Source organism: Biomphalaria glabrata, chromosome 12, assembly GCF_947242115.1.
Source record: "Biomphalaria glabrata chromosome 12, xgBioGlab47.1, whole genome shotgun sequence".
Classification (NCBI taxonomy): domain Eukaryota; kingdom Metazoa; phylum Mollusca; class Gastropoda; family Planorbidae; genus Biomphalaria; species Biomphalaria glabrata.
This window is the reverse complement of record NC_074722.1, coordinates 9,470,733-9,614,911: the sequence shown is the minus strand read 5'-3', so window position 1 is coordinate 9,614,911 and position 144,179 is coordinate 9,470,733. Positions and strand designations below refer to the sequence as shown.

The 144,179-nt window shown below is 38.6% G+C and overlaps 1 protein-coding gene and 1 long non-coding RNA gene across 3 annotated transcripts; one reads left to right on the top strand and one right to left on the bottom strand.

Moving 5' to 3' along the window:
• The first annotated feature begins 33,711 nt into the window (after positions 1-33,711).
• On the top strand, positions 33,712-136,308 carry LOC106070299 (autism susceptibility gene 2 protein homolog). 2 transcript variants are annotated; one of them, XM_056005415.1, is made up of 17 exons: positions 33,712-34,190; positions 61,302-61,421; positions 83,511-83,735; positions 97,134-97,169; positions 100,525-100,551; positions 124,549-124,606; positions 125,280-126,348; positions 126,466-126,728; positions 127,622-127,827; positions 128,395-128,442; positions 128,755-128,853; positions 131,009-131,086; positions 133,501-133,702; positions 133,810-133,875; positions 133,984-134,064; positions 134,171-134,333; positions 134,435-136,308. In XM_056005415.1, the coding sequence occupies exons 1-17, from the start codon at positions 33,939-33,941 to the stop codon at positions 135,543-135,545; spliced, it is 4,104 nt and encodes a 1,367-aa protein (XP_055861390.1). In that variant the 5' UTR covers positions 33,712-33,938; the 3' UTR covers positions 135,546-136,308. The 2 variants fall into 2 exon arrangements, with proteins under 2 accessions (XP_055861390.1, XP_055861391.1); XM_056005416.1 differs by lacking the exon at positions 131,009-131,086.
• LOC129921969 (uncharacterized) lies at positions 86,942-93,066 on the bottom strand. The gene is made up of 2 exons (XR_008773892.1): positions 92,713-93,066; positions 86,942-87,423 (listed from the first exon to the last, which is right to left on the bottom strand). It is a non-coding gene; the product is annotated as an uncharacterized LOC129921969 (long non-coding RNA).
• Positions 136,309-144,179: the final 7,871 nt, after the last annotated feature.

The following is a 144,179-nucleotide window of genomic DNA, read 5'->3' as shown; positions in this document are numbered from 1 at the left end:
GCCCCTTTCACTGACCTATAATTATTTCTACAAGTCTCTCTTGTTACATAGAAGTATTCACACCGCGTGTAACCTTATATAATGTATATTTGTATAATGTCCTAACTATGGGTTAGTAACATACTGCTCAAAGACATACGTAAATATGCGAGAGTTTAGTATGTCACAAGAGTATAAAGAATAAAGTAAACTTGTGGTCTATAGGGCAGATGATGTAAAGGTCATTTGATTCTGTAATGTACAATTATTGAGGGTGTCATGTGCCCAGAACAACGACCAACCGCCTTTGCTTTTCCCAAACTAATGGGGAGCTGGTTGGACTCGAGGATCCGAAATTAAAAATCCCAGTCTTCACCAGGATTCGAGCCCCGGACCCCGGTTCGGAAGCCAAGCGCTTTGCCGCGCCTTCCTCATACTTGTATAGTGTATTTTTATTGTTCAAATACTTAAGTATAGTGCATCTATCATGCAGACTCAAGTGTGCTATGGTCCAATCTCTTTTGTGGACGCGTGTGAAAGGGAGGATATATCAATTTGGAGAAGGTTTCTGTGCTGCCTTTAGATACAGCTCAGCTCAAGGGAGAATTAAAACTCGAATTCTTCATAAGTAACCAAACGGCTATATGTGTTATTATATATATATATATATATATATATATATATATATATATATATATATCCTGCCTTCTTATTTACTTCTCAATATATAGAGGAATTTGTGACTAGGCTACATTGTTTAGACTTGACGTCTGCACCTTAATAAACGTGAATGATCTCCTCTAACTCTTGCATATTTCTGTATGTCTTTGTGGCATATGGTAATTATGTACATATGTAATAGTTAGGACTTTATACAAATATATATATTAGGGTTAGGGTTATATATCATATATATATATTATGGTTATATTATGCTTATATATATAAGGTTATGCTCGGTGTGAATAATTTATTTACACAGCACATACAACTCTCTTAATAATATGGGCTGTTATAATTAGAGTATCAACTGCTGCTAATGCTAATCAACCTTCGTCTTAAACAAATTCCTTTCCCATAAACATGGAAACAGCTGAAAGAGTCAACATGGCGAAACATTCAACAGAATAATAAAAAAAAAAAGTGGTGTGGATGAAAATATTGTATCTTTTCATTACCTAGCAGTGGAGAGAGGAAAGAGGAGATAGAGAGATAGAAAGGGGGTGGGGGTGGAGAGAGAGAGAGAGAGAGAGAGGGGAGAGAATCAATCGCTCGGTGAGTGCTAAATATAGATTTGATGTCATCAGCTTCTAGCGAAGGAAAAGGGGAAATACAACAAGGAAAAGATAACCCCAGTTGGAATGTCATAGTTTAACAGAGACACATTGTTATCTCCACTTGGATTTAGTAATTTTTTTCCCCCTAGAAATTACGTTCCCCGTAGAAATAATGTTTAAAACAACAACACTAGATCTATTTTAAAAAAAAACTTGACAGTTTAAAAAAAAGAATCAATTTAGATATGTAATATTTACGAAGGCTGAAGATCAAAATATTGTTTTCTAAGAAGTGTAGTGGTTATTCAAAATACCGGAATACCCATACGCTCCCCCTCTTTCCCCCGCCTTAATTTTTTTAACCACACCAACACTTGGAAGCACAAAGTTGTTGTTTTAAATAACCCTCTAACTAAAATGTTGACAAGTACTCCCTACCGGTCCGTTGAGTATTCCCTGGAACACAATTGACCAGGTCGAGATAGTTTAGTCATAACGACAAGACAGACACATGCAATGTATTATGTAAATAAATTAAGACCTAATAATAGATTGTGACTGCATCTATTTGGCTTGGCAAAGTAATCATTTTCATTTACAACCATAGTTACTCTAATTACCTAAAATATTTGTTATTTAAAAAAAAAGACAGTGACTCAAAAGACTAGACACCATACCATTGCACAGGGACAAAACTATGCTTTCTACCAAATTGACAAGTGTACTCATTTAACAGAAACATAAATACTTTATTCTTGAAGAAGCATCTGTAAATTGTAATAAAGAAAGGAAATAATATATGAAAGATAATAAGATAAGATAAAAGATAATAATAAGTTGATTGTGTGCTTTACACGTCTCAGGTGTTCAGAAATGAAGACAGCGTTGGATGGCTCGGATTAGAAGCGAGGCCATTGACCCCCCCCCCCCACTCCAAATATTCCTTCTCTGTATCACATCCGCCGTGCAGGTGTCCGCCATAAAAACAGTCCTTTGCGGAACGGTGTATGGATAGGGGCATGTTTTGTTGGGGATTACTTCCATCCCCGCTAGTGCAATGGACTCGGTCCTTGGACACTACAACGACGGTACTTTTGTGTCCTCTAACGACCGTTCCCATCCGAGCGCTGGGAAGCATCACCCGGGAATTTAATTTATAATACTTGCTTTAAATTTATACTTGCTTTATGTACGCTTAAATACGTGAGCAGTAGGGGGCTCTTCATAGATCTACTTACGGCAGGTGTACGACTAAGCCAGACAGTGCAGTTTCATAGGGCTTCATCTTTAAAGTTGACCTCCACATTTCAAAATATAGTATTAAAGAGAAGGGGAAAAAAGGAAAACAAGAGTACATTTCTTTACAAAAAGAATTCGTTAAAATTGTATAATAATATCAACTCAAGGACATTGACGCTTAGAGAAGTCCAGAATATCAATTTACTGAAACCCGAAACTGGGTTATCTAACCCTTCCAATTGAAGTTCTTCATTTCATTTCTTATATTCAGTTCAATAATATATCCCTCCGCCCCCGGCCGCCTTTTCAAATATCTTCACACCAGCAGACGATATAAAATCGCACTCATCTATTTGCCACAATGCGAGATCTATGTCGTCCTCGAAGCATGAGAACAGAGGCGCGCCACTCAGGACACGTGAGTAGTCTCAGAAGAGCATCTAGCAGAAGCCGACGATTGCGCACGAGGAATGATGACGTCACGAGCATGTCTCGTGCCATGTCACTTAGCAAATTCATCTGGACACCTAATAAGAATACCAGTCAATCAAAACAGCCCTCGAGAGAGAACACAATACCTGGCACTCAAGTTTTATGGCCGGGGGGAGGGGAAGGGGGGGGGAGGTTGATGGAGAGCCTGAACTATAAGTTATTAAGATCTTTTATTTAGCAGACGTGCATCATCAGTCTGCAACACGATAGAACTAAAGAATCATACAAAGTATAGAGCAATAAAATAGTTATTTCTTCTAATGGTATAGTTTTTTGCGGTGTTACTCTTTCCTCAGTTCTGTAAGGTTGTTATGGTAATGAATATTAGCACTCCACTACCTATAAAATGTTTCAAACACCACATCTCATATAGCCTCTGACAACCAGTCCAACTCCTGGCCTCCATATGGGGCTCAGATACGGTGGGACTGTTATCACTGACAGAAGGTGAAAAGTCTACCAAATGGCTTCTAAGCTATGTTAGGCGCTTCCGCGGTGTCGAATGCAAACAAACCAAAATGGAGGTAACACTTAACGAAAGGTAGAATCCACTAACACCGGCGAAAGGCCGAACAATCAATAGTAGTTAGTGGACGCTAATTTCGAATATCGAACAAGTTTAATAACCATTGAATGTCAGCTACGTTCATAAAAGCCTACTTATTTCTACACTGACATGAAGGCCTTCTGTTGATGTCCACTTCTATTTCGTTCTGTCTCTAAAACCTTATCCTTCTTTTAAAGTCACGTGATCAGGGGCGGGCTGGGTGTCAAAATTGTCTCGGGCATCTCTATACCACCCAGCCCTTAATGTGTATATCATATAATGGGCATCCAATTCTATCTGTCCTCAAAATCATTATGTTAAGTTTGATGGGCGACCCATTAGAGCTGGGTGGATTCCGAAATTAAAAATCTCAGTCTTCACCAGGAGCACCTCAGTTCCTAAGCCAAGCTTTTTCACTCAGCCATCGAGCCTTTTGTCTACAGATGTAAGCTGTTACATTATTTCGGAAAACGTGATAGATTAAATTAGAATTATAATGTAGAGTCTGTAAAATATTGTTTTTAACATGACGCTCAAATGGTTACTTTTATAAGAGAATAAAACATTTAACAATTCAATAATGTCATAGTGGCATCCATGCAGAACTTTCAGTGGCCCTTCCGGCACATTTTGGGTATCGACCAACCGGGCATTTGCCCCAAAACCCATATAGCCAGACTAGCCAGTCCGCCCCTGCACGTCATTGTCACTAAGTAAAATCGTAATCGTATTTCCGAAACAAATAATTATTTCCTAATCGTGCCATAACAGCCAGCAAGCTTCGAGCAGGAGTGGCTCATTAGCTTCGGCTGGCTACCCACCAATAATAAAGAAAATTCTGACTCCAAAGCTCTGCTGCTTTGCGGCTATCCTCAAACATGGGAAAAGCTTCTGTGATCAACCCTGTGATCAAACGGTACTTGCTGTGTAGGCGACATCGTACCGACGATAGCTACTGCTTAGTCTTTTTACCTCATTTTGATGAGATGATCCGTAGTCGCTTTGTGACTGAAGGAGGCCATTATCAATCCTATTGTAACTAGTACCTTCTGCAATCAATTTGAAAGCACAAACTACTATCCACATTTCTCACACACTGGTATGGAAGCGGGCAAGAACCGAGCCATAAGTTATCAAGACAACTCCAAAATTAACTCCCTTTAAGTTGCGATGTCTTAGTGATAAGTCGTCAATATACAGACGTCTACTAAACTTATACCCAAATCCAAAAAAATCAGAAGGATTTTTTTTCTCTGGCCACCTTGCCTCTATTATGCATTATAGGAGACAAGGGAAATAATTGTTTTTAATTGAACTTCTGAGGCAAGGGAGGAATAATGTTTCAAACGAATTGAAGAGAAAACGAAGTGAAATAAACAAGCTCATGTTGAAAGACTAGAAACATCAACAGACCGTCAGACCAAATCACAATAGGCAATGAGGAACACAAATAATTGATCTTTAGAAAGAAAGCAGCCACGGCGTATGAATACACAAACACCGGCCTTACCTTCCCCTGCTCGTGTTGTCGGGTGACCTCCCTCGGTCTGAACAGGTGTACCGTTGGGTCACCGCTGTGTCTACGTACGTTCAGCTCAGGTAGACAAGATTACGTCATCGGGGGTTGTTTACATCACCTCTCCCTACCCTCCCGCCAAGATTTTCCTCCCCGCGGCGCATTGTAATCATTCTTGGGGATTGAAACAACTTGTAAATGGAAGAATTAATCTTTCGAGAGAGTCTTTTTCGACACTCCATTGTTGGGTCTCTAGACAATAGGCCTGAATCGAGACCATTGGTTATCTATAACGATTGGTCTCGCCTGAATAGGCGAAAGTTTCATTTAGAATAGGTGTGTATATGGAACATTGTTTTATCAAAACAGTCTTACCTGGTATTGAAGTTAATGCGGTTCAACATACTGTACCCAGTATATTAGCCAAAATATTTACCAAGTAAATCAGCTAAGTAAACCAAGTATATACATTTAAAAAAAAAAAAGAAGAAAAAAGTAAAGGTCATCTGTTTTTGAGGTCTACGGTTAACATGGGTGTCATATAATTAAGTTTTATTAATATGACTTGAATTTCTATTCTATTACGTGTCGACGATAACCATGTCGCATACTTATGTGACAATTTGAAAAAGCATAGAGGAGGATGGATAGTACATAACTTTATACCATATACTATTATATAATACCATGAGCACCAAGTGTGCAGATACCACAAATATCGCTTTTGAAAAGATTTTAAACTTCCCGGAAATGAACCTAATTTGCCAAATACACCATGTTCTGAAGTGGGTTGCTTCAAGAGGCTAACAAAGGAGAAACATTATTTATGATACGACAATTAAAATGTGTCAAATAATGTGGATTCAGTTGCGTAGTAGTATTTAAACTTGAAAAGGCCCTAAGCTATTTGAGATATGGGGCTCTTTATATTCAAGATATAATATGTCAGTGCTTAAATATTTCTTGTGTGCCCTAAGCTATAGCTTATGTTGCCTATATGTCAGTGCTTAAATATTTCTTGTGTGCCCTAAGCTATAGCTTGCGTTGCATATAGGTAAATCCGGCCCCATTCGGTTGTCTGCGACATCTATCCGGCCCCTTTCAGTGGTCTGCAACATCTATCCGGCCCCATTCAGTGGTCTGCGATATTTATCCGGCCCCATTCAGTGGTCTGCAACATCTATCCGTCCCCATTCAGTTGTCTGCGACATCTATCCGGCCCCATTCAGTGGTCTGCAACATCTATCCGGCCCCATTCAGTTGTCTGTGACATCTATCCGGCCCCTTTCAGTGGTCTGCAACATCTATCCGTCCCCATTCAGTGGTCTGCGACATCTATCCGGCCCCATTCAGTTGTCTGCGACATCTATCCGGCCCCTTTCAGTGGTCTGCAACATCTATCCGTCCCCATTCAGTTGTCTGCGACATCTATCCGGCCCCATTCAGTGGTCTGCAACATCTATCCGGCCCCATTCAGTTGTCTGTGACATCTATCCGGCCCCTTTCAGTGGTCTGCAACATCTATCCGTCCCCATTCAGTGGTCTGCGACATCTATCCGGCCCCATTCAGTTGTCTGTGACATCTATCCGGCCCCTTTCAGTGGTCTGCAACATCTATCCGTCCCCATTCAGTGGTCTGCGACATCTATCCGGCCCCATTCAGTTGTCTGTGACATCTATCCGGCCCCATTCAGTGGTCTGCGACATCTATCCGGCCCCATTCAGTTGTATGTGACATCTATCCGGCCACATTCAGTGGTGGTCTGCGACATTTATCCGGCCCCATTCAGTTGTCTGCGACATCTATCTTCGAAAGACGCGTAGGACATAATCATCTTCTTTTTTGAAGTAACGTCTTTATTATATAAGATAAGATAAGAAAGATAAATTTAGTAACAAAACATAATGTGCATGGACATTTTTATTTATAATATCTAGTTTTATTCGTTAGAAAATTTAGAGCCAATATTTCCGATGATCTGGGAAATCGTCATCCGACTCGCAAAGGTTGAGAACCGCTGAGCTAAATAAACAACAAAAAGCACCCATTACGACGTTTCTTTCACCAGTTCCATTGGCTTGAAATGAGTATCTCTTGAGCTCGAGTTCTCTTTGTTGTGTGTAAATTACAACAACATTCAAGACACACAAGTTCATGGTTCCCCGAAAATTACAACAACATTCAAGACACACAAGTTCATGGTTCCCCGGAAATTACAACAACATTCAAGACACACAAGTTCATGGTTCCCCGGAAATTACAACAACATTCAAGACACACAAGTTCATGGTTCCCCGGAAATTACAACAACATTCAAGACACACAAGTTCATGGTTCCCCGGAAATTACAACAACATTCAAGACACACAAGTTCATGGTTCCCCGGAAATTACAACAACATTCAAGACACACAAGTTCATGGTTCCCCGGAAATTACAACAACATACAAGACACACAAGTTCATGGTTCCCTGAAAATTACAACAACATACAAGACACACAAGTTCATGGTTCCCTGAAAATTACAACAACATACAAGACACACAAGTTAATGGTTCCCTGAAAATTACAACAACATACAAGACACACAAGTTAATGGTTCCCCGAAAATTGAAAGGCTTCCAGACGATGCCACACGGTCAAACGGTCATGGACATACCAGATATTTGTATTTTGATTATGAGCAGAGATTTACTTTCCACAAAATATTGTATAAAGCTTTCGCTATGTTCAGTCTCTAGCAATGATATGCGTATTAGAAATGTACAATAGAATTGGTATCAAAGAAGTCCCGGAGTTCTAAAGGCCCACGTTTCCCATTGTTTGTGGTTTGACTATGACCTGCTTGTCCCCCTCCCTATACAGGTGGCTTATTTTTAATGTCAAGGTCTGAACGACTGTGTAACTATACACACAATTTCGATTTCCCCCCCCCCCCCCCCAGTTAAAAAAATCCTTTTCGTAGAGCGCATATCCTCAGTGCATCATGGTCGAATCTCTTTTGTTGATCTGATGTGAAAGGGATATCTGGGAGGTTTCCGTGATGCTTTTAGACTTAGAGCAACTCAACTCAGCGTGAGTTGGGAGTTGAACTCTAGCCTCTTAGCTATCCAAGCAGTTCGTGCCACACACTCCACACATTTCAGCTTTAACCCAAAAAAAAAATGTGTATACACAAAAGTATAAACTTACTTTAGAGCTACATCTGTAAGTAAAGCATAAACAAAATCACGAACTGTTGTGTGAACATTTTGAATTGACTAATCCTGCTGCTAGACAGTGCATTCCATGAACAGTCTGGGGTATTGTAATATACTGTTACGTATTTCTGAATCTTCTGGCTAGATGTATTAGTTGGCACACAAATAAAAACACAGCAAAGAACTTGACGACTAAACTTTCAGTTTCATATAACTTTAATGACTATTAACTCTAACAATTCGTTACTGTAACATGTAGCGTAGAAGACTGTACAATATCTGTCAGTTTACATTTAGCTATACTTCGTTGCAATTCATCTCTTCACTTCGTTGCAATTCATCTCTTCTCAACTTTCCTCGAGCCGTATTCCACAGAACAGACCAACGACACACTTCCCAGTGTCGCTCCAGGTCTGCCAAAGCTGAACCAAGTCGCACTCAAGTCTACCGAATCAGAGCCGCACACGTCTTACATCGACTGTATCGACTGTAACGGCTCAAGTCCACTGTAGTTCGCTGTATAGACTTTAACGACAGTAGTCCACTCCAGTTAACTCTACCCTAGTTAACTTGCACTGAGTCGTACACATTTCTCTTCCACAGAGCCGCACACGTCTTACATAGACTGTATCGACTGTAACGGCTCACTCACGACTCCATACGACTGACTTTCACATTAACTCTCTGGCTTATATAGAGTCCCTAATCGCTTGTCCAAAGTTGCACAAACACGGCTAGTATTCTCTGAAATAACACGTGAGGAAACGTCACATCCTGTCTCTATTTATACACGTAGATTCCAGAAAACACTCGATGCAGTGTCATCAAGTCGGGGTCACACGTAGTGACCTTTATCTGTCACTGTTCATTAGTAATTGTCCCCCTACTTAGATCTGTTCGTCCCCTGGAACAACACGTGTGGACACGTCACATCCTGTCTTTGTTTGCACATGTAGATTCCAGGGAACACTAGTTGCTGTGTCATCTCGCCGGGGTCATACGTTGACCTCTACCTATCACTGTTCATTTGTAACACTGCCCCCTTCTTAGATCTGTTCGTCCCGAACAGATTCTACTTCATCACGATACTGATGAAATCGATCGACGATCAAGTAGGAAGCTTTCGTGGTTGCCCCCTTCTCAGAGATGTTCTTTCAATCTGGCCGTTGTCCATCTTCTATCCATAGAAGAATGGGAGCGAAATCCTCATTTTTCAGCAAGTCCTCACAAATGTTTTCATCAATCATGGTATGGAAACATCGACCTTCAGATGACGACATTGGGCAGCATTCTAACGAGTTCGTGCTTCACTTGCTAAGTTTTACATTTTCAAGCATCTTTTTACAGAGCTTCTTCAGAGATACACAGGTTCATCACAGTACAGCAATATTCACATGTTCTTCTTACAACAGCAACTGACTTTGGGTTTGTACGATGCCTGTTGATCTTCTTGTACAGTTTTATTTGTACAGTTCTATCTCAGATGGTTACTCACTTCACAGTTCTGGCATCTTACACTAGTTCTGTCCTTCTTGCTTCTGACTTGATTATCGTTCTTCTAAAACCTTTGTTATACTTCATCAACCTATTTTCATGAGGAATGTTCTTAAATTATTCTTTAGTGGCTTCACACTTTCAACTGATAGTAAGGCTTTCGTCTTTGATCTGATGGTTCCGGACAGAATCTTTCTAACAACATGGGCTATGGAGTTTCATTAGTGCAGGTGGGGGTCTATCAACGGGAGAAGTGGTGGGCTTGTTTTCTAACAACATGGGCTCTGGAGTTTCATAAATGCAGGTGGGGGTCTATCAGTGGGAGAAGGGGTAGGTTTGTATCTTGATCTTGTTGGAGCCATCCACGTTGCACTCTGCATGTGTCGCTTTCTCCGCCTCCTCAATTTGATATTTCTTTGGTTGCGTTGATGTCGTTGTCGTTGTCTTGCTTTCTTGTCGATCAATGCTGATGGCAGCCTCTTAACACATAGGAAGGTATTGCACTTCATAGCTGTAGTCATCAAGACTGTTGATCTAACAAGTTGCTTCAGCATTATTCTTCGATGGGTGCTTTGCGAATGAGCTGCAAGTCCACTTGAAGGCAAGTTGTCAAACACGTCATCACCTTCATCCGAGTCTGGAGGACTCGACTGTGGGGCAGGTTGATAACATTCAACGTGCAAAGGTCCATCAACTTCAAAATCAATTTCTATTGTAATTCCTTGACTATCACCAGGGCTTCTCACGCCTACCTTGATAGCTGTACAAGCTTCTGTTAAGTCTAGAGCTTGTTGGTGTATTTCTTGGCATTCACAGTCTTCTTGCATAGCTACGTACGTACAGTTCTTGTCAAACGCATGGGTGCAATAATCCAGCTTCGAGTTCCTCTCGTAGACACTTGCAGATAGACAGAAGTCTTTAAGGCCCACAGCAACAGGCTTGGACGCAGACCCAACGTTGTCTTGATCTGTTTGGCTGGTTGAGGTACTCATATCAGGTATATCTATAGCTAAAGCTTCGGTCAAACTATAGGTCTCTTCTATTGTTTCTTCAGCGGTCTCATTCTGCTTTTCGTTGAAATAGTAACAGCTACCGTCTCTTTCCATTCCTTGTGGGCCACATTCGTTTGGTTTGCTATCACAGTCACAGACAGCACAACCATAACCAGCATCTTTATCGTAATTGTCTGTATCGCCACATTCTTGGTTGGACAATTGTTCGCCGTTCATCAGTGGTGTAGCTCTTTCATCTGTCGACTCAATCTGATAATGTTGGGTGTTCAGCAGCTTGTTAATCATGATTCTAGTTTGATGTTTTATCGTATCTGTTTGTTCTTCTGTCTTGTTGGGCGTGGTAGCTATTTGTTCATTCTCATTCATGGCTTTGATCAACTGGTTAAATGAAGAAAATCGGGTGTTGATTTCTGATTCTATCTCCTTAATGCGCTCATTCACCGAGTTCATTTTGTATTGCAAAGTTCTCAGGAGCTCCATCGTATTAGGTTTGATTTCAAATTGGCAAGTGTCTGGATTCTCATCTTCCTCCAACAGGGCTTGTCTGAGACGTGCTGTTAGCGTTTCCTTATTTCCGTTAAGCTGTAGACCTCTTTCTCGAAGCTCTTGTCTAAGTTCTTTCATGTCAAGTTCAATAAGAAGTTTGATGGAACACATTCTAGCCAGAAAGATCCCACTTCTGACACCAGTTGTTACGTATTTCTGAATCTTCTGGCTAGATGTATTAGTTGGCACACAAATAAAAACACAGCAAAGAACTTGACGACTAAACTTTCAGTTTCATATAACTTTAATGACTATTAACTCTAACAATTCGTTACTGTAACATGTAGCGTAGAAGACTGTACAATATCTGTCAGTTTACATTTAGCTATACTTCGTTGCAATTCATCTCTTCACTTCGTTGCAATTCATCTCTTCTCAACTTTCCTCGAGCCGTATTCCACAGAACAGACCAACGACACACTTCCCAGTGTCGCTCCAGGTCTGCCAAAGCTGAACCAAGTCGCACTCAAGTCTACCGAATCAGAGCCGCACACGTCTTACATCGACTGTATCGACTGTAACGGCTCAAGTCCACTGTAGTTCGCTGTATAGACTTTAACGACAGTAGTCCACTCCAGTTAACTCTACCCTAGTTAACTTGCACTGAGTCGTACACATTTCTCTTCCACAGAGCCGCACACGTCTTACATAGACTGTATCGACTGTAACGGCTCACTCACGACTCCATACGACTGACTTTCACATTAACTCTCTGGCTTATATAGAGTCCCTAATCGCTTGTCCAAAGTTGCACAAACACGGCTAGTATTCTCTGAAATAACACGTGAGGAAACGTCACATCCTGTCTCTATTTATACACGTAGATTCCAGAAAACACTCGATGCAGTGTCATCAAGTCGGGGTCACACGTAGTGACCTTTATCTGTCACTGTTCATTAGTAATTGTCCCCCTACTTAGATCTGTTCGTCCCCTGGAACAACACGTGTGGACACGTCACATCCTGTCTTTGTTTGCACATGTAGATTCCAGGGAACACTAGTTGCTGTGTCATCTCGCCGGGGTCATACGTTGACCTCTACCTATCACTGTTCATTTGTAACAATACAATGAAATATATAGGCAGTGCTAATTAATTCTTGTATCTGTTTGTCTGACAGCAAAGGGGACAGGTGTAGTACAATGTGTAGTACATGTGTAGTACACAAGTGTCGCCACAAAGCACTTGAATGTTGGTGTTAACCCAACACAAATGGAGGGTGATACATTTACTTTGAAGACAGCTGCTGTTTATTCAGGGGGAAACAACAACAATATAGTGTAGGGGATACAAACAAACGACTTAGTCTCAAATGGAAGGAGGATCTGATGTTTCCAAGAGCAGGGGACACAATGTAAGGTCCCCTTGCATAACGTCTGCACGTATGGGGATGCCAGGGCTTACTTCACGGATCCCCTCTCGTTTTTTTTTTCAGTTCCTACTATGATCTCACTTTTGCTGTATTGCTGGAACTAAAAAAAAATTGAAACATTTATTTCAGACTAAAATTGTGTACGTTTTAGTAAGGCGTCTTAGCGTTATTAACACGAATGTCGTGGGTTCGATGCCCATAATAGACATTCTTGTTCTCTTATCATACCCAATGCCCAATAGAATGTGAATGTTTCGTTGACCATGGCATTGGACAACAAAGTAGGACTTTAATCTTGAATGTGTTTATATTAATTTTTGTTGGGACAATACTATTTTAGCGTGAAATTTCTGTCAAGATGAGTCTACTTCTTTCGAGCCTCAAAGATTGCACCACCTCAATACCAAACACAGGGCGATAATAAAGTTCGGAGCATCTCTAGTAAGTAGGCAGCACTGATAATGAAATGTAGATAATGTAATGAAAACCTCTTATCAAGCTCTCTCAGGGGCGGCAACTTAATGTCATCCCTAAAACCTGGCAACATATAATAGAGGCGTTGTGTTGGCTTTTTAAAAAATATATTTTTTAACGGGGGAATGAAGGTAAATTAAGTAAACTTATTTTCCTCGTAACATTCTTATCAAATAACGAGGGTGCTCCATTTAAAAAAGAACAGCATCCCATCCCTATTATTTTGTTCTCTGCCATCCTGGCCACAAATAGTTCAGTCTACTATGCTGTTTGTGTTCTTATATAAAACAGACGTTACTTCAAAAAAGAAGATGGCTGCCTGGTCGTGCGGTTTGCGCGCTGGACTGTCGTTCGGATTTATCGACGGTCGAGGGTCCAAACCCTGCCCGCTCCAATCCCCCTTCGTCCTGCGGGAGGTTTGGACTAGGAAGTAAACTATCTTCAACTCTGAAGGAACATCCGAAACATGTAAAACATTTTACAAACATTTTACAAGATGATTACGTCAGTCCCTTAAACCGGATGTTGCAGTCAGGACGTACAATACTGATGTAGGTCAGTGATGTCCAAGCTCCTGCCCCAGAGACCTGACACGGTACTCTTCGGCCCATCAGAACTACTGCCCAATGTACAAAACAAAGCTATAGACTGTAAAGGATCGGATCCAGCCCACGTCAACCATTTTATTTTGCAACATTTATATTTATTTTTACAAAGCTTATATCAACTCACTCTGTCTGGTCAAAAGTTTGTACACATTATTTCTCCCACACCCAATCTCGGATCAAGCTGAAGTTTTGTGCAATTATTTATTTTACCTGACAACACAAGAATTAATTTTTAAAAAATCGATTAGTTAATGAACTATTGGTAATTAATATTTTGTTTGGTATCTCGGACAAGGGAAAGAAATCGTACTTGACTGAAGTAGTGGTATAAGCTGAATTAGTCCCACTTATAGGTCGCCGCTTTAAAGTAAGTTTGAAAAAAACACACACAAATAGCTATACGATCTTCTCTTTTTATATTCACCTCACTAGCAGAGTGGTTAGTATGTCGGATTGAGGAGGTGTAAGCAATGAGCTCCTAATTCAGGTCTTCCCACCCCCTTTTATTTTATAAATGCTTTTCAAAAGTGATCACGGTATAATTAAGAAAGATACCATTTCTTCCCCCCCCCCCTTTTCAATTTTTCCAACAGGTCCAGACAAGTGATATGATCCTAGCGTATTGAGAAACCTAAAAGCACGAAGTAGAGCTAAAAAAAGACAATTGGTCAAAATATTTCTTATCGCACAGATTTATTGTTGCTGGTCTAGATTCTAGATCTATTACAAATTTATTTACATAACTGATCCAAACTAATTGATACAACTACACTTCAGATTAGCTTTTTTTTTTTTTTTTTTTTTTTTTTTTTTTTTTTTAAAGTATTTTTTAATGTTTTCTTTTTTCTTTATTGTTATTTTTGAAGAGCTAATGTGGCCGGTGACATGTGTCAGGAATTTACCTTTCTCCCCTGGGCGATATAAAGGTTTGGTCTCGTTGTTGCAGGCTTGTACCTCTTCTACAGAACTACGTTTTGAATCCAATGTGTTTGATCGGAGACGGGTAGTTGTTTGTTAAAGTGCCCCCCCCCCCCCAACCCCTTATAGTTGCAGTCCAGCAACACGCTACTGTGCCCCAGGTAGACAGACGTGAAGAGGAGTGCCTCACGGTTGAACAAAAGGAACGCGGTGCAGGTAGTCATTGTGTAAACATTGCTAGATCGGCAGCCCCTCGTGTGTCTAGCATTGTGAGAACCACTTCAAATCTTCCACTGATTCTACATGGGTAAGTCAATCCTTAAAAACAAGACACCGCTTGCTAATTCCCCGCTCAGCTCGTTCTTAGTAAGGATGTATAACCATTGGTTGACTAGGGCATCAGTTGCCTCTAATACCGACCAAATCCCCATTATTATTTTTTTTTTAACTTATGAAGAAATACGTTCTGGGTGAACTTAGAAATGTCACCAGATTTTGCAATGGCTCTCAAACACTCAGCCTTTCATGTACCCAATAGTAACATAAAAACAATAAAATCATAACATTTTTATTGACCTTTTTGCCATCTTTCCGATCTTTATTCAACTCTTGTTCTAATTCAGCATTTATAAAGTATACATTGCCAGAAAACACAGGATAAACCAGAAAATGTTCAAGTTCCCCGACAAGAGCAATGTGAATAGTATAGCCTACAGTACTTACTCATTATTCCTGGTAAGTTAGATTTTTTTTATTGGTTCTAACTACAGAAATTTTTAAAATCGAGTTTAATGTCATTATAAATGCCCGAGAAATCAACAAATGAAACAGCAGTTTCCCCATCGGTACTCCCAAAACCGATGTCCCAGGACCTAATTTTTTTTTTAGGAAATCTCAGCACTTGTGCTATTCATTTTTAGCTTTTTTATCATAGAAATCCTTAGGCTCTTTTCTTTACTCTTTTTTGGGTATTTCTTTCACCTCTTTTTTTTTGGCCCCATTATATATATATATATATATATATATATATATATATATATATATATATATATATATATATATATATATATATATATATATATATAATAGAAAAAAATATATAAATTCTTATATATTCCAACACTTACAGTATGACAGTTGAGTAGACTGCAGCTAAAGTTTAAAAAAATTGATAGATAATGAAATTTTTTAGCAATCTTTTACCGTGTAACATGTATGCACATTCAAAATGTTTTGTCATATAAATATGGAGATTATGTTGTTTTACCGATAAATTTATTGTTGAATATACTTTTCAATTTTATTCATCATATTGTTAGTTGAAGCCGAAGCTCCCTTGAATTAAACAATTGCAATTAGTTTTCAAGTATTCATTTAAAAAAGACACGTTATGGTTTTTTAATCTATGGCGGAAAAACTGCAAATAGATTTTTGGTGTATCCGGCGTATGTAATAATTGACTTGTTGACAAATTATGTTTCTTTAAATGATACAGAAGTTTTTTGGCACTTTTTAGCTCTGCAGAATCAAATTTTGTCAGCTCTTCTTTCTGCAGCTCTCTTTTTTTTTCCACTAGTTGGCAACATTGTAGCTCAATGTAATTTTCTTGCCATTGTTTAGTTTATCGTAGAAAACTTAAATATCACAGATCTATCGTCTATGATCCGTACACAATCATCCGCGTCAATTCGCCCTCTACTTTTGTTTAATTTACGCGTGCAGATTTTACACAAAAGCACCGTATCTTTTGTTCCGTTGGGCCAATATTTTATTTTTAACAATTTGATATAGTTTATTGCTAATTTTGTTCGGCCTACTTCTTAATCTAGCACTGACTGCTCACATTTGTAGCAGGTATAATAAAATGTAGATAAAATAAAGTCAAACATAGGCTTGTTTTATTCTTTCTCAATAGGGACTTTTTTTTGTCTCACTTCCCTGGTGTGACGTCACCTTCACCTAGTCCTTAATTTGTTTGAACCGTCTTTCTCCATTCCTCTCTGTCTTGTCTGGAATCTCATTCAGTGATGCAGTGATACTGTATAATTTATCTAATGCAACTGCAATACTGCCTTGGTATTTTGTAGTCAAGATAGTGATACTGTGCTATTCTGAACAGCTGCAATACTGCCTTGGTACGTTGTAGTCAAGATAGTGATACTGTGCTATTCTGAACAGCTGCAATACTGCCTTGGTACGTTGTAGTCAAGATAGTGATACTGTGCTATTCTGAACAGCTGCAATACTGCCTTGGTATGTAGCAGTGATACTGTGTTATATATAGTAATTCAAATATTCCATTGGTATGTAGCACTCTGTAGCAGTATAGCAGTAATATTGTGCTATCTAGAACAACTGTTATAGTGTCTTGGTATGTAGCAGTGATCTAAAACAACTTGAATACTCTCTTGGTATGTAGCAGTGATACTGTGCTATCTAGAACAACTGCTATACTGCCTTGTAATTAGCAGTGTCCACTGATACTGTGCTATCTAGAACTACTGCTATACTGCCTTGTAATTAGCAGTGTCCACTGATACTGTGCTATCTAGAACTACTGCTATACTGCCTTGTATTTAGCAGTGTCCACTGATACTCTGCTTTCTAGAACAACTGCTAAACTGCCTTGTATTTAGCAGTGTCCACTGATACTGTGCTATCTAGAACAACTGCTATACTGCCTTGTATTTAGCAGTGTCCACTGATACTCTGCTTTCTAGAACAACTGCTATACTGCCTTGTATTTAGCAGTGTCCACTGATACTGTGCTATCTAGAACAACTGCTATACTGCCTTGTATTTAGCAGTGTCCACTGATACTGTGCTATCTAGAACAACTGCTATACTGCCTTGTATTTAGCAGTGTCCACTGATACTGTGCTATCTAGAACAACTGCTATACTGCCTTGTAATTAGCAGTGTCCACTGATACTGTGCTACCTAGAACAACTGCTATACTGCCTTGTAATTAGCAGTGTCCATTGATACTGTGCTATCTAGAACAACTGCTATACTGCCTTGTAATTAGCAGTGTCCACTGATACTGTGCTACCTAGAGCAACTGCTATACTGCCTTGTATTTAGCAGTGTCCACTGATACTGTGCTACCTAGAACTACTTGAAAAACTCCCTTGGTATGTAGCAGTGATATTGTGCTACCTAGAATAACTTGAAGACTGCCTCGGTGTGCAGAATGATAACAGTATTGATATTTCCACCACAGGTTCCTAGCCACTGGTCACTAAAGCAAATATAACATCCACACAAAGACTGGACATTGATCAAACTCCACTGACGTCCCCACCACATTCTCGACCGGACTCCCTAGCCCCTGGTCAGCACACACACGTCTAGCCCTTGCGCCCCCCCCCTCCTCCCACCCACCGCCTTCTTATTCTTCCACTTCCTTTAAGACCATCTCCCACAACTAATCCATTGTCGCGAGAGTTACCTTCCCTTAGTGCTCAGATGTTGACGACTAGCCTATTAAATAGTTGACCGCTCACTGACCGGCGGCATATTTGATGAGATATGGCTTGTTGATGGTGATGGATCCGAATTGAAATTTCATGAGAGAACATCGTTGTAACCGCCCTTTTTGTCCATCTTTTGTCCCGGTATACACTCACCCCCCACCTTCCCCATAAATTATCACACATGCATTGTGGGACTGAATGTGAAAGGTCAACACTCGGAAGGAAACAGGACAAAATAAGTTGTGCCATAACGAGGCGGGCAGACGATACGTTAGTTGTACAAAACCGGGAAGCTATCAGATGGATAACAAAAGATCGGGGATATGGTTTCAATTTGTATCAAAAAATATAAAAGAGCGAGATTGCGTCTAGAGATATTTGAACGGGCAGGCTTCATAAGAGGAAGACAATTAATCGGGGGTTCAATTCCATTCAATACTTGAAATCAGTTAACAAGAAATAGAGTCCTCATTGGATACCTAACCTTTTATAGAATACACGTTTCTACGACAGACAGACAGACAGATAGATAGATAGATAGATAGATAGATAGATAGATAGATAGATAGATAGATAGATAGATAGATAGATAGATAGATAGATAGATAGATAAATAGATATATGGGATCATCAGATAGATAGATAGATAGATAGATAGATAGATAGATAGATAGATAGATAGATAGATAGATAGATAGATAGATAGATAGATAGATAAATAGATATATGGGATCATCAGATAGATAGATAGATAGATAGACAGACAGACAGACAGACAGACAGATAGATAGATAGATAGATAGATAGATAGATAGATAGATAGATAGATAGATAGACAGACAGACAGACAGACAGACAGATAGATAGATAGATAGATAGATAGATAGATAGATAGATAGATAGATAGATAGATAGATAGATAGATAGATAGATAGGATCATCAGATAGATAGGATCATCAGATAGATAGATAGATAGATAGATAGATAGATAGATAGATAGATAGATAGATAGATAGATAGATAGATAGATAGATAGATAGATAGATAGATAGATAAATAGATATATGGGATCATCAGATAGATAGATAGATAGATAGATAGATAGATAGATAGATAGATAGATAGATAGATAGATAGATAGATAGATAGATAGATAGATAGATAGATAAATAGATATATGGGATCATCAGATAGATAGATAGATAGATAGATAGATAGACAGACAGACAGACAGACAGACAGATAGATAGATAGATAGATAGATAGATAGATAGATAGATAGATAGATAGATAGATAGACAGACAGACAGACAGACAGACAGACAGACAGACAGACAGACAGACAGACAGACAGACAGATAGATAGATAGATAGATAGATAGATAGATAGACAGACAGACAGACAGACAGACAGACAGACAGACAGACAGACAGACAGATAGATAGATAGATAGATAGATAGATAGATAGATAGATAGATAGATAGATAGATAGATAGATACGATCATCGGGCTTAAAAACCAAACTGTAGATAAAAAACATGCAGTGGAGTCGCTAGGGTGGGGGATAAGAAAGGGTGTGTGCCAAATTTGAAAATTCCCTTGGGCCCCCAATGGAAAAGGGGGGGAGGGGCAAATAAGTGTCCGAACTTTGTTTTTGCATTAAATATTACGCCATTACCTCATGTCATGATGTTGAATGTCAAAATGCAGGGGCCCCTATAGAGATCAAGCGCCCCCCCCCCCGGGTTCCCAAATCCCTAACTACGCCCTTGACATCATGCAAGTCTCTCTAGCAAGAGGATAAGATTTGAACTGGCTATGTTGTACTAAAACATTGAACGACTTGCTTGCCATGTGACAAACTGGATGGTAGAAATTAATTATTGGGAATTAATTATTTATTTGGTATTGAACAAGGGAAAGAAATTGTACTTTACTGATTTGGCGGTATAAGTTGAATTAGGCCGCGAGATACAATTTGAGACCAAAAGAAAATCCGCTGCCGAGGACAGACGCAGGCGGCGAAAAGAAAATCTAAATCGACCACCTGCGGACAATGGTTATGCTTGTTCTGTATGTGGCAAAGTATGTAGGTCGCATCTGGGGCTGCGCAGCCACGGAAAATACTGAATTCCTCACTAATCTTCGGACTCGAAGACAAGCCTTATTATTATTAGTTCCCTTTATACTTGGTCGCTTAAAAGTTTGAAACTAACAATAGATATGAAGCCTTTTATTTTTATAAGCATTTCGCTGGCACAGTGGCTAGTGTATTGGCTTAAAGAGCCTTGAGCCCACAAATTCGAATTTAAGTCGTACTTTTTTTTGTATAAAATACATTTCAAAAGCTATCACGGTTACCTTCACAGTACTTCACACAGATACCCAAATCTTTACCCAAACTAATAGATGCAATTACACTTAATATAAGTTTTTTAAATTTACTATTTTGGTTTTATAAAATTGAAATTTAAAACACTACACATTAAAAACAATGTCTAATGTGTTTATTTGAAAGTGTGTAAAAAAAGTATTAGCTCTCCTTCTCTCTCACCTCATTTCCTTTCTGTCTCCCTTTCTCTCTCTCTTTCTTTTTTTTCTCTCTCTCTTTCTCTCTTTCTCTCTCTTTCTATCTCCCTCTCTCTCTTTCTCTCTCTCTCTCTCTTCCTCTCTCTCTCTTTCTATCTCTCTTTCTCTTTTTCTCTCTCTCTTCCTCTCTCTCTCTCTCTACCTCTTTCTCTCTCTCTCTCTCTCTCTCTGCAACAAACCCATACCAAATTAACCTAAGTTATTTACGTCTAACTTGACCTGTTTATTAATTGCAGATGCAGACCACGTGACACGGCGCGCGCACTTTACGCTCACCATAGATCAGCACGTGCACACATCTTAGCGTGTCAGCATGACTTATTAACGAGAATGGTTATCTGGGGCTCATCACAAACGTCACGAGCTCAAAACCCATCCTCTGTCTCCTCTGACGTCCAACAAAAAGTGAGAAAGATTTGGAAGTAAAAATCTACATTTCTGACTTATTGAAATTAACGGCAGCCAAACCCTACTCTCCTCTTTGGCCTTCAAGGGTGCCTTTTTTTTAAACCAGTAAGGGCACCATGTAATAAGTTCCACAATTAACCCGCTAGATCTATATAATCTACTTCACTGGTGCTTTACCTTTTTCGGAAGGGAAAGGGAGCATATGAATTTTCGACAGGCTTGTGATTGCTGCTGTAAATCTCGTCTGCCCGAATGGAAGACGCCTCAGCCATTTCATTAGGCAATGTGAGCAGAAATTTTGAGAGACAGGAAGGCAAGGGACTAGTTGGGCTTTGGCCTGCTCGCCTTAGTTTGGGAATCCCTCCTTTATTTCGTCAAGAGAGTCAGGTGTAGCCACGTTGTCAAATCTTCAAGAGAGTCAGATCTAGCCACGTTGTCAAATCTTCAATAGAGCCAAATCTAGCCAAGTTGTCAAATCTTAAGAGAGTCAGATCTAGCCACGTTGTCAAATCTTCAAGAGGGTCAGATCTAGCCACGTTGTCAAATCTTCAATAGAGCCAAATCTAGCCAAGTTGTCAAATCTTAAGAGAGTCAGATCTAGCCACGTTGTCAAATCTTAAGAGAGTCAGATCTAGCCACGTTGTCAAATCTTCAAGAGGGTCAGATCTAGCCACGTTGTCAAATCTTCAATAGAGCCAAATCTAGCCAAGTTGTCAAATCTTAAGAGAGCCAGATCTAGCCACGTTGTCAAATCTTCAATAGAGCCAAATCTAACCACGTTGTCAATTCTTCAATAGAGCCAGATCTAGCCACGTTGTCAAATCTTCAATAGAGCCAAATCTAGCCAAGTTGTCAAATCTTAAGAGAGTCAGATCTCGCCACGTTGTCAATTCTTCAATAGAGCCAGATCTAGCCACGTTGTCAATTCTTCAATAGAGCCAAATCTAGCCACGTCAAATCTTCAATAGAGCCAGATCTAGCCACGTTGTCAAATTCCGAGCTTTAAAAAAAATCTTGTTCTCTACTAGGACTTGAACCTCGACCTTTCCATTTGGCAGCCTCCTTGTTATAGCCAATATTTAATTACCTCGATACACTATAATGAATCTCCACCCTGGGACGAAAGCCCTCTTCCTACTATAAGGGACCATATTGAAAACATAAAAAGAAAATCTGATTACAGACCAACAGAGCTCAAGGAAATAGTGAACTGTTTTCTACATACCAATTACCCTAGCAATCAGTGGATCAGAGTTTACACGGATGGCTCATCCCATAAAGCCACCACAAATGGAGGAGCTGCAATACTTATCGAATGGCCAGATGGAGGAAAACTAGAAAAATCCTTTGCAACTGGAGAGCTCTCTGACAGTCACAGAGCAGAAAGGGAAGCACTAGCACTAGCTGCTACCATGCTAGCAAATCATCCAAGTTCCCCTCACAGTCAGATTGTCTTTCTAACAGACGCAAAAACAACCCTCCAAAGCCTGCAAAGCTCTGATTCCCCTTATATTAAAAACCTCAGAACAGCACTCACAAAGCTCAACCACAACAGCAAAAAAACTGTTATTCAATGGATACCAGCTCACATACAACTAGCAGGAAATGAGAAGGCTGACACACTCGCCAAGAGTGGGAGAACAAACTCACAAGTAAACTCTGCACTCTATCCAGAAGAAATGAAGAAATTAATTGTAGATAAAATAAATGAGAAATGGACGAGCTCCCATCCAAATCACAAGAAAGATGATGCTTACTATAAGCTATCCCGACAAGACCAACGTCCAATCTTTCGACTCAGGACCGGACACAACAGAATGCGACAACACATGTTCCGGAAGCTCAAAATTGGAACCAGTGAAATCTGCCCATGTGGAGTATCACCAGAAAATGCCGACCACGTCCTCCAAAACTGCTCTCTCTACCAAGAGGCCCGTTTAAGACATTGGCCCCAAATCACCCCAATAGAAAGAAAACTATATGGAGAGCTCCCTGATTTGGAAACCACTGCGCAGTTCATCTCATGTATTGGTCTAGTCATATGAACACGCCAACATAACAATGAGAACGATGAAGAAGAAGAAGAAATTACCTTGGCAATATGATATTGTTAATGACATGACAATAACATGTTAATTCACTTTCTCGTTTAGTTTGGCAGGCTCTGTATGGATAGCCCGGGTAGAGGTTCTCAAAATAGTGAGCGAAGGGGCTGTGGATGAGTGGCAAAAAACCCACTTGGTTTCCTATCAATGGGGGCTCGAGTTGTAACCCCGACTAGAGCTCAGTTGTGTTTGTTAAGCGCTAAAATGCAGCACGGAACCCCCCCCCCCCCCAGATACCCACCATCTTCTGCCACAGGTCCGAGACATTGGAACAAGCTATCAACATAAAAGTTGCACATATTCATAGGCCATTAAATTTTTTTTTTCTGTTTTTAGTTAAACCTTATCAAAGGAACAAAAAATGTTTGTATCATTGTAACATTCTTAAAAGCCTGTTCGCTTTCTCTTCATGTAGTGTCGACTGTAATATGATCAAACAGAAACTTTAGAACTGGAAAGCTCTTTGTGATCTTCAGCATTATCAATGCTTCACACACATACACACACAGGGTCGGACTGGGTGTCAAAATCGGCCCGGGCATCTCTATTTCGTCCGGCCCATAAATTGTATATTACATGATGGACATCCAATTCTAGGTCAAAATGTCCTCAAAATCATTCTGTCAACTTTGATAATATATCGATAGCTGTATGCACGCATACAGTGACTATAAATACTTCACCCAGAGGGCCCCTTTTGTAAGAGAATACTAGAAAACCTTCCACAGTGTAATACGTGCCTTAGTGATATCTATGCGGCCCTTATCTTATAAAACAGACGTGATTTAAAAAAAAAAGATGATTACTGTGGTTCTACCGGCCCATTTAGGTACCGGCCCACCGGGCATTTGCCCGAATGCCAATATAGCCAGTCCGCCCCTGCACACACACATATGCTGCTAACCAATGGCGTAGCTAGGAATTCGGCATCATTTGGGGGCTCGGGATCTTGACCTCTTTGGGAGCCCCTGCATTTTGCGTAATATTTAATGTAAAAAAAATTCGAACACTTATTTAGGGTACCCCTCAGGTAGGGGCTCGGCAGGGATTTTCAAATTTTCACATCCTTCCCCCTCCTAGCTGCGCCACTGCTGCAGATGTTCCTTCTATATTACGAAAGAATATATCCCAATGAAACAAGGAGAAGTAACTCCTGCAGTGAGGCAGCCGCGGACGGCGAATCCCGGGCGAGAGAAGTCCGCCTCTGCAATAATTAACTAGTAGGCCACCATCTGAATCAATCTCTCCCCAAAAAATAAGCAAAGTGTTTGTTAAATACTCGGAATGTGCAAAGTGTTCCGTTAGGACACAATTTGGGAAACACTTCTCTAGATTCATTAAGATCTAGATCTAAACCAGGGGTTCTCAACCTGTGGGTCGCGACCCCTTTGGGGGTCGATTGACGATTTGCCAGGGGTCGCCTAAGACCATCGAAAATATGGATTGTTATTGTCTACTCTTCTATTGCTGTTTTTATTGTGTATGGGGGGGGGGGGGTCGCGGCAGAGTGGGATTGTAAAAAGGGGTCGCCGAGCATAAAAGGTTGAGAACCGCTGAAAACGATTCATTTAATCCCAGACCCCTTCACTTCAATCAATCTATCAATCAATCCATCAATCAACCTATCAATCAATTAATCAATGTATCTATCTATCGAATTTAAATAAATAAATAACAATAGCAAAATCTTCTATTCCGAATATTAAGGGTGAGTGCAGTGTTTCATGTGACCACGCAAACTCAGTTGCGACCTGCATGTTATTTTCCGCATCTCGAGGCAGACAAATAAATAAATATATGAATAAATAAATACGCACACTCATTTAGTTTCCCGCCAAAATCTACACTTCACATTTTCCCGGCTACATTTCAATCCACCTAACTCTATTTCCGCCTTGTGCTTCTTGTGACAGTTATGGAGACCAGTCATGCGTGCTTTTAATTTGTCTCGAATGACGTGCTTTTTGGACCGTACTAAACTCGCCAAATTTCAATATTTTTACACCCATTTTCTTCGCATGTTCTAAATGACCCAATTTTTTGAAAGAAAAAAAAAATGTCAGCCTGTCCCATCTTCATATGTCAGAAAGTTGCTAGAGGAAAACTGGGTCATTCTTGTGAACATGTGTTTGTGTGTGTGTAAGCCATTGCTTCTGTGTGTGTGTGATTGTGTGTGTGTGTGCAATCCAGAAATCGATGTGCCTGCACGTGCGGCAGGGTGGTCGAATGATTGTAAGGGAAATCATCTTCATAAAGCATTTTGATTTAGCATATCGAGTTGAAACTATTTACTCTGGGGGATCTAGTTTCGGACAGGTCGATCTATAACTGCTGAACGTGATCGATTAGTGTATCAATAAGATTGTCTTATCTCCCATTCATCATCGTCCCCATCCAAAGTTTATCTTCTCCCCCCCCCCCACCCACCTCGTTTTCTTGATCAGTTTCCTATCTCTCCCATCTACATGACGTGTATGGTCTCCGTCTAGCCAGAAGTGCGCGAACAGCAATTTTTCTTCGCAGCCATGTCTGTCAGTGTGTAGGTCAGGATTGCTGGCTAGTTTTTTTTTTTGTCTTTTTATTTATTCATTACTGTAAGTCTAGTCCAGTGATAGGTAACTTTAAGGAGCGGGACATTTTAACAGGCCGTAATATATATAATTTTTATAGTACTTAAGTAAGGCCTTTATTTAATGTCGTTATTAGAATCTTGCGCATCATAAAGCCTATGGATGGAACTATACTAGCCTATGAGACAAAATTCCAAATATATTCGATTTTTCAAAATGATTTTTTTTTTTAATTGTAAGATTTATTTGTTATTTTAATTACTATTATTATAACACACATGACGGGTCAGAATGAACCTTTCAAAGCGTTCACTGTGCCTTTTGGCTCCTGAGCCGAAGTTTGTCTATCACTGGTGTTGTTGACTGCCTTTTGGCTCCTGAGCCGAAGTTTGTCTATCACTGGTGTTGTTGACTGCCTTTTGGCTCCTGAGCCGAAGTTTGTCTATCACTGGTGCTGTTGACGGTGGTTGACTTGTAGCACCAAACTGCTGGTAGACAACTAAAACGCTTTATTCGTAATATATCTTAACTAGTAAAACTCGAAATAACTTTAGTAACTTCTTCGTTAACAATACCAAATATAACTTTTATTATAATATAGACAAAATCAAGATGAAATGAGATATAATAAATGTACTAGTCTTTAGTAATACTATAAAAAAAAAATCTAACTCACTACAATAACAAAACCTTTCAGTCTCACGTTCTGGGGTTTTCTGTCCTAAGACCAAATGACGACAATGTCACCCATATTGCATCATTAAGAACCAATCGCCAACTTCGTCTCACCGTCACCATAGAAACACACTCTCCATATATTAAACATCCGGTTTAGTTTGTCTTCTATCGAATACATTATCTGTAGACGTTTAATTTGTTCAGAAATTTAATTTTGCATTGAAAGGTATTGGTTCCCCCCCCCTCTTATTTTTTCTAATTATCCTACTATACATTTTTTTTTAAGAGGTTTATTTAAATTCGTTGATGTAGCCCATGAAAGTTTCTCGTGACTTGGCCTGTCACCTCCATGCCATAGTTGGTATTATCATGATTAAAGTTGTGCACATTAAAGTAAGGCACCAATCAGACCGTCGTCCAAAATAGAAATTTTGATTTTTTCACTCTGTTTTTTTCTGTCTGCCACTCATCTGTCTATTTATCCAGTTATTTTCATTTAATAATATTTCTAGTTTCCAACTCCAAACTAAACTGCCATTAAATCTTGGAACTGGGACAGAACATTGTGGGGGTGGGGTGGGGGAGCTACCTGATCCCACTAGATAACAACAAAGAAAGATCTCGTAGACCCCTTAGGGTCATTACATCCCATCAGGTTCGCGCAGATTGTCCGGGAAGACCAGGGGAGGTTGGGGGGGGGGGTAAAGTGACACGCTACACCTATCTTTCCCTGTGAGCTATCGGAGCGTGAAAGCCCTAGGCGTCAAAATTGGTAAGCGCGCGATGGACTCGAGTCAACCAATAGCGGAGTGATACATGCGTAACTATTTACAATCACATTCACACCGTGTAATTTTTTCTCAAGCCGTTCAGGTAAAAAAAAAAAACATTACCGTGTTCGCAATTATATGGTCCTAGATCTAGATGATTTATATGACAATAATGTCGCTATCGCACTTGTAGTACTTTAGTTCGACCAAGAACTTGACGATAAATATAACATTTATTTCTTTACCCCCCCCCTCCTCCTCCTATTCCATCTCGTAATCTCTTTCTTCCGTCTTAAGCAAGGCAGGTAGTCTTGTGCTAACGACACACGGGTTTAATATTTGATGTGAGGTTTTCTACTCCACAAACGCAGTGTTTCATATTAGATATAAGTAATAAACTTATGTTCCAGGCATCAAGACCAGAAAAAAAAAGTACAATTATAATTAGTTGTTGAGTACAATCGGAGTCAAAACTGAAGATATTTAGGTGTAACAAGAAATGAAAAGTTATCATGGAAGCCCCATATTGATGAAATTATAAAAAAGAAAAAATCATGCAAAACATTAGGGTTCATTAAAAGAATTTTTTTTTACAAATTAAACAAAAATATAAAATTAAACTATTATTTCACTTTAGTTAGGCCACTATTAGACTATGCCTCCTCTGTTTGGGAACCTCTCAACTCAAGCAAACGTAAAGAAACTAGAACAAATACAAAATAGATCAGTGAGATTGATAAAAAACGAATATTCCAATTTGATTAGAGTAACACCATTAGTAAAATCACAAAAACTTAGAAACACTTCAGGAGAGAAGAATACAAAGTAAAGTAGCCGTACTACATACAGCACTCAACCAGAACTTACAAATAGAAAAAAGAAACCTAATGAAATACTCAGAAACACATGAAGCTAGAGGCACATTTCTTATTCCAAACGTTAGAACTAATTCGTACAAGTGCTCCTTCTTCCTACTGCCATTAGAGAATGGAATGGGCTGCCTGAATCAGCCAGGAAAACCAACAGAGTCATTGATTATGACTAGATTGACACATGAAATGCGTAGGATGTAATGATCTTCTCTGTAAGATAAGATAGGATAAGATAAGAGCTGATTATTTTGTAACGTTTTACTGGGGCTTACTAGTTTAAAGTGTTGAATTCCTAACCTCACGTTAAATTATTGGGTATTGGATATTAATATTCTCTACGATACCTTCCAAAACGTTTCATCGATTACGCGATACCTAGGTAAGACTGTCAGACTGGTTTCAATTCATACGCTGGTCCATTTCTATTCATTCCTAGCCAGTTAATGAATGACCTTTGACCTATTTCCATCTTGGCGACACTGCCTCGCCTCCCCTGCCACTATTATTTCTCCTCAAAAGTCACTAGAAGTCATTCCTCGTATCTCCAGTAGATTACCATACCCACAGGGGCTTATCAAGAACTAGTTAGTCCCCTGGGACTAACTAACCATGTTGCAAGCTGACCCACCTCCCATTACCTCCCACACCTCCCCCCTTCCCGACTTAATCCCCTCCCACGCTCTCTACAGTAACTCCAACTTAGCCCCCCCCCCCCCCCACCCGAGATCGTATAATAATGAGTGACTGAGCGAAGGATGGATATGTGCGTGTTTGGAGTGTGGCTGGTTTAGAGGGTCTATAGACGTGCATTTATAGGCCTACCGTGTGTGTGTGTGTGTAGGTCAATTTTACATTAGAATGTATGTCTCTGCATGTGGTTAAGAAAGTATCAAGCTACTAATACCCAAGTCAGCGTGACACAAGGTAGGCGACAACGTCCGCCCTCAAGAATTACACAACACCTGATCGTGTGATGCTGTCAGATAAACAAAACGATTTCTGAATGACACCAAAAGAGTGCGAGAAAAGAGCGACTGTATTCTAAATGACTGACCTAGAAATGGTACACATTAGAATCGAGTTGACTGGTCTTAGGATCTCTGTGGATATATCGTGCGCAAAGGTGCACCCGTTCAAGATAATAAAGTGTAGTTTTCCGCCATGACGCTATTGGTATCTGTTTGCTTATTGCTGACTGTGAGCCTAGATCTTAACACGAAAGATGGTCACAAAAATGATTGAACTTCACATTTTTAAACATCGTTGACGACGTTGAGTACAGGGCCGAACTGTGCCGCACCCTTGAAGGGGGACTCCACAGAGCCAAACAAAAAAAAAATGCAGTTCCTATTAAATATTGTAAAAATGACCTCAAATTTACAAGATCTCTATTTCTTTTTTTAAAATATGTAATTCTTTGAAATTTACTTAAATTTACTTATTCAATTAATATCAATATTTTTAGGTGCAATTTTGTTTATTAAAACATTTGAAAGAGGTTCAGGGTCTCAGCAAAAAGTCTTACCTTACATGCCCTGGTTAGGGGAAGGATAGAAGACAGATGAGTATGAGTCCATTTGTAAGAAAACCTTTTCTTAAATTAATCTTTACCCCCTACCAAAGCTTACTAAATTATTTTTTTAATAAGAAAGAGGGATTTTCGGAACTATACTAAAAATACCTTTCTTATTTTTGTTTCATCAAAAACTGTTAGTACAGAAACGATATATCTTTAACTTTATATATAGATATAGGCTCAGGCCTGTAATAGTCCTTTGAATCGTTCTATAGTCTACTTAACTGGGTTTTTTTTTCAACCACAACATTATAATCTTATTTACTGTTCGTTCAACAAATTCACTATAGTTATATACCGTTCTTTCAATATGTATATTATAATCACGTCCTTGTACAGTGGGCTCAACCACTTGACAACCACCACACTAGAGACTTTTGTACTTCAACCACTCCTCTACATTTCTAGAATGCACATCTTGAGTGAATTACATTGAAGTCTGTCTAGCGTTCACTTTTCTAAGTAATCTAAGATACACATTCATCTGAATCAGACTATAAAAAAACAACAAGATTCGGTCTATCGTGAGACGCAAGTCAAGAGTCACTATGTGGTATTCAGGATGCCAGCTCTTAGTTAGATCTAGTCTTTAAAGACAGTCATTTTTACTCTAGCCCTGGCTATAGGCTGATATATTTTTACTTTTGTTTATATATCTATGACCCATTCACTTAACTTCCCTGTTCAGTGAAAAAAAAATCTAATAAAATACTCAGATAGACACAAAGATAAAGGCACATTCCTCGTTCCAGATGCTAGGACAGATGTGTACAAATGCTCCTTCTTCCCTAACGTTATTAGAGCATGGAATAGGTTGCTTGAGTCAGCCAGGAAAACCAGTGACTTGGCAGAATTTAAGTAATTAGTTAAAATGCATGACAAGATGCATGACTCGTAGGACGTAATCATCTTCATTTTTGAAGTGACGTCTGTATAAGAAGATAAAATAAACATCGTTATTTTCTAGTGCAGTAATGTCCAAACTACAGCCTGCGGGCCAAATTCGTCCGTGACGCATTGCTCGCCGGCTCTTCGAAAGGTTTTCCAACTGTACATAAAGAGGCAACGAAATAGCGGTTTCATTGGACTTGACTTTTTTTCTTCGGTGATTCCACCCTGACACATGTGTGGGGAATGTATCTGACCCTCAGGCAGACAAAGATTGGGTATCAGTGAGTCTACAGCTTTAATGGTGTCAATGTGGTCTGCTTTCAGATAGTAGTTCATTGTACACATCGATAAAGTATTTGTTTTCCTCGAAAATGTTACGCCCACCACTTCCGTTTTTTTTAAATTATGTATTTTACATAATTATATTACGAATGGGCAGTTCGATAGTAGCTGGATCTTTGCACGATTAGACCAGATGAGACTTCAAAAGAAAAAAAAAACAAGAAAAAAAAAAACAAGTAAAAAAAAAATTAAATACTTAAAAATAAAACTACAAGGCTTATCTAAAGGACCCCCCCCCCTTTTTTTTTTTTTACATCCATATTGTCTCAATACTGTAATATTTATTTCCCTTTTTGCTATACAAACAAAGTTAATTAAATATTACAAAAACTTTATTAACTAATTTTGATTGATTTTTTTCCTGATTAATATTTTGCTAGGAACAACGTATAATTGTGCGAAGTTCCCACTTGATCCGAGAATGGGAAGTGGGAGAAATAGTGTTTTCAAATTGGTACCAGACAGACAGACGGACAGAGGGGGTTGATATAAGCTTTGTAAGAGTACCAAGCTTTCTGTTGAACCAAGGGCAAAGGGGGCTATTGTTAATTACAAAGATTATTGCAGTTGATATTGTAGAAAGGGAAGGGTGTTGGTGTGTGTGTTATAAAGGTTAAGCCATTCAGTATGTAGAAGTAATGTCACGTGTTGACAAGTATGCGATTAATCGTTCAATATAATTAACAGCTGTAGAGTGGCCTCTAGTTTCAACTTTGTTTACACAGGAATTTGTCAAACATAAAAGTCGGCAAATCTTCAAAATAAAATTAAAACAAAACAAACCTTTTGATTTTGTTAGCAGGTCTCTAGATAAAATAGGTTAATATCTGCAATAACTATAACCATTCAAATCAAGACACGCCATCAATCCTATTATTGACGGTCTATTAACTCTAATCATTAACTCTTTGAGTCACCCACCCCCTCCCCCAACACCTTTCCCCGTTTTTTTTATTTTAAATCTAGGCCTTGTTTTACCGACTCACTAAGAAAAAATATATAATTAAGTTCAAACCAAAATTTTAAAAATAATTTTAATTTGACGATATTTAAAAAAAATAATTAAACTAACAATGCATAATATATTTAATAGTAAATAAATATATAGGTCCTTGTATATATATATCCCATGCGTCTTTTTTAGAAGACCTAATTAGAGAACAAAGTAAATAATTTGCTCCTTCCCACATCCGTGTGACCCTTAAGTTAGCTATAGATTTATAATAATAATAAAAAAAGTATCGTCCAATACAAATCATAACAATGAAGAGGACCGCATCGTGTAAATATAAATCCAAACTTCAAAATCCTCGGTTCGGAAGCCAAGCTCCTGACTCCTCAGTCACCACGCCTCCTTTATAGGCCAAGCTTATCTTATATATTACAGACGTTACTTCAAAGAAGAAGACAATCACGTCCTACACATTTCATTTGTCAATATAGTCATGCATGTTAACCCTTTCCCTCCTAACTGACGATACCAACGTTGATTTGACCCAATGAAATTTAAATTAATATTTGGATTTATAAACTTTAATTTGTATTATATAAAAAGAGCACGCATTCTCCTATAATTATATACCTAATATAATATTTCTTGATAACAAACAAAAAAGTGATTGAAGTTTAATCATAACAGAGTTGTGAAACACAACTGAGCAAAATGAATAATATCAATCGGAACGTGGAACAAAATTACGGAGAGAAAGAGTTAATCAATGACTTATGCTCTGCTAAGTCGTTGGTTTTCCTGGCTGATTCAGGCAATCCACTCCATGCTCTGTCACTAGGAAAGAAGGAGCACTTGTACGAAGAGTTATAAATGGTTGATTTAAAAACAAAGAACACATACACAAGCCCAAAAAAAATCTTATAAAAAACAACAACAGGTAAAGCAAATATAATACTAACATACTGGCCAAAGATGCTAATCTACACTCTGTTCTAGCCTACAATATAGCCAAATCATTGGATGGCCCACACAAACCATACCCTCTCCTTTTCCTTTGTGAATAATGCAACGTAACCTTCTGTTTTCATTTCACCGTCAACTCCGCGCGCACTGTTGTCAATGCTTACATTTCTTCTCCAACAATAAACCCTCCCTTTTATGTATCCCTCTCTCTCTTTCTTTAGCTTTATTTTTTTTTCCCTATCACATTAGCCTACAAGAGCTACGATTATTGTACACACATTGTTAGAATCTAGATCTAACCCCCCCCCCCCCCTCTAGACACACAACGTGGATTTGGTTTGCCTCCACTTAAAGCCCTGCAGCCCCCTTACCCCCTCGCCGCTCTGCATTTACATTTATAGATAAATTAAAAAAAAAAAAAAAGACATCAAGATCTAGATCAAAAGGTTTTGGTAATGTAAACTTTTCAGATAAAAAAGAATACAAAAACAATATAAATATTAAGGTTTTAGTTTCTTTAAAAAGAAATAACTTGAGATTCAGTGTTAAACTCTTTAGACCTTTATAACTACAGGGTATACGCTCATTTTTTTTCCTTTTTCTTATTAAGTTTTTATTTTGGCTGCATGTTTTGTTGATTAAAAAAAAAAACGACTTGATAAACCTTAATACATTTATATATTGATATCTAGATAAAGAATGTTTATAAGCAACAATAAAACCATTAAGTGCATTTTCAACCAGTCAATAAAATAAATATATTTCTCCTACGCTATGAAGGGAATAGATTTTTATCGTCGGACTATATTTCTAGGGCGGAGCAAGAAACTAGGCCAGCGGGCGGTGAAGCGGCCATATTTTGTGTGTCTGTGTGTGTATGCGTGCGATCCGCCATTTCACCTATCGCTGATGTGATTTTGAATTGGATCTCTCTTACTATTTCAGTGATTTCTGTAGCTGTGTTGATTCTGATTTTTACACGGATTACTTTCTAGGATTCTATACAGTTTAAAGAATTCATTTCAGGATATATATTCCCGGGATAGGCTCCATATGAAGTGAAATTTCGATGGAGGCCGACCCGGGCAAACAGCGGCCCCGACAAAAGCGTCGAGAGCGAGCATTACAGCTACATGATAAACAATCAAGGGAGGAGGAGGAAGTGAGTGGCCAAGATGACCAAGATGGGTCCCCTCCACGATCGAGTAAGGATAAACCACCTCGATCTAAATCAAAGAAGGTCAAAACCAGTGCATTATTCGAAGAGGATATTATCGATGGATTTGCTATTATGAGTTTCAAAACACTCGAGGAACTGGAGGTAAGGAAAGAAAAATAACAAATTTAACCAGGTCTAAGACTAAGATCTATTCGCCTTCAGTACCACCCTCCTCCTATGCCCCTCGCCACACCCATATCGTAATAGATTTATAAATCTATAAAATCATGACATATATTATATAGATAGATCTAGTACAGGTTTCTAGAAATTAGGTTTAAAGTCTAATTATTCTGTAGCTGTGTAATGATTGTAATGTATAAATTTTATTAAATATCATAATTATAATATGATCATGGTCATGGTGACTAGACATACTAGTATAAGTCTAGATCTAGATCTATATTATAGTCTAAGTCTAATAGGTATAATTGTTTACTCTGCTTAACATTCTAGTCATTTAGATATATGATATAGGGTCTAGAGTGACTAGAGTCTATATAATAGATCTAGATCTAAACTATCAAATTATCAATGATAATCTATCTACTGTACTCATCTAGAATCAACTGTATATAGATCTATATATAATGATATATATATAGATCTATATATATTAATATATGGATATAGACAATATAAATTAAAGAGTCTAGATCTAGTCTAGAGATAACTAGGTTTACCATCTAGATTCTAGATCTTTTTTTAGTATAAGAAAATTATAAATCTAATCTATATATTAATATTTAGATCTAATCTAGAAGTAGTGGATCTAGATTCTAGACTATCATCTTTTTAACAAGCCCAAATCTAAATCTGTTTTTATTGTTAATTTTAGAATATACATAAATCTATATCTATTACATTTACTTGAGTTAAAGGAGACAAAAAAAAAAAGGGCAAAAGGCTCTAGATCTAGTTTTAATCACTAACCAATGGTTACCTAGTCTAAATTGCAGATCTAGACTCTATATCAAAATTAGTTTACTAGATTCTTGAAATTACTTGTTTTAAAAAAAAAGTAAAAAAAAAGTTAGATATTGGTATAGATCTAGTCCAGTAGGCATTGTAAAATGTATTTCAATGGAATGGACTAAACAAAAATTACACTCCAGTTTTAGATTTAGAAGAGTCTTTCACAGATCTAGAACACATGTCAATAAAAAGCTGCAAAAGTGACACATATTTTTAGGACATGACATGAATACAAAATGAAAGCCACAAAAAAAAACAAAAAAAACTCCTGAAGAATTACTTTTAAATCTAGATATCAATCTACTCTTGGGTACAAAATACATTTATTATTCTAAGTGATTTCCAAACATTCTAAACAGATTGAATTTTTTTATTACCTTTTGATATTGCCATTTTCTGTAAACTTAACTATCACAATTTTACTTAATTGAATTCTGTACACAAACACATTTTATTTTCCCATCTAATAATAAAGCTAACTTCAACTGAGAGTTTCTTCAGTTGCTTATAATGTACACATTTCTGTTTGTGTAGCCATCAACTTTGTCTAATGAGTAACTTTGTGAAGGGAAAAATGAATTCAGAACAATTTTCAATCATACAATTTGATTCAAAAAGTAAACAAAAATCATATCTTTTATATTTCTCTCTCTCTTTTTTTCTTCACAACAATTCACAGAAAGAAACTGGTCCAAGTAAGGTCTCTTCCTTTGAGATAATATAGATTTGGTAGGTAAAAAAGGAAAGGCTTGAAAATGACAAAGAGAATGTCTTATATATTTTAACTGTGGTAAAAGTAAAGTTCCTCTTTTCAGACCTTTTGATCTATGGGGCAGATAATACAAAGGTCATTGACCAATTGTTAGCAAAAATATCATGTGGTCAGCACAATGACCAACTGCTTTTACTTTTCCTTATCTCATCTGATGCCATTTAGAGCTGGGTGGACTCAGAGGCTCCCTAAAGTAAAAATCTCAGGATTCAAACTTAGGAATCCTTGTTCGGGAGCCAAGCGCTTTATAACTCTGTTAGAGCTTCTCCATTTTAACTCAAGTAATAAGTTTAATTAAAAACAAACATATTTGTCTAACCCACTACATATTTTTTAAATTTCAAATTCGAGTTCTCTTTTTTACAGCAAAGGCTACATGATATTTATTAATTCTTCAAACAAATATTACTGTTTGTAGCAACTTATAAATGATAAATTTGTAACATTAAAAGTTTGCTGTTTGTGTAGTTTGGGCACCTTAACACTACATTTAAAGATTTTGTTGATTACCATCCTCATTGTTTTGAATCACTAACTTTAAACTTAAATATCATAATTTGATTAACACATACATCTGAAAGTTGTTTTTAAAAGGCTTACATTTAACTCTTGAACACATTAAACCTTGCTTTAACCTCCCCTACAAACTCTCAGTAAATCACCTTACCTCCACTTAGGCGGATTTACTGGCTGATGCATATATAATAGTCTCAATAGGCTTGCATAAATGAAATATAACCTCTCAGCACTACTTTGGAAATATATTTCATCAACCAGTTTATGGATGACATTGGATGACATATTCATTTATCTTAGCACTACTATGTCATATTTATTCTTAATTAAGAAAGAGCATTGCTTCTTATTAAAGAAGTTCTGTTAAAAGAATAGTTAAACATAATAATGATTGCACCTAACCTCTGGATTTTAAGTCAAAGAACATTGAGTTGAATGGTTTTAAAAGAATTTTGTCATGCATACTTAATTATTGATCAAAAAATAAAACCCAAATCATAAGTCTTAGATTTTGAAAAAGATCTGGCCTTCTTGATAGATAAAATGAAACGAGCCCAGGTGACAAATAAATATCATGCTGTATTGAAAATAGAAATTTTTATTCATAAGGATCTATTGTTACACTGAACAGTTCAATTCATAATTCATTACAGTCATGATACTGAAATTATGTTTATATCTAGCATATATATATATATATAGCTTAGCTAGATCTGATCTTAGCTAGATCTTGAGAATTAAGCAATAAAGCTTAGTGTTAAGATTGGATCTAGAATCAAGATCAATCTTAATTTCTAATGCTTTGTAAGGCATTGCTTGGATATAATTTTATTAGTATTTCGATCAAGATTTAAACCACATTCTTTAGATATTGCTCACTTTTCTTCTAGAATTTAAGTTGATTCAGTTTTGTCTTTTAAAAGCAGCATTGTATACGTATTTAGATGAATCAAAGTATACACTTGAATATATTACACACGTCACAATCTAACGTGTTCCGCTGTATATAAACATGCCTATCATGTTTAGACTAGCAACAAACCCGATTCAGTCATTATGAGAACATTGTTTCTATCTCTTTTGCTTTCATTACAACATCAACCGTCCTCAGCCCTATGGGATTTTTTTTTAAAAATCACGTTCATCCTGTTAACAGTTCTTTACTATCCTCTAACAGTCAACTCTAACTTGATAAGATGATATTAATTAGGACATTGGGAAGCAAGTTGTGGCTATATTTAAATTAAAGTTAAAAAGAAAACCAGAAATTGATAGAGAGAGAGAGCTGATGGCAGTGGATCAATGAAAAGCTAAGGCTTGTGTAGGAAAATGGAAAGTTTTGTGGGTCCCAACAGTTTTGCAACCAAACCCCTAGAAATAAATAATGTACAGTCATAAAGTTGCCTGTGTTGTGTGTGTGTCCACATAGACACGCATATAGGCTAACATATTTTATATTAATAGTTTGTTGATGCATTGTGCATGGGTGTTTTTTTGAAGGTAACTGATTTTAATCTAATAGATTTGATTTTAATCTAATAGATTTGTACTATTTGTGTGTGTGTGTGTACTATCTTTCCTCCAAGTGTACTCTGCGTTCTTTTTGAATTCCAACATACTCATAGATCTGGTGTTAATTATTTTTTTTTAATAACGAAATATTTGGATTAGTCCCAATCTCTCAGAATTATTCACATTTGTAGTTTAAAAAAAAAACAACTTGTATATTTTTGATCTCTTGTAATAACTAGTTAAATTAAAACAAACTATAAACATTACTCAATTACCTGACTTCATCAAAACATTTAAAACCCTTTCCCTCTCTCCTTTTTTTTTTTGCATTTAATGCTACGGTTATGTTTAATGTAATCGATTTTTCTATTTCAATGTGTGATTATTAAATTAATTATTGATAGGCTTAAATTATTCATAGCAGTAATTCTTATAATTCGTTAACTGTAAGGATCTATTCTGTTGTTTCTTTATCGATCGATCTATTTAAATTATCCTATTATATACCAGAAGTTTACAAATACTGACCTGATTGTATTGTGTGGAGTTTTTTTTTTTTTTCTCCACACCCCCCCCCCCTCCTTTCTAAGCTCTGTTACACTGGCACAGTAACACGTGAGATGACTTGATTTATGGTTTTGTATTGATTGTCTGTGCAGCAGATAGCTTCAACTCTCCTGTTTCTTTGTGAGGGAAGGACATCTAAGTATTTCCATAGCTACATTTTTTGTTTGTTAAATTGGAATGCATTGTCCTCAGATTTATTTATTTTTAAAGTAGAGTGGCATTAATATTATTACATTATAAATAAATCTCCATTGTTTTCTTTACCCCTCTTATATCAGTGCTTCTTCTGTCAGCAGACATTGGACGTTTTGCTTTCTCACTCTGAAGACATTGGGATTTGTGTTTCGTTTGTTGGTCAAACTTCCAGGTAGAAACAAGGAAGACCACTATACCCCAGGATTCTAATTAACAACAACAAAAAAACTGACCACAGATTGGGGGCTGTTCTTGTACAGGTGGTTCATGGGAACAATGTACAGACTGAATGCAATTCAAGTCATGGGGTAACACGTTGGGGCTGAATAACTGCCATAGCCCCCCCCCCTTTTTTTTTTTTTACCTCAGGGGGAATAATTTATGGCTTATCGATACTGCGTTTTCTTCTGACTACAACGTTAAGTGCACATGGTGACGTAGTAAAGTCTACTGAACTATTTCTTTTTATTTCTGACTACAACGTTAAGTGCACATGGTGACGTAGTAAAGTCTACTGAACTATTTCTTTTTATTTCTGACTACAACGTTAAGTGCACATAGTGACGTAGTAAAGTCTACTGAACTATTTCTTTTTATTTCTGACTACAAAGTTAAGTGCACATGGTGACGTAGTGAAGTCTACTGAACTATTTCTTTTTATTTCTGACTACAAAGTTAAGTGCACATGGTGACGTAGTAAAGTCTACTGAACTATTTCTTTTTATTTCTGACTACAAAGTTAAGTGCACATGGTGACGTAGTAAAGTCTACTGAACTATTTCTTTTTATTTCTGCCTACAAAGTTAAGTGCACATGGTGACGTAGTAAAGTCTACTGAACTATTTCTTTTTATTTCTGCCTACAAAGTTAAGTGCACATGGTGACGTAGTAAAGTCTACTGAACTATTTCTTTTTATTTCTGCCTACAAAGTTAAGTGCACATGGTGACGTAGTAAAGTCTACTGAACTATTTCTTTTTATTTCTGACTACAACGTTAAGTGCACATGGTGACGTAGTAAAGTCTACTGAACTATTTCTTTTTATTTCTGCCTACAAAGTTAAGTGCACACGATGACGTAGTATATACAATTTCGTTTAAAAAAATCATTTTTATTTTCTTTGTGAGGTCACTTGAGTGACCTAATCTTGAAAGATAATCCGAAAGATGAAGTGTATGTAGGGTATCTAATCCAGTGTCTAGCTGCCGTGTTATTAAATGGTTCATTCGTGTCTACTTCGTGCAGCGGAGTGAATGGCCGGCAATGGTTTCACGTTGAATACATATTTAGTTTCTGATCTTTTGTAGCGTGTCTTTTACACTTTCCCCGCTTGACTAGGAGAAAAGGGAGAAAGAAGTGCTTTGTTTTTTTTTTCAGTTTAGACGGGCGAATCATTTTTTTAAATATAAGACATTTTTTTTTGGAAGGCTACAAGAGACATTAAAAAGGGACAGTATTTATATTGCTAATTTGGACATGCTAAAACGACAGAGCAGTTCTTTACTATAGTTCTTGTATAAAACGTTTGAGTTGTCCTCACTTTGTTGCATCCCTTGTCTCACCAAAAAATGAAGTCTTACTTTGATCGTTATTCCAAGCCATTCTCAATGCTCTGTCTAACTTCACGGAAACATCTTCGGATTTAGAATGTGGTCAACAGATCTCTCTAGTGTAACTCAGCGCCCTGGCTTCCACCGACTCGTGAGAGGGGAAATAGTAGTTTCTTTATTTACTTGCTGCTAGACATGGCCTTCGTTTTGGGGAGGAACAAAAAAAAATCTGGTGCAAACAGTTTTGAACAGCTGTGGAGGAGTCAGGGCGGACAGAAACAATAAAGAAATGTGAGCGCGGAGTGGAAAGTAGACCGTAGCGACAGGTTGTGGAGTCAGGGAAGTTTAGATAGCGCAACTACTGTGTACAGAAACATGGTTTCTATCTATCTATCTATCTATCTATCTATCTATCTATCTATCTATCTATCTATCTATCTATCTATCTATCTATCTATCTATCTATCTATCTATCATCTATCATCTATCTATATGTCTATTCTATGTCTGTGTCTATCATTTATATTTTTTCCCGGGCACTATATATAGGTATGTTTTGAGGAGGTTCATGTAGATACAGAAGCTAATTGTGTATACTTGTAAGATGAATTGTGTAAATGACTTGACATCTAAACGTTAAAATACTGCTCTGACTCTCCATTGTTTACTTAGTCGCTGCGTATTAATCATCGCCTTTTGGATGTGCTGAATTGTGACTACTTGAATCTTTACTTCACAATACCAAGCTCATCATTGCAAACACCACAACGAGTTTCTCAAGTCTCCACTCAGATCACTTACAATCACGATGATTTGTTTGGGGTAATTTCCGACAGGGGCGGAATGGGTGCCAAAATCGTCATTGAAATTACCATACAGCCAAGGCAACAATTTTTTTTCCATATGTTGGGCAGCCATTCGTACTTGTCCTCAAAATCATAATGCCCATAGAGCCACTTAGCCCACGATTTCCGACATTGGATGATTTAGTTCACTTTAGCAAGGCTGATTTAGTTCACTTTAGCAAGGCTGATTTAATTCACTTTAGCAAGGCTGATTTAAGGGCCTGAACATATGTTTTGAGGAGGTTCATGTGGATACAGAAGCTAATTGTGTATACTTGTAAGATGAATTGTGTAAATGACTTGACATCTAAACGTGACTTGCGTCATTAAAATACTGCTCTGACTCTCCATACAGCCAAGGCAACATTTTTTTTCCATATGTTGGGCAGCCATTCGTACTTGTCCTCAAAATCATAATGCCCATAGAGCCACTTAGCCCACGATTTCCGACATTGGATGATTTAGTTCACTTCTGAAAGGCTGATTTAGTTCACTTTAGCAAGGCTGATTTAATTCACTTTAGCAAGGCTTATTTAAGGGCCTGAACATATGTTTTGAGGAGGTTCATGTGGATACAGAAGCTAATTGTGTATACTTGTAAGATGAATTGTGTAAATGACTTGACATTAAACGTGACTTGCGTCATTAAAATACTGCTCTGACTCTCCATACAGCCAAGGCAACATTTTTTTTTCCATATGTTGGGCAGCCATTCGTACATGTCCTCAAAATCATAATGCCCATAGAGCCACTTAGCCCACGATTTCCGACATTGGATGATTTAGTTCACTTTAGCAAGGCTGATTTAGTTCACTTTAGCAAGGCTGATTTAGTTCACTTTACCAAGGCTGATTTAAGGGCCTGAACATTGTCTTCTTTGTCATGCCTCTTTTAGATATTCTTCTTCTCTTTCAGTAAACACTTTTCTCTATAGATCTTTGTTAGTCTACATCCACCATAACGTTTTAGTAACGAGCTCTATTGTGTAGTCTGTGTCTCGGGTACCTGTTATTAAAAAAAATGTGAATTAGAAATCCATTAAAAGATTGATAACGGCAATAATCCTCTTACCCTGTAAGCTTGGTGTTTATATTCTGTCGGCGCTAAGACTGGTGGAAGCCACACACACAGTGTAACAGAGGAACTATAAAGTTAAGTTCCTTTTTTTTTTCTCTTAACATGGCAGGTGAAGTTTACTCGTGTCTGAACTGAACAGTCTATTAGCGTCTTGTGTGGCCAACACAACGGCAAAGGATATTTTTTTTTTTCACCGACTTTTAACGGAAGTGACTTATTTTATTGCTGTTATATTTGTGTGCGTTACATTTTTAGTTGTGTAATTAAAACAAAGTAATAATACTATTACAGTTTGGGCAATGCAGTTTCTAACTGGTTAGCGATAATGCCTGGAATAGGGTATGGGATTTAAAAGTTAGAAAAAAAATCTCACCTTGTTGGATTGTCATGAAGTCTGATTTGATAAAGGGCCTGAGTTATTTGTACCCAGTATTGCGTTAGTGCTACTACAGTCTACATCTTCACTAAGTAGTAAGTTCAAAATGAAATAGACAACGTTTCACCCATCTGAGAAAATGCACTATGTTTTCATATTCAGGTATTTATGTTTTTCAGACATTTATGTTTCTACAAGTGCATGCTTCCTACAAGAATGTTGGTATCTAAACACTAGACAAAGTGCCTGCAGTTACAGTGTAGTCTGTTAAACGTAGTCTGGGCACCAGCTCGAAGAAGTTTGCATTACTCCTATGTCTGGTCTATAAGACTAAACTCATCCAGTTGATTATAGAACATCGGTGAATTAAATATAAAGAAATCACCCAATGGAGAAATTACAAAGACTCGTGGCGATATGTGAGTTGGCATGTCGCTTTACGCAGCAGTGTGGCATGCGCTTGCTCAAGTTTGACATCCTCCCTGATGCACTGCTGATAATTCTTCACTGCCACTTAATGTCAGGCGTCTGCCTTTATTGCTCATCATTTGTAGAAATGCATACATTATCTAAGATTTAAAAAAAAAATATTGTTTGTACTCTCTTGTTATGTCTGACTTACTTGATTTAATCCTTTTGACTCCCAGTGGAACATAGGACCGCACAGTTCTACATCATCGGACTCTGTTTTGGTAAATTTGACAGTTGGGTCCATGTCTATGCTGCAATCTGCTTCTTAGTCTACTGATCTCCTCCATGGTTGCTTTGGTCTCCCAGCTTTTTTCTTCCCTGTCTTGCAATATTTTCTGCTGTTGTTAGCATTGTATCTTTTGTAATACGACTCGCATATTTAGTAGTACAAACGTTAGAAGTTGACTAAAGTAAAAAAACTTTCACGGCTCGTAGTTTGCTAGACAGTTAAGGCACTGCTTTTTGTGTGTGTCCAAACTGGAAATGAAACTAAAAAGAATCAAGAACATGTTGTTGACTATTTGGCAGTGTGCAGAACGCACAAGCTTACATGATCATTCAGCTTACCTCACACGCCATTAATAGGACATTGAGTCTGGAGAATGGCTTGCAACAGCTGTCAGAAACTAATGCACTTGATTTTGTAATGACAACTGGCTCGTTGATTTCCACACACTCTTACCTGTTACCGTTCTTGCTAGATTTGTTTCGTTGACATTATGACGCGGGGGAATGGAACTGTTTAGATTGGTAAAAGTTTTGCAACTATTTTGTGTGTTTGCGTTGATCTTGTTTTTTCTTCCACTTCACTTTATTTTGCTCGGTGTTGGTTTCCTCTTGCGGCCTGCTCCATGTCCGTGCCGAGGTAAATCATCCCCCCCCCTTTCCAGATGGTACTGCAGACGGAGCAGGAGATAAACATAGCTCTTTCAAAGCTTACCTGTACACCTCTGCTAGGCCAGGGTGACATCCATCAACTGGACACCGTTGCCATAAGTCACGTCGGATCTAATTCAAGCTGTAACTAGTATGGCTTTGCCCTCCTTCACCCCCACCTCCCCTGTCTGTTAGAGGACGTTTAATTAATATGTAAAAATTGGCCCGTTTTATGTGCAGGGGATTCCTCTCGTGTGTATTCTTTTTTCTTTCTTTCCCTCACTGAGCACACTTGCTCCTTCTAGACTCCTCTTTCTTGCGCCAGCTAGCACAACATACTGGGTACACCGCCGCGTCCGTTAGATACACCTGTATTCTCGTGTGTTTGAGGGGGGGGGGAAGGGTTCTGTTGGTTTGACATTTTCTTCGTTCCAGATTTGCCAGACGTCCGCAATTATGTTAGATAGAGAGAACAATTTCAATGTCTCCCTTGGGTCTTAGTTTGACTTGGAAAGACGTATATTTCTTCCAAATAGAAGATGAATTCTTTGTATTGATTCAACTCACAAAGGCCAGAAACGTTTTCTCCCTTAGAACTCATCACTAGAAATAGATCAGCGCCATCAGTAACGTTGTCGTATTTGATTCCTTTGTTGACTTATTGTGTTCAGTAAGAGAAAGTAACAACCAACCAACACACGAGAGGACAGGGGCATAACATAACATTTTACATAGTTATTATCTTGGCTACACTAACTAAGTCAATTTTCCGTTATAGTTTTTAGAGTTTTTTTTTTATTGTACTAATTGAAGAGTTTTTCAAATGAATGAACACAATTCGCCATAATACATACACTTTTACACGGAAACTAATTATCTTATAAAATACAGACGTTACAGACAAAAAAGACTATTAAGTCATCATAAGCTTGGGAAGTTCGGTCGAGAGGCTAAGTACGCTTGAACTTGGCTTGGATACGTATGAAGGGTGCTCGACCCCCGACTCGAGTAGAGTTGTGCTTACTGAGCTGCCTAATGGCAGCCCAGATACCCCCTAACCCCCCACTGGTCCACATCTGAGATTGGACCATAGCGCTCTGAGCATGCTGAAAAATAAATGTAGCGCTACATAAAAGCTATCATTTATTTTATTTGTACGCGTGTTCCTGGGTCATGCATATTAAACAATGACTTAAATTCTGTCAAGTCACTGGTTTTCCTGGTTGATGCAGATAACTCATTCCATGCTCTAATAGCACTAGGGAAGTAGGAGCATTTGTATAAATTTGTCCTAGCATATGGAACGAGGAATGTGCCTTTGTCTTTTTGAGTATTTTTATTAGATTTTGATTTTGTATTTGAAGATTATGGTGTTTTATGTATAATTTCGACTTAAAGCCTTCTATCCTGAAGGCTTTCTAAATTTAATGATAATGTGGAAGAAAAAAACACATGGTCTTCGCATTATGACCAGTTTAAAAGTACTACCAATTATAACATTGAATTATTGGAAATCATTTTATTACAAGTACAGAATAAAAATCAATCCTAGGTCTACATAATGTGCAAAACAAAACCATGTCTCCCTCTGTTGTTGTTTCATTCACCCGATCAAATAAACAATATACCATTAGGTATCCAGCATTGGTCCATTTTACAAAGCTTTTATCAACTCACTCTCTCTGTCTGTCTGTCTGGTAAAAAGTTTGTACACGTTATTTCTACCACACCCAGTCTTGGAATTTTGCAAAATTATTTGTTTTACCTGACAACACAAGAATCAATAAAACTTTTAAAAACAAATTAGCTAATTAACTATTGGTAATTAATTATATTGTTTTGTATCCTGAACTAGGGAAAGAAATCGTACTCGACAGATATGGTCCCTTGAAGACTCTTGAGCCCTGAGTGAAAATTTTTTGTTATGCATGTAAAAAACGATCATATAAACATTCATCAAAATACACCTTTCTTCCCTCCCCCTTTTCACAACTTGTCCAGACAAGAGATAGGATCATAGCCTATTGAGAAAGCTAAAAGCTAAACAAAAACAATTTGTAAAAATATTTCTAATCGTACAGGTTTATTATGTCATACATATAATATACATGACTGATGTTACTAATTGATACAGTGATCCAATTACACTTATTAAGCTTTTTTTTATGTTTTCCTTGTTCACTTGTATACGTTGATAACTGTTAGCTTTATCGATAGTCAACAAACTATTTGAATAGAGCGCCTTGTATCAGGAGGTGCTGGCAATTACTTTAAGTGCTGATCTATATCAATCTTCGGGAAGATGTATGTTTTAAAGTTCATGAGTAAAGTGTGTGTGTGTGTATGTTCATGTAAATATAAAGTAAAACAATCGAATTTATGGACTTCATATTACCGAGTTTGTAGCCCGACTCGAGGTTCGCTACTATGTTCTTAGTGATAGTCTTATTGCATTGGTCATTATTGATCAACATCAGCATTAAACTCCTCGCGAGACCTTGTGTTTCCATTAGGAAAGTCTCAAGATTGACTTCTCTATAACAACAATGCCAACTTTTTGTGTGTGGATGCAAACATTTCTGATTCTAGTATCAAGAATTAAAAAAAAAAGTTTGTATTGTTATTATCATCACCGGGGGGAAAAAAAGCTACCTAGAAACACATTTTTTAAATTAAACAATAATTAAAGTGTGATTTGTAATTGTGGAAGTTGTAGTGTTCTTGCCATGAAATGAAGTGGAAGAGTTGGGTTAGTTGGTCATTGCAGTCACTTCCAAAGCCTATCCAACGTCAAAAGTTGCCTAGTTAACAGTAAACAAAAATGTACTACCAATGTAGGCTGGGACTTGTAGCGAGCAAAGGCTTATGAAATGATTCCTCATTGACAGATGACCGTTTGTCTACTCAAGGTGGTGGATGATGTTTGCAATGTTACGCTGGACTGGAATTAGACCAGTCCTTGTAATAGAAAGCCTGAGAAATGTCTGACCTTCCTTAGTAGATTCAACCCACTCTTCTTTTTTGTCCTCCATGTTATTCTCTGCTCTTTCAACATCTCTGAATTGACTCTGCCGATGACAGCTTGGTTCTCTTTCTAAAATGTTTTGTTTTCCTCCACCTGTTACAATATATCTTGTTCTACTATCAGTTATTGAAGCAGGTGGCATTCTAGATACGAAGAGCTGATGTGGTAGAAAGGACATTTCATATCAGTAACTTCATTGTTGTGTAGTTTCAGTGTTTAGAAATACTTTAGACTGAAACGCTTGACACCGTATACATTAGATGTTGCATTTTCCCCAGTCTACTTGAAAATACAACTGTTAAAAGTGTAACGTTTTTTTAAAACTGTGTTAATGTCGGCTAGATAGATAATATCGAAGTATTCACTTCTACTAGTTAATGCTGCTTGACTGCCCTGACGGTCGAATATTGGGACAATTACACGAATCTTGTATAGTGTAACTAGCACGTCTCACAAGGCTTTCACTCAGTAGTCAATTCTAAAATACCATCAAATAAGACTTAAAATACATAAGACCAAGAAATAAAAGCTTCTTCAGCGACATGCACATATGTCATACTTACTGATATGCTACCTACATTACCCCCCCCCCCCCCCCAAGCCTTTAATCCCTGTATTTATAATAGGATGAGTTAACTTTAACAACCATAGACTGTAATTGATTGAAAGTGCTGCTGCTTACATTGGCTAAACCCAGTTCCAATGTCTACAAGATAGTGTGAGGGCACAGCAGCGCCATATATACACGTCCATTTGGACGGGATTCATCTGGTAAGGGGAAAGAAATGACTATTTGAAAATGTGTGTCTCTCTGTGTGACGGCCAAGACTTGAATGTTTCGACCTTGAACAGAATCTCTTTGAACTAGACCGTCACTGAACTCATCTGATGTTTGATCTCTTGCAGTAGAAAAGTCTCTTCAGCTTTGATATTATCGATGACCCGCCTCAGACGACAGCCGTTGTTCATTTCATTCATTTCTATGAGTTACACTAACAGACTAACCTAGATCTATATAGGGGAAACTGAAATAATTAAGCAGGACAGCAGACACACTCTCTTTCTGGTTTATTCATTTTGCGAGAATCAACGCCGAGTATCACGTATTAAATTCTGGCCGAAACATCAATTATCTCCCCTTCAGTGAGTTTAGTCTTTATTGACTCATTAATGGCTGACACGACCAATTGCAATTATTTTAAAAGTGTGTCGGAAAATATTTGAATTATGTCAGTGGAGATAACTTTTCTCACTTGTCTATATGGAGTCTTTATAATAGAATTGCTTTTGGGATTCGTTAGAGGGTGGAATGAACTTGTAACATCTTTAGTACCCGATACACACACAGCTCATCCAAACATGACCATATATTAGTTTAGTCTTTCATTTTGTTAGTTTTGTTTTTATTTGATATAGTATTACATAGCGAAATATTATATCTTGAACATGTATCAATTTATCAAACTAGTGTTGACCATTCGATGTTCTGCATTTTGACACGCCGTCGTTGCTAATTGAATGTTATTTTTCCTGGCCTGAAAAAAGAGCAGGCGAGAGAGAGAGAGAGAGAGAAAGCGAGTGAGGAAGAGAGAGATGAACATCAACAACGTTCACATTGAAGAGCCACGTGAGTGCAAGTGTTTCAGAAACAATTAGTTCATCTACTCCCGGCTGTTATTTAATTAGCATTCACAAACGAAGCAGGAGGGAGCAATAGGAAACAAAGTCATTACTTCAGGGAAAACTATACTTGAAGAATAATTACACAACATCTAGACCCAGCGGACAGCTGGCGGTTTAGGCCTGCATCTTGTTGTGCTCTACACTGTAGCTTCTTCTAGCCAGCGGCGTAACAGCTCAGGCATGATTGACACGTCACATGAATGTACACATAATTAAGACAGGAGCAGAAAAACAAGAATCACTTATGTTTTTTTTTTAGGTATGAAAAGAAGTGTATAATAATATAGTAAAAAGTATAGTTCCCCTTTCAGACCTTGGGATTTATGGGGAAGATGTACAGTAAGGTTGATCCTAAAGAGGGTGTCATCATAAAGTGACCTTCGCAACGACCAACCGCCATTCTTTTCCCTCTGTCAGGTGGTCATTAGAGTTGGGTGGATCTTAAAAATCCCGGAATTCAAAACCACAGTCTTCACCTGGATTCAAACTCTGGACCCCTCGGTTCGGTAGCCAAATGCTTTACATGTCATCCACCCACCCCCTTTTTGTTATTAAAAAAATAATATAAAGATTCAGTAACTTCTATACTGTCATAGACATTTGAAAAAAAAAAAGTGTACTATATAATAATGCGACTCAATTAGTGAGTGTGCCAAAGGTTGATGCCAACATGGTAAATACAGAGGCGTTTAGTCTCCCAGTGATGACTTGTAATGCACATCGGTGGGAAGTTATTGAATGGAACAATGTCCACTAGAAGTGACCTCAAGTCTACGTGTTCCCATTGTAGTAGTTTTACTCTTAATATGTTTATTTCAGAGGTATGCGCTATCTGTCACTGGCTTGACACTGTTATCACTGAAGTAGATGTGAGTACTAGCCTACCATTAGACGGTATTTGTGTTTCTCTTGTCCGCCTGAATAGAAGCACAGGAAAAAGGAAAGTTTGGGGTAATGGGGTGGGAGGGGGTGTTGAGCAGCTCTGTGGGAACACCAACGCTTTTCCATTTCGTTTCTTATTCCCAGTTATCTTGAGCGCTCTCAGCCTCATCTCTGGCATTACCTGGTAGCAAGTTTCACCGAGTTCTTTGTGTGTTCTTTTGGAGCGGAAAATGTGTTTTCCATTCCCATCTTTCTTTGATCTACTGCCCTGGCCATTTTGACCCGTACACTTGCTGCTCTTTTTTTTGTGTTGGAGTGTTGAATTTTGTGTGGGGTGTTTGTATCGCTTGGAATCTAGAACTGTGCTCATTTGGAACAACCTTACTACTCATTATAGGATCCTCGACAAGTTCCTTGAACTGTTTTGATTGTCAAGTAATATAAAGTAATGTCTGGAGTTTTTCAGTTTCATGGACCACGCAGTTCTATAAAGTATTGTTCCTTAATTCTAATATCAAAATCTATGTTAAGGTCTTGGTGGCGCGATAACTATTGTTGGTTTAGTATTAAATGTACATCCCCCGTCACCCGTTCATTACGATCATTTTCTCTAATGGCAGCCCGTCAACGATATTGAGGGGGAAACATTTAGATGACGTTTCAATAATTATTCCTGGCAAGAATAAAGAAAAAAAAAAGCTAGAAAGCTTCTCGAACTTCTTGTTCCAAGACTGTTGTCGCTAGCAATAAGTGACTCGAATTTTTTTTTAAAAAGCTGAAATAATTGTAAAAACATCAAACGGAAATGTGTATGCCCACTTCAATAAAAATGTCCCACTGCAATGAAAATGTGATATAATTTTTTTTCTTCCTAAGTATTGGGCCAAATTGATAAATAGGATATTTGAAGGAAAACTAGTAGCCATTAAAATTTTAATGGGATGGCCTTAAAAAACAAAACAAAAACTAGAAGGTAGAACTAATGAAGTCTGTAGACAGCTTGTTCCTGAGGCGTTCTATTTATTCCAATACACTGGAAAATAGAAATAACATTTAAATAGGAAACAATGTAAGTGTAACATATCTATAGTCTCCTTAAAAAAAAAAAAAACTCTTGGTTATTCTTTGATAATTTCATTTACTTAAAAGAAAATGTTTGTTACATTATTTCGTTTATCCTTCCAGAATTTCTTTTCAAGGAAAATGAACAAGACGCAGCCTTTGCTTTAAGATTTAATTGGGGAGGTAGCAGTTACTTAGACACATCCAAATCACTTTTCGGTTCACGATACATTTTTTTTTTTTAATGTTAAACTTTCACTTTACAGTGATCACTTGTATTAGATATCAACGGATTACTCAGTCTGACTCGTAACAGTAGGAAGGTGAAAGTCTTGCCTCGAACGTGTCATCACATGTAGACAGTTCCGTTTTATTTCTCAGCTCTTTAGTTTCAGCCTTGCGGATAGTAGCTTGCTGCCTCACTAAACGCTAACTCATTCACGCATTGGGGGGGGGGGGGGGCTCATAAATGGGAGCTTCTGGTGTATCCGGTGTAGAGAATACAGAAGTATTGATAAACTATGTATTTTTAAAAGCAAATACATTGTGTATGCCCTTTTTAGCAAAGCAAAATTTATAAGCTCCTGTGTTTGTAACAAAATAATATAATAATTATTTAATTGGCAACGATGCTCATTCAATATAGTTTCCTTGACATTGTTTAGTATTATTATTTGATTTCAAAATCTCTCAAAATTTTTTTTTTCATTTTCTTAAGCTTTCATTATCTACCCCCCCCCCCAACCCCCACTTCTCCATATTGCTTTTTTTTTTTTACTTTGTTTGATTGCTTCTAGAATTTAAACCGGATCTTAGGAATCTCTTGTAAACAAAAGAGCAGATGACTGTTTTACTGTGATTAAGTTTAGTATGAAAATCTCCAATATAAAAAAAAAAGATTGACGTAAATCTGAATAAATGATATGTAGGTCAGGCTTATTCTTATTCCTTCATGAAACAAACTCGAGAAGATAGGCGGTTTTTTTTTTTTAGATCAGCTCTTCAGACAAGAGAAAGGCTGTGATAGATTAGATTATCTTGTGACTCATTACTTAGCCAGATTAAATAGCTTGTTGGCCTTGTACCACGTCCTCACCAAGTCGTTACATAATGACACGTCGGAAAAGATTAACGACTTGATTGAAATCATTTTTTTTTTAAACTGGAAGTAGGCCGTGGTTGTTAACTGCTTGGCATTTGAATTATGGGTTTTGAGTTTGAATCCCAATGAAATTTTAAACGTGGGGATTTGAGGGTCATTTTAATGGTTATTTCGTTTTAGTTTGAAAAAAAAGTGTCTCTTGGTTCTGGTCACAGGGCACTCTTCTTCAGACATCAGATGGGCTTAACATAATTTGGATCGTGTGGTCCAAAATCAATTTTACTTTTTTTTAAAATTTGAATGGCAATGTCTTCGAATCCGATGATAAGTGTATTGTTTAAAATGACTACACAAACCCAATTGCGACCTGCTTATTTTGCGACCTGCTTATTTTGTCACACTTTATGCAGACAAAGCCGTTGTTCGCCGGGTTTCGGATTAAGTTTTCTTTTTGTCTTCTGAGCCTGTTATCGGCTAGGAATTTTCTATGGATGTTAAATTTGTGTTAAAATAAGACAGCCTGTGTTCAAGTCTTTATTAATTGGTTTGAAAAAAAAAATCTCTCAACGCAAATCGTTTGTTTACAACCTTTTTGCCGTCGGCAGCCTTTTTTTTTTTTTGGAAGTGCATAGAGTAGGGCTCAAAATAATGTGTCCCTCTGTATTCACTATCAACTTTCTCATTTGTTTTAGTAATTCTAAATGAAATAATGGGTCAGCCATGTTTGTTATTGTTTTGACTGTTATCTTAAATCTTGGTTTTTCTCTCAGATTTGGGTTTTTGCTTTGTTTTTACTTTAGTCGCTTAAAAATGTGTTACAGCTAGATCTTTCATCTTGACTATTCCAGACCTAAAGGCAAGACCGGATTTTAAGAGGGCAGGTGGGGCTACATCCCTGCGGCAGTCACTAAAGAGAATAAAAATATATCAGAAGTTCGAAAGGCCTGAAACTTTTTAAGGTTTTTTTTTTTTTGTTTTAGTTTTTTTTTTACTAACATTTTTTTTCGCATTTCGTGATTAAGAAGTGTATGCTTGCTCGGAACAAGAAAATACAGCCTTGGATTTACGACATTGGCCTTACCCTCCACAAACTTAAAAATATACACTGTTTATTTATTTGTATTTTTCTTTTTTATTTATGGAGTTAGTGAATTAACTATTTATTGTTCACTATCTTATTGGCATAAACCACAAATGGTCTAGATCTATATATACAATTTACATTTAAAACAAGTTTTAAAAACAACGAAATGAAAATTTTAAAAAAATCAAACATTTGTTGAAATCATCAAAGCCAACAACATATTCAGATATTCTGGTACATTTCAAAAGGAAAAGGAAGATACAAACAAAATAAAAAACAAAAACATATCAATTGTATTAAAAAAAAGTAAGGAAAATAATGGTAAGAAAATTCTAAATAGACAACGTTGAACAATTCAAAAGAACACTGAACAACAACAACAAAAAAAAAAAAACACGTAATCTATCGACACTAATTCAACACAAAGAAAATAGCATTGCTTTGAAAACACGGGAGTTGTGTTCATTCTTGTTATTTTTAAAGACACAATCTTGGGATTTCTTTGGAACGTAAACAATAACAAAATAGTAGCAAAGATGGCTGACCCTAGCTGTCATTCAGAATTACCATTGAATTTTAGGTCTCCATTTTGGTAGGGTTTATTACATTTTAAAACTAATGTTCACATCTGTATAACTGGTGTATGCGATGAGCCCTTATAAAATATCAGTTTGAGAACCATTAATATGTCGTTAGGGTATATGTGATTTGAGAGAGAATGTCCATTTTTTGTTTCAAAAGAAGTAACCTAAAGTCATTACTAATTGAAATCTCTCCCTGAAATCTCGGGAGAGATCTTTTTTCTTCCGCTCGTAGAAAGTGTTGAGTTCCACTGGAATGTCACAATATGCGCAGGTTACAATAGAGTGGCACATCATCGGATCAATATTATGACATTCTTAGAGTCGAGATTTCTTCAACAAAGCATCTCATCATAGACTGTGGAAAAAATGGATCTGTAATTTTGTTTAAGCAGTTTGGCTAATACCTTATCGCCCCCCTTTTTTGTGTGTTGGCTTCTATTACTTCTTCTTGAGCACTTCTCTCTCTCTCACACACATACAGACACACACTGAAGTGTTTTATTATGATCACGCGTGTTTTTAATTGTTGCTTGCTACCTGTATCTAAGCTCTCCAATGTCTAATGCTTGATAGTAAGCAGGGCCAAAGAAATAAGAAAACGCGTTGATTCCACATACTTGACATGTGTACATATTAGTATTGCTTTGAACGGTCACACGAGAAAACGCTGGGTAATGTCATACGTAACAATTCGTACGTGTACTTTCTGTACATGTACAAGCCACCAGAGAGTCACACCAGCCACCAAACAGCATGTGTGTTTAATGGGACAAACTACGTTTGAAATAAAGTGTGAGTGTGTGTTCTAAAGCAGAATGCTGTGTTTGGTAAGGTTATGAGGCCGCTTACGTTTGAAATAATGTTTTACGTGTGTGATAGATTTTAAAATGCTGACTTCTCATTTGGTAAGAGTGTCTTTATCCAAATACAAACTCAAGTGTCCTCTATAAGAGCTAGTATTGACAAAGCTTTAGGAACTGACTTCCAGCTCTCCTTTCCTCGGTGTACCTGCATGCCTATATTCTGGCAAGGGCGTGAATAGAAACCTCGTCTGGTGGGTGGGCTGTTGAGGGGAAAGAAAGAAAGGGATTTTACCGTTTTTGGTTTTGAAAATAAAAGGAGGGGGGAGGGGCGATCTGAATTTAAATTCGTGGCTCGCGCCTCCTTGTCCGACGTGCTAACTCTGCTAGTGAGAATCTTAGGACTAGAGGAGATTGTATATTTATATACTAGTCGATCGGCGGCGTAGCATACGCCGCTATTATGCAGGGCCGACCTTAGGCCACGGCAACCTATGCGACCGCAGTGGGCCCCGCACTTTCAAAGGACCCGCGCTAATTCTAGGTGTAAATTATTAAATAAAGCCATTTTATAACTTAGAATAGAATTCCCGCAGCCTCCTGATTTACCAGGAGCTCCTTGAAATCTCCTGAAATTGCAAAATATACGAAAAAGTCATGGAAATCTCCCGAAATTATTAAAATCTTTTGAAAACAGAAAAAAAAAATTCCTGAAATAAATAGACAAAAAATTGTCATTTTGGGGTGTCATTCAAAATGGAAAACGCAAATCCTACGCGCGATGAAAAAAAAAACGGCCCTGCTATTTTGTGACACACTGTTTTAATCTAGGGTATTTGTCCCCACTGATAGTAGATGACTCGGTGGACAGGTAGGGCTATTTTTATTACCATGTATGTTTGAGTTGTGTAGTGGTACAAGAAGAGAATTTCTTTTGAAACAAATTGTCAAACCAGAAAGTCGGTGAGGTATATAAGCCTATAAATGACATTAACGTTTAAAAAAAACAAGCAAAATAAAAAAAAAAAAACAACAACTACAAAACAATAAAGCTTATCTAAAGGGGAAGAACTGCGTCATTACAACTATATTTAACAATAATGTACAAGCTATTTCCCTTACTCGATATCAAACAAAATAATTACCAACAATCAATTGACTCATTGTGTATTTTGTTTATTGATTCATGTTTTGTTAGGTAGAATAAATAATTATTAAAAGTATCAACGTGATCGGGGAATGCGTGAGGGAGAAATAGCGTTAACAATTATTAAAGGGGACTAAACCCAACAAATTTAGCTGTATATGTGAATACTGAAGTATTTTGTTTCCCATGTTGGTATTAAACAAAATAATGAATTACTAGTAATTGTCTAATTAATTGCGTTTTTTTTAATCATTGTTTCATGTCTTGTCTATGTCTTGAATAAGTGTGCTAAGTTTCAGCTTGATCCGAGAATGGGTCTGGGAGAAAGAACATGTACACTATTTTTACCGGAGTGAGCTTTGTAAATAGATGTTTAAACTTTATTTTTGAGACAAGGTCACATATGGTCAATAAAGGCTGTAATCTGCCCTAATGAAAAAAAAACAACACATTCATTATCACCAAGCTACGTACTCTATTGAGAGGCCCGAACTCGGCATTGCCCCCCTTTAGAACTAAACCTATACGGAGAGCTGCCAGATATGGAAACCACTGCGCGGTTCAGATAGGATATAGGACTACAGACTCAGATATAGGACTACAGACTCAGATATAGGACTACAGACTCAGATTTAGGACTACAGACTCAGATATAGGACTACAGACTCAGATATAGGACTACAGACTCAGATATAGGACTACAGACTCAGATATAGGACTACAGACTCAGATATAGGACTACTCGTCTGTAACTTCCAACATAAAAACGAAAACGAAGACGAATCCTGAATTTCAAATTACTTATGCATTCATCATACACTTGATAATAATGTGACAGAGAACAGTATATAGACCTAGTCTCAGTGCTCCTGTCAATGGGTTGATATCAGTAGCTGATCATATTACCTGGGACGCCGTGAAGTGAATCCCCACAGCCCCAGCTACCATAACAATCTTTTCCAAATGCACGTCTTGTAAATCTTTGGTCGATAATGCTAGGCAGAGCAAACATTAACAAACAAAAAAAAAAAAAAAGGTCGGCTTGCTAACTTGTTAAGCTCTTGTGGATTTAAGCAAGTCTGGTGTAGTTTAAATCAAACGATCATGGAGAGACTGCAACACAGTCAGTGTTGGGCCAGGAAACCCGCAGTGACTTGCTGAATACAAGGGGCAGATAATCCCGAAGGGGAAAGAAATATTCTCTTTTTGTGTTGCCTAACTTAGTAAAGCCTACATAACAAGGACGCCTCTTTCTCGCTCTAAAAAAAACAACAACATAGCATGCAGTCTAGCAGAGGACAAAGTTTTGCAAACAATTGTTGAGTTGTGATCCGGCACAGGGCCGCTGATTATCTCAAGTATCAGCTCATGATAAGAGAAAAAAAAAGTGTTATAAATAGAATAAAATAATACAATATAATATATAATATCATATAATATTTCAAAAGTAGATGTTGTAACTTTCCCCGATGTCCTTTTTATCATTCGACTTCGAAAGGGAAAAAGCCGCTATTAGTTTTGTGTAGTCGGTCTGTTTGTGCGTCCGGCATATTTAGATCTCGATACTAAAAAATCCAATTTCAAGATACTTTGCAGCTTTAAAAGTTCTGGTGCAACGGCTACTTTATCTTCTGAAAAGGAACCTTTTTGTTTTTAAAATTAAATATGTAAGCTGCTTATTCATACAGTTTGTTTTTTCAAAGTAAAGTTATGTTTGTGCTGGTTAGGGCAAAATATGCATCCCAGCTAGGACTGATTAGCCAGATGAAATACTGTACTACTTAATCTTCGGACTCGAAGACAAGCCTTATTGATAATTAAACTAGCTGATACCATTTGCTACTCTACGGTTTAAATAGTTGGTAGATATGTTTATTTTTCCCAGAACACTCATAAAAAAAGGCCGCATTACAACGCCCCCTCCCTCCACAGCATAATTTTCTTGCCCTCATATTCTATGTCCTTTTTTTTCTCTCTCTTTCATTCTTTAAGGAAATGGCCGCACCCCCCACACATTATAGAGTATGCACAAACACTTCTTAGGACAACAGTGAAGCCTCACACACAGCACATATACACACCTATTTTAAAATGAAACACCTTTTCCCGCAACTTAGTTCACTCTTTACATATTTTTCATTTTCTCCGTCGGCTTTTAGGGGAAATACCGAAAAAAAAAACATCAAAGGTTTAATAGAACGTTTGCAGTTTTTTACGCAACTTTAGGTGTACTGACATTTAGAAATAAAATGGAGTATATGCAACTGATCATTTACTGAAACATATCAATGATATTTATTTGGTCTTTATGTGGCAGTGTGAAGCTTATCCCAGCTAGACATGCGACAAAGACTTTGTCCGTTGTTCAAATGTATAATACTTGTTAATGAAGATAACATTGACTTAAGGGTACTAGTTGTAGCCTTGCTCTGTTTATCTACTTCTGTGTTAGCGCTAAGATCTACAGTATTGAAGTATTACTTTGTTACCTGAACTTTGCAAAGATACGTTCACAAGTAGATGGAGTGTATCTGACCTTAACCTTGACAAACTAAAACAAATGAAACTAGCTGCTTGGTTGAACATGTCAACTCAGTGCAGACTGGATCAGTGAGAGGCATTGACAGTACCGGTCATATCTTAGACTTTGACCTATTTGTACTCGACTTTTAATTGAACTTTGTTGCGCACGTACACGTCCAACAATAAAGAGATGAGAGCAAAGCTTTATACTAAATTTGGACTACAAAAATAACTATGCGAACACATTTTGAACTTGACAACATACATCCAACATTAAGGCTCTTAATATCAAACTAGAAGGGTCTAGAGATGCACACACGCGATGACTAGGTGTAAGGGCTTTGAACTCGCTGACTTTCTTGTGCCGAGCAGTATGCACATGAACATTCGAAGACTTTCACAAAACACTTGTATACGCTTCCCCTCTCCCCCCTTTTTTTTTTTCTTCTTGTTTGTTTCTCTCATCATGTCCCTTGCGAAACTGTAGTGCGAATGTTATGTGCCAATTCTTTTATTGTTACGATCTTGCTCTTTCATTTTATTCTTGGACCAACAACAAAGACAAGTTAGAGGTGACTTTTAACAGCTTTAACCGTTGTTATGACTCAAACCCCCCCCCCCCCCCCCCCCCAGTTCATGAGCATACTTTTTTTGTTTCATATTGTCCATGCTGACAACGTCTTACACCGACCCAAGCGTACTAAGTCACTTCCAATTAAATACTACAATAAACATCCTTATCACTCTGACCCAGGAAAATTCATGTTTCAACATAGTCATGGTCCACATTCCTCCATAGGCGGATTTTTTGTATGTCAGCATTGCAATGGGAAAAACAAGTTTTGGTGCACATTTACTTTGCATAATATGATACAACTATCAAAATGTATATTTTAAGAGAATGTGATAATAAAATAAGAATTATATCCTGGATAACTGTGATCTATCTATCTATCTATCTATCTATCTATCTATCTATCTATCTATCTATCTATCTATCTATCTATCTATCTATCTATATATATATATATATATATATATATATAGAGAGAGAGAGAGAGAGAAGAGAGAGTTTTTAAAAAGATCAAAAGTAAACATTACCATTGTTTTATGTTTCGCACACACTAATATCCAAACAATTACAATCATTGCACAATCCATTGCATTTTATTTTTAAAAATGTGCCACTCTTGATAAAACGGCGAAATACACCCTAGATAAAACGTTTAGTTCATTCATGAAATCACTAACCAAAGTATCCATTACATTTATTTTTTTCAACTTTATAGCGAATTGAAATTAATTTTTGTCTATTACCGTACGTCTACAAAGCACAAAACCTCGGATATTCCCTGGAGTCTTCTGCTATTGTTGAAGGAATAGTCTATCAGGGAGTAAAAAAAAATATGTCTTAAGCCCATGTCATGAAGTATTTAAAGAGTTTTCCAATCGATTGTCATCGCCTGGTTAGTTTACCTTTAATTTATAGGCCTTGCACTTGTAGCCTTGTTTTGTGTGTTTCTCAATACACTATAGAACTGTGGAGTGTGTCTCCATTTCTAAAGTCTTGGCAAACAATGATCTTAGAGATCTAGCAATAATCTAGACAGACACGTCTCTTTTTTTTTTTTTTTAACCTTTTTACGTGGTTCATAGAACACATTTGTATTATGGATATCATAGCGTTTCAACCGCTCCGATAACACCAGTTGCACAAACTGGATTGACACCGCCTGACATATTTGTTGACATTGGAACTAATTGAATGATACTACAGTTAGAAACAGATTGAATGACTTGTATTTATAAACACCACAGTTGAATCTTAGATCACTTTTTTCCCCCTGTCTATTGTAATGTTACAGAGTCCTAGGATTTTAATTACAGTCTATCCCAGCGCTTAGAGGCCGATGTTAATATGCTCCCTTACAATATAAAGGCTACTATTTTCATGTATTGGCCTGCCTTTAAGTGTGGGTTGTTTCAATCGATCAGCTAGCTTGGATTTCAACTCAGGTTATGGTTGAACTTTTGAAAGATGAATGCTATGATTAACAGTTTTGACTCCAATACTACTTTGTCACAAATCAATGTGAATGGCCAGTTCCTTAAAGTTGACTACTTTTCCTACCTAGGCAGCACAGTGTCTAACGATGCTTCACTGTCCAGAGTAATAGACAACCGTTTCGCAATGGACATGGGTGCTTTTGGTATGGCGGAATATGTCTCTTCACCTAGCAATAAAAATCAATGTTTATAAAGCAGTGGTTCTCACCACACTTTTCTAAGGCTCTGAGACCTTGGTGCTCTATCGAAGGCATTTAAGGCTTCTCGAACGCTTCCATCAAAGTTGCGTTCGCTTCATGATGGGCATACGCTGGCAAGACTACATTACAAATAACTTTGTTCTGCTGGAGGCCGTGGTGCGGACAGTATAGAAGCACTAATTACCATTCGACAGCTGCGCTGGGTCGGACACATATTCCGCATGGGAGACGACCGTATGCCTAGGGCGATCTTCTTTGGCGGCGTAACAGAGGTGCCACCCGTAAGCGCTATAAAGATACACTCAGGCGCCATTTCGCCCTCACTGGCATAGAGGAAAGTAGCTGGCAGCAGATGACCTCTGAAAGAGACAGTTGGAGAGCTCGCGAAAAGGCTGCGGGACAAACATTTGTGACTCAAAGAAACGTCATTATTGAAGATAGGCGCAGAAGACGGAAAGAAAACTTAAAGAGACCGCCAGCGGACAACAGCTTTGTCTGCATGAGATTCTAGGAAAAAATACAGGTCGCAACTGGGTTTGCGTAATCATGTGAAACACTGCACTCATCTTTAATCTTCGGAATCGAAGGCATTGTCATTATAATTCTCCTACGGAGGAGAGTTTTTTTTTGTTTTTTTTTTGGCGGGGGGGGGGGGGGGGGGGAGTGATACTCGAATTTACGGGCTGATCCAATTCAACGTAAAAGATAACTTGGATTAGATATGCGTGGGGGAGCGTTTAACTTGATATCATTATCGTGTTAGAAGGGAAAAAAAAAGAGTGAGTTCATTTTATAAGTAAGTAAGAAATGGGGAAAAAAAAGGGGGGGGGGTACATGTCGAAAAAGAAAACAATATATAACCTCTGAACAAACAACAGATCAACTATATTTCATTTACTCGTGTGAACTAAGTGGCTATAAAATAATTGCAACAAAACAACTGTATGCTTAAATCTATGTTTTTTCTCAATCTTAATATATTGATTTTTTTTCTTTCCGCCCGTGCGATCTCAGCCTGAAGGATCACTTCTAAAAGGTTATATTATTCTATCGCTCCAGAGTGTGTGTGTGATGGGGCGCTGGAAGCAGATCCAAGAATACAAGATTTTTTTTTTTTTTTAAATGTGTATTTGAAACCCTACTTCTACTCGCGCACCTATAAGCCGCCGTTACATCGTTAAGAAATGTAAACCATTTCAGAGACACTGTTTGTTGTGGTTTTGTGTCATGGCTCAGCGTATAGCGTGATATCACGACCAGTGTAACTCAGAAGCTGTGATTAGGCGTCACTTACTAACTGACCTTTTGTTTTCTCATTACAGAGTGTTTCTAAGAAAAATGGATGTCTTAAAAACAAATGTGTCAAAGTGGATAACTCGGATACTAGCTTACCTCAGGAAAAGGAAGATAACAATAAAATTAAAAAGAAAAAGGTGAAAAAGGTAAGCTACTTTGTTATACTTAGATGTGTCAGTATACCGTACTTGTTATTGTGGCTTTCAGGTTTTCTTCTACAAAATTGTATCATGTATTGTTATAACTGTCTTGTAGTGTACGCGTCAATGTCTCATGATTTGAATAAATAAGTTATATACCGCAAAGGAAGTGCGATTAGATACTCATAATACTGCCATTACGCGTCAATGTCTTATTGTTGGCATAAATATGTTGTTTACAGTGAATTAGCTTCGGTCAAATACGATAACTTGCTCATAATAGACCTCAGAATTTTCTTAGTATTACAAATAAATGTCTAGCTATTTCTGAGAAGTTGGGTATACAAACAAGGGGAAGACAACAAGCGTAGTCGTTGTGTGTTTCATTTTCAAATAAGTTGTATGTCTAATTTTGTGAATCTACTTGAGAAATTAAATTCTAGTGTGTTTCGTGATTCCAAGGTGACAAATAAAAGTGTTTTATTTTGCATATTGGATTTTTATTGTTTTTCACTGAAATTAATTAACCGACAATACGTTGGAGGTCTTGTCATCAGACATAGTTCTGGAAATAAAAAAAAACATCTTAAAACACACAAACCCATAATGTCAGTTACATGCTTGTCATTGTGGCTATAAGGTGAGAGAAACCTGACAGTATGTCCAGTTCATGCACATGATTACAACGACTCGGCATAGTTTTAAATAGACCTAGACCTACTCTCAGCTTTTCACGTCTAGCTGTCAATGTATACACCCCTGGCCCACTGCCCTCCTCACACCCACGTGTTGTGTGAATGAGTATGTTTACACCTGCGGTTCATTTCTCTTGACAATGTCTTACAGTCGCCACTTAATTTGCACTCTATAGAACCGCGACTTGGACTCCAGTTATCAATTCTTGGTTGTCGCTCTCTCAGGCTTAGCTGGCACGTCCCGCCTGTTGCCTGGTCCATTCGGCTGGTCTGGTACATTGACATTTTGGATCGTTGGTCCAAGTTGAGGGGGGGGGGTCAACGTTTTGATTTCTTAACATTGCCCAGAGGGAAGTGTACGCACTCCTTCCGGGAGACAAAAGTTTCCAACAAAACCTAGACAGAGCAAGCAATTAAGTTATCTGGGTTTTCTGGTAGCCCTCCCATCCCCTCAGAAAGTAAAACAAACTTGAAGCTCCGACTCCCCCCCCCCAAGAGTGTATCTTAATGTATGTGTCAATAGAGTCCACACGTGCTTGCCAAGGCATTAACATCTCGTCTCGAGAAGTGAACCATGGTCTGACATTGGCCCGCTCTCCTACTCTAGGTACTAGGAAGCTCTCACATGTACGCTTGACTCAACATTAGATTGTTAGGTTGACACGTTAAAGACTTTGTTTTGATCACAAAGATGCGTATTTTGTACATTTGTGTTTCTGATGTCCTGTATTTTGATGAGCGTGAAATCACTGTGCTAATTGTGTTGCTTCTACTATCTGGCAATCCTTTCCATGTCATTAAGATCCGTTACACTGAAGGATTAAACATATGTAACAATCTTGGCGTTGGGACTTCAAATGATGTCATTTTCTTCTGACCTTTTTAAAAAATAATTTCTGATGTATAGTTTTAAAGTTTTAAACTTTTTGTAAAAAAAAAAAATAAAAAAAAAATCAACATTGATATCCCTTTGTTCTTGTTCGGGAATTAAAACAAATCTTGTGTTTTTGACCCAGATAGTACAATCCAATGTAACAAATGAGAACGAAAATAAATCTAATGAAATGGTATAGTCTAGTTGTATGATCTAGTTGTATAGTCTAGGTGTACTAGTTAGAATAACAGTATAGGAAGATTAGTTTTTCCTCCCATCATTTTTTTTTAAAATTTTATATGAGCTCTTTTAGAATACGTTTACCGGGGATTCTGTAGATTTTCTCCCCTTTTGTTTGCTGTTTTCTGTCCGTCTTAGTCATTTCTCAGCGACGACGTAAAAGTCAATTTGGAAAGTCCACTCTCACCATTGTTTCCCCTCGTTTCTTATGGTCTACTGATAGGCGTACTCTTTGGCTCGACTACTGAAGGATTAATATGGTCATAGAACAAGGTGTTGTCAAGCTCGTATAGTGATGACCAAATGTTGTAGTGGAATATGCCGAACGTGGGACTCAATAGAATATGCTTATCTAAGGGGCTTGAGTTCGTATCCAGACCGCGCCAAAATACCTCATCCTCCTCCCCCCCCCCTCCACATGTCCACTAAAGAGATTGTGACATAAACTATTAAGCATGAAATATGCACTACACAAAAGTCATTCATCTATCTATCTATCTATATATATAATTCTCTTCTTCCCTCAACAGTTTGGACGAGAAGAAGAAGTAAAGGAAAGATCCCTCTCTTATTTCTGCAAGTCGGACTAGAGTTAACCTGCGAAAAAAAAAGGGTGGGGGGAGAACAAGAAGTATTCACCCGTCACAAAATAGCAGGGCCGGACTTAACCGTTGTGACCAAGAAGTCATCTAAAGATCACTCTTTTTTATTTCTACCCCACGTAGTTTTAGCGGCGAAAAAAAGAGGGGGGGGGAGAGAACAATGAATCTATTCTGTATTCACCCGTCACTAAATAGCAGGGCCGGACTCAACCGTTGTGGGGCCCTATGCGAAACGGATTTCGCGGGGCCAAGTTTGTGTAGGGATACGGATAATAAGTGAAATTTAAGAGCTTGTATTAGAAAATAAATTCGTCTATGCATTTTATTCATTCTTTACTACGTACAGAATTACTTTATGAGCCTTGTGTGTACCAAAGTCATACAGTATATCATAGAAAATTTATTTCCTACATAGATCACGCTTAATAGCAAGATTTACCAAATGTTTCAATCTATCTACGAGGAATCGTTGACCTCAAGTAATTCTTCATTAGATGAGGCGCGAGAAGCTTCTTTCACCAGATTCCACAATTGCGGGTATTACATAATGCCGTTTTTTTTTTCATCGCGCGTAAGATTGGCGTTTTCCATTTTGAATGACACCCCAAAATGACAATTTTTTGTCTATTTATTTCAGGAAATTTTTTTTTCTTCAGTTTTCAAAAGATTTTTAATAATTTCCGGAGATTTCCATGACTTTTTCGTATATTTAGTAATTTCAGGAGATTTCAAGGATTTCCTGGAAAATCAGGAGGCTGCGGGAATTCTGTTTTAAGTTATAAAATGGTTTAATTTAATAATTGACACCTAGAATTAGCGCGGGTCCTTTGAAAGTGCGGGGCCCACTGTTGTCGCATAGGTTGCATTGGCCTAAGACCAGCCCTGCAAAATAACGGCGTATGCTACGCTTGTTAAAAATAACATTCTTTTTACCAACGACTTCGTTATGGTCGAACTATTGTAATGATTACTCCCAAAAGAATGTAATTTTAAGTTCGCACATAGACAAGGTGACTAGTTGAGCATTTCATTGTATACGGTATTTATTTTAATGGTTATCTTCGGACTCGAAGCCTAGCCTTATTATTATGTATTTACAAATGAACCATGACATGTATTTTTTATAAATCCAGTCTAAACATGGATCTTCATCTTAGGTAAGAACGTACATTTTGATTCTGCAAAACTCTGTTCAATGAGTTTGTATTCGTCCACGTTTTCTTGCGCTGTTGTTCGTACTTCAATCAGCGTTGTCCATATCGTTCAGATCTTGGGAGCGCCATACACACCAGATGTTTTAGTCTCGACATCTAGATTTACTCTCACCTGTTTACACCCTACAGTGTTCACCAAATAACGACCTCACTGGAGTTTATGTAACGCCAAAACTCTTTTATTTTCCCCCCTCAGATGTAAACCATCTAAATTTGTGGTCAGTTTTCTCTTCACCTTTTTCTATTCTATGGCTATGGAAAAAGCATGTTTTTTTAAATTCACGTCTCGATGTACATGTCCATTTCCAAAGGATTGCTGTGTTACTTTCGTCTTCTCTTGTCATCAATGCCAGTGGACGTGCTACATAATGAAACCAACACTGATCCTCTATGCGTCAAGTTTTTATTATCAGCTGACAGTAGCGCGGCCTCCACTCGCAACGAGCCGCGGAGAAAGATTTTGTCCAGAAGAGAACTCTGCAATCTGTCTGGAGCCCCACGGGGTGTAATTGATTTGGATTAGGGGGCCTTGTATGTGTGGGTTTGTGGGGTGTGTACTTTGGCTTGTTTGCAGGGGCGAATCACCGCATTGTTTACAACGGCGCTAACGTCATTTCAGCGGCAGTCCATTGTAGAAAAGAAAATTGTTTTGCAGAGGCTTTTTTTTAAACTAAAAAAGTGTGTGGGGGGATGGTGGCGGAGAAAAAACAATTTATTGTTAGAATTATTTAATGTTATTACTAGAATTTAACCTGGTGGCCTAATGGCACACGCTCAGTTGCCATAGTGAAGAGTTTGAGTATCAATCCTTATTTCGTTTCAGGGTGTCTTATAGCGTTCTTTGAAAAACCTATATCTTTGGATGACATTGGTTAGTCCTAGTGCTGGTCACATAATCCCGAAGTAAATTATTCCCCTAAGCCTGAGTGTTTAATGGAGTTTTATTTAATTCACACTCCACGTATTTAAACTAAGAATAGAAATCTGAATAGCACATTAATAAAGAACATTTCACATTAGAATACATTAAAGAGCTACAATTAGACAGACATTTATTTTCAACAAATGACGTTTGAAACTTGATAGAGGAAATATTTTAGGGCTTGTATTCACGTAATTAGTGCTCTCTCTCTTTCTCTCCCCCCTCCCAAGCCCTTATTAGTCGTAAGCAACCAATGTCTCTTGTCCACCATTGTATGTTAGATAAGGAAAACAAATGTTCCAATGTCAATTTCATGACAATGATGTTACATCCAGTTACAGCTGTACAAGCCTACATTTGGCCCATCTCACTGCTCTTCAAATTGTACGTACTCCCATTTCCTATAAGTGTGTTTTGATACAGACGAGTTGGATCGATTCCAAAGTATGAAATCAAAGGGTAAACATGTTTGTAATTTATTAACTCTAGCCTGGTGGTCCGACACTATAAGTGATGTTTGCTCCTGACATTTGCTGGTATGGAGACGCTCCTGGTCCTGGACAAATGGGTGGAATCAGATGATTTTGTCACATTCTCTTTGTCTAGGGCTCATTAATAAGGAACGTCTAATGCCATTTTAGCACTATTGATGCACAAATGTCATCTGGTTGGCAAACCTTTTCAAAATTGTTTTTTTTTAACAAAGCTTATATCAACTCACTCTGTCTGGCTGGAATCTTGTACACGTTAGTTCTCCATCTTCGCATTCTCAAATCGAGCTGAAAATGTGCACAATTGTTCTTTGTCGATAACAACATATGGTTAAATAATTTATCAAAAACACACCAAATTAATTAGTCAATTAGTTGTTATTAATTAGATGTGTTTTATATAAAGACAGTAGGGCCTACTAAACTAAGGAAGAAAAATCTTGTTTAGAGAATAAAGGTTCGAATGGAGACTCGAACAACTTGATTGTTCAAGTTGCTTTTGAAAAGACAGCACGGAAACCTTCAACAAAAGTGATTGGATCACTGAGCATGTTATAAGCATCATTAAAGTTGCCTTCAGCAAAGAATGAATACAAATATATCCCATCTCGCAAATGTTGTATATGGTGAACTTTGAGTATTATTGAACTACGAAGCAACTGCATTTCTACGTGATGTTTGCCTCTCTGTCAGCATTGAGTCGCCGCGAACATAAATTTAAAGAATAGACGACAAATATGTGTGTACAACTAATGTCACAGCAGCTAAATCACTGGGAAAGTTGATTTGTTAACATATTAAACTAACTAGGAGACGGCGTTAGACCCTATGGACTGGCTCCGGTTTCACTGAGGGTTTAGTCAGATGTTTATAGGTCAACATCCAGAGGCTCATGTTGGATGTCAGGTCAGATGGAATGGAACCGAGGATCAATTTTGATCCAGCTCTTCATCTTAGATCTGCAGTTGTCAGTGTAGAAACTTCTTGCAGTGTTGTTTTTTTTTTGGGGGGGGGGGGGGCAATAGTGGCTATAGTTGTAATTGTCTGAATAGTTTTTTTTTTTTTTTTTGTCTAACAAATTCTGTTTTCAATCTCCCTGGTAACAAAGTCCAAACGTTTGATTAAAACTTTGCATGTAGGTTCTGTCAACTAAACGAATTTCCACTCTCCAGAAAATGCTTCCATGACTATCAATGACACGAGTCTACTCTAATTAACATGGACAACTTCCTAAACACGTGGATACGGGTAGGGCGTAATTATCTTCTCTTTGGAAGGAACGGCTGTGATTTAGAAGAAAATTAGCACAGTTTCTTGTATAGGTTTAGATACACACATTTTAGAAGAAAAAATGTTTCAATTGACTCACAGTACCGGTATTTTACCAAAAAAAAAAAAAGGGGGGGGGGCAATAAAACAAAAAGAGACACGTAAAAGATGTGAAAAGAGAAAAGTGAAAAAGCCGGAAAAGATGTGAAAGAGAACAAGTGAACAAGTCTGAACTATCTGCTTTCTTTGAGACTGTTTCTTTTGACATGTGTTTGCTATCATGTCTCACCTTCTCCCTAAGATCAGCGTCACTACATTCCGCGGCGCATTCAGAGCTCACGAAGAGCTGGCCTTTGAACCCCGGGCATCAATGAGTTTTTTTTTGTTGTTTTTTTGTCCAACTGGGAGCGACCCTTTTCATGTCCGCTGAACGTCTTCAATACCATTGACTTGTCCCAGTTGAGAGCTTACCATGTCACTTAGAGAGGTAGTTAGTGCATGAATCACTGGCTTCGGTTCATCGACCCTACCTGCGGACTTCACTGTCACTAGAGAGTGGAAGGTTGACTAAGTAGCGAACATTGGTTTCTAACACAGCAGTTTAAATAGTGAATACTGAGATTCTTGAAGCATTCAGCTGTTCTTGAATGTCTGTAAAACCTTAGGTGTGTAAAACCTAGTTAACCTGCTCCACTAAGTGTCAAACCTAATGTCAAGAGATGAAGTGGGGGAAGCTTGTATATTATTCAAGAGGATGTCAACTATCAAAAGATCGAGTCTCTCTAAATCCGATGTATGAAACTTTGATAAATAATTCATCTTCTTGGTAAATCAAGACAGTTTAAACAGGTTTGACCCAGACTGTGACCTGGGGATCACTTGATCAAAGTCTTAGACAAGTCCTGTATGTATGGTTATGTTGGTGTGTTCTAGCACAGCTCTTGATCTGAGGAGAATCAAGCTCAAAGTTTAATTGGTGTTTGTGTGTGTGTGTGTCCCGGTGGGGGAGGGGGGCTTCAATTTGTTCTTGGCCCTTATTTTATCCAGCTCTGCATACCTGACATTTGTTGTGGGTATCAAGTAGAATGAAATAGTTTAGCAATGACTCTCTTGACATTCTGGACCTATACATATCATTTTAGCTTGTGTATCTGTGCGTGGATATGTTATGTGTGTGTGTGTAGACCACGGCTGTATTGATCTGTTTTGTTTTTTTTTCAACCTGTACAATAAGACTCCTTTTTGATCTTGTGTTTTATGTCTGCACGCTAGTAAACATAACATTTTTATAGTGCAACATTTCTAGTGTTTCGTGCGTGTGTGTTGTCTGTCTGTCTGAGTGCAGGTCTTTGTACATTCATCAAAGTCTACGTATTGACGTATCGTCTTTCATAGCGACCGTTTCCTTTTTAATTAATCTGTTTGATGGCCCTTCCCTTAGGCTGACCAGTTTCCGGTCCCATCATATTTTTAGAACATGTTCTCATTCAGCGTTTTAATGAAATCTAATTAGTTATCTAAAGAGATGAAACCAAGCACTAAACTGTGTGGATTGATGTCAGGATGAGACACGAGGAGAAAGGGTTAGGTGTGATTGCCAATGCTTTGAATGCTACTTGACTACAGAACATAGCATTGAGTCGTGTACTCGGTAGAATGTACAAACTGTTGGGAATGCACACTACGTACACTTCTAGTAAGGCTGTTATGTGGACTTCTTTATCATAACTACCCGTTTACTTAGTGTTAACTGAATCATTGAACTCAAACACACACACACATCCTGTCACATACTCTCTCCTCTCTCTCTCTGTTCACAATGTATTTGTACATTATTTATTAATTATTTATTTGCTTTGTGTATGTTGATATAGCTTCAGCCACTAAACAAGCCATTGTCTGACGTTTAAGAGTGACATTGTTGTCATGGCAACGTTTGGCCGATAGATAACTTCATCGTGCTCGTGTGGAATTTATTGGCAATGTCAAAATAACTTCTAAAATTGTACTGAAAAATCAAAACATTTTTTTTTTTGAAAGTAATGTTTATTTTCAGAGTTAGAGAGCTATAAATAGATGCCATGTTAGGATGGAAGTTGTGTTGCTGGTAGTGTGTGTATACTGTGACATCTCTCCTTTTTGGAAATGTTCACACTGTTCACAGCCATCTGCTCTGTGGTTACATGGTGATTCTATAGCGCTAAAAATGCACATACACACATATATATATATATTTCATGCCTTATGGTCTATAGGGCAGATGATGTAAAGGTCATCTGTTTCTGTAGCCTACGGTTTAGGAGGGTGTTATGTGGCCAGCACAACGACCAACCGTCTTTTCCCCAACTAATGTCAGGTACCCATTAGAGCTGGGTGAACTCAGAAGCGTACGGAGCTCACGAAATTAAAAATAAGTCTTCACCAGGACCCCGGTTCAGCAGCAAAGTGCTTTACCGTTCAGCCACCGCGCCTCCGATGTACCTAAAAGCTTATTCTTTATTGATTTGGTTTCATTGTATGAACATCTTAAAAAGAATCTACATATTTTGTAAACATTATTTTCAGATTTGCTTTATTTATCTTTTTAAGCCATAATTCCTTTAAAGAAAAAAACACCAGCCCATCCTTGGGTCACAAATTGTACGGAGCACTTGCCATTCTGGCCTTTGCCTTGATGAGAAGTGCCATCATTTCCACTTGTGACTTGACAGTCCTCGTAGAATAACATGATTGAACATCACACCATCTTACTCTCTCAAACCCGTCCATCTGTTTCCACCTTCTCTCCTTCCAGCGGTCTAGTGAGTGGCTTGTATTGATTCCCTTTCAATCCCCTCTCTCTCTCCCCTCCCCCCATCAACACATAGCATCGGCTTTCCACAGACGCCCGTTGAGTGATGAGAGGCTGTGCTTGACTGCTAAACAAGACACGACCCGGCCACCACAGTTTTTTTTAATATGCTTAATAGCTGCATGGTAAATTCACTTAAGCGTTGTATGTGAATAGCTGCTATTAGCTGGCTGCTATGAAAATCTATAGAGTTTCAATAGAGAGACTAGTTGATCTTCTTGATCACTGGAGTTTTTCAAATACCTCACCTTCAATTCATCTTTGAATTTGAAGATGTTAGACTTTCTTGTACACAATTACACAAATATTAGAATATCAATATCTTATCTCTACAATTACACTATAACTCTATTTCTTTACTGATGGTGCTCAATTACCAAGAATGTTTATCAGGATGGATTTTTTTTAACCAGCATTTACTCATGAATGAAGATATTCCCCAAATTTGAGGCACTTTAAGACTTCCAGTCCCACCACCCCCCTAAAAAATGTTGATTCTCGATTTAATTTTTGTTCAAAAAGCATGCCAATGAAGACTTCATGTTTTGTTTGTTTGAAACACAAGCGTACAAGATCAGTTTCGATCTAGTTCTAGTGTCTTTACAATGTTAAAAAAATCAAGCAATCTGCTGGAAGACTTTGACAAAGAAGGGTTACATTAAAACAATGAAAGGCCGCTATTGGGACAAAATAAAAATATTGGTGGCCTCAACTGGAATTTATGCTCATTGTTTTCACAATAAACACTCACACACACACACACTTGTAGACAATCTTCACACACGCGCGCACACGAAATCGCATACTAGTTTTTAAACTACACACAAACATACACACACGCGACAATCTACACAGACGCTTTAAGTCACACACTAGACAAACTAGAAACACAGACTAGACAATCTACACACACACACGCGCACATCAAGTCACACACTATATAGACACTCAGCACATACAATAGACCAGTGATGGGCAAACTACGGGCCGACTCCGGCCCTCGTATAAAGTACCTCTTTCAGACCTGGCGATCTATAAGGCATATGATGTAAAGGTCATCATCTATTTTATAACAATTAGAAATCAAATTGCCTTGAAAATAAACCAGTCCACGATGATGACTCGTAGATTGCAATACTTTTCTATTTCATGGTGTTACAGACAATTTCAAGAGTTGTTAAAATCTTTTTTTTATTTTCTGATGTAAAACATAAAAGTAAGATGGTCTGCTGCGTCTTCGAGATACTTTTAGTCTCTTTCTTCTATCAGAAAAGTCTGCCGAATGTGTCATTATTAAAAATTCATCATGGCTTTTGAAATTTGCATTTTTCACCAATTTAGGGAAGAAAAGCCATCAATGTATTGACTAGATCCAGTGAAAAAGTTCAAACAACAACTTGTTGTATTTGCCAATGAGCTGGCTAAAAAATGACTTGTTTCATTTCCCTCGGTTCAATTTATCGACTTTAGTGAAAGAAAACATGCTTAAGAATTAGGAAGATATCTTGAACAAACTTCATGGCGTTTGATTGATCGGAGAAATAACATTTCTCTGCGCTTTGTTCCCCCTTAGCTGTTTTCCTGATATTCTATTTTAGGTAATCATTCAAAGCTGTTGATTCTTTTTTTTTTTAAACGACCCTTAACACAGATACGAACGAAGAGAATGTGTGGACCTAAAAACAACTCTAGACTGTGTAGTAGAAATACTTTCGTCAACGACATGTCGCTACCAGAACCATGTGAAACAACTCTTGGCATGTTTCCCTATTTAACCTTGTTCCCATTCCAATCATAAATTAGCTACCTAGTTGTCTAGTGACAGTGGGACCATGGTCTTGCAGACACATTTTATGACCTGCAATTTGTCAGACTTGGCGTTTCCATACTTGTCAAAAATAGTTTAAATCTTCAGAGTCCTCCCTCTCCCACAAATATGTATTGTATTGAAGAGGCCGGGGGGGGGGGGGCTCAAGTCATAATAGTGGGCTTAATAAACAGATGTATGTTTTCATTGGGCATTAGAATGATTGGGAAAATAATGTTAGCCCTTTAAAAAAAAATGTTTTTAGATTTTCTGCTGAAATGTTGAGCAGGAATGATTTCGTTGACTCGCTCTCCACTAGTTCCATGTTTTCATGAAGGTCTACTCTAGGACAGTCTAAATCTCTAGAAAGCACAGCTTCAGTATTATGATCCGGATCATTGTGTCACATTGGGCATCATGTAAGGAAAACGAAAGAACATTCAAGTGCACTTTAAACCAGTGGCGTAGCTAGGGTGTATGGCAGGGGAGAATTTGAAAATCTCCCCAGGTTTCCACTTGAAGGGGGCCACAAATGTGTCAAGCCCCCCGAGTCCCCAAATGAAATCAAATTTCTAGCTACGCCACTGCTTTCCATTTCTGCCTTCATGCCTGGTCTGTGTGTCTGAATAACTAAGTAGTAAACGTGTTCTCCAGTTGTTCCAATGTATCTAAGGGAGACTAGTTGAACTTTGTCTCTTTGTCTAAGGGAGATCATTTCTTCCAATAGTGTTTCTTAGTGTATGGAGATGAATTCAACTGAAATTTTTCGGTTTCGTTTTGACTTTGTTCAATGTTCTCAGTTCTAAACATCCACTAAGTAGGTGCTGTCTGCGCGGCTCCAATGTTGAGCCTTCGTTTTCCAAGTCTTCCTTCCAGCCTCCTGTGCCTGCCTCCCCCGAGACAAGGCAACGTAAGGGACATGATAGAACTACAGTCTGACACTCTAAGACTTACTTCTTGTCGGATTGCTACCAACAGAAAGAGAACGATTAAGGCGAAAGGTTTGGACTACGTTGATAGGATCAACCAGTCAAGCGAACTTGGCGATGCTATCTTTCCTCTGACATTTGACTTTGTTTGGATTTGTTTTGTCAAGGAAACTTCCACAAGTCACGATTTCATTTGAGATTATGTGGTCACTAAACAGAAATGTCCATAAACAACATTACAAACACAAACACAAACAACGAAATCCAAACTGGGAGCTTATAATGATCAACAAAGTGTGGGATATATGATGAGAGGTGTTGATTGCTTTCGTTGTCTCCATTACTAATGGTCCTATTCAGCTCGATGTACATCTAAAACACTTCACCAAAGTACACTTACTACCCGTTTTGAAAATTCTCTATTAACATTTCGTCATGGCCCAACGTATTGCAAGTGAAGACTTTATTGAGACAAGTTTGTATTGGAGCTGAACTGTCTGCACAACAACTTGGGCTTATTCGTGACCACATATTGGGAGTCAGATTTAAGTAAGATCTCTTCGTCAACTATTTAGAGTTTGTTGAGATTCATTGTGTACACTATGTGGCTGGTCATTTAGGCTTTCTCTTCATTCAGATACTTGTATTTATAGAACTACATCTATTTAGGATAGACTGTTGTATTTATAGAACTACATCTATTTAGGACAGACTGTTTGTTGTATTTATAGAACTAGATCTATTTAGGACAGACTGTTTGTTGTATTTATAGAACTAGATCTATTTAGGACAGACTGTTTGTTGTATTTATAGAACTACATCTATTTAGGACAGACTGTTTGTTGTATTTATAGAACTACATCTATTTAGGACAGACTGTTTGTTGTATTTATAGAACTACATCTGTTTATGACTGACCGCTTGTATTTATAGAAGTAGATCTATTTATGACAGACTGTTTGTTGTATTTATAGAACTAGATCTATTTAGGACAGACTGTTGTATTTATAGAACTAGATCTATTTAGGACAGACTGTTGTATTTATAGAACTAGATCTATTTAGGACAGACTGTTTGTTGTATTTATAGAACTAGATCTATTTATGACTGACCGCTTGTATTTATAGAAGTAGATCTATTTAGGACAGACTGTTTGTTGTATTTATAGAACTAGATCTATTTTTGACTGACCGCTTGTATTTATAGAACTAGATCTATTTAGGACAGACTGTTTGTTGTATTTATAGAACTACATCTATTTAGGACAGACTGTTTGTTGTATTTATAGAACTAGATCTATTTAGGACAGACTGTTTGTTGTATTTATAGAACTACATCTATTTAGGACAGACTGTTGTATTTATAGAACTAGATCTATTTAGGACAGACTGTTTGTTGTATTTATAGAACTAGATCTATTTAGGACAGACTGTTTGTTGTATTTATAGAACTAGATCTATTTAGGACAGACTGTTTGTTGTATTTATAGAACTAGATCTATTTAGGACAGACTGTTTGTTGTATTTATAGAACTAGATCTATTTAGGACAGACTGTTTGTTGTATTTATAGAACTACATCTATTTAGGACAGACTGTTTGTTGTATTTATAGAACTAGATCTATTTATGACTGACCGCTTGTATTTATAGAAGTAGATCTATTTATGACAGACTGTTTGTTGTATTTATAGAACTAGATCTATTTAGGACAGACTGTTGTATTTATAGAACTAGATCTATTTAGGACAGACTGTTGTATTTATAGAACTAGATCTATTTAGGACAGACTGTTTGTTGTATTTATAGAACTAGATCTATTTATGACTGACCGCTTGTATTTATAGAAGTAGATCTATTTATGACAGACTGTTTGTTGTATTTATAGAACTAGATCTATTTAGGACAGACTGTTGTATTTATAGAACTAGATCTATTTAGGACAGACTGTTGTATTTATAGAACTAGATCTATTTAGGACAGACTGTTTGTTGTATTTATAGAACTAGATCTATTTTTGACTGACCGCTTGTATTTATAGAACTAGATCTATATAGGACAGACTGTTTGTTGTATTTATAGAACTAGATCTATTTAGGACAGACTGTTTGTTGTATTTATAGAACTACATCTATTTAGGACAGACTGTTGTATTTATAGAACTAGATCTATTTAGGACAGACTGTTTGTTGTATTTATAGAACTAGATCTATTTAGGACAGACTGTTTGTTGTATTTATAGAACTAGATCTATTTAGGACAGACTGTTTGTTGTATTTATAGAACTAGATCTATTTAGGACAGACTGTTTGTTGTATTTATAGAACTAGATCTATTTAGGACAGACTGTTTGTTGTATTTATAGAACTAGATCTATTTAGGACAGACTGTTTGTTGTATTTATAGAACTACATCTATTTAGGACAGACTGTTTGTTGTATTTATAGAACTAGATCTATTTATGACTGACCGCTTGTATTTATAGAACTAGATCTATTTAGGACAGACTGTTTGTTGTATTTATAGAACTAGATCTATTTAGGACTGACCGCTTGTATTTATAGAACTAGATCTATTTATGACTGACCGCTTGTATTTATAGAACTAGATCTATTTAGGACAGACTGTTGTATTTATAGAACTAGATCTATTTAGGACAGACTGTTGTATTTATAGAACTACATCTATTTAGGACAGACTGTTTGTTGTATTTATAGAACTAGATCTATTTATGACAGACTGTTTGTTGTATTTATAGAACTAGATCTATTTATGACTGACCGCTTGTATTTATAGAACTAGATCTATTTAGGACAGACTGTTTGTTGTATTTATAGAACTAGATCTATTTATGACTGACCGCTTGTATTTATAGAACTAGATCTATTTAGGACAGACTGTTTGTTGTATTTATAGAACTAGATCTATTTAGGACAGACTGTTTGTTGTATTTATAGAACTACATCTATTTAGGACAGACTGTTGTATTTATAGAACTAGATCTATTTAGGACAGACTGTTTGTTGTATTTATAGAACTAGATCTATTTAGGACAGACTGTTTGTTGTATTTATAGAACTAGATCTATTTAGGACAGACTGTTTGTTGTATTTATAGAACTAGATCTATTTAGGACAGACTGTTTGTTGTATTTATAGAACTAGATCTATTTAGGACAGACTGTTTGTTGTATTTATAGAACTAGATCTATTTAGGACAGACTGTTTGTTGTATTTATAGAACTACATCTATTTAGGACAGACTGTTTGTTGTATTTATAGAACTAGATCTATTTATGACTGACCGCTTGTATTTATAGAACTAGATCTATTTAGGACAGACTGTTTGTTGTATTTATAGAACTAGATCTATTTAGGACTGACCGCTTGTATTTATAGAACTAGATCTATTTATGACTGACCGCTTGTATTTATAGAACTAGATCTATTTAGGACAGACTGTTGTATTTATAGAACTAGATCTATTTAGGACAGACTGTTGTATTTATAGAACTAGATCTATTTAGGACAGACTGTTTGTTGTATTTATAGAACTAGATCTATTTAGGACAGACTGTTTGTTGTATTTATAGAATTACATCTATTTATGACAGACTGTTTGTTGTATTTATAGAACTAGATCTATTTAGGACAGACTGTTGTATTTATAGAACTAGATCTATTTAGGACAGACTGTTGTATTTATAGAACTAGATATATTTAGGACAGACTGTTTGTTGTATTTATAGAACTAGATCTATTTATGACTGACCGATTGTATTTATAGAACTAGATCTATTTATGACTGACCGCTTGTATTTATAGAACTAGATCTATTTAGGACAGACTGTTTGTTGTATTTATAGAACTAGATCTATTTAGGACAGACTGTTTGTTGTATTTATAGAACTACATCTATTTAGGACAGACTGTTTGTTGTATTTATAGAACTACATCTATTTAGGACAGACTGTTTGTTGTATTTTTAGAACTAGATCTATTTAGGACAGACTGTTGTATTTATAGAACTAGATCTATTTAGGACAGACTGTTTGTTGTATTTATAGAACTAGATCTTTTTAGGACAGACTGTTTGTTGTATTTATAGAACTAGATCTATTTAGGACAGACTGTTTGGTGTATTTATAGAACTAGATCTATTTAGGACAGACTGTTGTATTTATAGAACTACATCTATTTAGGACAGACTGTTTGTTGTATTTATAGAACTAGATCTATTTATGACAGACTGTTTGTTGTATTTATAGAACTAGATCTATTTAGGACAGACTATTTGTTGTATTTATAGAACTACATCTATTTAGGACAGACTGTTTGTTGTATTTATAGAATTACATCTATTTATGACAGACTGTTTGTTGTATTTATAGAACTAGATCTATTTAGGACAGACTGTTGTATTTATAGAACTAGATCTATTTAGGACAGACTGTTGTATTTATAGAACTAGATATATTTAGGACAGACTGTTTGTTGTATTTATAGAACTAGATCTATTTATGACTGACCGATTGTATTTATAGAACTAGATCTATTTATGACTGACCGCTTGTATTTATAGAACTAGATCTATTTAGGACAGACTGTTTGTTGTATTTATAGAGCTACATCTATTTTGGACAGACTGTTTGTTGTATTTATAGAACTACATCTATTTTGGACAGACTGTTTGTTGTATTTATAGAACTACATCTATTTAGGACAGACTGTTTGTTGTATTTTTAGAACTAGATCTATTTAGGACAGACTGTTGTATTTATAGAACTAGATCTATTTAGGACAGACTGTTTGTTGTATTTATAGAACTAGATCTATTTAGGACAGACTGTTTGTTGTATTTATAGAACTAGATCTATTTAGGACAGACTGTTTGGTGTATTTATAGAACTAGATCTATTTAGGACAGACTGTTTGATGTATTTATAGAACTAGATCTATTTAGGACAGACTGTTTGTTGTATTTATAGAACTAGATCTATTTAGGACAGACTGTTTGATGTATTTATAGAACTACATCTATTTAGGACAGACTGTTTGATGTATTTATAGAGCTACATCTATTTAGGACAGACTGTTTGTTGTATTTATAGAACTAGATCTATGTATGACAGACTGTTTGTTGTATTTATAGAACTAGATCTATTTAGGACAGACTGTTTGATGTATTTATAGAACTAGATCTATTTAGGACAGACTGTTTGATGTATTTATAGAACTAGATCTATTTAGGACAGACTGTTTGTTGTATTTATAGAACTAGATCTATTTAGGACAGACTGTTTAATGTATTTATAGAACTACATCTATTTAGGACAGACTGTTTGTTGTATTTATAGAAGTAGATCTATTTAGGACAGACTGTTTGATGTATTTATAGAACTAGATCTATTTAGGACAGACTGTTTGATGTATTTATAGAACTAGATCTATTTATGACAGACTGTTTGTTGTATTTATAGAACTAGATCTATTTATGACAGACTGTTTGTTGTATTTATAGAACTAGATCTATTTATGACTGACCGCTTGTATTTATAGAACTAGATCTATTTAGGACAAAATGGCTGGTCTAGTTTGAGACTCGAACTGAGCCGCACTTGCAACATAGTCAAGCGTTTTATGACACTCAAACACATTTTTTTTTTCTTCACATCCTTCAAATAGCTGATATTATTTTCCGCCTGCATTGTTCACATAGATTCTCTTTCCACCTACAATTACTACGTCACTGTTCACATTGATAAATTATCTTTTCCACTTAAATTCCTGGTACCAATCACTACATCAATGTTCACATAGATAAACTCTATTTTCCACCTGTATTAGTTTAGTGTGAAGATTATCTCGATATCTACAAAGACCATTAGATTTCCCACTTACACCAAGTGAACAATGTTTCAAGTGAAGACAACTCCTTGTTTTATGTTGCTCATCAACTTCATCTTTCATGTGCAACTCAGTTTTCAACAACAAAAAAAAAAACAAAAAAAAAAAAAAAACCGCGTTGAACAACATCAAAGAAACCGGAGAAAGAAGCGCCCGACCTAGCGGAACGCTGCAGTAACGGCTTTCTGGCTTGGGCCAGTGTTGTGAAAGAGTGTCACCATCTGTAGACAAGGTTGACGCCCAGAGCGTGTCAAGTGTTTTGGTGGGGCCGAAAACTCAATCTTCCAATTCAGCACCGGTGAATGATTTATGACTCGGCGACCTCCATCTCAGTACCCCGTGAATTCGGAGCTTACCAAAAGTTTAGGTCACACTAGTCAGCTGCTGAGTGAACACCTAGTCTACCCCATCTCATTGGGTCAAGAAATTAATAGTAATACTCAGAAAGGATCACTTGGCAGACCCCCAATAGTGATGGTGAACCATGGGCTAGGAAGCTCTGCACTAGGCGCTAGTGGATTTATCTTATTGAGAACAAAACCAAGAACTACATGCTTTTTTAAACTGTTTAAACTTGTTTTGTTTTTTTAATGTGTGTATTCCTAACATACATTGCCGTTTGAAGTCTCCTGACAGTCCTGGACTAAATGATAATGTCCCTTTCTAGGTAATTGTAGGTAAATACAATCTGACAAGACTTATTTTGAACTACATCCTAGACAACAACAGAGAGAGAGAGGTGGTGATGGGAGGAGGAGGCGCCAATATGGAGACTTGTACTGGGGGGGGGGGATAAGATTGGGTATGTCACGGAGATTTATTGTAGAAAACGAGGTCTCTTGAGTTTTAAGTCATCATATTTAGAGTGTAAGTCTCTCTTTCTCACTCTCACTTTATAGAATGGCGAATTTTAATGAATACTATAATTATAGCCTGGTTGGCCTTCTTTATAATCTGTGTTCAATGTGTCTGAACCGGCTAGATACATCTGCAATAGTTGCACTTCTAATTCCTGTAGTCAACTTACGGGACAACAAAACTGTCTAGTTCTGTGTGTGTATAGGTTGTGATTGTTTGAGTGGATTAGCTGCTAGTCAAAACACGGGCCTGCTTGCCAACCAACAAAAACAGTCACCAGCGTCCAAAGGGAAATAACCCTGACAATAGGAGCCACGCGCTCGTTGGGCGGTGATGCCTTGTGGGGAATACGAAGAAAAATGGAACAACTTTGTTTTGCTGTTCTAACCCAGAGTAGACTAGTTCAATGAGAACTTAATGCTACACAACTAGTTCAGACAGAGTACGGGGGAATGGTGGTTTCTACATTTAATTATATATATATATATATACACATACTTACATAAAGAGAGAGAGAGAGATTTCAAGGCACTGACTCGTACGCCTTTTCAAACCAATACTAGGAGTGACATATAAGCCTAGTATTCTCATCCAGCCCTCCTTCGAGACTGAAGTGTTGTTAGTTGAGCTGTTCAATGTTGTAGTCTACGAGTCGAACCCCAAGTAGAACATTCGTTTCTTTTTTTTGTTTGTTTGTTTGAACCCTTCTCCCTTGTGTCTACTTCATCTACAGTTTTCACAGCATTCAGTTCGATTCAGAAACAAACAATATTCTCAAACTTGGAGTGGTTACAAAGACAATTTTGGAAAAAACACAGTAGTTTTGACTCCACGTTAGCCAATTCAGTCATTGTTGAACGTGATTGATAAAATATGACTTGCTACTCTGTAATGTAGTTTTAAAACGTAGAGCATGGACCTGGACAATATCCCCTATGATAGACATAATCTTGAAGTGTTCTATACAGATAGACTTTTTTTAAAAAAAAAGATATATCTATAGTATTCTATACCCTAACAATAGAAACTTATTTTCAGCGCACAGCGCTTGAATAGCACGGGAGCCCCTTTCAGTTTCCGGGGGTAAAAATACCAGTGTCTGGCCCGCGTTTTCACGGCGCGAGATTACATTCTTATCGACTGGCTGTCGTCCATGTTGACTGTGTGGAGTTAATGGCGGCAATTTATGTTAATGTCTGCCATAGTTAACTGGCGCACACCTCTTTCTTTTTTTTTTTTTTAAAATGCTGACTCTTTAGGTTGAAGTGTTTTCAGGTGTTCCTTAAATATTTTGTTTTCGCTTCTCTTTCTTGTCTTACGCTGGGCCTGTTACTTTGGATTGGGAGAATGGATTCTTACATGGGTTCAGTTGGAAGGTAATATTTCATAGGGAGAGATTCTATTACACAAGCCGAGAGCTAGTCGGAGAGAGAAAAAAAAAGAAGCACTGAGCTAGTCAGCACTTTGGTTTTGTTAGTAGGATGCTGGCAGGGGGAAGGTCGTAGCAAAGATAAACAGAAAAGTGTTCTATCAGAGCTTTTTGTTGTGTGTCGACTTGGCGGTGAGGTGACTTACTGAGACATTTCTGTTTGGGTGAGGAGACTTGGTGGAAAGCAGGCATTCCTTACAGCGCTGTACACTAGGCTGACAGCTGACTCCACCATCTCGACCACATCTAGTAGAGGTATGGGAGAGCAACTCAGGTCAAGCTGGTTGAGGTTATACTTTGTCTAGTGGCCTCACGTGGCCATGGCTACCACTCATGTCTCAGGGGAAGGGGCCGACTACTGCGAGTCTCAATTTATATAATAGAATATGTGAGTGAGTTTTTGTGTATGTTCTAACGTAGTTCTGATCATCATTAACGTAACTTCAATAATGAAAGCAACTAACTCCAGTGAATTGTTGCTCATTTATTTCATTGAAAGGATATTTGGAAGTGACTACATGTTTCCAACTGTCGACACACATTTCTTGGTTTTGTTCCTGGGATTTCTTTTGTCCAGTCGTCTCATAGTCCAACATAGAAGAAACAACTTTAGACCTCTGTCTTTGAACCAAGTCCCACAGTAAGTTTTTTCTCGTAGCCCTGTTAAATCCAGATGTACAGACTGATCAATCTAGTATGGTGTAGCACTCCAGTACCTAAGTGATTATTGATAAGGTGGTTGCGTACAGGTTGTACTACGGCATGTCTATAGTGCTAGAGCCACAGTTCTACCTGGTTATTGCCCGTGTCAAGAGGGCCACCATAAACTTGAAGAAGAGGAAATCGTTTGGCTTGCCTTAGCTTCTTACGGTTATAGGTCTGTAGATAAAAAACACACACCTCCCTAAACGTAAGGAAATGGCACGTGGTGCACATGCCTTGTAGTCAGGGGCGTAGTGAAAGTGTTTATGCTTGACAGCTCTCCACGGATTTCTGTGCCAGTGCTGCACGTGTGTGACCGGCTGTGTGACTAACAGGTGAGTATAGATCCTTGCTGTCCAGAACATCAAAGAGCTGAGCCCTGGCTAATTGTCTGATGCCATGTGTTTCTTAGTCTCTCCATGAGTACATTTAGTGTCATCATTTAGTGTCAGGGTTTGAACTTGGGGAAGTGTCACAGCATCCGTGGTCAATAGAAAGTAATGAAACTATAAAGTAACAGTGTTAATTGAAGTCTGTTCAGAACTAATGATCAGATAACATTTGAACTAGATTACAATAGTGCCAATCAGAACACAATTTCTTTTCTTCCCTCTTGCAGTAATGCTCTTGATTGTACACTCTGACATACACATTGAAAAAAAAAAACATTTTCCACTCTTATGATGACGTTCAACGTTGGGCTGTCATTGGACGTCCTTTACTGCTTAGGTCTATGTCCACTAATTGATGGTTTTGAAATAGTCTATGATTTGGATTTAAACAGTTTTGAAACCATAATAATGTCATCTTAACTCTCTTGGTTATCGCAGATGTAATATACGTTGTAGATGAACAATGAACTGGACTAAATACTTGGAGCATGGTTTACATTTTCAATGTTTTCGTGTCCCGTTGTGTTTAGATGCGTTCACATGTGACCTGTATCTGTTGTACAATTTAACACTGCATGTCCATATTGTCGTTGTGTTTAGATGCACTCACGACATGTTACTTGTAAATCTAATCATTGAATGTCCACACTGTCTTTGTCCTGCTCTGTACACTTTTAATACCTATTGTTCTAGACCCCCATGCTGACTTTTTTTTTTGTAACGCTTCCTGAGCAGAAGTAGCATGGTTACTTACTTTGGTGGCAGCCAGTCAGAGGGCTGTCTTTGAAGGTGTTGACGGGAAGAATGATCCTTGTAATGATCCTGTAAGCAGTGCTGAACACCACTCTAAGCACATGGAGTGATGAACTCGTTCTTCTCGTTGTTATAGTTTTTTTTTTCTTTCTCTCCAATTTCAGAGCGCCTCCATCAATAGCAGTAATGAGAACAGCAACAATAACGGAGAGGTCAACGATGCAGGCAACAACAGCAACGCGCTCCTGGCTGGCGTCACGCATAATACTTCCAGTGCTGGACTCGTGAATGACCAGCCGAACCACCACCACCACCACCATCTCAACCACCACCAGCACAATGGCCCGGTGGAGCCCCCGAGGTCTGTCTCCAGAGATCGCTTGAGTGATGTAAGTAGAAGGTTCGCCCACTCCATTGGTGTGGTGTTGGGTCACTTTTAAAACAATGCATAGTTTTAGAAGATTCTGTCTTGAATATGCATATACTATAAATGTTACCGCTAACGCTCGTAATCCGTTCTATAGTCATTGCACCTTGTCGTGAAGAAGTTTATGATGCTAAATAGTCTGTTCTGGGAGTGTTCAATGATTGTTTCAAATGGAAAACCTGGCGAAGCACTACTGTTTCCAACATATAGTCCCCACTCTTTATGAAAGCCGTGGTCATTTATGTGTGGTGAATGTGTATAGTTAGAACATTTGGTCTTGTCTAGAGTGGCGGACCTAGTTATAGTCCTAATTTTTAAAGGGGAGGGGTGGAATGGGGCCATTGGGTTTTCTTTGGGCGTGTCTGGGTGCCACGCGACCCCCAGTATGGTTAATGTATTGAAGCAAGAAAGTTTCTCTAGATTTCTATTTGAGCTCCATTGGGATGAATACAAAATCCAGTCAGTCGGGACGATCGTTAGATAGACTTCACCAAGATCTACACCTGCAAGAGCTCGAATGTGTGATCCAGCTAAGGGAATTGATGATTAAAATTGACTGAATATAGGTGTAGCACTTCAACATGAACAGCTAGAGTTACTAGATGAGTATATGCGTAGATATAGAATGTTGTATTACAAAGGAGTGTAAGGGACTTGCCTAGAACGCTGACTCATTGCCTAGGTAAACAGCTTCTTATCGATGTGCCCACTGTAGCCAGGCTCATGTTCTGTGTGCATCACCACCACACTCGCCACTGAAATGTCACAACCGCTGACATTTGTAACCTCCCTCTTGGGCCGGTGTGTCGGGAGCGGGGTAACTCATTATTGCGGGAGCATGCACTCGTCCCTCCCACCGCTGGCCGTGTCTCAAGAGCGCCTGGAGATTAGCATTAGACTGCCTAATGTACCATCATCTTGCTATTGTTTGTTGCCCGGCTACAGAAGCTTCACCATCACGAGGTTATAGGAACGGGGGGGGGGGGCGGCTTTTGTTTCAAGTACATCTAGTGAAGCTAGTTCTTTCTCTTCTTCACACGCTGTTAAGGCATAAGTTATTGACGTTGTGGCTGGTCTGGAGTTAGACAAATATTCACCTGCTAGAATTGAAAAATACACTTCCGAACTCCAGTATCAACTATCTTGCATGCGTGGCCTACTTGGGCATGAAACAAACTGTAGGTCGTTATGCCCAGAGAAAAGGCGATCACTTCTTTACGACATTCAATGAACTCGCTCTGTAGTTTTCTGGGATATTGTTTACATTTTTGACATCGTTTTTGTCAAGTTTTATTTTGTGAATGGATGTTACTGTTTTGTACTTAAATGACTTGCCCTATACCGCTGCTTCACGTGGGATCCAGACAGGAATTTACACAAACTAAAAATACTCATTTTTTTCTGATACTTTCTCCGGAAACATACTAGATCTACTTAAGGCTTGGAGAAAAAAAATACTTTCGCAGGTTATGTACAGTTCTGGTCTAAAATACATTCATTCATTTCACAACTACAGCTTGGCTACTCATTGTTCTTGGACCGGCTTGGATAAACGATTGTATATCTACTTGTTTGCATTATACATTTTGTTTAATTAAAATATGCAAATGCCCTTGTCTTCAAGTGAGAAACTCCTAAGCCACTCTCTGTGACATCCCGCTTGAAATGACACCTTCACATTTTTTTTTTACACGTTCTTACTGGCCTGCAAAATAATTGCAAAGATTTTTCAAAGTTTCCGCCTCCGTCAGACGTAGGACGTGTGTGTGTGTGTGTGTGTGTGTGTGTAGACTCCTCCAACTGCCATAACACAATGCTAATCAATCCTGCTTCCCTGATGGATATTATTTTCCTATTTGTTGATTCTCTTGTTTCCTCGTTTCTATTCTTTTCATTTCCAGTCATTTATCTCGTGTTCACCTCCCCCCCCCCCCCCCTCCCTCTGCGCTCAGTCGTTCCTTGTTCTCGGCTTTTGTTGTGTTTGTGTTCCATCATGCCTGAGCAGCGGGAAGAAGTGCTGCAGGCAAGTTATCTGTTAGATTAGCCAGCCCCCGAGAACAGGCCACACTCCAAGTGGAATCTGCTCCAGGATTAGCACTTCCAGGCTCATTCCTAGCACTTCGACCCTCACCCCCACCCTTCCCCCCCCCTCTCTATTTTAAAAAAAATCACTCTTAAAAAATTGGCAGTAGGAGAAGAATGAATAGTGGTCAGATGTGTGTACAAACAACATGGTGCTTCTAATATACACTGGTCAGTTGTGTACACAGAACATGGTGCTTCTAATATGCATTGGTTAGTTGTGTACACACAACATGTTTTTTCTAATATACACTGGTCGGTTGTATGTACAAAGAACATGGTGCTTCCAATATACACGTATGCGGTGGTTCCTGATTAGTGGTGCACTCTGTTCATTGGATGGTGACCTGCTCACATGGCAGTCTTTTCTCAAAAATGGTTTCAAAACAAAAAGCCTGAATCCTTTTGTTACATATTGACTAAACACGATACATGTATTGTTTTATGATAGCCCCCAGCAGTTGGAGTAATGGGTGTTGGTTGCTTCCATAACGCTACCTTAGTGTTTATTTCTCTCTTCTAGTTCATGTATAATGTCATGTACCTGATACTTCCAAGATCTTTGCTTCCATTTACTTTGGAAAGAAAGCTTCACATCTCTCTGTTGTCAAAATGCTAGATGTTTATGTGTTGTTAGACACCTTATTTATATAGGTTAGTTATTTAGCGACGCACCATAGATGACGCATATTGAACGGGACTAGTGACGTTTGGGATATGTTGGGTTAGAGACCGAAAAATCAGTTAGCGTTAGAACATTCCAGGGTAACGACGTGTTTAGTGACAGAGACTTCTACTGTGGCCTTTTATCAGAATAAACCCTTATACAATTGTTCATCAGTGTTGACTACATCTCTTCACTAGTTATAATCGATGTGCCAGTTCTTGTTTGACTTGTTGGTCAACTGCACGTAATACACCTGATGTGATGTTGCTAGTTCAGGCTGTCTTGAAGTCAACCAATTACTCTGCAATCGTTTGGGTGTAATTGTTCGGGTGTATTACTTGCAGTTGACCAACAAGTCAAACAAGAACCATACAACACCGGTTTTAACAAGTGAAGAGATGTAGTCGACTCTGATGAAATATTTTAGATGAATTTATTCTGATAAAAGGCCACAGTAGAAGTCTCTGTCACTAAACACGTCGTTACCCTGGAATATTCTATTGCTAACTGATTTTCCGGTCTCTAACCCAACATATCCCAAACGTCACTAGTCCCGTTCAATATGCGTCATCTATGGTGCGTCGCTAAATAACTAACCTATATAAATAAGGTGTCTAACAGATTCCTCCCCCCTTTGAAAAAAAAATATGTCAATATTTTTTTCACTACTGTCAAGTCTTACAAGGGCATTTTCAATTTACGGGGAAGACCACAAACATAAAATCTTGATCTCTTCATCTTGACATCTTCATCTTGACAGTTCCTCATATTCATGTCAATGTTCATAACAGTTCATAACATTCCAGAATCATCTTCATTGGTATACAGTTCATCATGGAGGAAAATGTGGCATCTTATGGGCACGTCCTACACATCTCAAATGTTCTTTACTGGTAGTAATCTGATAAAATACAATATTTCAAAAAAACAATTATAAACTTTATTTACACATTCAGTAAATTTTTTCTTACCACCCTTTTATACGCTTTTGTCCATTTTTCTTTTATACTCACCCTTTTCCATAGAACTAACTTTCGTCAATGATATATGAAATGATTCACACAAAAAAAAAAAATATCTATACTTACTTTCAAATGCTTAACATCAAATTTACTTATCTCCCTTTTCCATAACATATAAATGGTGTCAATATATTAATATATATTACATACTCAATATAATCATAGTTTATTTACAAAATTATTTCACTTCAATGTCATTCTAGACAATAGATCAGCTACAGTATTCACAGATCCACTAATAGCTTTCACTTCAAATTTATATTCTTGTAGTGCTAAGAACCATCTATAAACACGACTGTTTTTCATGCTCTTTTGCTGTATATACTGAATAGGTTTATGATCAGTTAATAATATGAATTTCCTTCCTATTAAATAGCTCTCTAGCTTAGTAATTACCCATATTACAGCTAAGGCTTCTCTTTCAATGACACTATATTTTTTTTCTGTCTCTGACAATTTTCTACTTACATATAATATAGGATGTAAGTTATCATAGTTCTGCATTAAACAACAATAGCATTACCAGATGCATCAGTTGTGACATAAAATATTTTGTCTTTATCAGGTAGTCTTAATATTAGTTCATGACTAAAAACATCTTTAATTCTGTCAATAGCTTTCACACATTCCTCATTACAGACTACTTTTTGAGGTTTTCCTTTTTTAAGTAAGTCATTTAATGGATTCACTATTTCTGCTAAGTTCTTTATAAACTTTCTGTAATAATTTACTATTCCCAATATGCTTTTAATTTGTCTTTTTGTTGTAGGTATTTCAATATTAAGTACTTTCTTTATGTTATCTTCAATAGGGCTAATCATGTTGTTATTTACTTTATGTCCTAAGAAAATTATTTCCTCCAATCCTATTTCTACTTTTTCTGCTTGAATTGTAAGTCCACTTTCTTTTATTATTTTGAACACTTCTTTTACATCTACCAAATGTTCCTCCCAACTATTATTAAAAATACATATGTCATCCAAATAGCAAATAACATTTTCTTTGTTTCCAATTATCATGTTCATCATTCTATTAAATGTGGCAGGTGCATTTACTAATCCAAAACTCATATAATTCCATTGAAAAATACCATATGGTGTTACAAATGCTGTGTAAGGTTTTGCATTTTCTGTTAAAGGTATTTGCCAATATCCTTTAGTTAAATCCAATTTAGTAAAAAATTTTGCTCCATTTAATTTATGTAAAATATCCTCTATATTTGGCATTGGATATGGGTCAAATTCTGTGATGTTGTTAAGTTTCCTATAATCAATACATAACCTTATATCTCCATTCTTCTTTTTGGCTATCACAATTGGTGAAGCATAAGGAGATGTTGATGGCTCAATTATACCTGATTCTAGTAAATTGTCTATTTCTTTCTTTACTTTGTCTTGTAAATGTAGCGGTATTCTATATGGCTTAAGCTTGATAGGTTTTGGATCTGTTACTTTAATGTCATGTTTAATAATATTAGTTTTTCCTGGTATGCTGGAAAAAATTTCTTTGTATTCCTGTATTATTTTAGTTATGTCTTTTGACTTTTCCTTAGTTAAATTATTAAGATTAATCTTTTGCCAAGTTTGATTCTCTTTTGTTTCTATTACAGGTATTTCCTTAATATCATTTTCATTGTGATTTTCATTTGTTATTATCATCAAGCATTCTTCTCTTTCTGAAAATGTATTTTCTATTTCCTCCTGAATGTTTTGTATCAACTCATCTTCTCTATCATGATACAGTTTCAAATTATTTATGTGATATGTTTTAATTTTCCCATTTATTTCAATTTGATAATTCACATCATTAATTTGTTTTATCACCTTAAATGGACCTTTCCATTGTTTACCAATTTTATTTTTCAGGTCATTTATCAATATTAATACATTGTTTCCTACTTCTAGTGTTTTCAATTGTCTTTTCTTATTTAGATTCTCATGAGCACTTTGTTTGTATTTCTTATTGTTGTTATATGCTTGAGTCCATATTTCTTTCAATTCTGTTGTGATTGTTGTTTCACTGTCATTATTTAATTTATTCTCATTGCCTATTAGATTTTCTTTAAAAACATCTAATTCATCTCTAGGTTTTCTTCCATGTATTATTTCATATGGTGAAAATTGTGTTGCTTCATGGATGTTGTTTCTATGAGCAAATAGTACATAGTTAATGTAATGATCCCACTTGTTCTGATTATTCTGAATTATCTTTGTTAGTGATCTTTTTAATGAACCACCATATCGTTCACATAAACCGTTACTCTCCGAAGAGTATATGTGTTGTATATTGTATTGTTTAGTCCATTTCTTAAATTGTTCTGACTTAAACTGAGATCCCTGATCACTCAATATAATTTTAGGTATACCATGTCTTGTAATTACTTTTTGAGTTATGGCATTAATGATATTTTCTGTACTTGTATTTGATAATGGAATTGCCTCTGGGTATCTACTAAACATGTCTATTACTGTTAGAATGTATTTGTTATTATTTTCAGTTTGAATTAAAGGACCTATTAAATCAATAGATACTTTCTGAAATGGTGCTGTAGGTTCATCCATTTCTTGAATAGGTGCTTTATTCACTAGGCTTTTGTTAGATCTCTTTTGACATATGTCACATGAGTTTATGTATTTGTTTATTGTTGCTTTCATTTTAGGCCAAAATACTTGTTTTGACAAATTCCTATAACATTTCTTTACTCCCCTATGTGCTGCTAAATTATTATCATGTGTCATGATTAAAACATCTTTCCAATATTTCTGTGGTAAGACAAGTTGTTTTATTTTCTTGTTATCATTACTTGTTTGTCTAAATAATATTTTATTCTCTATACAAAATTTCTCCATTGGATTATTATTGTTTTTATCTGATATTCTTGAATATATTTTCCCAATAATATTGTCATTCATTTGTTCTAATGCAAATGTGGGTATTGTTTCTTTTTCACTTTGAGATATTTGTGTTTCAAGACTATTTTGTGTTTCATTTTCTATCTCTCTTTCCTTAACATCTGTATTTTCTATTTGTATTACATTACTGGTTTCTTTTTCTTTATCATTACTTATTACATTTATTGTATTTTCCTGTTTCTCATCTTGTTTATCCATTGATCTTGTTATTATCATACTTGTTATATTTTGTGTTTCTATGTTTTCATGATTTTGTCTTATGTTTTTGTATTTGTTTTGCCAGTCTTCTAATTCTTTTCTTGAACATTCTTTAACTCCTTTTATGTTTCCTACTAACATATCATATCTCATTTCTGGTATTGCAATGCCATCACAATAACCAGTGAAAAATGGAGTTTCAATGTATACTCTTATAGCTTTAAATTCCCTTACGGTGCCATCTGCTAATTCTACTTTCTTAGTAAACCCTTTATACCAATGAGGTTTGACAAATTTAGTTTTTACTGCTAAAGTGTTACAACCTGAATCTCTGATTAATTCCACCGGAATTCTATCTACAAACCCTGGGTACACTGCAAAATTGTTCCTATTTCCTTTCATGAAATATACCCTATCTGTACCTTTAATTTTGTATTCCCTACTGTAACTCCTATTTCTGTAATTTCCCCTGTCATTCCTATCTCTACTCCTATATCTACTGTTATTTTGTTCATTGTATCTATTTCTACTTCCAGACCTACTATTCCCTCTTCTACAGTTAGCTGCTATATGACCTTTTCCTTGACATTTAAAACAGGTTATTTCATTATATTTTCTATTTCCACTATTTGATCTGTTTCTATTTCTACTTCTATCAACATTTTCTTTGGTGTATCCTATTAAATCTACTTTGCTCTTATCCCTATCAGAAAATGGTTTATTTGGATAGGCATTTTTGTATACTCTCATTATTTCTGTTATTTCATCTATAGTTTTTGGATTTCTTTCTCTAATAAAAGATTGTAATTGAGGATCACATTTATTTACAAAGTTGTCCACTAGAATAAAATTTTTTAATCCCTCATAAGAGCTATTCACTTTTTCTAATTTTACCCACTTATTGAAAAAATCCTTTTCCATATTAATGGTAGTTTGGGGTTCTATTTCTAATGATGGTATATTGTCAAAGTATTTCTTTCTAAAAGTTGTAGCATTATGACCATAGGCATTCAATAACTCTCTTTTTAAAACTTGATAGCTATCATCAATATGATGGTCATGATTTTGGCATATTGTTAGAGCTTGACCATGAACAAAGTCTATCAGTATTTCAGACCATTCTTCTTCAGGCATATTAAATGTAGACATTTTTGCCTCATATCTTTTCAGGAAATCACCAATGTCATCCTTCTGTTCATCAAAACTTTGTATCTTTCTCTTTAGCCATGTCTGTGAATTAGGGTTGTCTCTTTGAGTGGTATAATTATTTGAGTTATTTGTGTTATTTCCTTGTTCAGTTTGAGCTCTGGCTTGTGCTGCATCCAATCTCATCTTCTCCATTTTAGCTTCATGTTCTCTCTGCCTTTCTTGGTCCTCTTTTTGCTTCTCATATTCTTCCTTTCTGATCCTATCTTGTCTCTCTATCTCTTGTCTTTGACGTTCCGTTTCTTCCTTCACAACTTGCTGTACATAAGCTGCTAAATCCTTTCCTTTTAACTCCATGGCCTTTCCATCCTGCATAGCTGTTTCCTTAACCTCCTTAAGGTCCACATATGATGATGTAGCCATTGTATTTTATATTTTATATATATTTTTACTTAGCCTATATTGGTTATGGCTATACTTTAAAAGTTTTTACACACTTTTATACAAGTTTTAAGTGTTATGTCTCTATCTATAGATTTAGTAAATGAGTAAATCTAGTCTGAGTTATTATGGTTATAATGTTATATTCAAATCTGTATATTAGGTCTAGTATCACACAAATTTAAATCTAGTATATTATAGTATGTATAATAATACAATTTAGATCTAGTTATCAAGAGCACTATGACCTTTAGATCTAGTATGAATAACTATGATCAATTTTAAAATCTGATGTGACTGAAATGTCTAGAGTAAATTCAAAGACTGTCTAGAGTCTAGATCTAGAGTAGATAAAATAGATTTCTTAGATCCAATCCAGAACTTATGGTTCTATTTAACCATGCGAAATAAATATGTGTATACAGTGTCAAATATATCTTCAACAAGATATATATATCTAGAATGTACTACCTTCATTCATCTTTCAATTAATAATATTTCAAATTAGAGTCTAGATGATTTAATAGTCCAAAGAGATGTACAACAATTTGCAGATCTAAATTTAGTCAGACGACAGTGTTTGACTACATAGCCAGTTTCGGCATTATTCTCATGGCAAAATCATATTTGATTTTAACCGCTCAAACTAAAATTATTTTAGTCTGATTCACAGTAAAAGAATCCTACCCGCACTTTCTATCATTAAGTGAAAAAAAAATACAGATCTAATTAAATTAATAAAAATAAATAATTTAAAATAATATAAACAAATGAAATAAGTAAATGAGACTATCACTATGGGTTGGGATATGACAATATGGCACACAATGATAACGTCACGAAGTAACCAGGCAACAACGGATATGACGTTTACACAAACAAAACAAATTACAACTCTAAACGTATAATATAGCTTTTCATCTAAATTACGTCTTCTACCCCGACGGGTTTTAAGGCGCACCACCTGATTTTACTCAGGCTAACGTACCAAATTTAGACAAAATCTATTTCTAAGGGCAATCTAAACATATACTAATAAGAAAAATGGCACTTAGCTTTTGATAAGAAAGATCCCTTTGTTCGGACTCCCGAATATGCTAGATCACAACAAATTCCACTGCCTCTCTTCCAGTTCTGACTCTGTTCTCCGGTGCTACCAGTATCCCACGTAATGCCACAGATGTCCTGATATGCCACAGCAAAATGTTCTAGTTTCTTCGACGACTGTTGATGACCATATGTGTAGTTCCGACGACCTTGTGTACACAGTTACTGACGAATAGGTTAACGGTTCTTCTGGCGATGACTTGACTTGTGTAGACGACTACTGATAAATAACAGTCTCTTGACGGCAACTTGATCTGGACGACTGACGAATAACGAATTTCTTGACGATGACTTGATCTGGGCTGACGAATAACGGCTTTCTTGACGATGACTTGATCTGGGCTGACGAATAACGGCTTTCTTGACGATGACTTGATCTGGGCTGACGAATAACGGTTCTCTAAAATAGTTCACTGCTTCTGCTGCTACTCTGTTAGTACGACGAAGTTTGCTGTTGTACTCTGCTTCACTAGACCAAACTGTCCAATGTAGACTAGGTGAAACCAAGGTCACCTCCGACGACGTTCCGTTAGACGATTAACGGTTTTTCAACGAAATTAAGTGGATGTAGCTGTTTCCACAACTTCAATATCAGCACGTCTAGATATCGTCTAGACCAACGAATACTAGATAAATCAATGTTCAGTAATGATACATACAACTTTACTAACCTTCCAAAGGTTAAACACAGTGACCGTTATACACGTGGCAAGCAACCGGTTCAATGAGCAAACTGCTCCACAAGAATCTCTCCAAGGGTAAGACGACAGAGCGATTTAGTTAGCTACCAAACTTGTAGTACTCACAATACTTCTGACAGCGGGCAAACTGTCCTTCTCGAAACTGACGAGGTAAAACTTGATACTCGATGTGGCTCCTATGACGAAGAAAAAAATATGTCCAACAGGTTCACTAACGATCTCTCACCCGTTATGAATGAACGGTTTCTCTGGTTGTAGGTCGATTCAGCATATGAAGATCAGGCGTTGCGATGATTACGGTCCTGACAAAGGTCACCCTGAGTTAACGGCTCGTTGAACGTGCGATCAAACAGGCGACGACTGCATGTAGATCTAGAACAAAGTCACTCTGCGATACTGCTGTGTTCAGCCGTACTCCGATGAAATCTTATATCTTCGAGTGCACGACCCTCACCTGAGTAAACGTTCTGCTTCGAGGTCCGGTTCGATGTTCGTCGGGCTTCGAGGTTCGGGCTTCGAGGTTCGGGCTTCGAGGTTCGGGCTCCGAGGTTCGGGGTCGCCACTGTGATGTTGCTAGTTCAGGCTGTCTTGAAGTCAACCAATTACTCTGCAATCGTTTGGGTGTAATTGTTCGGGTGCATTACTTGCAGTTGACCAACAAGTCAAACAAGAACCATACAACACCGGTTTTAACAAGTGAAGAGATGTAGTCGACTCTGATGAAATATTTTAGATGAATTTATTCTGATAAAAGGCCACAGTAGAAGTCTCTGTCACTAAACACGTCGTTACCCTGGAATATTCTATTGCTAACTGATTTTCCGGTCTCTAACCCAACATATCCCAAACGTCACTAGTCCCGTTCAATATGCGTCATCTATGGTGCGTCGCTAAATAACTAACCTATATAAATAAGGTGTCTAACAGGTTAGTTATTTAGCGACGCACCATAGATGACGCATATTGAACGGGACTAGTGACGTTTGGGATATGTTGGGTTAGAGACCGAAAAATCAGTTAGCGTTAGAACATTCCAGGGTAACGACGTGTTTAGTGACAGAGACTTCTACTGTGGCCTTTTATCAGAATAAACCCTTATACAATTGTTCATCAGTGTTGACTACATCTCTTCACTAGTTATAATCGATGTGCCAGTTCTTGTTTGACTTGTTGGTCAACTGCACGTAATACACCCGAACAATTACACCCAAACGATTGCAGAGTAATTGGTTGACTTCAAGACAGCCTGAACTAGCAACATCACAGTGTGCACCTAATATATTCCCAAGTAGACAAAAAAAAAAATCAGGTCCGTGCATTTTTTCTAGGAGACTAAGAACGTACAACTAGATTCTATATAGATGTTTAGTTTTCATTAAAAGCGGCCCAACCTGTTGCTATTACTAGTGTGATCTCCAGGTAGACTGCAGTGTACAGTCCCATGTGCTAGCTGTTTGCCTTAAGTATTAGTGGCTTTACAGCAGTAGCCGTGAACAGCAGGAGATTAATCTCCCCTTGTGCTATCTCGTCAACGAGCTGATGTGATCTCGCGATAGTCTCGCGCGTTGATTGTCGACTACCTCGCGGGGGCTTTGTGCAAGCAATGTAGCAGGTTTTTTTTTTTATGATTTACAATTACAGTTGTTCACCCTCGTAGCAATTAGTCCGCCTTTTAGTTGGAATCTGAACACTGTAATATGACTAGAGATCTAGAGGGATAGCTAATAGATCCACATACTTTCACAAAGTACGGCGGTTTAAAAAATCGAAACCTTTATATTTCTATCGATCTTTAGGCCTGAGACATTTAGATTTCATGTACAGGCCCCGCTCCTAGCGATTTAGTTTATTCGCACATACAAACACACAAAGTTTTTTGTTAGTCTTACGTACCCTCCACCAGTTCTACATTGGTTTGGTGTGTGCCTCTTAGGGAGCCCTCGAGGATTTCATGAAAACATACGGGACTAGGAGAAAACAGACCTAGACCTATAGATCTAGCTAGTAGCTTTGGTCATGAGAGGACAACCCTTACGTGAATTTCATATTGTATATTTAAAAAACAAACAAACAGCTGGGTTTAAACTTTGGGTTAACTTGATTTAAATTCAGACTCGGATGATTTAATCTTTGTGTAACATCCTGACACTAGGCCTCATGTCACAGTAGGTTCATCCTTCTAGCAGCAGTGAGTCCCCGCGCTCTGGTTCCTACTTGATGCCACTCCAAAGAATGAAGTAGTGTCCTAGAAACAAACCGTCTACTCAATTGGTCGCCTAATGAAAACCTCATGCTCTTTGGAACCAGATGAATTACATTAGCTGGACTGGGGCGAGCTGGGTTGTTTCCCCCTTGCCAGCTCCTGACACTTCTCTTGACCCTCGTCTTGTGTCCCCCCCCCCCCCCCCCCCCCGGGGGCTATCTCTCAGGTCTGGCCAACTAATTGTTTGGTGTATATCTTAGTGTCAAGTACATTACCTACAGACACACAACGCACGTTCACTGGGCTCTCTAAATCTAGTTAGGCTGCTGCTGTCGGCTGAAGTGTGCACAGACGCGTCCAAGAAAAATGATAGCATAAACGAAGAGCTTACATTCAACAACAACTTAGGCTAATACTTCACTTTCATTGCACTAAACCAGTGCACAGAGCTGAATGGGAATTGGGTAGAGCTGGTTTATCATTGATTTATACTCTCTACATTAGCATGCACTGTACATTTTTGTAGCCAAAGGGGTGTGTGTGTGTGTATTTTGCACAGTTGTATGCGAGTTTTAATTTCTTTATAATGTGTGAGTTTTTGTTTTGAAATAAGTTTTAAAAAGTGTTTTAATTAAATCACTAGTTTGATTTTTTGTTCAATTCCATTGATCCGGTACTTTAGTTGTGTTCACTTTGGGGGAAAAAAAAGGAGGGGGGCGACATTTTAAGTGAAGGGTGTCAATAAAAGGGTTTACCACTTACAAAGGTTAGTGGGGCCCGCTTGGAATTGTTACAAAGTAGTTCTTGAATAGATTACTCGGAAATAACTTAAAGTATGCCCTGCTCATTTTATTTTTTTGTCCATGGTTTTTCTCCCACAGGCCAGTACACATTCGGGATCTGGGCAAGGATACGTGGTAAGTAGATGTACATCTCTTGTGTCATTAATGTTTAATGTCAGGGCGCCAAGATTGATCATGACGCGTCACCAGTAGCATTGTTCTGTAGGTCTAAGTACCGTCCATACTTCACTGCCAAACTAATGGCCGTCTAAGACTGTCTTAAATCTCTCATTTCCTAAGTCTCACAAGTCTTTTAATCTCTAGGCTAGACCGACGTCTCGCTTGTTCCTCGTGCCGCTGGGAGACAGGGACAGCAACGCTGGGGAAATGGGGGGGGGGGGTGCGAGTTAGCGCTCTGAGGAGTTGTGTTGACATAGTTGGATAGCTCTTGAAATCACTCGAGTGAGAAAACGTATTCAGTTAGAGCCCATGCTTGCTGTCTTAGGGCATGACAGTGGTATCTTTTGTACAGCAGACTTCCAGGCCCACAGCTCGATCTATTACAATCTCCTACAAAACAAATCATTGATTTCTTGACAGAGCATGGAAATCTGTGGACTCCTATCAGGGGATCACGTTCTGGTTTACCGTATTGACAAGTGAACACTTACCCATTGATAGCACTCTGGCCATGAGGGGTAGAGTTGTCGCTTAGTTATACCTTTAAAGCTAGTTTTCTTTAGAGCCAAGTTCAATAATGAATAAGGACTACTCGAACTAGTTTGATACCTTTGGAATGCCATGTATCTTTTTTGTGGGCAGATGTGTTGGGATAATAGAACTCCATTGTTTTTTTTAAAACTCCATACATAATTAGGTTATTACTAGTGGTAATTTTTGTTTTGAGTGCATGTTGGTGACCCAGTACTACACAAAGCTCATTCCTAAGACTTGAATATGACTGATACCAATTGATTAATGTGCTCATACCGCAACCCCCCGCACCCTTTTTTGTCTTACTGATGTGTTTATTTGATAATGTGTCTGTAACGCTTCTTGAATCCAAACTGGTATGTATTCTGAAGCCTGAATGTAAGTTTGAATGATGTCTGTGTGAGATCTGAATGTAACGTGAATGAGTCTCTGGCGCTAGTGGTCAATAGGACGAGTCAAACTAAACTACTAACTTTTTGACGACCTTTGATAGTCTGTTTCACTCACATTGACTTTGTGTTCCCCTGGCAACTTATGAAAGACGCATCCTTCAATTATTCACTGTTTAGATTAGGCACCGTTTCTAGCTTTTGGTGTTGGTCCACTTTCGAGCGGTCTATTGAAACCGCTTCTTTTGCGCCCCCCGCCCCCCCCCCCTTTTTTTTTTTTTGTTTCACCGTCCATTCCTTCTTGTGTGTGCCCGCGCGCATACGTGCATCGGTCCGGGTTTTGTTCTTTCAACAAGCTGAGCCTTGCAGCTTTATTGCCCTGGGTGGAAGGTGTTGGTTTCTGCCCAAACAAGAGATGTGTCCTTAAATCGCAGTGTTTTGTTTTAATGTTAAGCCAGGAGATTAGCTTGCTCAGGTAAAAAAAAAAAAAAAGACCAGCAGTAGGACTAGCAGTAAAACTGTTTCTCGCGTAACTAATGCATCCATCCATTTCTGTAACCTTATCAAGGTTGATTGTGTTAAATACCTTCATTTTAATGGCCATTTCAAATGGTAGTAAAACCAGAATGGAAAAAAAATGTGTGGGGAGGGGAGTTGTTTTTAAAAGTATTCTCATTCTCTCCCTCCTCATTTTTTTTCGGAGATCTTTGAAGTTGGACTGCTCTAAAAGAAAACCCATTGGCCGATGAGAGGCTCAAACGAGCGCCTAAAAGCTTGAAAAGCCTCTACTTTAGAGAGGAGCTTTTTTTTTTGTGCTCAGTCAATCGATAGGCCGGGTAAGCATGGGACTGAAGGCTAAGACACACAGAGGTTGTCTCAAGAAGTAGTTAGAGTTGGGTAAGCATGGGACTGAAGGCCAAGACACACAGAGGTTGTCTCAAGAAGTAGTTAGAGTTGGGTAAGCATGGGACTGAAGGCCAAGACACACAGAGGTTGTCTCAAGAAGTAGTTAGAGTTGGGTAAGCATGGGACTGAAGGCCAAGACACACAGAGGTTGTCTCAAGAAGTAGTTAGAGTTGGGTAAGCATTGGACTGAAGGCCAAGACACAGAGAAGTTGTCTCAAGAAGTAGTTAGAGTTGGGAGTTGGCCAGCATTACATCTCAGTCTACATGTCTGCATAGCATGCGTAGTTGAGGAAGCTTCTGAGTAACAAGGTGCTGGTTTTGTTTAGCACATGCCCTAGCAGAGCTGCCGACCTTTGACCCACCTAAATCGGCGTCATTTTCCCTCAAATTCCGTTGACTAAATCACTGTGATAGAATACATTATGTTGTCTATGAGTGTCCTAACAAGCAAAGTGACTGTCTGGTAATAGAAGAAACTCTATAAACATTCTAGTATACGTTCTGGTCAACGAAACGGAAGAAATTCTTTCAATAATATACATAGCCTACACTTTGTCCCCATTTCAATAGATTTGAAATAATGGTTCAAACATCACTATATCTACTCAATAGTTGTGTATCGTGTTATGTTAATGAACAACAAAAGTTGAGTTCGCTTGCATTGTCTTGTAGCGTGGATAGTGATAGTTAGTGAAATGTTTCATTTCTTCAAACTGTGTATATTGAAAGTAAACAGTCATTATTGTCTTAGTTTGCTAGTCCAGTGAAGAGAAAGCTTGGGCGTGAACGCTAGCAGGACGCTAACCCAGAGACATTGCTTTGAATCGTATTCACAACTCGTTGGACTGCTGGGATTCGACTGGACAGTGTGGACATTATGGACATAGAATTGTCCAAGCATTAGCTCAGAACTGTTACTATGCCATCCTAACGGATTGCACTAGTTTCTCAACAGTTTCAAATAAGAACAAAAAAGTAAAACTTTCTTAAACAGTGGATCAACTCTGCTCTTCTCACATCTCCTTAGACAAACCTCGATTGAAATTAGACCGCTCTCTTCTTGAAAACCTAGATTAACATAGACCGATCTTATCCTAATAAAAACCTAGATTAACATAAACCGATCTTATCCTAATAAAAACCTAGATTAACATAACCGCTATCGTCTCCTTAGAAAAACCTAGATTAACCTAGACCTCTGCATGTTCTTAAGACTTCCTCTATTGTATAATAATAAAAGATGAAAAAAAAAATCCCATTAATTTCCTAGCGCAAGCAAACAAAAAAAAAGTAATTATTTTGTTTTGTTTTGTTTTGTTTGTCAAGACAATCTGCTTGTAAATGACTGCATGTAAGGTAAAACAAAAACCTTGGTTTAATGAAGTCGTGTAAACTGTGTCGGCATGTTGGAGTTATTTGTTTAGAATGAGCCTTGAATCACATGACTTGAGTTTTGACATTTCTGTGTTTCCTCTTTGCAGTGTGATGTGGAAAGCGGAGACGATAAGGTAAGACGATCATGTTAATTTGTGTGGGGCTGGAAATAACGTATCAGTGGCGTAGCCGCCTCTTTCTTGGTCATCGCCAGGGGCGTGCCTAGATCTCTTTTTTATTCACCACGTGTTTTTTTTTTCCTTCTCTCTTTGATGCCGCTTACACTTTCCAACACTGAATGCATTGACACAGTTTAGTACAACTTGAGATTCTTGTTTCTTTTTTAATCTACTCTTTCATGGAAGTCAGTGTTTCCCAAACGTTGGACCTATGTGTACCCCTGTTATAATTTTTATAATTTGTAATTTTTGTACCCCTCGCTTCCCCTCCCCCCACTTTAATTTATGAACAGAACATAATAACTGGGTATTTTAAAAAATCAGCATTGTTAATGAGGTGCAACGCGAGCACCTCCTTCAAAGTCTTCCCGTACCCCAGGCCCAGGGCGTACGCGTACCCCCATTTTGGGAGACACTGCTGTAAGTGATATTTGAATCAAAAGTTCTTATTGTAGCTCACTGCTAGGTAGCATTGGTCGTTTTATTAATATGTTTATTTACTCATCTCTTTAGTTGAAAAAAATATATATAATATATATATAAGTACAAAGTAAGGCGTGTGCATGTACATGTAGGGCCTATATATGTATGTCCCGAATAAAAATCTAAACCGTTTCACCAATCTTGATAAAAATTGGCATATATGTTCCTTAGATCATGGCGGAGACCGTAGTTGAATAATCCTCCCATAACTGGAGGGCCCTAAATATAGACAAAAAGTAACTAATTGTGTCTCTATTAAAGAATGAAACCATAGACTTGTATATTATACTAGACTGGTCTTGGAGATTTTTTAGCACTACAAAAAATGTGAAAATTTGTTAGAAAGCTGGAACAAGGCGTTGTTTTGTAAAGTAGTTATAAGAAATAAAGTTGTTGTTTTTTTTCAACCCTAACCTATGTAACAAATAATTTAATTTTTAGACCTAGATCTAGTAAATGAACATAATAAATAAGAGTACTCTCGTCTCATAATTATTATTTTGCAATTTTTAGATACATAATCTAGAAAGATCTAGGTAATCAATCTATTTAAATGTACATAAGATGATTTATATTAACATCAATTATTTCGATCTAGGATTTTTGAAACATTATCTCAATGGAAACAAACAGGAAATGGCTTTGTTTCATATATTTGAATGAAAATCCGAGAAATGATTTTACATTATTTCTAAACTTTGAAAACTAAAGATCATTACTTTTGTAAGACAGGAAGATTGATTGGGACGACTTCCCTTAGAGCCTGAAAAAAGAGTTTACGTACATAAAATCTCTCTCTATATTATATATAGGTCTGTGAATAGATCAATCGCGGATAAGAATTTATTTCCGGTTTCAAGTCTAGTATAATGTATAAGTCTATGAATGGAAATTTTAAAAAATAAATTGGGTAAACCCGTTTACACATTCACACTTATACAATGGCAGACTACTTTTGTTCTATGTGTATTGATATCTCTGACATCTTCCCTGTATCCTCAAGAAGATTCTGTAGCTATATTCTGCTTTTTTGTTTTGTTTTCGTTAGTCATGACTATCATGTTTGCCATTAAACTGCACCTGATTCTTAAACTGCTTTAGACAAACTGTTTACTGGAATGTTGTCATCATTTTGTTGATGTTGTTCCTATCTGGTTTGTGTATACACCGGCTAGTTTCAAATATCACTGTAGATCTTTAAAAAAAAAATATAACCTATTTGTAGTGGCATGTAATCAATAGAACTTGACATTTAGGCACTTTGCCTCTACCCGGCGACACCCATCATTCTTTGATCCGGGAGAGGTGGGGGTGGGGGGCGGGCTGAATGTTTTCCCGAGATCTCCTCACACCTTGGAGTTGCTGCTGCACCGGGCTACACACTAGCAGGTGTTTATATGATCAACACAAGGCTCTTCCTTTTACCTGTGTTCTCATAGCAGGGCCCTCTTACACACATCTGTTCAGTGCACACGGTTTAATGGGATAGACACAATTTCATGTTCATGCATCTGCGGAGGTTAACTAAAGCCTGCGACGTTCAACAGTGAGAACATGGTGGAATAGAATTGATTAGGTTGATGTAGCAGAAGTTGGAGGTAGCCCACTGTCCGCTCCAATGGTCGTTACACATCACTTTAAAACATGCTCCAGAATAGGTGGAAGTTTGCGTTTGTCTATTCGTGGTTATTTTAAATGTGTAAATGAGAGCAATGAAACAGAGGGTCATTTATGGGTGTCTGGCTAGCTAGGTTATTGACCAGTAGCTTGACCAGTGGACAGATCTAAGTTTAATATTTGCATTCTCCCCCCCCCCCCCCCCCCCCCAATTATTGCATCCATGTATTCATTTAATCCTACTTTAGCGCCCTCACCCACCATCTCCTGCCTGCCAAAAACAAAGAATGTGTTTTGAAAGAAATTGTTTTATTCAATGTCAGAGAAGCTGTTCTATATTCATTTTGAATAATAATATAAAAAAAAACAACAGCAAACAAGCTTGGATTGCTGCCACAATGAACATACATATGAGACCTAACACTTTACTGCTCTGTTTAAGCCTCGAGCCAATTTAAGGCTTTTGTTAGATCTACGTGCTCCCGAGCAGTGCGGCTACTCCCCAGCAAGATATAAAATCAGTTTGTTTGATTCAATCCGCCGCCAAATCTGGTTCTAGTCGCACTAATCTCATGGTATCCCTCCAACCCGAGCTCTTAATCTCCACATCATTCTCGTAGCTGTCATAGCACACTGGGTCTGTTACTTTGTATTTAATGGGCTTGAACAAAGAGCGGGAGGGAGAGAGAGGGAGGGAGAGACTGACTGGGTTGCGGGCCGGGCTGTGGGGCTAGCAAGTCAAATTGTCTCTACATTTAAACGCGACCGAAACCACTCCACGGTGGCTTTCGCTTTGATGAGTGAGCCCAAGGGAGAAACGCGCGGCCTTACAAATTCCATTTCTCGCCAGCTCTGATTGAAATTCCCATTCAATAGCTGGGGAGCCCTGGGACATCTCCATCAACGCACAATATCTTCATTTTTTTTTTTTACAATATTTTAAGTCAGTTTGCCACCTTCTCTCTCTCTCTCTCTCTCTCTCTCTCTCTCTGTCTGTCTCCCTCGCCTCCCACTAGCAGCAAAGGAAAGAAATCAATAAGAAAACTACAGCTGCACTGCACTAGCATGCTCATTTTCTTTGTGTGGAGAGGAAACTTCAGAGACTAACTCAAGTCAACAACCTACTGTTATGTAGAAGCCATGGTTTAGGGCTGGGTTTACCAAACTTTTCCTCAAAAAGGAACACTTTGCACATTTGAAGTATTTAGCCTAACACTGGTTTTTTTTTTTTTCAAGATTTTTTTTCTCTATTTTGTTTAGATAAAAAAGAATAATAAAATCATATTCCAAATTAAGTTTTTTTTCCCAAGTATAAACTTAAAATATTTATCTTGACATCAGACATGGATACCAGCTATCTGAATTCTAACATCTGATGTAGCGCCAAGCCTTTTTCTAGACTTTGACATTGGTACAACGTACAAAGTAAAACCTTCACACAGGTAGCACTGTAAAGACCCCATGTAATAACCATAGAAACTCAAGTACAATAATAAGAACTTCTTTTCAAATATTTTAATACTCTTCAGACTCGTCTAGAGATGATTAAAAGGTTGGTCCTTGTGTCAGTCAGAATCTAGATCAGTTCAAAGTTCAGACTCTTGATTTACAGTTTATTTTGTTATCAAGAAGAACTTATACACATCTTGTTTTTTTCTACATTTACTAAGAGATTAATTAAGTTGTATGCCTACTAATTAATTATTCCAGTAGTTCATGGAACACCTACTCAGAGCTCGCGGTACCCCAGTGTTCCGTGGAACACAGTTCGGGAAATACTGGATATGGGGTTGAACTTGTCAGATAAAATCAGCCCAAATAGTTACACTTGCAGACATATGATGCTTTAAAATAGATCATTTTAATTGCTTTAAAACGTAGGTTGTGACTTAAAAGTATGGGAACCACTGGTCCAAACATGACTGTGTTAATGAACTTGACCCACTGCCCCATGTCCCTCGTGTCCAGTTATCTGCGTTAAGTGTGCACTATAATGTCAAATAGAATATGCCAGTTGAAATGTCCCAGTCCGCACTGTAGATCAGAGAGTGAAGTCCCTTACAGATACTTAGTAGGGTTGGTACATGGACTTGGGTAATAATAAAATGTTCATTTTTATATTTCAAGAAACACACAAATATGTTTTTGTAGGGACGTCTATTATGTGTGCGCGTGTAGTGTGTGTGTGTTGGGAGGGGGAGGGGGGTCGGTGGGATTACAAGAGCATCTTGTCAATTGAGGGCTTGGGGTTGAGTTGGTGTGTTTGGTCCGATTATTGGTTTTACAGGATGACCAGTTCTTCCCCGCCTCCGAGAGGAAGTGAAAATCGATTAGAAGCCAAGCTGTCAATTGGGAAAAAGAAGTAATAGGATCATTTCCGGGTTGATTCTGTCTGGTTTAGGGAACACTGCTGTAGTGCAGGCTAATGTGTTCTGGCACACAACTTCTCCATTTGTTAACAGTCAAGTTGTCCTGGGCTGCCACAATCTTTCCAATACTAGTTCACTTTTGGTCACTTCGACCAATGTCCAGTGCACAGCGGGGATGGTTCATTCGTGTACTCTTAGCAAGTCTCCTGTATAGTAGCTGAAATAAAGTCAAGCTTCCACCAAGGGCGCAATGTATCCACCAAGGTTGCCTATCGAAAGAGAAACACCATTGAGTAGTTGTTATGTAACCTCAACGCTTGGCCTGCGCTTGAGCCGTAAAGATTTTGTACATGTTTCCTAGGTTAGTGTTTAGCCTCGATGAAGAATTATAATATCTCTTTTTTTTTTTTTTGGAGACGTGTTATGTGGGTGTGTTGGGGTGGTGGCGGTCAGCATATTCAGTATTCTCTCTGTTAGATTAAAAAAAAAACACACGATTGACGTTATTCACGTATTGGCTAAATTAGCATTCTAATAACCAACTCTGTGTACTATTTAGAATATCCTCGCGTACCCCTAAGCGTATGAAGCCGCACTTTGGTAACCACTTTACCATAATAAGCCTAGGTTGGTACCGTTGTACCACCGATTTTTACCTGTACTCGTTAATTTAATCTGATTACTTTAGTCTCCTCACCTCCCGCCTCCTCCCCATCACCACAGCATGCGCCGTCAACAAAGGAGGGTAATAGACCCGATAGGCCACGTGAAGTGGTGCTGCCTGGGTGTGGTGATGAAAACGCTTCGCCCGCTCCCCCCCCCCTTCCTGGTCCCCCCTCAAGCAATTAACAAGTGTTTAGTTGTGTGCGGCTAATGGCTCCAGTCGAGCGGGCTAATTGCACATAGCCGACGCACGGGCTTTTTATTGCTGGTTGTTGAGGGCCTAAAGCAAAGACAAACTCTATTAAAACTGCCCGTGAAAGGATCAAAGTGTTTTTGTTTTATCTCGCTCACTCCCATCGATCGAGCCCCCAACTTCTCAAAGTGGAATGAAGCAGTCTGTAGTAGCGAGTGTGTGTGTGTGTGATTCACTTCCCGTACTCTCCAACTCGTTAAATCAACTTCACTGTAATGGCAACAATTAACCTCCACATTTCTTCTCTCCTTCCAACCCAGTTGAAACATTTTCACTTCAAATTTGAATTGAACCTCTATGTTTAGAAATATCTACGCTGAACGGTGTACGTGTTAAGTTGATACCGATTCCTTCATCGGAACTAGATCGAACACTGGGACGTGTATCTACTAGTCCTCGCCCAGATTTGGGGCTAACCAACTCGGGCAAGAGAGGCATGGATGTGAAGACATGTGAAGTTGTCTAGCACAAAAAGGACATTGGTATAAGTTCAGCTCTAGAAACGTGAAGCAGAGAACAAAGTTCACGTTGACTGAAGGGATGCACTTCACGTGACAGGGTGTGGGAGTAAGAGAGGGAGAGTGAGAGGCAATCGTCTTGGCTTGTTGTCGGTAATTAGCATTGATTATACAGCCTGGCATCGGGTTGAGCTGTACAAGTTGAAAGTCAGACTGTATGTATGTGTGTGTGTGTGAGGTAGCATGTAGTGCACTAAAGCCCGTAGCGAATAAATGGAGTTGACTGAAAGGGAGAGCTACTCCTTGAAACTTTCAACTCATCTAGGACGAGAGGACCTCCCCCCTCCACTTTCGCCCCAATCTCCAATTACACACGTCTCTCAGATTAGCTAGCGCAGTTTAAGTGCTACTGTAGACTGTACAACCATCATACAAGTCTTACGGTCCTGAAGTACTCTACAAACTACCTTTTAAGATCCTTCAGAATGAAACAGAAAATGTCTCCATGTATCCAGTTTTTTTTTCAGTGGTCCTCTAAAGGGAAAAGCTGCGAGTCTGTTTGTCCGTCTGTCACGTTCATATCTCAAAAACTGTTGGAAACCACATTTGATCGTAGCATGTAGCACGTAAAGATACTGATAGCGAACTTTGTGGTTTATTAATTTAACCTTTTCCCACATACATTTTTAAATAGTACTTAAAAACGTATTTAGTATGTCCTATTAATATACATAATAGGCGTGGCAACAATAGGAATGGAAAACATAACAGCTATTGTAGTGTTAGCAATATGTATATACAAATGCATGTGCTTTCTTGTGTTCAGCTACTAATGGTTTACCGAAAATGTTTATTATTGTTGAGAGAAACAGCTAGTATGTCTTTTTTGTCTTTAAAAACATGATTTAATAGCCAGTGGTTCTTGTTATTTTATAGAAGTTTCCTTAGAATTCAAGCCTATCAATTTGTCTTTGTGCACTATTCAGACAGGCGACAAGTAAGACCTCGAACATTGGATGGGAGTGATCGCATGCTTTCAATGTATATTTAGTATTAAGAGGATGGACTTTTGGGTTACGATTGTTTCTAGTTCATTGTTTCTGATATCCGAGCATTCGTTGGACTATTGGTTTACCCAAAGGTTCGCTATTTAATTGCATTGCTCACCAAACCGCGGACACACAGGGGCCGCCTACGAGTTTATGTAACAAATAGAACTATATCTACCTTTGGGAAAGAAAATAAGACATTTTCTTCATCTCAACATTGAAACTGAACTGTTAATAGTGTGGAAAAAAAAAGTTACCAATAGTGAAATAACACATTGTACTAGGGAAAAAAAGGGGGTCAGAGAAGATAAGGATCAGAAAGAGTTGTCACTCTACGTTTTCTTGGGTTGAACTCTAACCTAATGGAAAGAGAGAGCTACACCTACAACTAAAGTGTGACTAGTGACCAGACTTGACCCTAAAATTCTTACACTTGACCTTACATGACATCCCATGAGGAGAAAGGAGAGGGAACTGGAGATGTTTTAGAACGCGTTAAGGTCAGCTGCTGGAACAACTGTCCCAGACGGCTATCTCGCTTTGTTAGGTTGATTCCCTTGAGCATTGGCCAACTTCTTTTCGCTGTTGGCTAGCCTTGAAATTTGTGAAATTATCCATGCGTTTGTTGCAAGTAGCCTGTAGCATCCCAACCCTTTTTTTGTTTTTGTTTAAGCAATGACTTTTTTTTTTCTAAATATATTTTTTGATTTTCTTGGATCTCTTGATGGGGAAATGTTTGGAAGGATTATCTCAAAGAATAGGCTTCTGTCTGTTCTTCAATTAGGTCAAAGCATTGGATTCTATCTGTTCTTCAATTAAGACAAAGCATTGGATTATGTCTGTTCTTCAGTCTATTGTAAGTCCATGTCTTATTGAAGCAAGGCTTTCAAAGGCCTGCCTGTGGAGAAATAACAAAATTAATTCAGTATTTATCCTTAATGTGTGACTTACTTTCTGTTATATATATAATTTCGTTACTGTAACCGTTTTATCGAAATTAATGACAATTCATTAAAGATGTATTGTTCTTGTGCAGTGAATCAGTTTGCAGTATCATTTTAAAAGTCGATTGTGATAACGATTTGTAATGAATAGTCTTGAACAAGATAAGTAGCACAGAAGTCTGTAGAGTGTTCTTTGGTTTGGTGCCAAGTTGTGAAATGTTCGGATAGTTTGGATATATAGATTTATACAGCTTAGTCGTCCTTGATGTGGAACCCCCCTCGCTGCATTGTTCTCGCTGTCTTTCAGAAGCCCTCTCTCTCGCTCTTTCTCTCTCTCCTTCTCTCTGTTCTTTCTCCTTTGACTCTCACACCCACACAGAGACCCCAGAAAATGGCGGCGCAACAAAAAAAAAAAGTGGTGATTGAACGTCACCCCGTTTTGTCATCTCTTTGTGAAACACGAGAATTACAAATGAGAATGTGATTTGTGGGAATAAATCTTCCACTCGTCTAGTCCAAGCACGTAGCCGTATCATCATTGGGTGCTAACAATGGGCAGGCACTTCTTATCATCCGCTCACTTATACGAACAGCAAACATTGGCCTGTCTCGGCTCCATTAGCTCACACACACACACTTGCGCGCGCAGGCGTACACACATGCACGGGCGCGCGCTTTGGGGACGAGGGGGTGGGAAGGGAAGAAAGCCGAGAGTTCAAGACCATTAATTATCGCCCTCCAAATGACCGGTGGGAGTAGAAAGAAAAGGGAGGGGGTCGCTTCGAGTCAATTGTAGTGAGCACCCTGTCACGTGAAGAGAGAGAGAGAGAGTGAGATTGCGATCAATGTCCTTGTGTTCCAAGCATTGAAATCTGAATCATTGTTCTGACCAAGATTTGAATGGAGCATTTTCATTCCCTTGTTTAGAGTATGTACTGTACGACTAGTCCTGCATCGCTTACACTTGCTTGTGCTCTTGTACATTGGACCCAGCCATTAGATCATGGATCAAACTGAAACAATGACATTTCTCTAGCACTGACTTTAGAACTGTTTATGCTAGTGTAATGCTCTAGCTACAATGTTCAGGGGAGCTACATTTGTCCTTCACAAGCTTCTTCACGATCTTTGGTTTAGCTTTCCATTTTAGTTTGTGCTACTATGATTGAGCAATGGGTCCAACTGTTCAGTACGAAATGTCCATTGTGTGTAGGCTACGTGACTAGATTATTACTTGACATTGTTGTCTTGCTGATTATCTCCAAACAGTGGTCATCGTGGCCGAGAGAGATTGTGGTCAGTCAAGAGTTGACGGCCAGCCCAAACAAAGACTCGCGGTGAAGCTCCAATGGTGGCCGCGTGGACTCTCATTCTCTGCCTAGGAGTAGTAGAGAGGAGGGGGCTAGCGTGGAGAACGTTGTACCATGACTGAGCACCAATAAAGTATTTCCCTTGGGGTTTTCCGCTGATTATTAGAACACACACAGTCACTGGTGAAACTTGGTGATTTTCTTTGGAACATTTGTACGAGTCCGTTGGGGTTAGCTTTGATTGACCGAACGGCCCAGGCTGTGAACGTCGAAATTGAGCTTCGACTCGAGACCTTAAATCCATGTTATCATGTAGTTATCATCTTAACCAGCTAGTCACGTGTCCGCGTCATCGCTTCTCCGCTGGTCACGTATTCGTTATAATTTGTTTGGCTGTAATAACGGATGCCCCGGTGAAATGTGTGGTCAATAAACTAGTGAGAATGGCATCGGTGAAACTGTGGTACCGCTTCAGTAGTAGTGAATGAGGCGAGCTGTGTGGCCGAGAGGCTTAAACCGCTTGACTATCTAAGAATGAGTATTGGCTTCCTATCAAGGGTGCTCGTATTCGAGCAGAGTTGTTTGCTGAGCCTAAAGGCAGCTAAGAAAATCTCCCAAATACTCCTTCAGCAAGAAGAACGTGCTATAAACATGCAAGTTGCGCTAGTTAAAAAAAAACAAAAACAAATGCTATTTAATTCACACACAAAATATTTTTAAAAAACGAGTCTGACGGATAGAAGCAAACGTTTGTTGTCATAGCGCTCCTTCTGTGAGCTTCCTTCAGCACAGCGCCAAGTTCTAAACGTCTGTTAGTAGCACAAGATCTGGTGTTCTAGGGACACAACTCTCTCCTTGCACTTCTTTCTCTGGCCAGCAGACAACGTGTTGACTCTGCAATTCAAGTTGTTTAGCATTGAGTCTACATTTAGTGGGTTACTTCCCATGACTATACTATGGACCTTCTCACAGAAAGAACTAAATGGAAAGTGCCCATAGACCAATAGGATGAAGAGATAGATAATGAAGGGAAAGGCAAAGACGTCTGCTGGTTGAACAATCTGTTTCGTCATCCCTAACTTGCCGTTGGATGATGTTTTGCCTAAATTGTCTTGGTGTAGTTGACTAGGTCTTTGAGGCAGTTAACGTTCTAGTAGCTAACACTTGATTCTAAAATGGCATGTATCGTGTGCAGTGAATCTGTTTGTCTTCTTTGATCCATGCAGTGAATGGAAAACTTCACGTTTTCGTGGTGGCATGAATATGTGCAGCCACCGCTGTAGAGCTTTGATTCCGGAGATGTTTGTGAATCTATACAAATGTCTAGACCCAGCCACACACAATCTCGACACATGGCCAGACACACATACAAATAGACGTATTGGATAGGCCCAGCCCCCGGTTTGGAGTTTTTGTGTGTTTTTATGTCAGCACAACCTCGTCTGTGGCCATTGGAATAATAAAGCCACTTGAGCTCCTGACTCGACATATCTATGCTAAGTTAATCTCACCAAAACCCCGCCTGTTTATTTATTCTCTCTCCGTGCTGGCTTCAGATCATTCAATGACCCCCCCCCCCCCTTTTCTCCTTTTTTATTTTCGCCTTGTCCCCCCCCCCCCCTTTTCTTCTTTTATCTTCTCTCCAGAACCAGGAAGAATGCGTGTGTGTTAGACTAGATATTTCCCCAGCACTTGGTTGTAACGAGTGGTTTTGAATTGTGGAGATTGTCTACCTGATGTCTTGTAAGCCATACCTTTTTTGTTTGTCGTATGTCTTAAGTGCAGACAATATGCTAGTAGAGCTAGAACTTAGCATGGCTAACAGCGTCTTATCTCTAGAAACATGAAGACTCTACAGCAGTCCTACTAGGCTTGGCCAAATTTGCATCCTAGAATTCGTTGTGGAAAACAGATTGATGCAATGATTAAACGTGATATTTGTCAGTAATGAAGCGAGTATTAAACACACCTGCAGTTACATTGACGCGTATTTAAACAACAAACAAACAACTATTTCATTTGTGTCTCGGTCTTTATTATTTTTCATTACAAAGCTCATATCAACTCCTGTCTGACTGGTAAAAAAGTTTGAACACTCATTCTCGTATCAAGTTAAAACTTCGCACAATTATTCATTGGCGTAGACAATACATGAATCAATTTTTAAAAAATCAATTAATCAATAAGTTACTGGTTATTAATTATTTTGTTTTATACCAACAAGGGAAATGAATCCTTCAGTATTCACAGATATGGCTAAATATGTCGGGGTTCGTTCTTTAAAATACTTCTACACGTTGTTTTGTCCCATACCCAGTCTCGGATCAAGGTGAATTTTAAATAGTTATTGATTCTACTTTACAAAACACGAATCGAGAAAAAAAATAGTTTATTGATTATTGGTAATTAATTATTATATTTGATATCGAAAAGTGAAATAACTTCTATATTGTTTAGATATATAGTTGTAAATTAGAAGTTCTTCCCTGTAGATCAGCTTTGTTTTGTTTTTTTTAAGGATTAAAATAAAAATAGTTCTTGTAACTAACTAGACTTAAACTAGTTCTTGTAACTAACTAGACAAACAGATCAGTGCCAGCAGTGAACCGATTCCAAACAATGCAGCCTCTAGAGCTTGTGATGGTTGCCAAGTACGGTGCTACTAGTTAAACAACTCAATCCCGCTCCTCCCCCTACTACCTTCAGGTCTGACTCTGTACAGTCCCGTGCTAGTGATACTCTGGTGGAGCTAGTACTTTCTAATATTTCTTCTCGCTAGCAGTTCTGCTCTAGCCGGGTGTGTGTTGCCATCAGCCTGTAATCACTCAATCTTGGCCTGAGTGCCTCTCTGACATTTAGAGATCTCTTCTGTGCCCATGTCGCGTCCTTGGATAATCTACTCAATTACCCGCCCTTGGTGAGCCCATGTTTCTCTGGTATTTCCCTTCCCTTAACACTTGGGTAATGGTCTCTGAAAGGCTCTGAGTAGTATTAGCCTTAGGGCGCCCATTCATCTCCAACAATACACTTTTTGTTTTTTAACATTGAAACTTGTACATATGTAAAAAAAAAAATTTAAAAAAAAAAATATGGGGGGGGGGGGGGTAATACTCATGGTGATGTCACGGGACATGACTTTTAATAAACAGCAGGACACTGTCCCCGTGGTAAACACCAACAGGACAAAGGGAATCCTCACCTGCCTGTTGTTCAGAGCAAGTAACATCCTGTTTTCCAAACATCTGACATAAAAAAAGACATCTTGAATTGAATGTATCACTTGAACTGAAAGGCTGCACACTGTGGACTGTAACACGTTTTTCTTTCATGGCCGAAATCAGTTTCAAACATAGGAAGAAATGTAACAAAAAATAATGAGCGGCTAATATGAAAACATTCTCGAATGATCTTTAAGCACTGAAAAATAAGTTTTAAAGAATAAAACACAACAATGGATATCATAGTCAGGTGGTCTCTATTTAACCTTTGTAGGTTCACACAAGAACTATTTTGTTCCCTTGTGATATGGAGTGTGTATGAGTGTGTTTCTATGGTGACAATGAGAAGAAGTTAGCTATTGGTTGGTGGCTAGGCAATGTGAATGATGCAAGATAAGCGGAGCTGTCGTAAGCTGCGTTAAGTACGCTAGCCGAGTCCAGGCTGCCAAAGTTTAAACACGTGTTTGTATTGTTAGATTTGTTGAATGAGTCTGTATTGTAATAAATGTTTTTTTAGTTTTGTTCACAAAGACATTATTCGAGTTATTTCAAGCTTAACAAGTTAAACTATAATACGCCTACAGTGGTTTAGTTGTCTACCAGCAGTTTGGTGCTACAAGTCAACGACCGCCTACACCACCTTGGCATATAATATATTTGAATACACTCCAACTTTTGTATGCCAACTTCACGTGTAATGTGTGAGTGATACTTATGTGAGCGTACATTTTCTCCTTTGAATGTTTTGTTCTGTTTAATACACGAGTTCCTCATTGAATGTTTTGTTCTGTTTAATACACAAGAGTTCCTCATTGAATGTTTTGTTCTGTTTAATACACAAGAGTTCCTCATTGAATGTTTTGTTCTATTTAATACACAAGAGTTCCGCATTGAATGTTTTGTTCTGTTTAATACACAAGAGTTCCTCATTGAATGTTTTGTTCTGTTTAATACACAAGAGTTCCTCATTGAATGTTTTTTTCTGTTTAATACACAAGAGTTCCTCATTGAATGTTTTGTTCTGTTTAATACACAAGAGTTCCTCAACGCTAGTCAAGATTTATTGTAGAACAAGGCCAACAGAACTACGTAGTTCATGAGTTTCTTCACATTTGGCCATAGGGATTATAGAAAATACAAGAGGAGGCGGGGAGAGACATTCTGATCGGAATGAATAATGTTTGGCCTAAAGAGGACACTGTTGCTATAGAAATAGATGGATGTCTTATGCGTTTCGAGAGCCGAGTTAATTCCCTTTTCCCTCTCTTTCCCGAGCTGTGTCCAATTCGGCCAACAGGAAGCTGGAACAGTGATCTAATCTCCATTCAACAGCTGGGCCGGGGTGATACCTTTATCGATTCCATTAAACACTAGTGCTGGCCAGGATTTGGGGGGGGGGGAGAGTTTATTGTAACTCAGATGGCCCTTTCAACTGGTCAGCGATTTCATCATAAAGAAACTTTTGAATAGTCCAGTCTTAGTACAAGAAGGCTGCAGTTCTGAGTGATCGATGTTGTGTATTTAAATTAGCCGCACTTTGATTGCTTAGCTTGAGCGATAAATAGCATACATAATTGTAGAAGCTTGATGAGTTTTTCTTTTGCTTGAAATGGTTAGGGTGAACATTAGTTGCTCTGACTAGCAGTGGTGTTACACACGTGACTGGCTCGGTACGGCCTGAATGTCTGAAAACCGTGGAATGTCCTGACATAGGAAACATTGCCAGGGTAAATACATTGTGAGTAGTGGCGAAAGAAAAGAATTGGGGAGGTTGAGTAGAAAGCTGGACCGGGAAAAGGGGGGGGGGCGGGTAGGGCAAATAGCCTTGGCTTGTCTGTCAACCGCCTCTTCTCCTGACAAGAGAATGCGCTGCCGTTATTTCATTAGCGGTAATGGACTGGTCTCCAGCGCTTTGCAAATGTGAGGTAAAATTGATGAAGTTTTTCCCTGTCTCCTTCTAATCCTATTTGTCTTGACTTGCCCTTCCATCTCCCTGGCTCCAGAAACTAGTGGAGAGAAAGAAGAGCTTCACTCGGGATCAGTGCAAAGAGATGGGGATTTACCCACTGTTGTTGGGGGCTATTTCAAGACCCAGCTCAGACCAGTGCTGCTGGCCCAACACAGCTCTGTGACTTTGAAATACCAAGATTTTGATTTAGCTCTTAGATTGAATTCAATAAGTTGACCATCTTTGTGATTGAAGGAATAAAGCGTGTTGGCACCTAAAGGTGAACACGTGTATTGACCCAATATTGGCAGCATGATGTGTTCCCCATTCATTACAACACGTGTATTGACCCAATATAGACAGCAATATTTGTACTGCTGTCATCAATTCAGTATAACGTGGGTAGACACCGAGTTGAAAGTGTCAACGTACGCGGGTGGGTAGGAGTTATGAAAAAAAAAAAGGTTCATATAAATACTCTTGTTAATTACAGTAGGGTGATAATTGTGTCGTGGTGGAAGATTTATCTCTCGTCTGGTTTATGTAAAGTAGTGGAATGTGTAACGGTGAAACCTACATTTATTACTGAAACAGAACAAATACATGTAAAAACTTATCAAAATCAGTTAGTATTGTTCTAATGAAACCAACCTAAAACATGTGCCATTTACTTATTTGGAAGCATTCATTAATCTTTATGGTCTCTGGTAGCCACCTCAGGCTTGACATTTTGTCTTCAGGGGCCCGATCCGATGCGCAGGTCGTTGTTTGCCGACCCAAACAATTCTGTTCTCTCCCCCTGGTTTCTCCTTGAGTTGACGTCCACTTAGAATGGCATAAGGGATAGCTTGGCCTGATCACCGAATGACCAGATTGAGATTGGTTTCCCTCCCAGTCCACAACTTTGAAATCGATACTCGAGAGAACACAAAATGTACTGAGTCTGCCCAAGTTAGTTTCATGGATGCTCTTTGGTCAACCCACCCCTTTTTAAATTCGTTTCAAAACTAATTCTGAAATAATATACATTTAGCAAAGGGTGGCTGAAATGTTAGAGTTACTAGGTTGTAAATGTATGTGCAGGTCCGTACTGATGGATTGTGTGAAGTGTACTTTGTGTGGGGACGCTTGTAGCAGTTGTGTCTATTGTCTTTCTATGGTGACACTTTGTAACAACGATTGAAATCATCTTTTCAAAATCTCTCGAGTTTATGGGGATCAAATGTTTTGTTGATACACTTTCTGTGGAGTGTGTTGAAAAAAGAGAAAAAAAAAAGGGGGGGGGGTAATAAACCATCTTGAGTGCCCACCCCCTCCTTGGTCCAGTCTATTTGATCAGCTTGACATTCACCTTGTGCAGGATTGTTTTCCACACATTCCTCTGGGTCCTGGCATATTGACAGAGATTTCAGTTGGTCGCTCAGTCACACACACACGCGGCTTCCTTTTTACGCTTTCAGTAGCGGCCCACAAAGAACTCGTCCTCTTTTGTGTGACTCTGACTGGAACTAAGAGTATCCTCTGTATGGAGCTGCTCAGATGCCCCCCCCCCCTCTTTCTTAGATTTCAATAGTTTCACAAACCTAACCTCCCCCACCCCCCAAACACTCTTCTATCTCTTTTTGGCTGTCTCAAGACCTCTTGAGTAGACACGTTTCAAGAGCCTTTTTGGAACAGCTGTAGAAAGAGGGGGGTGGAGAAGTGAGAAAGACGGAGAGGGGTGTGTGTGGAGTGGGGGGCGGTTATTCTTGAAGTGTTTTTCTTGGGTTGAAGTTTGTGTGGATAAGGGTGGGGAATCCAGAAAGATAATAATCTCTACTGGTTGCCTGGCTACTGGAGACGGCACTTGAGAGCTTCATACACTTTTGGTCAGTTGCCCCCCTTTTTATCAACTACACGGCAATCGTTCATTGATTAAACAAGCCCCAGAGTTGGCCGCCTCTAATCGGATGTGCCCCATTCCTTTTTTTTTTCTTCTCAAGCGTAGGGGCGTTATTATTATTTTCAAGCCTCTAGATGAGTAATTGCCGCATTGAAGCTCCCGCCCCCCTCCCATTCCCCAGGGACGAATCTGGCACGCAGAGGTGGTCGATCGTGCTGTGACCCCCTATTCATGTTTCCGGTCATGTTGAGTCCTCTCTGTCTCGTCTGGTCACCGAGTCAGGTGTCGGGGAAAACTGTGTTTTCTAAGGTTGCTTCTGGTGTTTGAGGTCAATTCTACATGAACAGGATTGAAGGTTATCACCTTTGAACTGTGTGGTCAGATTGTAGGGGCACATTGCTTTTCTCGCTACTCGCGTGAAAGTGAGACGGCAGATGATCAAAGGGCGAGTGACGTGAAGTTTTATGCCCTATTGCTAATGAAGACAATTAAGATACGCAACGAATGTCAGTACAAAAGAACATACGCTCCATATCCAAATGACATAGAATTGTCAACTCGAATTATTGGCTAGCTCTGTTTCAAGTCGGTCTCCTACTTGAAATCTGTTGAGATGAACTATATAAACGATGTTTGTACGCATCATTTGAGTGAACTTATAGCACTGGCTCAATGCGGATCTGGTGTTACGAAATAGACTGCCTAGGAAAGAACGAGCAGAACCAAAGAACCATCCAAATGTTTTCTGTTAGGGACGGTGCCCTGAGAGGTTGTGATGGAGCCATGGCTAAAGGTGGGCGGATGGTTTGGTTGTGTAGGCTGAATAGATTCTGATGAAATCTCGAGCTAGTCTATCGTAGTTCAAGTGAATAAATACTGGCGTGAAAGTTGAAGAGAGACGTCTGACAGAAGGGAGTGTATTTTTGTTAATAGTGAGTTTATCTTGTTAAAAGAAAAATTCTTCATTTTTTGTGTTTCAACATACATTTCTAGTGAAGTTGTGTATAATTATAAATAAAAGCTGAACTTTTTTTCTTTTTAAATAAGTCTGTTCACATTTAAGTTCTACATTAAGTCTATAAATCGGTTTACTAGCTGTTTGGAGCTACGGCCGAGTATGAACTGTAATCCCATCATTAATCTCCATTGCATAGAACTTCGTCTGTGGAGCATCCAATGCCTAAACACTCCAGTAGTTCAGATTGGTAGAAGCCCCCATCTTTGAACTGACAATCCAACTGCAATGGAAACATAGGCTGCTGTTTAAGATCAGCCCGTTAGAATATCTCTGCTGCCTGTCACTGGCTGAGGTCGTAGTTGAAACTAATGGCATTGCTGCACCAGAAATCCGTGACGTTCAAAGAGATTTCCCCCGTAATGCTTCTATTTTCTTTCTAAATGCGACCAAGCCCAGTCCAGCCCCGTTCAATAGCTCTGTGTGTGTGTGTGTGTTCTTATGGATTGACTTGTGTGTTTATCTCATCACCTCCCACAGTCTGTGCTCTAAGCCAACATCAGGGACTCGTTAATCTCCTTGGCAGCCATGCATAGTAATGTCCCTTTGGAGAGCGCCTAGCCTGCTCCTCAGCACATACATATACTGTATTGATTGGAAGGACCCCCCCCCCCTTCTCTCTCTACCTCTCTCTCTACCTCTCTCTCTGCTCAATAGAAAGAAATGAAGAAGAATTTCCGTGTTTTTTAACTGCTTCAGTCTTTGCTCATCTGGATGGCATCCGTAGTGTTGTGTAGTTATAGGGCCTTTAGGCAATGGTCTATCTATGTATGTTTCTCTATGCACATCGAGACTCTACTACCTGGATATAGGGACACCTACCTTCTATGAGACAGTCCCTCAATTTGTAGTTCTTAACGACAATAAAGTCCATAGTTCTGGTTTATTACAACACCTCAAGTCACACACTCGTGGAACCTTCCAGGTGGGCAAAGGCTGGGTGGACGCGATGCTCGAAATAGGTCATAACGATTTTACTAAAACAAACAAACAAAAAATGACAGTTAACATCTATTGTAATATTGGGAAAAGAATTACCCACACTGGAAAAAAAAAGCAACAACTCTAGTTATGGCCATTATAATTGTTCAAAGTCAAAGAAGAGAATACTTTCAATATGGCTAGAGAGAAATAGAAAATCTCTATTATGGAACAGATTCTACGTCTTCTGATATTTCCGCTATATTCAAGTTCAGGGATACGATTTCTGTTTAGTCTCGATCTAAAGAGATCAATAGATTAGTGTTAAGTCTAGTAGATTGAGACATTCGCTTTAAAAAAAAAAAAAGAGAGGGGGGGGATGAGGCGAGTTTAAAAAGTGCCTTTTTGTTGAACAACTCTTAACATTCATTACTTAGTAAGAGCAAAATAATCGTTCTCTAAGCTATTGTAAAGGCTAAGGAAAAATTCTTTTTAAGGTATGTTTTACTAATATTTTGTTTGCAGCACACACATGTCATCGTCAAGACTAAATAATGGCATATAGCCTACATACACAAGACTGGTGAATGACTTAGTTAAGGGCCTACTACATCCAACTGACTAATAAGAACAATCAGCTCGACCCTCCTTATCTTGCTCGTGCTCCCTCTCACATTATACGCCTTTTGTTTTGGTTTGGCCTGACTTGTTTCCCCCCAGTTAGTTGCCAGTGCAACGGTCTGCTTGAATAGCGAGTTGACCTGGCGGCACCATCACACTACTGGCTGGCTGGAGTGCGAGAGAGAGAGAGGAGAAAGAAACCCCCCTAGCAAGTGTGTGTGTGCGCGCGTTAGGTTAGCCCTCTGAATGTTGAAGTCTCTTGTACATTATGAACACTGTGTGAGATCAACTTCACATCTGCTTAGCCAGGTCATGCTACCTTCATTGCACAGCGCGCTCCAGAACATAAGAAAGAAAACTGCCTTCATTTCATACGTGGAGGACCTAACACACGCACACATACACAAAAATAGTGGGAAGGATAGAGAGATAAAACGAGGGGGGGGGGGAGAGAGAGCTCGCGCGTAAAAGAAGATATGTTAATTTCTCACAGACACGACAAAGCTCGCCAAAAGGATGTTGTCCCTCCCCTGCTCTCGTTTTTTCCGTACACTCTTTAATCTTTCCATCTATCTTGACGAGTTGTTCATCGTCTTTACGAGTGAAGAGGCGGGGGAGGAGGCGGCGGCGGGGGGGAAGCGAGAAAGGGAGGGAATACACTCCACTTTGTCACCGCCATTTTCCAAGCTAGCGCACAAGCCAAGCTAAGATATGGGAGCTAAGTAGGCCGGACAGACAGACAGGCGGGTATCTGTGTCAGAGCTGAGCTGCAGGCAGTCCGGTAGTCTCAGCCTAGCGTACAGTCCTCGTGCTATTGCCAGTTGGAGTGCTATGGCCAGAGGAGTTTAACCAATGTTCTTTTCGGATTGCCTTTTTTTTTCTCTTCCCCTCCTCCTTTTCTGTGGAGTATTTTATTTCTTCTCGTGTGTGGTGACATGTTATTTGTTGTTCCCTCCGTGTGCTGTGCGGAGCACTGGAATAGTCAAGTGTATCCCATTCTGTTAGCGCTTGTGTCAGTCTGTTTGGTTTACCTTTAAATCAGATCGGTTCACAGATTGGATTTACGCTGGGCATGCCATTTCGTGAGCCGTGTGTGTGTGTGTGTGATCTATGAGTCATAGTTGGATTGTGTTGTTCGTACCAAGTGTTTAGCTGGCAGTGTGTTCGATTCGGATTAGATCTAAAGCCAGCTTCAAGTGTAGATCTAGCACTGGATAATATTGCTTCTTTGATGTGCTAGAACTGATCTTCGATAAGGTTTGTAGCCGTTGTTTACCAACTTGAATCATTTACTTAAACCTCTTAGAATCTCTAGATCTAGATCTAGTGATCTACATCTAGACTCTTAGTCTATAGTCTATAGCTAAATCTTGATTATAGATCTAGATCTAGCTGTAAATATTAAGAAATATAGATCTACAATTTGATTTTAGATTGCATCTGGATTCTAGATTCTAGACTCTATATTTATATCTAAATCTATGTGCATTTTCAGCATTCAGTCAATCTAGATTCTAGATCTAGAATCTACAGGCTTGCAGATATAGAGATCTGCGTATTTTAGAATCTAGAAGTCTATTTAGTGATGTAGGTTTTGGATGCAATTTCAATAGATCTAAGTATAGAATGTAGATCTATATTATATTAGATTTATAATGTCTGCCTAAGTGACCTGGTCTCTATAGAGACACGAAAGCATTGACCAAACGCCAGAGTCCTATTCAATTCCATTTGAAACTCGATATTTATTCTACAGTTAGAGTCTAGATCTATATTAATAATAGAGATAGTTATTTGTAGTCAGTGGCACTCGATCTCTATAGTCAGTGTAAAAATCTCTTCAAGTCTTTCGCTAGATCTTTATCTATCTTGGATGTCTTGAACTTAATGGTGATGTAGGTCAGAAGGGCTCGTTTAAAGAATCCCTTAACTAGAGCACAGATGTTTCAAAACTATGTACTATTTAGATCCTGTTATTAAAGTTAACGTTACGACTTCAAGATCTCTTTCACTCGGAGTCATCAGGACTTGACGTTTAGGTTGAATGAAGTTGTAGTATTCCAATACAAAGTTGTTTTTTTTCTGGACTTTCTTTAGTCGGTGTAACCTTGACCTACACAGTCTACTTGTTCCTCTTGACGTGTAAGAAGCCTCATTGATTGGAAGACTAGTACTAGAAAAGTTATCTCCGAGCTGCCTTACTTTGCCCGTCCCTAACAATGTATTGGAATGACTCGCTACTTGAAGCCAATGGAGTTGCACTGTGTTTCCCCAATTGTAGTCAATGGGTGTTTAGTTTGTACAGACCTGCTTGTTTTACGAAACACACCAGTGGCGAGGAGGATTCCACAAACAGCGAGTCCCCCAGTCTCTTGTTATCTGCCCACAAGAGCTGTTATTGTTACCCCAACCTGTTATCTTAGCTCCCCGAGACTGGACGTGCCGATAACTCTGCTTGCAAATCAAGTGGCCCCACTCTGATTGTTGACATTGGAGTTGCTAGAACTTATCGCAACACAGTCACGCTGACACATACACACAGTTTAAAACATCGTGCTGGGGAGGAAATGGAGGTAGCCGCCAGAATAAAACATGTTCACATTTATGAGATCGCCCGAAATTTGTCCTCAAGGAATTGTTAAAACGTGAAAGCGGTCATAGGATGAATGTTGGTGAAAGAACGTTAGGAGAATGATGGTTAGGCTTCGTTGTTTCCATTTTGACTAACTCTAGAAGGACCAGCTAGACTTCCTTCTCCCGTTTCACCGAGAACACAAGTAGCACACTTCATGTTGCTTCAAGTACCACAAATAATTTCGTTCATTTCATGCTTTGCCTTTTTACATTGGTGCACCACAGTTGTCCATCAACGTAGTGGTAAAAGGTAAACCCAGTTCCCAGAAATCATTGGGTCGATGGTCATTATTAATTTTGTGTATCTTTTTTTTAAAAAAAACAACAACACATTTTTGTTTGCTTGACATGATGATAGATGCACAGTTCCACGTGGAGATACGTTTGAGCTCCATCAGTCCATGTTGTTGTTGAGGAGATTGATAAGTTCCACTTAGCGTCCCCCCTATCTGCCCATGTGTGGACCACTTGAACCCTCCATCGCGTAGTCTTCAAACGTTCTTATATCTCTCGTAAATACGAGCAGGCCTTTCGAGTGGCTCCTTTCGCACCGAGCTTCAAGTGGAAGCCATAAGTAGACTGCTGGAGTAGGGGGCGAGAGCGACACAAGTGTCGGTAAGGATCGGGCTCTCCAATCTTCGGGCAGGACAAACTCCACAGTGTGAGAGGGGGAAGAGAGAGAAAGAGAAGACCTCTCTAAACATGTCTGCCTGGAGGGGGAAGGGGGGGGGACTCTTGTGCTCTCTGAAATACCTAGACGTCAGTAATGAGCTGGCGGTGTGTCCAGTGATTGACTACAAGCCCTAACATTGCAATGGAAATGAAATCTTAGATGGAAGATAGTAGACATAAAAAAAAAATAGATTGCATGGACTTGTACTTAAACTTCTGAAGTTATATCAATACGTCATCTAAGGGAAGAAATAGATGGGCATAACGTTACAACAGCAACATCTCAGGTATAACATTGAGGTCTGCTCTAGCTCTTCCATTTAGTAAACATAATTAAGAACTTGTATGTTTGCACTTCGAATTGACAAAAAATACAGATTCAGTGATCTGATACAAAACCATTTTTTTTTTGTTGTATGTAGGCTAACCACGCCTACATAATCGCTGGTGTGATTGATCTGAACATATTTCTGTATTGAACAGATGTGTACATTTCCCCATGTCATCCCTGCCCAAGCTGAACTGTAAAATGGTAGGCTCAAGAAATTGAAGCTAATGGAGGAGGTTCTGTTTAGATTCATCTGACCTACTTTCAAGCGAGCTTAATTTAGCTAAGGCACCTGCACTGGTATAACTAACTGATCCAGGTTCACTGCCATGGGGATTCATTGGATAAGTGTGTGTGTATGTGTGTGTCATTTTTATTTTTAGGCGGGATTGGGCTAACTTCAATTCTAACTATAAAAATATGCCTTGCTAGCTTGTACACGGTTGAAATCAGGTTGTTTTTATTTAAGGGCCCTACCTAGTTTGATTATTGTAGTAATATTGGTGATATTTGTAAGGTCCGCACAAATAAAGCATACATAAACATATATGTTATTGTGATGAAAGTAGGTCATTGAGTGGACACGGGTTTGTAAAAAAAAATTATTAAGTTACACTTTCAAGCTTTGCGTTCTATAGGGCAGATGATGTTAAGGTTAACAAGAGTGTCATTTGGCCAGCACAACAACCAATCGCATTTACTTTCCCCAACTAAAGTCAGTTACGCAATAAGGTTGGGTGGACTCAAATGCGCCTTTAAAATCGTGAAATTCTAAATTCCTGTCTTCACTGAGATTCGAACCCAGGACCGCAGGTTCGGAAGCCAAGTGCTTAACCACGCATTCATCGCGGACACGGATTCGACCTCGTAAATAATCAAGCCGACATTCATGGGCCTATCTCGATCTTTGAAACATTTCTGTCGGATACAAGTTGTTTTGTAGCCAGCACAGTTTCAGCAGTACTTATGTGTACATTCCAAGGAGACAAAACTAAAGCTTTAGCAGAGGTTTGCCCAACGAGGAAGGTTTAGGTCTGGCTTTGTCTCACTTTTGAATCCGTCTCCACAGTTGAATTTATAAAATGACCTTTACTCCCACCAACCCACCAATCCACACACACTATTGATATTAAGTAGAAATAATGCTTGTACTCTCTCTCTTTCTCTCTTTATATAATATCTTTATTATCCATAAGGAAATTTTAACATTTTCTATTTGTGTATGACACACACACACAAAACCAATAAAAAACAAACTCTAATTATAGGGAACCCAAACTCTACATTGCCACCAGATTCACCCTCATGTGACATGTGTGTATGAGTTGAGTTGAATTGTATTGAATGAGTTGATTGCCAGTGTGAGTTAAAACACTTCAAGTTACCCGAGGAGAAAGACAACAACAACTAAACCCACTGTTGTTTGGATGTCTACTTGAACATTGGACACGGGCTCTTCACCATTGCTATTGTCTTGGTTAGGAGCCTATGTGGTCAAGTCATTCGTTTGAAAACAGTTTCTACCATTCATTATGTCATCAGTTGTCTGTTTCTATTTATTTCGCAGGCTTCGGAATCTGGATCAGATCTTTATTCTGGCATACCATCAACTGCAATAGTCAACCGTAAGTCCAACATTATTAATCTATTACTAAGTCCAACAATATTAATCTATTACTAAGTCCAAAATTATTAATCTATTACTAAGTCCAACCATATTAATCTATTACTAAGTCCAACAATATTAATCTATTACTAGTCTGTCTTCTTGAATTCGTTTCATTCTTACTCTTACTTTGATGTTATGACTTTTAAAAAACAACAAAATTGACTGTTACAGCTGAAAATCTTGTCTATCTATATTTTCACAGACTAAAAACAACGACACAATTGTTATTGGACTGGTTGTCATCATTGTAAATAGACTAAAAGTAGTTGTTTTTTTTTTGTTTGTTTGTTACGAACGAGCTTTCGTGTTCTAAGATGGTGATTTAGTGTACTTTTTGTTTAACGTTTTCACACATCTATATACGACATGCACTATAAGGTCAAGGGATACGTTATGGTAATAGAATCAACGAGTACACTCGTGACAATGTTTTACTGACAATGTTTTAGTAGAGTCTAGGTTTTAAACTATTTATATTGTACCAGCTACAATCACAACTTTTTAAAGATTAATTAACGAAATAGGATCGCTATATGTCATTCAATAATGTATTCGTTGTTTTTTTTACTTAAAGAAATGAATATAATTCGTTTTAAATGATAATAGTACTTTTATGCGTTATTTTCTAGATCTGCCCACTAATGGTCACTCCAATCCATGTGTGGCCTTGACAGCGCCCACGCCTCCGCCCTCCACGTCTACGACTCCTACATCATTGTGTAATGGCGTAGGCGGCAGCTCCAACCATTCGCCCTCACCGGTGCACCATCAGACCCTCGTGTCCAGCACATCGACCACTAGCACCACCAGTACAAGTAGCACCAGCAGGCCTGGTCTGAGTGTTGATGCGCTGACCTCTACCAGCAGCTCAGTCACTGTGATACAGTCCACCTCGCCCTACGGCTGCCAGTTCTCCCCCGCCAAGAACAAAAGGCCGTTGTCCCCTAGCTCCCAGTTGGTGATAGACACTTCCACTTGTGCCAGGTCTTTGCAGTATTCCAAATCTCTTAAAGCCAATCACACTCCTAGCCATAGCAACAAGGCTGTGCCGCATCTTCTCACTAGCAGCAATCTTCAGCATATACAGCAGCAACCAGTTGACAGTTTTTATCAGAATGGGCCAAATAACATAGTCCAGCCAACGCCGTCTCCAAAAAGTTACCCAAACAGTCATTTCCCGTATCCTTCTCCAGTGCCCGCAGGTTATCCTGCGCTTGTGCGGCCCGATCCTTTAGCAGTTGTTACTAGTCCTAGGACTGAGCCTCCATGCACCAATGTGTCTCAGTCAGCTTCACTGATTACCGGTCCATCCATTAGTCCTGTATCCAGTCAGCCTCATCTCATCACAGCCGCCCATCATCCTCACAGTGTCCGGCCCCAGCACTACATTTCGCCCAACTATTCTCACAAACCTGGCTGCCCGACACCTCCTTCCACGTGGAATCCAGCGGCGGCGATAGATTCAGGTGTGAAGAGCAGCCAACCTCAGACCCCTAAAGGTCTAATAGAAACTTTGAGCGCAGGTAGCAGCAGGGACACTATCGATAGAGATAAGCTACGGTATAAAGACGTTGGAAGTCATAGCAGTCACAGCCACCAATCCAAAGAGAGAGAGAGGGAGACACTAAGAGCTCCCATCTCTGTCAACTCGTCTCTTTCATCTCCCTCATTTCCGGCCCCAAAGCCTGTTTGGTCAAGGTAAGTGTCTGAACAGCTGTCTATTAGTAATTAGCATAAAAGTGTCGTTTCCATAAGGATCAATCAAGCAGTCTTAGTCTTGTCATTCTCATCATTAATGTCAACTTCTGTTTTCAGTAGTCCAGGCCAACTGTACAACCCTTTGCTCCACCACCACAGCTCTCCCTTACACCCACCCTCAGTCCCGCCACAGACATCACCCATCTTCCCTGCCCTGCCCCTAGCCCACCCTCCTCCGCTCTTGGCAGCAGGCAACCCAAGTCTGCCCTCGGCGATGTTTGCTCCCCCAATCCCTCCTGCACCCCCATCTCTTGCAGCGGCTCCCTTGACCACACATCCAGTTGCAAGTAGCCAGTTTTCTGCCGACAGTCTGATACGAAGTAAGTACCACTAGAATCAAGTAGCATTTATTTCATATCCAACTCAATTTTGACGAATTTCTAGTAGAACATACATAATTGAGACAAATATTTGGTCTACATTGGATATTAGAATCTCAACAATCCGAGCTGAGGCTTGTAATGGTCATTATAACTGAAACTGGGATATCATTTAGATGGATCGAACTGCCTAAGAGTAATACACTTGACTTCCTAATACCGTTGCATAGTCTTTGTTTGCTTCCCATTTCACAAGCATATTAATGAAATAAGTAGATTAAAGTACAATAACATTGAGATCTAGAGTAAATCTGTCAGAGTCACTAGTTTTCCTAAGCCTTTACCATTTTTAGAAACTCTTGGAGAGATATTTCTCCTAGATGCGTTTGTCTGTTATGTCATGTTTGTAGCTCCTGAGTATTTCATTAAATTAGGTTCATGTAGTCACCAGTTTATGTTTATTCAATTATGTATATTTTCTATTTGAAATTCGTCACTGTAAGGATTCATTGGTATCGTTTCAATTCTCTGACCACTGAATCATGACTTACTGGTTTACCACGAGGTAGCCACGTATTCATTGCCTTTCCATTGTACAAACTTATATTGTTTCATCCACTGTGGAGACAGTCAATCCCACTTTACATTTACTGGTCCAGACTTTGGCGCTTAGAATAATCTCTCTACCAATCCTACATCCATTCATCTAATAGACTTAACTGGCTAAGTGGTGGGTTTTTTTCCACTGTTATTGAGCGAATAATAAACACTTGACGAAATGGGAAGTCCACTGTAATAGCTTCGAGTAGCTCATTTGGATCTAGCTTTAGTTGTCTTCAATCTTATTGTGTGACTATTGTGTATGTGGACTAACTGGTGCTCTCTTGGTTCAGGTCAGGACTTCTTACACCAGGATCTGAACAACAGACTACTAGCACACAGGGACTCTGGCTCCCTGGCTCTTCCACCTGCCCCGTTTGTACGTAGCAGCGAGACCCACCAGCATCAGCACCAGCACCAACACTTGCATAATCACATGCATCAACACACATACAGTGGGCTGAGTGCCTCGCCGTTAGTGCCACCAGCACCTCCATTGGTAAGACTTTGTACATGCATCAAATAGATCACCTTTTTGATTTCCTTGTTTTAATTCCATTGAGAATTTATGTTCGGACTAGAGCAGCAGTTGACGTCTTGAAAATAAACAAGATATTTGTATAGGACCGCTGTGGTTTTAATGCCAACTGGTTCTTCCAGTCGCACGCTTTTTTTTTTTTTTTTTTTTTTTTTTTCAATTTCTATTTTTAGCTCACACTTTTTAAATAGTCATAACTCATGAGTGTTTCTCTTTATTTTTTCAATGGCCAAAAAGGTTTTAATGTTTAGGTTACTATATTATTAAACGTAAAATAGGAATCGATTTGAAAAAAAAAATATAGGCCTATATATATTTAAATTTGCTTCTTAGTGATTCCGATGAGATTTGACTTATGTTTGGAAACAATTAGATACATAAATACATTCTTATTCAGTGCAATCATGTTATGTCCTTTACTTCACTAAATACACTAGTAGTATCATTGTAAGGTGTGCTGTCATGTCTGTTCTATGTCAACTGTATTGTATAGTTGTGACTTTTTTCTTTCAATGACTCTTTTTCCAGTTTGACAAGATTCCTAAAGTGTTTGAATCCGGTGTGTTTAGACCAAGTGTAAGTATCTCTTTACCAGCTACTTACTTTATCTCCAAAATGGACAGTTGAATCTCTGAGTCAATACACTTTGGAATAGAATTGTATACCTCTCCAAACTAACTGACTAGAGCTTAGCTCTTATCTTTACACACGCCACAGTTCTTCTTCTAGACATTGAATGTTGTTGCTACTGGGGGGGGGGGGGGGGGTTTGTGCTTATCAGGTGTAGGGAATGTGAGAGTTTGATTGACAGAATTGACTTAGGAGCTAAGCCTGACATTATGTGGTAACATGTCACACCTGATGGTCTGTTGTGTTTGTCTTTAACAGATTGTTCCAAGCTACAGTGCTGCCTTCAGTTCTCTGTTACCCCCTGGACCATCAGGTGCTAGCCTGGCGTCAAGTCTACAAGGTGCTTTTCAACCTAAGGTAAGTGTTCTTGATTTTATCTTGGTGACCTTGTTGTATAGTTAGCATGGTGGTCTCAGACAGACATTGTTTCTGATAGATGATTTGTTGCACATTGGTTATTGCAACTTTCTATGGAGTATGCATCCTTACACATCCTAGAACTTGCTTGTGGACATACAGTGTCTGGATCAAGCTGCCAAGGCTTCAGTGGTAGCAATAGTAGTAGGACATGTTTGGAATACATCTAACATTTGTTAAGAACCATAGGAAACATCCCTAGTTCTCAAAGTGACGCTATCATTGCAGTATTAATTGAAACATAGAGGGAGTCTCTCAGCCTTGTACCACAGTAGACATCAACTTGTCGGATCGCTCGAGAAGCTGCTCTATGGTAGCGGACTTGACTGTTGGGTGCTGCCATTAATGGGCTCAAACCATTGTTGAACTCCTTTAGAAAGTTTCAACTTACTGTAAAGTAAAGAATTTGTGAAAACCTGATTGTCATTCTATGTTCTAATCTTACCCAGACAGGTACTCTGTTTTGAGTTGTGCGTCTTTGTCCGATGTGACCAGTTGGTTATGTCTTTGTCCAAGTGAAGGTCATGTCCGTGTTCAGGAGTGAATAACTTTGAGCCTCTTGACCTCCTCTTGGCTTAGGTTTGCACTGTTAGTCGCTAACAACAGTGACGTAGTGTTGACTACACTTGTTTGTCTTGCATACATGCTTTCCAATTTCGTCCCAAGGCAAATGATGAAAAGCAATTGGAATGAGGAACTAGTCTCTGAAGGGAAATCCTTTGCAATGGTTCCATTGAGCTGGGTGAGCTGAGAGACCAATTAAAGAGCGGAGATAGATGTCAAATTGACTTGGTTGCAAGAGAAAATGGTTGGAGCCAATGGTGTTGGCAAAGCAATTTCATTTAATCACATTGATTTTTTTCTTCTTGGTCTCCCATTGCGAGCGCCTGATCATTAGTTCACAAATGATGTTGTTTCCAGCAATCAACAGAATCCATTTTGTTGTCATCTTTAGGAACAATCTGTGTTGAGATGACATTGGCCGCTGTGTTCTTGAGTTTGTTTTTTTTTTATTTAAACGGATAATGAGGAAATGGAATTGTGCGCAGTGTGGAAAAGGAAATAATGAAGATGTAATACATGTATTTGTCCTGGACACTGGTCCATTGTTTGAAGAGTGGGCTAGAAGTGGTGATGGATTGTTGGAACAGTTTACATACACTTGGAGTGCACTGCACTTTGGATGAACTTTGAGACATCGTTCTAGACATGTCACTGCTTTGATGACACTTTTTAAAATAATTTAATTTAAAGACTCCTGGATAGTTCAATGTTACTTATCTACTTACTTAATTTTGTGCTCTACCATGGGAGCATAGGGCCGCAACCAAACCTCTTCACTGAACTTGGTTGTAAGCAGCTTTCTTCATCTGCACCCATGTCATTCCAGTATCCTCAACTTCACTGATGACTGACCTCTTCCAGGTTTGCTTGGATCTGTCCACTTTTTTCTTGCGGATTCCCATCAACATTGGTAGCTGGTTTTCGCAGGGTGTCTCCTGTCCAGCTCCACTTTCGCTTTTTGATATCTTGGGCTATGGGCTTTTGTCTAGTTCTCTCCTACAAATGAATACTAGTTATCTTTTCTGGCTACCTAATGCATCCGTTAACAAAGGTCTGGAGCTTTTCCCTATTTGTTTGACTCTCCAATGTTAAGCCAGGGTAAACTGGTACGATTTGTCGGCCATAATCCTCTAGTAGTGATCTACTGTGCACTGACTGCAGCTAATACTTAATGTGAAATGCCTCTTTTAATCACCAAAAGTTCAATAAAAATGAGATTAAATATCTCTTTCACATACATTGACATAGATATTTTTAGTTCTTTTTTTTTTTTTTTTTTTTTTGGTTTTTGGTTTGCATAGTTTAGTTTGGTAGATGTTCATAATGAATTGTTATTACTTTAAACATGTACCTTAAACCTGTGTATGCGTCATTGTCACAATGACTCTGTGACTAAGAGAACTGTTTCTATTTCTATGGATGTTGTGTGTTGTAAATTAAATAAGTGCCCTCTGCTGTCCATGCCTGGGGCTGTCCTAGCTGTATGTGTATTATGTCTAACTGACCCGTCCCTCCCCCCATCTTGTTGCAGAGTTTGATGGAGCCAGGACAGATGCTTGTAAACTACCGTGACCGAGAGAAAGTTGGTGGTGTCCCTCCCACACACAAAGTTAGCCACTTCTTCAGTCAAGTATACTTCTAGTCAATGTCTTAACTGACCAGCACGTGTCTTAGATATGCACTTGAAGTGGTCACTCTGTTGTTTTTTTTTCTTTGTTTTTTTTTTTGTGTGTGTTTTTGCCCAGGCCTACACCAGCATATTGCTAGCAATGATAAGTTGTTTGAAATAAATGCACTGTTATTAAGGTTCTTCCTGTATGTTGAAATGACCAGCTCTGAACTGTCACACTTTCTCTACCAGCACTGACTTGTTAATTTAGTTGTTTGTGTGTGTGTTGGGCCTCAGTTTTTGTTAGACCAGACTTTCTTCTCGACATCACATCTGGTCTGGACTAGTAGTAAATAGAGCTACAACCAATTGGAGATCAAATAACCAAAATGAAATACAATGTTAAAAACTTCGCCAAGGACTATATTTTCAATCCAGTGAATTGCTTTTAATGCCACTTTTGTGTCATGATTGTTGGCACGCCCACCTGACGTCAGAGATTCATTATGTTTTCGGTAAACTAATAGCCATTGTAGTCAAATATAAAAACAAATTTGTGTGTAGGGAACGTAGTCATTATAACATCTATTAATACTCATTGGGTGAAGTGCCGGGGGGGGGGGGGGAAGAGACCATGTGTATAATTGGGTTTGACTGTAATGTTAGCATGTGTCCCGTGGCACTCAAGTCTAATGCATACATCTTAGGGTGGTGTAGTGACGCCCTCGCAATCTGTGGTAATGAGCCCCCACTTGAGTAGATTGTTTAGTCAGGTTGAGTTGGACACTTAGCAGCATGGAGCCTGAATTGTCCTACTGTAGAGCTGTTCTCAAGTGGTGTCGGGTTGTCTACACTTCCTGCTACCAGCATCACAGTATCTAGCTACACCGGCCTTTGGGTTGTCTACACTTCCTGCTACCAGCATCACAGTATCTAGCTACACCGGCCTTTGGGTTGTCTACACTTCCTGCTACCAGCATCACAGTATCTAGCTACACCGGCCTTTGGGTTGTCTACACTTCCTGCTACCAGCATCACAGTCTCTAGCTACACCGGCCTTTGGGTTGTCTACACTTCCTGCTACCAGCATCACAGTCTCTAGCTACACCGGCCTTTGGGTTGTCTACAATTCCTGCTACCAGCATCACAGTCTCTAGCTACACCGGCCTTTGGGTTGTCTACACTTCCTGCTACCAGCATCACAGTCTCTAGCTACGCCGGCCTTTGGGTTGTCTACACTTCCTGCTACTAGCATCACAGTCTCTAGCTACACCGGCCTTTGGGTTGTCTACACTTCCTGCTACCAGCATCACAGTCTCTAGCTACACCGGCCTTTGGGTTGTCTACACTTCCTGCTACTAGCATCACAGTCTCTAGCTACACCGGCCTTTGGGTTGTCTACACTTCCTGCTACCAGCATCAGTCTCTAGCTACACCGGCCTTTGGGTTGTCTACACTTCCTGCTACCAGCATCACAGTCTCTAGCTACACCGGCCTTTGGGTTGTCTACACTTCCTGCTATCAGCATCACAGTCTAGCTACACCGGCCTTTGGGTTGTCTACACTTCCTGCTACCAGCATCAGTCTCTAGATACACCGGCCTTTGGGTTGTCTACACTTCCTGCTACCAGCATCACAGTCTCTAGCTACACCGGCCTTTGGGTTGTCTACACTTCCTGCTACCAGCATCACAGTCTCTAGCTACACCGGCCTTTGGGTTGTCTACACTTCCTGCTACCAGCATCACAGTCTAGCTACACCGGCCTTTGGGTTGTCTACACTTCCTGCTACTAGCATCACAGTCTAGCTACACCGGCCTTTGGGTTGTCTACACTTCCTGCTACCAGCATCAGTCTCTAGCTACACCGGCCTTTGGGTTGTCTACACTTCCTGCTACCAGCATCACAGTCTCTAGCTACACCGGCCTTTGGGTTGTCTACACTTCCTGCTACCAGCATCACAGTCTCTAGCTACACCGGCCTTTGGGTTGTCTACACTTCCTGCTACCAGCATCACAGTCTAGCTACACCGGCCTTTGGGTTGTGTTGGTGTTGGCTTGTACTTTTGTCTGGACCGAGTCCTTTTTTACACATAAATGACACCCACATTGGACATTAGACAAAAATTATTATAAGGAAAATCAGAAAAAAAAAGCGTTTCTAAACAGAACAGCCTATTATTACAATGTTCAGAGTGTAAATCAAATTTAATCCCACAGTGAGCTTCAAGTTTGTTTTTTAAAGCATCCAATAAGTAATTCTCTTTCCAACATGTTTAATAACTTCAACATTTTACCAGGTTTTTACGGGGTGAAGTGTGTGTGTGTGTGTGTGTTCTGTTGACTGCTTATCTTTTGTATTTCATGTGTGTGTGTGTACTTTGTGTTTCTCTACATGTGTATCTGTGTCTGACAGAAACAAGGTAAATGGTGTGCAGTACATGTCCGTGTTGCTTGGGAGATCTACCACCGCCAACAGAAACAGTCATCAGAACCTCTGTCTGGAGCCTCCAGCAAACTTGGTAAAGACACTAAGCCTCTGGAACCAACTCATTTGTTGCCATCTACAAGGCCCCCTGACCTGGGGCCGCCAACACCTGGGTCGCTCTTAGCTTCAGGTATTATAGCAGTTTTTGTTTCTTAAGCTTTGATCCAAGGTACTATAAGTTGTATAAGTAACCAGTTGTATAAGTTAGGTATGAAACTAACCCTCCTATTTTTTCAGTTGCTCGCAGTGTACCTGATGGGATTGTCCACCCCACTTCAAGTTTTTTATCTTCATCCAATTTAGGTAAGTTCCTTGTAGGCATTCATCATGAACTATCAACAAGTGAAACACTGTTTAGTGATTTGTTTTTCTTGGTTGAGTAACGTTGTCTGAATGTTCTGCTCATTTCAGTGTCCGCCATGCCATCCTTTCCACGTCCTTCACCTTATGGCCCACAGTCTCTTCTGAATCCGTTGGGATTTAGTGGTTTAGGTGAGTCACCACACATACTCAGTCATACAACAATGTGCTCAACATCATTGCTAGTATGTCCCCTTTGACAAAACTAACTTTTATTTGTTTCTCTGTGGCTCCCCAGGTAGCAGTATGTTTGCCCCAGTCAGAGATATTGTGCCCACGAGTCAGGCAGAATGGGGCAGACTACACAGGACACCCTCATCCTTTCCTTCATGGCCCAAGACGGACATGGAAAGAGAGAAAGAAAGAGAGAGGGAACTAAGAAAAGAGGAAGAAAAAGAAAGGTAATGCTGATGAAGAAACATTGACTTTGGTTGAACTATTTATTGACACAACCTTTTGTTGCACAAAATTATTGACACACCTTTTTTTTTTCCCTCCACAGAGAAAGGAGGTCATCCACCAGCAGCCATAGACTACCTGATGAATCTAGGCATAAAGAATTGGACAGACCAAAGTCTAGGTCAAGGTCTAGATCACCTTTACGCAATGGCCATGGCCGCCTTGATCACCTTGTGAAGCCTGAATCCAGCCATTATGATAGACGGCCACACTCAGCTTCAATGCTGAGCACCTCGGCCATGAAGCTGAAAGAAGAGAGGCGGGAGGAGGAGCTGGTCTCCCACCACATAGCAGAGAGGGAGAAACTGGAGAGGGAGAGGGCAGAGAGAGAGAGGATGGAGAGGGAGAGACTAGAAAGAGACAGATTGGAGAGAGATAGGTTGGAGAGAGACAGACTGGAGCGGGAGAGGATGGAGAAAGAGAAGCTGCTCCAGTCAGAGAGGGAAAAGATGATTCAGGCTGTGGAGCAGAGAGACAAATACTTCCAGAACCCTGGATACATCGGTCTGACCCACTTTGCACCTGGGCTTCCTCCCCACCCAGGACTCCTGGACCGACGGGTTGGTCTGATGGGCCCGCCTGGGGTCAGCTACCCCTTCCTGGACAGAGCCCCTGTGCCGACCACCATGTGGAGTCCTTTCGACAAGTCTGTAGAAATGCAGAGGGTAGAGTTTGAGAGGGAGCGAGAGCGTATGGCCATGATGTCACGCTTGGCCAGTAACATTCCATCTCAGCTGGCTGCCCTTGAGCACCAGGAGCGTATCAAAGAGCAGTTTATTAGGGAGCAGCAGGAGAGGGAGTATGAACTACGAAGGCAATACCTGGAGCGTCTGCCAGCATTCAGTGCAGATCGACTTCGTGCTGCCGACCCACTGACATTGGGAGGCTTCTTCCCAAGGACCCTGAGCCCGATGTTTGGCCCAGGTGCTCTTGCTGGGCTGAAGAGCAACTCCCCTCACATACCAGGCGTGCCCCCAGCTCTCATCCCTTCCAGCTCATCCACAGCCGCCACGCTTTTGTCCTCGCGCAGCCATGACAACTCCCCCTCCTCATCCAGCAAGTCTAAGGGCTGCAGTCCAGCAGACAGTACTAGTGACCTTAAGGATAAGCGGGAGGGGGGCAGCTCCACTGACCCTGACGCTCACTCCAGGTAGTGAATTGGTTTGAATGGTGACAACACATGATATAGGAATCTAGCTCAGTCTTCAATTCATTCAGTGGATATAATGTGACACACTGGATATAATGTGACTCACTGGATATAAAGCGACACACTGGATATAACACCACTTTAAGTCATGCATTTCTATTCTGGATATATATATATACTAAATATAAATCTGGATATATTGATTGCATACTGGATTATACATCTGGTTATGTTGACTACAAATGCTACTGGATTACACATCTGGATATTTTGACTAGAAATACATCTGGATTATATCTATATCTGATGTAAATGAATGCATCATTTGGATTATTTCCCCTTCCCAATGTGATCCGTGCAGTGTATCAGCACTGTTAGGTCAGAAAGTGTTCATTCCCAAGCAGTGGACTCCAAACTTGATCTCAAGCCAATTGCTTTCTTCCAAACTGTAGTCAGCTTGTGTAGTCTCTAGTACATGACTCAATGTTTTTGTGATAATATTGGAGCAGTGAATACTAGTGTGTGTGTGTGTATATGTGTCTTGGAACTGTGATATGGACCAGTGAGGGGGATGGGGGTGTGGGCGGCTATTTATTTTATTTTCAGCCGCTGGAGCTCAGAATGTATTTATTTTTTTGTTTTGTTTGTTTTATTCTTTCAAGTTGTGAAACTGCAATATGTGTCACCCACACTTCCCACCCCCCTCTCACCTTTCTATTTTTTATGTTTTCAGTGTCTTTGATTCAATAAACTATTATTGTCCTTTATATGCTCGTTTTATTGTATACTTCATTGTGTGTAGGTTAGTATCATGTCTGAACAGAATAACGCCCAACGCCCATCCTTTTAAACTCTTGTCAATCCCTTTGAATGTTCCATTGTGTTTCACCTCAGACAGACCCTGTCCACAACAACCCAACACTCTGTATGGCATCTGGTACTGTTCATTGTAGACACTGCAAAGGTGCTTACAGCCCAGGAGCACACACAACAAATCTGGCCAGTTGAAGTAGTAGTAGATCAGGCGCGGAACAATTGGTGTCTCTAGACCCCCTGACACCCCAGTGCAAAGTCGCCCCCTGACCTGGGATGGTAGTGGGTATTGATTGGCCAGATGTCATGCATGTGTAAGCGCAGCTCGCCAGGGCTGGACACTCCAGGGGATATGAGTCATAACAAGGGTATTTTTGTCATGTCAGTGTCATAGGAGCTGTGTGTAGATTTCTACTGAGCTAGATTGGTAGAAAGCTGACCTACTTGTAGTGTGTCGCCTGTCAGTATGAATTAAGACACTTTCTAGTTCTTAATAGTGTGATCACTAAAATGCACTAAGCCATCACAGGATTGAACTATTCAAGGATGAACTGTTTTGCAATGGCAGTACATCTAACAGGCGAAACACATTTGAGATGTAGTGTGTGTGTGTGTGTGTGGTTCATAAAAGAAAAAGGGAAGGTATAAGATTAGCCCCCGGGGAAAGGGTAGATTATTAAAGTTTCTAGTAGAGCCAGGTAATTGAAAAAATATGGCTCTGTCAAGCTGTTGACCTTATCTTTATATTATTGTGTAGACTTGATAAGGACTAGATACGCTTTTTGTCTGCCAGATAAGTTGATCAATAAAGTTAATGATATCCAATTAAGCTAAATGTGTAGATCCAGAACTTACTAGAACATTCTTTAATAGTTTGGTCAATATCTAAAGACTTGCTACCAGCCTGACCTGCACCAGGCAGCTGTCGGCATCTGTTGTACTAGGATAACATTCACTAGTCTACACATCTCCAACAGATGCTTCCCCCCTAGCCAGGTGAGAGGTCACATCTGCACCCCCTTCCCTCTTTTTACTCCTGGTTGTGTGCGCGCGCCATTACAAGAAACTCCAAAACGGAGGCCAAGAAATGAGCTGTATTAAAAAAAACAACGGGCAGCGCTGTTTGATTGCTGTCATTAAAGAAGAAATGGCCCGCAGGCTTTCATCTTGTCTCAACAAATTGTGGCTCATCAGTACAGGCAAGTAGGTGTGTGTGTGTTGTAACAAAGAAGTGAACCACGGCTAATTGTGTGTGTGTGTAACAATTACACTGAGGGTTTGTGGATAATTAGTCATGATACAGGTCCAACTAACCTACAGCTCGCAACATATTAGCTTGTTACAGTTTATCGCGCATTATGTAATGAATTGTAATGAAATCATTTTCTATACCTGACTGACACTAGTGCTATAGTTGTTGGTTGACTTTAGTCGAACTAGCTCAGTAAATAGACAATGTCTTGTGTAGTTCTAATCGCACACATTTCTTCAAATTCTAATGGGTACTTTCTTGGCCATCCTCGTTAGCCGTAAACTAAACTGAACAGATAAGCCTCTACATCATCTGCCTTATAGATAGACTGCAAGACTTAACCATAAGCAGATAAACAGCTCCTGACTCTTAGGAGACTCGAAGTACAGGGTATGGGAATCAGTTTTACATCTTTTCAAGGCTGTGTACATTTTTTTAAAAGTAAAGCTTTACAAGGTTCTTGTTTAGATTCAACCTTTTCAGCTTGTTTATATTTCTTGGATAGTATAATTACCAATAGACTCGGCCTTGACCAATCGTTCTTCATTAAGGTGGGTCCGAATTGGTTTGTGGTCACTGATACAAGTTTGGGATACAATGAAATTATTGTTTACACGAGGGTAAGTCCATGTGAAAAGAAATTGTTTAGAGAAAAGATCAACTAATGCCTGCTTGAACTAGAACAAGAACCAAAGCTGTCGTATTCTGTTATGATATTGGCTAATCCTGTTGTGATATTGGCTAATCCTGTTGTGATGTTGGCTAATCCGCTACCATTACCAATATGTGTTTAGCATTAGAGAAACCATGGGTTAGGTTGGCTTTTTGGAAATAGGGCACACATTTTGTAACTTTGTATCCCCATTTTCTTGAGAAGCTTGTAGGCGATATATGGATATAATAAAACGCGACCTCAGTACAGTGGACATAGAAGACATAGCCCTAGACCGCTCTATGTGGAGAGAGAAACCAAGAAAATTATGAACAGCGAAAAAGCGTTGGCTTCAGCTCTGGAAGAAAAGCGTGCCAAACGAAAAATAAACAATTTCTGTGCCATAGAAGGGAATGTCACCCCAACCTGCGTTATACGTGGACAGGAATATCTTCTCTAGACTAGGGCTCAACAGTCACATAAAAAAGTATTCTACGAGATGAGCCATAGTCGCTCTACCACCCAAGGAGGCCAAGAATGTAGGCACCAGGCAGCTTCAGTGTCGAGGGACCCATGGAGTGATTCTTGATTACCTAAACAAACAAAACACGGCCACGTTCGTCACACACAAATAAACGTCAGAATAGATCTACGTAGACAGCTATCACTATGTTCACACCACAAAACGTCAGAATAGATCTACGTAGACAGCTATCACTATGTTCACAAAACGACAGAATAGATCTACGTAGACAGCTATCACTATGTTCACAAAACGACAGAATAGATCTACGTAGACAGCTATCACTATGTTCACAAAACGACAGAATAGATCTACGTAGACAGCTATCACTATGTTCACAAAACGACAGAATAGATCTACGTAGACAGCTATCACTATGTTCACAAAACGACAGAATAGATCTACGTAGACAGCTATCACTATGTTCACAAAACGTCAGAATAGATCTACGTAGACAGCTATCACTATGTTCACAAAACGTCAGAATAGATCTACGTAGACAGCTATCACTATGTTCACACCACAAAACGTCAGAATAGATCTACGTAGACAGCTATCACTATGTTCACAAAACGACAGAATAGATCTACGTAGACAGCTATCACTATGTTCACAAAACGTCAGAATAGATCTACGTAGACAGCTATCACTATGTTCACAAAACGACAGAATAGATCTACGTAGACAGCTATCACTATGTTCACAAAACGACAGAATAGATCTACGTAGACAGCTATCACTATGTTCACATCACAAAACGACAGAATAGATCTACGTAGACAGCTATCACTATGTTCACACCACAAAACGACAGAATAGATCTACGTAGACAGCTATCACTATGTTCACACCACAAAACGTCAGAATAGATCTACGTAGACAGCTATCACTATGTTCACAAAACGTCAGAATAGATCTACGTAGACAGCTATCACTATGTTCACAAAACGACAGAATAGATCTACGTAGACAGCTATCACTATGTTCACAAAACGACAGAATAGATCTACGTAGACAGCTATCACTATGTTCACACCACAAAACGACAGAATAGATCTACGTAGACAGCTATCACTATGTTCACAAAACGTCAGAATAGATCTACGTAGACAGCTATCACTATGTTCACACCACAAAACGTCAGAATAGATCTACGTAGACAGCTATCACTATGTTCACACCACAAAACGTCAGAATAGATCTACGTAGACAGCTATCACTATGTTCACAAAACGACAGAATAGATCTACGTAGACAGCTATCACTATGTTCACAAAACGACAGAATAGATCTACGTAGACAGCTATCACTATGTTCACAAAACGACAGAATAGATCTACGTAGACAGCTATCACTATGTTCACACCACAAAACGACAGAATAGATCTACGTAGACAGCTATCACTATGTTCACACCACAAAACGACAGAATAGATCTACGTAGACAGCTATCACTATGTTCACACCACAAAACGTCAGAATAGACCTACGTAGACAGCTATCACTATGTTCACACCACAAAACGTCAGAATGGGCCTACGTAGACAGCTATCACTATGTTCACACCACAAAACGACAGAATAGACCTACGTAGACAGCTATCACTATGTTCACACCACAAAACGACAGAATGGGCCTACGTAGACAGCTATCACTATGTTCACACCACAAAACGAATGGATTAGCCGACTTTCTAACATAATTTTCTCCCCCCGGCAATACGAGCGACTTGAGTTCAAATTTTACGTTTTGACAAAAGTCATGTACTTTCTGAAAACAACATATGCAGATACCTCGTGGCATTTGCTACAAACGCGCCTAGAATTTGTCTCAGTGTTTAAAAGCTATTTTGTGGCCATTTATCTTATTGTTGATAATGTGAGATCCATTATTAGACACTTTATCGCGACTTAATGTAGTGTGAAGCAAACGTTAATGTGTACGGTACAGTACTCTTTACACGACATTAGACAGTATAGTTTACTAATTATGGTAAACATTTAACAACTCGTAGCTATGTGATAATTACTGATAGGCAGTGCATTGGGAGGAGGGTGGGATTTCACAGACCCACTATACGCCCGCTTGCAAGGGAGATAATGAGTTCTTCCACTCGGCTCATGCACGTCTTGTGAGCTGAGATTACAAACTGACTCGAGAGTTTTATTGGCAACTGTCCAGTGTCTGCAACAGCTCCAGACTCAACTACAGGGTTCACACGAAGCAAGCGTCTTTCATCTTCTGGCATTGAAATTGGACATCAAACGAAACCTGCTCTTTATGGGGGAGAAGAAATGCTTGCCACAAACTTTTTGTCAGAAGTTTCAGGTGAGAGACTAACAGAACGCATTGTTGGCTACATGTAGCTTGTAGCAAGGCTTGTTTGAACATATAGCGTGGTCTATTGTAGCATTCAGGGAGGTATATTAAGCTACTCTGACGAGGTTTGTTATAGATTGGATGAAGTTTGATTTGTAGCGGAAAACGTCATAGCATGTAGCATAGTAATGACTAGATAATTTTATCTACGAGAGAGAAAGACTCTCAGAGAGAAACATATATCTTCAGATGCCGAGACAGAGAACGAGACATCAGATGCCAAGAGATAAATGAGAGAGACTCTCAGATGTGGAAAGAGAAAGAGACTATCAGATGCTGAGAGAGAAAAAGGGACTCTCATGTCTAGAAAGGGAAGACAAATACATACACACACACACACACACAGAAAGAAACAAAGAGAAAAGGAAAAGAAAACTAGGATAGAAAGACTCGTAGTTTGCTTACACCATTCCAAAGCCTAGATTCTAAGTGCTCGACCGGCACTAGGTCAGGTGAATCAGGTTAGTGTCCAGCCACTAATTTGAACAGAATCTTACTGTACCAGTATCTAAACAAAAGGTCCAATTATACGGGCGAATCCGGTTATTAGGACCAAAATGATCGCATTCCTGTGGGTCCAATTAATAAGATTGGACTGCTTATGCAAAGAAAGTTTAATTAGTTTTAAAATAAAATCTTGTAAAATTGTACAGTATTTGTTAAGGTCTAGGGTTAACTGATGCCTACCCACACCAAGGTTGGACAGAGGGGAGAACAAGAACCTAAGACAGTACTAACATAATAGACGGTGGATATAAATCTAAAACAATATACTATGTAATAGATCGTCATTTGCAAACAATACATTATGTTACCTTGCTCCCATGTATATATTCAATATTTGCACACCATTTCTGTTTATGGGGGACTTCTGTATTCATTCTAGTTAGTAAAGAGTTTTCGCCAAACGAATCCTTGGGTTTCTATATTTTAAAATATATTTCAATGACGACATTTAATTTTGTTGCTTTATTATTCTTCACAATCAAAAAATATCTGTCACAATCTTTTATTTATTCAAACAAATTCATTCCAACAACGAGCATGTTTTCAATGATTAGATGTTAAAAATATTGCTTTAAAATTTGATATGTGAAATGATACAAATGTGTTTTAAAAACAAATAGAAATTGTATCATTTTTTTCAATACTTTTTATTAAAGATCAAATTAAAACTACACAATTAGGTCTAGAAATGATCTTTATGACATTTAGGGGACTGTTGACAATTACTTCCCCTTCGTTTGTATTTAGTTCGCTAGTCTGTTGCCACTTCCGTCTGACTAGATCGAGGTAATTTAACACAAAGCAAGTCGGAATGAGGTGGCCCATAACTACTACTTATGCGTTATAATATCAAGAAGAGAAATGTGGGTTTATTAAAATATCTACCTCAGAATTTAGAAATCTTTGTAGTTATAATAATTGAACCTGACTAACGAGTTGGGGGTTGTTGGTGGGGATCCGTTATGTAGATACATCGCTATGGTTGATTATACTTTTCAAATATATACGTAATCACCCCCCCCCCCCTTTTTTTTTCATGTACACACACAGAGGCCTACACAAATTCCTTTCTGAACTAATCAATTTACAAGAACTCGCAAGCTCTTCATCTTTCGGTTGTTTCCCCCTACCTATCTTTAATTTTACATTTGGGAAAGACAATTAGTGATGTCTGCATCCAGTTAGTTCTAAATAACAAGAAGTAGCCGGGAGAGTTATATCTAGTTATAGTTAGTTATATTTAGTTATATCTAGTTATAGTTAGTTATATTTAGAAATTAGTTATATTTAGTTATACTTAGATCCTATTCGTGACATGGTGTGTGTCCTAACCCAGCCCCAGTTGTGTCTTTTGATTTTCTGAAACTAAAACATTCAAAGTTTAGTTGTTGTTGAAAGGCAAGGAGTACAAATGGTCAGTATGAAGATACCCCCCCCCCCCAATCAGCGCGACGCTTTATCAACTGAGCTAATGAGCCATAGCACTGTGGGAAAAAAAATTGAGAGTGAAATAACCACGTGATTTAATGTTCAACTTTCAACTTCCACCTTGGATCAGTGATGATGTAATATTGTTTGAGTCTTTGAAGGCAGTGAGTGTGATATATGTAATTAAAAACAACAAACACATAGATTTGTTTTGTGCAAACAGTAATTTGGTTTAGTTTTGTTGTAATTGATTTCCATTTATAACAGGGGGGGGGGGAACTAAAAGATACATCATGACTCTCTAGTTGACAATTGTTATTCATTTAAACACCACCCTTTTTTTTTAAACCCATTCCAAACATTACCCCTCTGCCCCACTCACCCATTCACAAGCGGAAAGATATTTAAAGGGAAAAAGAGTAACTTCCCATTATTCTTCTCCAGAAATTTCCTCCCCTAACTTTCTCCACAAATTACCTCCCCATAACACTCTTTCTTACCTCCCTTACTATATTCACACACAGTAGGCTACGCCCCAAACCTATATATGACTTCCTCTATCTAGACTGTAAGAGTAGTCTAGACCAGGGGTGGGCAAATTACGGGCCGCGTTGGATTGGCTTGTACAATATGGAAAGGGTAACAAATGATGGAGGTCTGATTAAGAAAAACATCTTTTCAATAAAATAAAGAAAATATCCCAACCATAAACTAGTAACTGGAAAGTTTACACAAAGCTACATTCAATTCTCAGTTCCAAATGAGAAATTATAGCAGAAACGTAGACCAAGCATGTAGCTTCCCAAGTCCATGATTGTTGGTGGCCTCACACATCATACAATTTAATACTAAACAGAAGGAATAGCGAAACTTGAACTCCATGTTAGTGTTCAAAGTACACTAGGCTTTTAATTCCATACTTTTAGCTTTGTGTGTCATCTTATTTTGTATTTTTTATTTTATTCGGGACCACCAAAAACACTTCGCCCATGGCCCCCAATTATCCAAGGCTGGCCTCAACTGGCAGTTCAGAAAAGTACGTGAAGATTTGGAATTAAAACATCCCGATGTTCGGTAACACAGT

Coding starts and splice junctions, on each gene's coding strand:
- LOC106070299 (XM_056005415.1), top strand. CDS start 33,939: ATGGAGGCCGACCCGGGCAAACAGCGGCCCCGACAAAAGCGTCGAGAG. Junction 34,191..61,301: donor AAACACTCGAGGAACTGGAG/GTAAGGAAAGAA, acceptor TTCTCATTACAG/AGTGTTTCTAAGAAAAATGG. Junction 83,736..97,133: donor CCAGAGATCGCTTGAGTGAT/GTAAGTAGAAGG, acceptor TTTCTCCCACAG/GCCAGTACACATTCGGGATC.